The following is a 121,896-nucleotide window of genomic DNA, read 5'->3' on the forward strand; positions in this document are numbered from 1 at the left end:
AAAGGGTGTAAAAATGAACATTCCACAGTCCAACATTTGAATGTAAGGTTATGCCTAAGTCCTTAATCCTAATTACAGGCTGTGTGCTGCCTTGGCATACCTGTAAAGGTGAAGTCCAAGCAATTACAGTTCTTCAGAGACATACAGTGCTGATGTCTTCGGGACGTACCCCAGATTCAGATAACTTTACATTCCGATGATGTTAGATGGCCTCCTTCTACTCCTCACAGGTGTCATTCTCCGTCTACCTCACACATGGGTACCTGATCTCTCTTCTTTAAGGGGAGCCTGCTCTCCGGGGCTCTCATAAGGGAAATCACAACAACTTTACTGACTACCACCCTGGGAATTCTTCACAGGGGAATCCCCTAACACTATGTACTGGATCACCATCCCTTTTATATCACACAGGATCAGTGGACTGGACCCAGAGAAGAACCCGCCAAAAAGACCAAAGAAACGGGAAAGGCATTAACTTCTACCCTCCCAGCTGGGACAGCACCTACATAACTATTTCAGCCTGCCCACAAGGAGGGTGCTACAGTAGTATTTGGACTCATTTATGAAATTGGTCTGGCGCTCCTTCTGTTTGTTTATGTTCGAACAATAGCGAGACATTATAGACCGCGATCCCTGACATGTCACCTTTCATGGATAAAATATTGGTCAGAGGTGTGGGGTGTAAAGTCAACATAGATTCCAGGTATTTGGATTCTGCAGTTATTTGCCAGTTTTGAGCAGGAGTTATTTAAGCACCTTGTTAAATTTCCACCATAATATAAAATCTGAGCATTTCATTTTTTAGCTGAATTAACAGTACTGCATAAAATACTTTTTTAATATTTTATGTTGATAATTTAAACAATTATCTGCAGTACCTGGATATTTCTTTCCTCACCCACAGTACTTTTGTTTCACAGTTTTTACAAGCAGAAAAAAAGCAAGGCTTGTTGTGTAATGTGAACATAGGTATCATGATGGTCTTATTCATCTTTTTGTGGCAGAAGGTCTGATATTACTCTATACTGTTTTGCATTCAGATTTCCACTAGATGGCGTAGAGAGCCCACAAAATTGAAGTAAAATCATGCCTCTACAACGTTTACATTTTTAAATATTTTAGAAAAGGAAACAATTCTACATAAATAATGTCAAATAAATGCCAATGCGAATGTCATACCATTAGAAACAGAATTTCCTGAAGCATGCAGAGAGGTTTAAACTATATGTAAACCCTCGCCTTGTAAAACAGGAAATAAAATACAAAACAGAAATGAAAGCCAAAACATTTGTGAATACATCAGCATTTGTTCTGGTAATTAGCCGCGATCTTCCGCTGCTTCAGTGACAGGCACTCATCAAGAGTATTGACTATGCCTGCCCTTTCTGCCCCCCCCCCCCTTCATTCATAGATGCCATGAATGAATGACAATCTATGAATGAAGAGGGCAGAACTTTCATTCATCTGCCTGTCCTCAATATATCGCCCTTCTTTTAGGGAAGCTATAGTACAGCTTGTATGAATGGAGAGGGTGGGACACAGGTGGACCCTTAATGATTGCCTGTCACAGGTCCAGCTCTGGTATCGACCCCCGCAGCACAAATGACTATGACTGTGGGGTATGGCACACCTCCCAACTTTTTGAGATAGGAATGAGGGACACTGTTTAGCAAACGTATGTAGGCATAGGGCAAACCCCTGCCACGCCCCCTTAAAGGAGAAATATCCCCCCAAAAAAAGATTAGTTAAACCCCCAAGGGCTTTTTTCTTAACCACTACTATTCCTTTATATTGGCTTTTGAAACTTACAAATGCAGCGATGTAGAAATTGGATGAAAGGTTTAGCACTGGGAAAACACTTTTTGAAAGATAAATAGTGCATTTTATATACAACATATAGATCAGACCAAATGAGGGACAAATGAGGAGGAAAGAGGGACAAAGGGACTTTGTTCCAAATTAGGGACAGTTGGGAGGTGCGGGTATGGGAGGGGGCAGAGAACTTTGGATTCAGACACATGACAGCCAGCACTAGCACATGGTACACTTTTTAGTAAAGCGGTATATAGACGATCTCGTCCTTGTATGGAAGGGCGATCTGTCTAGTTTAGAACTTTTTATGCAGAGGCTTGATTCCAATACCAAAAATATTAAGCTAACATGGAATGTCAGTGATTCAAAAATAGTATTTTTGGATCTTGAGATATATAAGGAGAATGGAGCCCTTAAAACTCGTACCTATTTCAAACCGACGGACCGGAACTCCTACATTCCTAAGAGTAGTTGTCATCACCATCTATGGCTATGTAATATTCCGAGAGGGCAATTCATGCGCATTAAGCATAATTGCTCCTCGGAAGAGGACTTCCGGTCTCAGTCGCATGTGCTAGCTACGAGATTCCTTGAGAAGGGTTATGACCCTACGCATATTAATAACGAAATAGCGAATGCTGTTTCGGTGAATAGGGAGTCCATTCTTGCAGGAACACAGAGGACACCTGCCAATAATGAATTCAGTCTGGTCTTGGACTACAATGTCCAGTTTAGGAGGTTTGAGGGCATTGTAGCCAAACACTGGCCTATACTCAAAAATGACCGTATTTTAGGCCCGGCCCGTCCAGAGTGGCCAAAGTTCATCTATAGAGGGCTCCATCCCTTAGGGATCGTTTAGCCCCAGGGGTGGTTGACCCACCAGTTAAAACAGAAAATAGACTGTTTCTTGATCTGAAGGGGTTTTACGCTTGTGGCAGGTGTGCTGCCTGTAAGACTTCTAAGGCAAATTTAAAAAGGAGAAGGGAGTTTATTGCTACTGCCACTCATGAGACCCACATAATTAAAGATTTTGTCACCTGCACCACACGAGGCGTAGTTTATATGCTCGAGTGTGGATGCAGGTTGCAGTATGTGGGTAGAACCACAAGACCGCTCCATGTTCGAATAGGAGAGCATATGAGCAAGATTAGGCAGGGCAAGACTAACCACAGCGTGCTGAGACATTTTAAGAAACACCATTATTGTAACCCCACAGGCCTGAAATTTTGGGGTATAGAAAAAACAGCCCACCATTGGAGGGGTGGTAATTTTGTGCGACAATTAAGTTGCAGGGAAACCTTCTGGATTTACCGGACTAATGTGCTGACACCAGGAGGAATAAACACTGATTTTGACCTGAATTGTTTCATTTCTAACAGCTAATTAGCTAATTTCATATTATTTCTTTTAGATACAATTGTATTTGTTTGTATATTTAGTTTTTGTAATTTATGTTTTTTATATATGTTTTTATATATGAATTTAACATCTATCTATATGTAGGTTGTTTTACCTGGAGAGCCGCGGATGATGTCACATTCCGATATTTTAATTAATATTGGTGTCCTTTGATTGGATATTAATAAATTGCCTGTCTGTCTATGTTAGGCAGCGAATGATGTGGGCATTCTTTAACTATTTTGATATTTATAATTCAGTCTTTGACTGATATGCAGCTGATGCTGTGCTGCAGGGGTTAATCCGTGTATTTATTTCCTCTGTGCACGGTCAGCTGGCTTTGTTTTTGTTTAATTTTAAGTTCCGGTGTCTGCAGGAAGTAGGAAGCTGGGCTGGTACTCGGCTGAGGGGGCGGAGTATTCTCATTCCCCTCCACTTCCTGATACATGACTACCGGCGTCCTGTTGCTTGGAGATGTCTATTTAACGAGCGGGTGCGCTCTCCCTCCTTACCCCGCTGAGGAAGTCACGCCCATTGACGTAACGCGTACGGGGGGAGGAGTCTGACGTCAACCGCGGTGCTCAGATGTTTGTGAACACATGCCTGCACACTTGTCTGCAATACAGCACTGTGACAGTGCTATACTTGTGAGTGTTATGCTTTTATTATCTCAATAAATGTCCTTATTAAACGGAGAGCATTAGATCTTTTTTATCTATTTTTCCGGATTTCCATATGTGAGTCCTTTGAGATCCTTTGAAATCTGTGGATACCTAGATCTTCTGGCTGTCTTCATTACTGCTGCAAAGTGTTGTGACCCCTAGTGGTCGAATACAGGAGGTGAGAGGCTGTATTTTCTGTGGTGGAGGAATAACGGTTGCAGTGGTGGTTTACTAATTTCCCTTTCTCACATTGGAAATTAGTCATTTTTTAAGGACTTTATGGACTCTACCTATTTATGTGCATTTTAATACATTTTTAATGATTTTATGCACTATTTATGTTTTAGCGCTGCACTTTATTTTCTTTTATTGTATGCTATAGGCTTTGTTAGGTTTGACCTATTCTGGTGTACAGCTGCTTATCCATCCATTTGATCATAGCGCTGAATTTTTTATCTCCATTGTGTACTTTTTAGTAAATGCCCAGGTTTTTTTTTTTTTTTTATTTACCTGAACTTGTGATTTAAATATATTGTGCATACGCAGAGCAATGTTATCCTGGCTGCTTTTAACCACTTTAGCCCCGGAAGGATTTGCCCCCTTTCTGACCAGGCCCTATTTTGTGATTCGGCACTACGTTACTTTAACGGATAATTGCGCGGTTGTGCGACGCTGTACCGAAACAAAATTTACGTCCTTTTTTTCCCACAAATAGAGCTTTCTTTTGGTGGTATTTGAGCAAACAAGTAAAACGTTGGTGCAATGCACCTGTCCCCTGCGCTCTGAGTGGTGCAATCCTCTATCCACCTCGGCTACAAACTTGCAGATATTGAGAACTATTGACAGGCAACTCTGGAAAGCTTCGGCCTTGCAGCCCCTTACAAGACCAGGGTAGTCTGGGACCACTAAAAACGAAAAACAAACACAAGGGCGCACCGGCCTAGTGCATTATCCTTTAAAAGGTTTATCAAAAAAATAGAATAAAAATACTCACAAACGAGTTCTTGATAAAAGCATATCGGACAAGATATAAAGTCCTCAGCATCAAGATCGGGAATGAATCGTCCCCCGAAGCTGTATAGGCTTATGTGTTTCGAGGCTTAGTCTCTTCTTCAGAGCCTCGGGGGACAATTCATTCCCAATCTCAATGCTGAGGACTTTATATCTTGTCTGATATGCTTTTATCAAGAACTCGTTTGTGAGTATTTTTATTCTATTATTTTAATAAACCTTTTAAAGGATAATGTACTAGGCCTGTGCGCCCTAGTGTTTGTTTTTAATTTTTTGGTCATATTTGATCACCTGTGCGATTTTTATTTTTGCGCTATAAACAAAAAAAATAGCGATAATTTAAAAATATATATATATATTTTTCACATTCTGCTATATGACATTCTCAAAAAAAAAAAAAAAAAAATGTAAAAATCTATTTTTTTTTTTAACATTTTAGGCCAATTTGTTTTCTGCTAAATATTTTTGGTAAAAAAAAAAAAAAAAATCGCAATAAGCATATTTTGATTGCTTTGCGCAAAAGTTATTGCGTCTACTAACTACGGGAAAGATTTATATAATTTTTTTTTTTACTAGTAATGGCGGCGATCTGCGATTTTTTGCAGGACTGCGACATTGAGAACGACAGATCGGACCCCTAACTGAAATTTTTGACACTTTTGGGGGGACCAGTGACATTACTACAGTAATAAGTGCTAAAAATATGCACTGTTACTGTAATAATAACACTGGCAGAGAAGGGGTTAATACTGGGGGTGATCAAAGGGTTAAATGTATGCCTAATGCTTACTGACTTGTGTGTGCGTGTGTGTGGGGGGGGGTTCTGTGACAGGCACTTGACTGCACTTGAGAAAGGAGTGCGCACGCCCTGTGAGGCTACTGCTCACGCTCGGAAACGCGCTGTGCGATTGGCTGCTGGATCTGTCACGCTGGGCTCCCCCATCTGTCGGCGCCGGATGTACTGAGGAGCTGGGCGCCCTTCTGAAGCCGCCAGCCATCCTACCAAACGGTCTCTCGGCTCACCAGGTGTCTCCCTGAGGAACAGAACACCTTCCTTATGCCGCTGGCCATCCTACTATCTGGTCTCTTGGCCCTCCAGACATCTCCCTCTTTCACCATCCCCTGCACCACCTCTTGGAGCCACAAACATCCAGCCGTGGACCTCTGTGTTCCTGCAGACCACCTAACAGATGAGCTATTTTATACTGTTTTAAATGTGATCAAAAACGAAGGGATTTCCAGTCACTACTTACCAACCAGCCAGCAACCAGCCAAATTAACCTGTCTAACAGTATGCGTTAAAAACAGGGGTTTAGTTGCACACATTTGCAAATACATGCGTAAGCTGCAGGCCGCGCCAAGGCACCCTGATATCTGCAGTCCCTAACTCTACCTTTAAAGAGTCTCCACAATGGGAGCACATGCATTCTGATGAGATAGATGGAGGACAGGTGACTGGAGGGAGCCCATCCCTCCTTAAAGGCGCAGGGTCACACTGAACACCCAGCACATAGCACAATGGCAGCGAAGGTGTCAGTGCGTTGCCTGACCAATATAAACGTTATACGATATTGCAAAAAGTGGTCACCTCCTCCATCTATAACTGGTCTAGATAGTAAGGAGCACTGGAAGGGAAAACGCAGATCAAAAACGAAGGGATTTCCAGTCACTACTTACCAACCAGCCAGCAACCAGCCAAACTAACCTTTCTAACAGTATGCGTTAAAAACAGGGGTTTAGTTGCACACATTTGCAAATACATGCGTAAGCTGCAGGCCGCGCCAAGGCACCCTTCGTTTTTGATCTGCGTTTGCCCTTCCAGTGCTCCTTACTATCTAGACCAGTTATAGATGGAGGAGGTGACCACTGTTTTAAATGTGAGCAGTTTTCCTGTACCTGCCTTACACTTTTAATTAAACTGATAACACTTAGAGGCGCTCTGCTTTTTGTTTTTATTTCCGCTTTCAGAGCTGACTTCTCTCTGCAGCTAAGCTGGCCCTGAGTGTAATCTATTTCAGCCATCAACTACACCAGACTAATGACTATACATGAACTGCATACCCCTTGATGCTATATAGGTATGTGTGATGTACCAACTCCTATCCTGCTTGTTCATGTGACAGGCACAGAGATTGCAGTTTCAGCATAGCTGAAACTTATGATCTGTCCCTGTCTGTCAGTGAGAAGATCCGCCTGCTTTGTTTACATAAGCAGATGGGTCTTCTCTCCATTTCCTGGACGATCGGGGGAGGAAGGCGGCAATCACCGCCTCTCCTCCCCCGGCCCAACTCCCGCTGTGTCTAAACAGGGGAAGCGAAACCGCTTCCCCTCCAGTCACGTAGTATTACCACGTAGTACTACGTGACTGGACCCAGGGGAGCCGCACTGCCGCAGTAATATTACTGTGGGCGGTCGGCAAGCGGTTAATATTAGGGCGATACAAGAATGATACTAAATAGCGAATGTGCCCATAAGAACTGGCATTCTAGAGGGCTGAGAATCATGGAACTGTTATACGTTCTGTATCCTATCCTATTCTACATCCTATCCTTTCCTATAGCTTACTTTTTCGCTGCAGGGGAATCCTGCTTCCAGTACTAAATTTACCTTTTCGGGGTTTTTTTGTTTTTTTTACCTATTTCCTTTTGTACATTTTCTCCTTTGCTGGACAGACATAATTTATATCCTGCATGTCCTATGTGACAAATAGCACATACGGTATGTATTTATATATTTTTTTCACCTGTACATATTTTTTCCTTTTCTACACTGTACAACTCAAACGCAGTTTTCCCTGCTCATAAACCAGGACACTTTTGAAGGTGTCTGGAAATGTAGACCAACAGTATGCTATAGGGAAAGTGATGTATATCACAAAGATCTAAAGCTGTAACTAAAAGGTTACCAGCAGAGCTTAGGTCTTAGCTATTTTGGTAGATGAAACATAAGAGTGAGGAAGTATTTGGCCCCATGTGAGGAAGTGAGAGTGCCCTTTGGTATTGGTTTTTGTATTTAATTTTGAGCAGATGCTCAAGAACAGAGGAGCATACAAAGTACATAGCTACTTGCATGAAATAAAAACATAATGTTCTATATATTGTCTGTGACTCCATTGGAAAATTGACCCGCTTTATTTATTTTTTATTTTTTTTGGTGACAAATGTCAGACAGAGCACGGGGGAAATCTTCTCAAAGGACAAATCATACATAATAACAGAATCAGTGAAATGTACACACAGGGAACCATATAGGAGATGACTAAAAACATGACGTTATTTTAAAGTAAACTGATTACCTAAAGGGGCTCAACTATATGTGAAGGGGTCACACCTTGGATTTTCAATCTCCATCTCTACGGCAATCTCGCTAATGCAGGGGTACCCAAACTTCTTACCAATTGAAGAACAAACTTTTTCTGAAACTTTTTGTTTAAAAGTTTAAATCAGTATTTTTTGCTAGAAAATTACTTAGAACTTCAAACATTATATATAGCAGAATTTCCAGGCATTGGGCCTGATGTGGGTCTGCCATGGTTACCGGAAACGCCAGCTGCCCATTTAAGCTTAATACCCAAGTGTGAGATCTGAGACAATGAACAGCCCGGCATCTTTGTTTTGTTTATTTTGTATGAGGATGGGAGAAGGGAATAAGTGGGATACTCCTCTGGCTAAACTAGGTAAAAAATGTGGACTCTTGAAGAAAAATGCCTACTGACGCTGCCTTGACATTGACTGAATGCCGGTTAACGCCCGTTGGCGCTTGTGAAACTGACTTGCTGTCTGTGAACTTGAGTGTAACTTCTGACACTTTTGGTTAGCTCAAAAGTCAAGCACTGTACGGAAGACTGACTTCTGACACTCTGGTTAGCTCAAAAGTCTAGCACTGCTCCCTCCAGTCCTTCCAGACTGAGGTAGCCTTTGTAAACTTCTTCTGCTGCTGCAACTCTCAACACTGTACACTGCATGCTGTACACTTAACACTTCAGGGCCCAACCCCTGGCACCCTCTTTACTCTTCAGGGTCAACACTGGCATCCCCTTGCCTTTTGCTCCTGCACTGGCTAGCTAGCTCCCGGATCCCTCTGACCTTCTCCGGAGTGGTTCCCTCTCACTAGGCAGACCCCCAGGGGCAGTTTGCAGTACTCACGACTGGGAATGCTTTTCTGAAACTCAACCCCTCTCAGCTCCGCTCGTCCTCTGAACAACGGATCCTCTCTGCAGCTCAGCTCAGCCCTCTGTCCCCTCAGGCAAGCTGCCTGGGACACTGATTCCTCCTGACAGGAGGAGAGACAGCCATGCTCTCCCTCCTGGGACTCTGCTTACCGCCAAAGACGCTGCGTCATGTGCTCCCCTCAAACGTATACCCACTCCCAGAATGCCGTGCGGCAGAATCTGCCTTTCTGAGGTAGATACAGGCCTGAGTGAACCATTGGCTGGGTTTCCTCCACTGCCCAATGAGAACCCTCTAATTAAGTACAGTGGGGAGACTCCCCAGTCTCAACAGCCACACCTGGGAGACATGACAGCCCAGCTGAAAATCATGGCCCTGCTGTTAAGCAGACAAGGCCCACTATACTTTACTGAGCACCTACCTTGTAGGGTGCTACATCTATATATTTTTTTAGCAGAGACCCTAGAGAATAAAATGGAGATTTTTGCAATATTTTATGTCACGCAGTATTTGCGCAACGGTCTTTCAAATGCATTTCGGGGGAAAAAAATACACTTTAATGTTTTCGGGGGCAAAAAAATACATTTTAATGAATAAAAAAAACACAATATTTAAACAATTTTTTTTATATAATGTGAAAAATGACTTAATGCTGAGTAAATAGATACCTAACATGTCATGCTTCAAAATGTTGCATGCTTGTGGAATGGTCACAAACAACAATACTTAAAAATCTCTACGGGCGACGCTTTAAACGTTTTCAGGTTGCCTGTTTAGAATTACAGAGGAGGTCTTGCACTAGAATTATTGCTCTTGCTATAGCATTCGCAGTGATACCTCACATATGTGGTTTGAACACTGTTTACATCTGCAAATGTTTACATATGACTTACATATGCTTTCGCTTCTTAGCACAAGTACAAAGGGAATGGATATATATATATATATATATATATATATATATATATATATATATATATATATATATATATATTTTTTTTTTTTTGTTTTTTTTTTTGTTTTACTTTTTATTTTTAGAGTCCATTCACACTAGCGCGACTTGTCAGGCGACTTCGCCTGACAAGTCGCGGTGGGTTTCTCGCCATTGAGTAGTACAGGACCCGTTCTAATATATATTATACATATATATATATATATATTGTGGGAGATTAGCTCCTCACAGGGATCACCTTTTCCAGCAAAATAAGGTCAGCATGCAGGTAGTTTCTTAAAAGTCTGGTGGGTTGCCAGCTTTATTCAGCCGAGGTTTGCCAATATGAAACAAACAACAAAACAGTAAAATAAATCCTTGCCGTCCGGCGCTAAACTATACAGGAATTTCCCTCACTATACAGTGTGGGGCTGGTCCCCATCACCCACAAAACATATTGCAAAGCAAACCTTTTAAAGTCCAAACAGAGCTCCTCTCTCAGATCCCCTTCTGAGTCTCAGGCCAGAGCGTTTCTGTGCTCTTTTCCTGTTAAAGTCCACCTGAGCATGGACTCAGGTAACTTATGGCACTTTTCCACTGCAAGTACCGGCTAGTACCGGCTCAGCTCTACTCGGCCCTGCTTGGCCTGGTTTGCTTTTCCACTGCTGGTACCGCATGGTATAGGGTCGGAAAGGTTCGGTACGGTACGGTATAGGTTTGCTTTTCCACTAAAGCAGTACTAAAGTTAAGTGGGTGGGATAACAACGGGGTGGGTGGGATTCTCTGACCAATCAGTGGCTAGTAGTGACTGCATGCAAAGGATTGTGGGATATGGTACCAGTTTGGTACCTTTTGGAACCACAATCGAGTAGGTACTGTTTTTTCAGGGCCGTACCGTACCGTACCGTTCGGTTCCATGCAGTGGAAAAGCAAACCTATACCGTACCGTACCGAACCGTTCCGACCCTATACCATGCGGTACCAGCAGTGGAAAAGCACAAAAGGGTGCCGAACCGGTACGGTTCCATGCAGTGGAAAAGCGCCATTACAGTACAATCTCTGGACCGGACCCTAGCCTGTCACAGAGGCTGGAAAAACCCAGGCCGGATTCCGGTTCAGTCTCTCACCACAGAACGTATGCGAGGTGAAATATAGCGATTATCTACTATCTCACCTCGCATACCGTCACAATATATATATATATATATATATATATATATATATATATATATATATATATATATATAAACACACACATATATATATTACTATGGCCAGGGAAACGGAAGTGACATCAGACATCACTCGATGAGTGGCGGTCAGCTTGATCTCACTTGTCTCCATACCCAGCTATCGACATTGGATCGTTTCCGGTCCCGAGCTTCACCAACAGGTCAGGTAAGCCCGGGAACAACCGGGAGGCAGGAGGGGGCTTACCTCCTTGGGACCACTTTTATCGGAAAGAGAATCGGCAATAGTAAAAAAAAATTGTGAAAAAAAATACTGCTGCCATAACACTAATATTTAATGTCAAAGTAATGACATTTTTACCATTGGCCAGTGGTTAAACAAAGGGCCAGTTTGTTCTTTCTCAGGGCTCATGTACACAGGGCAGCTGAAAACCTTTTCTGAACGCTGGAAACTTGACAGCTGGAAACCGACAGTAAAAATTATTGCTTTTACATACCACGTTTATTCAAGTTTAGCAGCAGTTATGAGCATTTGAGGTTAGAAGCATTTTTTAAAGATAACCCCAGATGACCCTCCCAAATGCCCACAAGGCATGAAAAACAAGTAAATTATTAACTATTTCAGTAATTCTGTGAGAGAAAGAAAGAACTGCAGCAGAAAGAGCAAGTGTGCTTGTAGATAGCTGTCTTATTTTTTTGTGTTTTCACTATGGATCCCATCATGAGCATGTGTGAGGAAATGCTCCTGATGTTGCTGTTGCTGATGCTCAAAAGACCTAGAAAATTGCATGAGAAGACCAGAGTTCGCTACTGGACTCATCCATTGATGCAGACAACAGCATGTGGTGACAGTTGTGTTTTTTTAACATTTTTATATGTTCAAAAAGTATGAGAAATGTTTTCCCCCTTTAAAAACGCTCATAAATGCTCAAAATCGCAGTTTACCGCAGTTACAAGCATTTGGCATTTGAAATGACAGTAAACTGCAGTCTTGAATGCAATTTTCCTGCTTTAAAAAAATGCCTGTAACCTCAACTGCCTCTAAACTACTATAAACTACTGAGTGTACATGTACACATAAGATAACAGAGAAGAGTTCGGGGGCTGCTGAAAAAAAAACACCCAACTGCTCCTAAACTTTAGTTTAGCAGCTGTAATGTACATCAGGTCTGTGTTTGGGGACCAGACTGTGGCTAGTAGAAATAAAAAAATGTCCTTCAACATGTGGTCAGTAGGGATGGGCGAACAGTTCGGACTGAGCATAAGTTTGGGTCGAACATTTGCCTGTTTGGCCGTTAGCCAAACCCCCAAATTTGAAGGGTGTTCGCCCCAACAAACACCTTGCAATGCAATGCAAGTGCTGCATTCAGTGTAAGCTGGTTCTTAGAGAGCGGGGCCGGAAAGCCAGTCGCGGCGATCTTAACAACTGATGAGTCATCAGCTGTCAGTGGCAGGCACATCAGATTTGGTTTGGATTTGGAGGGGAATTCCATGCCAAAATTTAAAACAAAAACGGCGTGGGGTCCTCCCCAAAATGACTACCAGACCCTTATCCGGGCATGCAGTCTGGCAGGTCAGGAAAGGGGGGGGACCAGCGAGCATCCTCCCCCTCCTGAACAATACCAGGCCACATGCCCTCAAAATAGTGTCCCTCGATCTAAATCCATCGTCAATCACACCGCCCACCGACCCAGAAAAAAATAAAATAATAAAAAACGCTCCTGGCTCCTGGGAGTCCTCCCACTGTCTGTCTGCTCTGCGCAGCATAAAAAAGAAATGCAATAGCTCCATGGCATAAAACCATAAGATTTATTGAAGATAAAAAGAAATGCACTTACACAAATGCAGAGTAAAAGTGCCTGGGTCGCCGCGTGCTGACGTCATCCCTGTGTACCAGGAAGTGAGGACGGGCGGAGGAGCCGACCGGCCAGCGGCTTATCTGTGCATCTGCGCTTTTACTCTCCATTTGTGTAATGCATTTCTTTTCATCTTCAATAAATCTTATGGTTTTACGCTATGGAGCTATTGCATTTCTTTTTTATGGTGGCGATATTTGGGAGCCTCTGAAGGCGGTTCTCTGGGTGTCCATTGAAGTTTATTGGCCATTATCTGTGCATCTGTACACCTACATCTGCGCTGTTCAGCATCCTGATCTGAGGTCAACAGGATTATTTCTGGATGTCTTCTCGATTGGTCACCCTGTTTTCATATTACGGGCTTGATTTACCATATATCTGGTAAGTAATTCAGTCTTCCTGGTAGGGGATACAGCACATCGTGGTGACACCATATTCTTTTTCTTCACGGATTGGGATTTATTGGACTTTTTATATTAGTTTCACAATATCCATTTATTTTTTCATATATATATATATATATATATATATATATATATATATATATATTATTTGCACTCATTTTATGGATTAAGGTCACTGTATACTGTCATTTGTATGTTTTCACTCAGCCCAGCTTGTTTTTTATTTATTTGTGTTTGGTGATATCACACTGGAAGCTGCAGCTATTTATTATTTTTTCACTGAAGTGCGGTTATATCTTTAGGTTTTGTATTTCAACTCATCAGTCCAGAGAAAATATAGTCAAATATTTTGACTCATCAGTCCAGAGCACCTGCTGTCATTTTCCAGCACCCCAGTTTTTATGTTTCCGTGCATAGTTGATTCGCTTAGCATTGCTTCCACGTCAGAGGTATTGCTGTTTGGCCACAATTTTTACACGAAGACCACTTCTGGCCAGACTTCTCTGGGGGTCCCATTAGTTTCCGCCAGTTCTGTGCTGATGGCACTGCTGGACAGCTTTCGATGTTGATAGAAAGTAAGCATGATGTGTCTTTCAATCTGCTGATTTAAGTTTCCTTGGCCGACCACAGCATCGCCTGTTTCTTTGTGCTTCTTCAAAAGAGCTTGAACAGCACATCTTGAAACCAATCTGCTTTGAAATATTTGCCCAGTCTTGCTATGGTGTATGACCTGTGACATGAAACTGTCTTCCACATCCTCACCTGGCTGTTACTCACTCAGTTGTAAGCCTCCTACACATCTGTTTCTGTTTCAGCTAATGTGCATTGCATCTTGATCTACTCCCTCTACACTGTGCTCCATGCTATGCTCTACAAACTGCCAGTTATGACGCTTTTCCACTGCATGGAACCGAACGGTTCGGTTCGCTTTTGTGCTTTTCCACTGCTGGTACCGCATGGTATGGTGTAGGAACGTTTCGGTACGGTACGGCGGCGCTTTTCCACTGCATGGAACCGAACGGTGCGGCTCTCAAAAACAGTACCACCTCGATTGTGGTTCCAACAGGTACCATACCCGGTACCATATCCCACAACCCTTTGCATGCAGTCACTACTAGCCACTGATTGGTCAGAGAATCCCACCCACCCCGTTTTTATCCCACCCACTTAACTTTAGTACTACTTTAGTGGAAAAGCAAACCATACCGTACCGAACCGTTCCAACACCGTACCATGCGGTACCAGCAGTGGAAAAGCAAACTGGGCCAAGCAGGGCCGAGTAGAGCCAAGCCGGTACTTGCAGTGGAAAAGTGCCATAAGACACGGACCTGCTCCATCGAGACACATCAAGCTTGGCATCCCTGACGCTCATGATGAGCTTGCCTTTAACCTTAAAAATATGAGAGGCCCAAACTTGGGTTAAATATTAAAATATACTAGTCTTACTACATTTAGAGGCACTATTTCTTTATTCTTATTTCCTATGTGCCTTAGAGTTTTTTTCTACTCCTGAATCAGCTTGCACTTGTGACGGACCATTTTGAACTTTTATCTGCATTGTAGCGGTTTTATTCTTAAAGGGATTTTAACTGTGCGGTATTTTACCGCACACTTGGATGCGGTAAGATACCACTTTGTGTATGAAGCCCAATGTCTCTTATTTTTTAAAAGAAGATACTCCTGCTTACAAATTTTAACTTTTTAAACAAAGTTCTGTTTTAGGTACAAAGGTTGAGACAATGCTATAAGTTTAGTACAGAAGTTGCAAATGTTACATTTATGGGAAATGTGAATACTGTAGATACAAAATGATGATGTGAATAGAAGTAACACTGCTAATGCAGGCAATCATTTTTTCCCATACCTGTATTGCTCATCATTAAAAGCAAATGAAGGTTTTAGCTGATGGAAGATGAAAAGTTAAATTGACAGTTCCCATTTCTCTGAAATGTAAAAAATTGCAGGATATCAGCAAAATCTAGTTTTCCTGGCCTACCTCACGTCAGCACACAACGGGTAACTTCTGGTAACATTTGGTCATGTTCCAGGACACCTGTTGCGGTTGCTAAGTACTTTGATTGCTGCAAGTATATCCCCTCTGCCGAACCTACCCCTCCATGATCAGCCTCTTATGGATTTGGAAGACACAGAATATTGGAAGTAAACCTTTCTAAAAACTGGTTGCCCTGCACGTCGGGCCATGGGCAAATGATGCCTAAACAGCATTGATATTGTACAGGTGTGGTATTATAAAGGCTCTACAATGTTGTCATTGCCTCTCCCTTGGGTTTTTTCTGTCTTGTATATGCAGTACCCTCCTGGCTTTTTGTTTCAGTCTGAGAACGGCTGTAGATGATGTCACAGGGGACAGGGAGATGAGATGGGGCAGCACAGAATGGTATCCGCCAGGCGCCAAGCAATGGCGTAAACAGTCTTGGAAGTCTGCAGATGAAAGGGCTTCTGTCCCTCCCTCCCTCTCTTCAGTCCTGCAAGGTAAAGACTTCTATTTCAATATTTCTTTATTATGATTTTTCATAACAACAATACAACAATGCATACCAACATCATGAATAGCGACATACATACACTCAAAAGGTCAAAAGGGCCAGAAGTCCAAAAGAAATTCCAATTACCCAATAAGGGCATTAATATCATAAAGGCCTCTCCTCAATACCTATAATCCATTATTAATAATCACAACAACAACAAACAAACAAAAAAGGGGGGGAAGAGGGGGAGGGAGGGGAGAGGTAAGGGAAAACTGAGCTCCTCCTTCCTTCCAGCTTCTTTCCGTCCTTAGCAAGGACCAGTCCGAACATTCAATTATCATATTCATAATGCAATTCCTTACTACCTTAATCTGTCCCCACTGTACATTTAAAGTGATTCAACCATGCGCTCCATCTAACTTCAAATACTTTCTTTATCGACCCTATAGTAGCCAAGATCTTCTCCATCTCACATTGCTGATTAAGTAACATAACAGTGTCAGAAGGAGATGGAACCTCCTGGGATTTCCATCTTCTTGTGATTGAAAGCTTTGCCGCCAGCAAAAAATGTAATATCACTACTAGATACCTAAAAGGAATCTCATGAATTTTCAAATGTAAAATAGCTAATTCAGGATTAGGAGTCACACCATATCCAACAATCTCTGCCAGGTAAAGACTTGTTGCTGTTGTTCCCCTGCTGTGAAGTGTGTTCCTGGAGATTGGACAGTCTGACTGGTTATGTCTCAGATGCTGACTGTGTCTCCTGTCTGCCTCTGGATGTGCTTTTCTGCCTTCCCTGCTATTCTGTGTACTCCTGTGGGTTTGACTGTCTGACTGGTTTTGTCTCAGATGCTGACTGTGTCTGCTGTCTGCCTCTGAAAGTGTAGCCTGGCAGGGCCGGCCTTAGGGGCGTGCGAGCCGTGTGGCCGCACAGAGCGCCATGGGCAACAAGGGCGCCGTGCGGCCATCACAGCTCGCAGAAGATCGGGCACAGCGGGAGGTAAGCGGCGACAGCGGCCTGGACAGGGTTAACACAGGCCGCGGCCGCCGCTTACCTCCCGCTATGCCTCGGTCACCTCACCTACTGCAGTGCTGTGCTGACAGTCTGAGGCGAGCTGTGTATCACACACAGCACAGCCTCCGATCCACCACGATGACAGATTCCCTCCTCCCTGCAGGGATCGTCAGGTCCTCCTCGCCCCGCCCTTCTCCTCCTCCTCCTACCCCGCCCACACTCCCAAGGGATGTGTGGGCGGGAAGTTTAAAGAAAAAAAAAAAAAAGCTGCAGAGCAGACAGCGTGAGGTAAGTGAGGTCTCCTTCAAAAAAATGTAAGGGGGGTCTCTGATGTGGGGGGCTCTGTGTGAGGGGGGCTCTCTGATGTGGGGGGCTGTCTCTGATGTGGGGGGCTCTGTGTGTGGGGGGGGGCTCTGATGTAAGGGGGCTTTTTGTGGGGGGTCTGTGATGTAAGGGGGGCTCTCTGATGTGGGGGGGGGGCTCTGATGTAAGGGTTTTTTTTGTGGGGGGTCTGTGATGTAAGGGGGGCTCTGTGTGGGGGTCTCTGATGTGAGGGGGGCTCTGTGTGGGGGTCTCTGATGTGAGGGGGGCTCTCAGTGGGGGCTCTTCATTAAGGGGGACTTTGTGTGGGGGGTCTCTGATGTGTGGGGGGGTCTCTGATGTAAGGGGGGCTAAGTTATTAGTGATCATAAAAAAAGAAAAGTCAAATAAAGTGCAAAAAAGGTGCAAGAAAATGCGCGCGCGCGGGGGGGGGGCGCCACAGGATTAGCTCGCACAGGGCGCCTGAACACCTAAGGCTGGCCCTGTTGCCTGGGATCACCTGCTGCTGCTTCTGACGCAAATGGATGAAGGCAGATGAGTCTTTAGGAGACAGTGCACATGTTTTTTGGTGAGAGGTAATATGATTTTCTCTGTGTGCAAATATGAGCTTGCAACACCTGTAAATACTGCATTTCGGACACTAGCAGAGCTGACAATCATAGAAAATATTATTCGACAAAATACTGGTAAAATTTTTTATGGTTTGTCCACCAATTTTGTTTATAAATAGACACCTTGAATAAATAATCACAACTACCGTAGGTACCTAGTACAAAAAAGCAGAATAAACTGAATAAAAACCTATACTGTATTATTATTATTATTATTATTATATTGCAGCTTACTAATTATTAGATGTGGTGAATGCATTCGTTTTCTTTTTTAAGGCTTTTTTCCTTTATTTTCTCATAGTGATCTTGCCAGTAAGTCTGTTGTTTTTCAATGTCCTTTGACAGACCAAGCTGTATAGGAAAAGTGACAGTTAGAGGGTTGATAAAAAACATTTAACAGGAGTGCTTATAATGGTCAGCTTTTATTTTTTTATGCAAAACTGAAAACCTGATGCTGTAACTGCTTAAAAAGTGTGACCTTGAATTTGTTAGTCCATTTAAATCTGCTAGTGCTTCTATGGCTCGCCATACATGTTACAATAATCTGCTAGTGATTATATGGCTCACCATACATGTTACAATAATCTGCTAGTGCTTCTACAGCTCACCATACATGTTACAATAATCTGCTAGTGCTTCTACAGCTCACCATACATGTTACAATAATCTGCTAGTGCTTCTACAGCTCACCATACATGTTACAATAATCTGCTAGTGCTTCTACAGCTCACCATACATGTTACAATAATCTGCTAGTTCTTCTATGGCTCACCATACATGATACAATAATCTGCTAGTCCTTCTATGGCTCACCATACATGTTACGATAATCTGCTAGTCCTTCTATGGCTCACCATACATGTTACGATAATCTGCTAGTGCTTTTATGGCTCACCATACATGTTACAATAATCTGTTAGTTCTTCTATGGCTCACCGTACATGTTACAATAATCTGCTAGTGCTTCTATGGCTCCCCATACATGTTACAATAATCTGCTAGTTCTTCTATGGCTCACCATACATGTTACAATAATCTGCTAGTGCTTCTACAGCTCACCATAAATGTTACAATAATCTGCTAGTGCTTCTACAGCTCACCATACATGTTACAATCTGACCATACAATCTCTGTACAATCAACCTTAGAGTTACCAAAACTATATAATATGAGAACCTACCTAAACTATCCAATCGATTTGTATCCAGTCAGGCAGGTCCTTGCATGCTACATAGTTGTTGGTAGATCTAAAGGAGATTGTACAGTGAGATTGTAAGGTGTGATGAGCCTAATGCTGGCCATACACTAGATGAAAAATCATTCGAAAATCTGTCATTTGGTCTGTTCGTTTTTCGTCCAGTTAATGGGCACAAATAGAAAATCAGTTTTCCACTTTTTAGAGCTGAAAAATCGAAGGAACAGTTTGGAAAATTCTGTTGAATGAATGATAAATTGAAAGGTTAATGTGTTTCTTGCCTTGTTTGCACTAGGTACATGTGACAAAATGAACGAAAAACTGATTCATTTATGTCCATTGAATGATTTATTGATCAAAATTCGGTCATTACATGATGGCACGATCGTCTGCTCTCACGGCCGAGTGTTCCTTTTTCGAAAATGAGTTTGAACGATTTTTCGTATAGTGTATGGCCAACAGAACAATACCCACTCCCCAGATTGATCATGCTGCTGTCCAAAGGTGTCTCTGTTGCTCCTCCATCCATAGTTACATAGTTAGTGAGGTTGAAAAAAGACACCAATCCATCCGGTTCAACCTATGATGAGTGTGTGTTTATCCAGAGTACAGACACAAAGTTTCCCAGCAGAAGCATGAGTGCACCCTGATCTGGCTGCATTTTGAAGCTTAAAATGACACTAAACTATGGTGTAAGAAGGAAAATTTCATTCAAGAGAAAGTACCTTCTATATTTTGCTCTCAGCCTCTCCCATATCTCCAATTTTTTTTTTTTGCTGCTGTGATCTGACTTCCTGGTAGATGATGGTTACGTTCGTTCTTCCTCATCTCACTGTATGTAGGAACATAGCCATCCTCCCTTGCTCACTTCTGAGATGGACCTGAGAGGGACTATGTACAGCCATGGTCAAACGTTTTGAGAATGACACAAATATTAATTTTCACAAAGTCTGCTGCCTCAGTTTCTATGATGGCAATTTACATATATTCCAGAATGTTATAAAGACTGATCAGATAAATTGCAATTAATTGCAAAGTCTTTCTTTGCCATGAAAATGAACTTCATCCAATAAAAAAAAACATTTCCACTGCATTTGTGAAGAAGGCTTCAGGGCACCCAAGAAAGTCCAGCAAGCATAGGTGTGCACAGCCAATTGCATTAGGGTGTGCACCCCAAAGCTCAAACACCTATGTGTGTGTGCGCATGTGTCTATATACTGACAGTGTTAGTAGAGCAGTGGACGGTGTCAGTAGTTTTTACAATTTTATTTTGATTTTGATTTTTTACAATTTTTTAGGAGCCCCATTAAGGGGCTTTGGTGAACTATCAGGGGAGAATCTGTGCCAAACAGGATGATTAGGGTGTGCCCAGGCACACCCTGTGTGCACGCCTATGCCAGCAAGCACCAGGACCGTCTCCTACAGTTGATTCAGCTGCAGGATTGGGGATCACCAGTGCAGAGCTTGCTCAGGAATGTAAGGAAAAGGGGATATAAGTCTCAAGGCTCCCCTTTTCCTCATGGGATCACTGCAGCTAGGGGTTTCAGGTCTCCCCTCAGGTGAGGGCGTGGTTGTGAGGGGAGCCTTGGAAACAGGGGAATTTTCTGGAAGCCCCTGGGGTGTCCCTAAAAAGGGCTCTCTGACAGGATTTTGTGCCAGTCGTCGTGGGAAGGACAAGCTGTGGAGCTCACCCAACTCCCCCTCCCCTTGTCGCAGCCTTTATAATGTGGTGGGTCACCTTTTCGTAAGAAGAGGAGGACAGTTCAATGAATAATAATATGTGGTAGTTCAGCTCGAGCTGTAATATCGGAGTTGAAAAAAATGGTATTGTAAGTTAAAGTTATAAGTGATATCGTTGTTTGTATGAATTGACAGCCGGTTCACACTTATGCGATGCGGAAGGCTGCGAATTCGCAGCCTGTTCCCGCATCGCAAACGCACCCCTTGCAGTTCACACTGCCATATGCGATACGCTGGGGGTGTCAATGAAATGTTAACGACACCCCCAGTTTGATCGCATATCGCATATGCGTCTAATTTAGCCATACAAAGTGTATGGCTGAACTCGCACCGCACAGCCGATCGCATGTAATGAAGGAGCAGTGCGCTCCGATATTACATGCGATTGCCGCAGCCGCACATATGTGAACCGGCACTTAAAGAGTTTACCAGAAGTGTTACTTTGAAACCAATAATAAAGGCCACGGCCAAACTTTTGTCCAACTAAAGCCTCGTAGACACGTGTCGAAATTCGGCCGGGAATTTTCTTCCGACGACCGATCCGTCGATTTTCAGCTTGTTAGTATGATGCTTCCGACAACCGACTCCGACTTTTCGGCCGAAAAAATGTTGGTGTGCAGACTATAAAATTTTTGTCCTCAAAACACGGCTGATTTTCGTGCAGTCAGTACAGATTTCGACAGGGAAAAATCTTATGAGCAAGACTAGGCATGCTCAGAGACGAAAGAACACAAAGAAGGCAATCCAACACATGACATCACTTCTTAAGTAGAATTTTGTTGTGCAGGAAAATTTGTGTGCAGTCTAGGCACATTCCAACCAACAAAACACCACTGTGGACAAAAGACGGACGACCGGTCGGCGGAAATTCGTTGCGTGTGTACGAGGCTTAAAGTGTATCTGTAGTGTTATTCAGCATGTCTGGTGGTTGCTGGAGGATGAATGCTGCGTGTGATTCCATGACAGCAGGCAGGTGTGAGTGCATCTGCCCACACAGTGAGGAGAAGATTTTTGGAGGATGGCCTGGTGTCAAGAAGTGCAGCAAAGAAGCCACTTCTCTCCAGGAAAACCATCAGGGGCAGACTGGTATTCTACAAAAGGTGGAGGGATTGGACTGCTGAGGACTGGGGTAAAGTCATTTTCTCTGATGTATTCCCTTTACGATTGTTTGGGGGACCCGGGAAAAAACTTATGGAGAAGAAAAGGTGAGTGCTACCATCAGTCCTGTGTCATGCCAACAGTAAAGCATCCTGAGACCATTCATGTGTGGGGTTGCTTCTCAACCAAGGGAGTGGGTTCACTCACAATTTTGCTTAAAGTGGAGTTCCACCCAAAAGTGGAAGCTCTGCTTTTGTCTCCTCCCCCCCTCCGGTGCCACATTTGGCAGGGGAGAGTGGGTACCTGATTTTAACAGGTACCCGTCCCCACTTCACTGCGGCTTCCTCCTTCCCTGCTGCCGGGCCATTCAGAAAGCACGCTTCCTGCACGCGCACTAGGAAATCGGCTGTAAAGCTGCAAGGCTTCACTGCTGGTCTCCCTCACAGGCTAAGGCGGCGGCAGCACCTGAAAGCCAATGGAAACATCAGCTGAGGTGCCGACATTACTGAATTACAGGACAGGTAAGTGTCCTAATATTAAAAGTCAGCAGCTACAGTATGAGTACAAAGTCAAGAATAAAGAATGGTACAAAAACATCCTCTGAGAGCAGCTTCTTCCAACCATCCAAGAATAGTTTGTCAATAAAAGCCTTTGACACTTATGAAATGCTTGTAATTATACTTCAGTATACCATAGTAACATCTTACAAAAAGATTGAAAAACACTAAAGCAGCAGACTTTGTGAAAATTAATTGTTGCACCCTCCTAGAAAGGTGTTGGGTATAAGCCTGGTTTTTGGCTCTGCCTGCTCATCAGGAGAGTCTGATTGTTAGTTCTGCCAGTTACATGTGTCCAGGGTGTGATTCACTTGGTCTTAGGGAGTGTCCCCACTGTATCCAATAGGGGAGCCTGTTGGACAGTTGAGGAAACCCAGCCAATGACACTCGCTTTTGTGGCAGTCCTAGTGGGAGGGCACAACCACAGTGCATCCTGGGATTGGACATAAAAGCTAGGGGGCACATGTGACAGGGCGTCTTTGGGCAGGAAGCCAGGTCCCAGGAGGAGGGTGACGGCTGTCTCTCCTCCTGTCAGCAAGGAAAGTGGCCACAGGCAGTCGGCCTGGTGAGCCAGGGTGTGGTGCTGAGCCAAGAGGTCCAGGATACTGATGGTGGAGTTGAAGGCAGAGCAACCTGAGGAAAAACAGTGTCTGAGTACCAGGGAGCCTGCCAGGGGTCTGCCCAGGAAGGGGACCACTCCAGTAGGGTCAGAGGACAAGGGCTAGCACACACGGTCAGTGAGAAAGGGGGTGCCAAATAGGACCCTGAAGAGTAATTCACAGAATAGTTCACCCTTCATATCTTCACTTCAGTGGCAAGGTGAAGCAGCGGCCTTGCTGCACTCAATCCAGTGAGAAGTCTCAAAATATGTGCATAGTTGTCAAGTTGGGGGTATCCCACTCATCCCTTCTCCTATCCAAGTTCCTAAATACAAAAAACCAAATCCCCTAGACTGTCCATTGACTGAGCCGAGTGTTAAAGTGCCAAGATTTAACAGACTGTTGCTATGGGTAACCCAGGGGAATCAAATCTAAGCAGCTCCCATGGGGGGGGCAGTGCTACATAATATTTGTGTCTTTGTATATATTCTCAAAACTTTTGGCCATGGCTATACCATGGGTAGTGTGCATAGAGAAGTGCATAACTAATGTGCACTGCTTGTTCCAAACAAACTGAAGTGGGGAAGAAAAGGAGGTTTGGAAGCTCATGGAGGATGTTACAAGGAGGCAGAAAACACAGTAAAAAAGAATTAAAAAAAAAAAAAATACAGAGTTATTAAGTAGTGGATGTGTATGGATCAATTGTGAAAAATAAGGATATCTTTTAACTCCCATTCACACTAGTGTGATTTCAGATGCGGCTGCTGTTGCGCAACACCACACAACAATGGAAATCATATTATTTTCACATTATGGTTCACATCAATGCAGCACAGCTGAAGTGAGTTCTTGGAAATGGTAAACGTGCTTAGAGTTGCTTTAACCACTTGTGGCTTTTTTTCCACACGTCCCATTTTTACTAGAGATTAAACCCCCCAAAAAGTATATTGTCTGAATGCAGAGACCCTGGAGAGTAAAATTGTAGTAGTTGCAATTTATTATGCTGTGTCACGGAGCTTACCTTTGTTGAAATCTGTAAAGCAGAAATGTACGCTCACCCTTGCAGATATCCACAGTCCAAGGTGACCAGGTAAGAAAGCCACCTGAGCTGTGAATCTTTGCACGAGGGCTTGGCAGGGAAGGTGCTCCAATAAGCAGGACCGGCAGGAATGCAATGGGAAGGGAAGTCCAGGAATAACTGTAGTCACTGTGTCAGAGACTCAATACCCTGCGCAGGCATTGTTAGGAATGCTTCCTGAGCACACTGATGTGCTGTCATGAGTCTCCTAAAGGGTTAACCTAGAGCAGACTAATTGCAATAATTGGCAAACAGGCTGCCTTATTTAAACAGCCCAGCAGCACTGCACTTTGCTGTGTTGTCTTCAGTAGGGATGATCGAACGGTTCGGGTCGACCATCGGTTCGGCCCGAACATTGGGTGTTCGAGGTTCGGCCGAATTTAGAACTTTTTGCCCAAAAGTTCGGAATTCGGCAACCAGAACCGCCCAAAATGCAATGCTTCAGGAAATGGGCTTTAAAAGCCCGTGATTGGACCAGAACCATTAGCAAAAGCCAATTGAGGGGGCAGGAGAATGCTAGGAATGTGATTGGAGTGACTAGGGGGTCCCTAGACCAATCATTAGTTAATACGCCCCCCAGTATATAAGATCGCCCCCGTCATATTCCTAGCATTGTTATACTGGACATGGAAGAGAGTGGAAGCAGTTCTGTTAATTTTACTTTAAAAGTGTCATTTAGCTATTTTTAGTGTGAGGAAAGGGATATCTAGTGTAGTTAGAGTGCTCCTTTACACTTAAGTTAGCTTCAAAAATTTAGTTTCTGTAGGGAAAGTATGAAGTGTCAGGGGACCGTAGTGTAGTGTAGGGTTAACTGACAGTGACTGCTATGGCAGGGTGACAAAACCCTTCCATAGCAGGGTGACCGCTATAGAGAAATGATCATTTCTCTGAATAGCTTCGGCACACCCATATGGCTTCTCACCAGCCAAGCATTTTTTATGCTGCAGAGGCTGCCACTGTCAGTGCTTTTTTGAGGACATGTTTGATGTCAGACATGACATCTGAACATGTGTATAGGGGGTATATATACACATATATGTCTGAATATATACCCCTAGACATATATAGGTGTGATAGTAGCAGAAATATATGCTTGCGCTAATGAAATCATTTACAGGAATATATTTCTGCTACTATCACACCTATATATGTCTAGGTGTGTATATAAATATATGTATGTGTGTATATATACCACTATACACAAGTTCAGATGTTTTGCCTGCCTCAAAAGAACCCCAAAAAATGCCAAAAAAAACGCTAGCGTAAAAAAAAAAAATGCCCAGGTGTGTTTTTGCTGGCATTTTTTGGGGGGTTTTGGAGGCAGGCAAAACATCTGAACTTGTGCACAGTACCACTATACACAAGTTCAGATGTTATTCCTGACTGCAAAGAACCCCAAAAAAAATGCCTGCTATTAATTTAATACAGCTCTCCTGTATCCTGTGCCTGTTATAGCTGCTGTTCCTGTTTACCTGACCCGGCTTGTCTTTGGATTCTGATTACCTGCTGCCCGCCCTGACCCTGGCTTGTCCTGACTATCCTCCTGTCTTGTCCTGATCTGTTTACCTGCTACCAGCTATTGGTCTTGGATCTGTTCCTGGCTCTCCCAGGGAATCTGGGGGGCCACGACCTGGTGTTAGCAAGCAGCCAAATCCATCCCCACCATCTGGGGCCCTGGATGCCACGAGTCCGGATAAGGATCGCAGGAACAACAAGGAGCGAAGGTAAGGATGGAAGCCGGGGGGCAGTCTGGAACACACACTTAGGTCACAGGAACAAAGTCTGTCAAACAGGAACTATCTGGAACATAGATCAGCAATGAACTCACATGGCTCTAGCCGAGAGGCAGTGTTATATAGCGTGCTTAATTGAGCAATTAGCTTCAGGTGGTCAACGAGAGACAAGAGCACACTCAGGTGAACTCCAGCCCCCTAGTGCTGCAGGCAATACCAGATTATCAAGACTTGATTCATATGAGCTGAACTGTGGCTCAGAGGCAGGACAACAGGACAGAATGTCAAAGTACACAGGTTCAAATCCCATGTCAGGCACTCAATGGCAGCCACACCTGGCTGTCTGTAATACATAGTGAGAACTGTGACAATGCTGCACAATATTTGCACAGTTATTTATTAAATGCATATTTTCAGGAAAACATAAACAACAATTAGTTTTTTAGCAAACAAACACAATATTATGCCCAATTTTTGTTATATATACTGCTAAAAATAATTAATGGAACACATTGAAAACACATCAGATCTGAAAGGGGAAAAATATCATGCTGGATATCTATACTGATATGGACTTGACTGGGTAATGTGTTAGAAATGAAAGAATGCCACATCGTTTGACAGAAATGAAAATTATTAACCTACAGATGGCTGAATTCAAAGAACCCGAAAATCAAAGTGAAAAAATGATGCGGAAGGCTAGTCTATTTTCCTGAAAGGTCATTGCAGAACCTCAAAATGGCACTGAGTAGTTTGTATGGCCCCCACGTGCTTGTATGCATGTCTGACAACATCGGGGCATGCTCTTAATGAGACGACGAATGTTGTCCTGAGGTATTTCCTCCCAGATCTGGACCAGGGCATCACTGAGCTCCTGAACAGACTAAGGTGCAACCTGGAGGTGTCAGATGGACTGAAACATAATGTCCCAGAGGTGTTCTATTGGATTTAGGTCAGGTGAGCATGGGGGCCATTCAATGGTATCCATTCCTTCATTTTACAAGATCTGGCTGAATACTTTCGCCACATAAGGCCGGGCATTGTCGTGCACCAGGAGGAACCCAGGACCAACTGCCCCAGCGTAGGACTTGACAATGGGTCTAAGGATTACATTCTGGGTTCCTAATGGCAGTCAGCGTGCAGTTGTTTAGCCTGTAGAGGTCTGTGCGTCCCTCCACGGATATACCTCCCCAGATCATCACTGACCCACCACCAAACCAGTTTTTTATTTATTTATTTATTTATTACCAAACCAGTAATGTTGAACGATGTCACAGGCAGCATAACGTTCTCCATGGCTTCTTCAGACCCTTTCACGTCTGTCACATGTGCTCAGGGTGAAACTTCTCTCATCTGTGAAAACACAGGGCGCCAGTGGCAGAGCTGCCAATTCTGGTGTTTAAAGGTAAATGCCAATCAAGCTCTACGGTTTCGGGAAGTGAGCACAGGGCCCACTAGGACGTCGGGCCCTTAGGCCACCCGCATTAAGTCTGTTTCTGATTGTTTGGTAAGAGACATTCACACCAGTGGCCTGCTGGAGGTCATTTTGTAGGGCTCTGGCAGTGCTCATCCTGTTCTTCCGTGCACAAAGAAACAGAAACCGGTCCTGCTGATAGTTTAAGGACCTTCTACAGTCATGTTCAGCTCTCCTAGAGTTACTGCCTGTCTTCTGGAATCTCCTTCATGCTCTTGAGACTGTGGGTGACACAGCAAACCAAATTCTGGCAATGGCATGTATTGATGTGCCATCCTGGGGAAGTTGGACTGCCTGTGCAACCTCTATAGGGTCCAGGTATTGCCTCATGCTACCAGTAGTGACACTGACCCTAGCCAAATGCAAAACTAGTGAAAAACAGTCAGAAAAAATGAGTAGGGAAAAACATTTCAGTTGCCTCCACCTGTAAAACCATTCCTGTTTTGGGGGTTGTCTCATTATTGCCCATCTAGTGTACCTGTTTTAATTTTATTACCACCAAAGCATCTGAAACGGATTAATCCCCCCCCCCCCCCCCGCCGCTACTTATCTGACCAGATCATTATCTCAGGAGTTTAACTGACTTTATACTATACTCTGATTAAAAAGTGTTCCTTTCATTTTATTTTGAGCAGTGTATAAAACATGGGGTTGCTCCGAGTAAATAGAGTTCAAACATGTCAAGTCTTAAACTTGCACACAGCTGTGGAATACCAAAAAATTCTCCATGGGGGGGATGCTTTACAGGTCATTGGTTTAGAATTAAGCTATGGCCCCAGAATGGCTATGCCTCTCGCTTCGACGTACAATACCTCACATGTGTGGTGCAGTTGATGTTTACATACATGTGCTTGCCCTAGGCTGCGTTTTTGTTATGGTGTGTGTGTGCTTGGGTGCTTTAAAATGTTTTACATTATTTTTTAAGATTTTATACAATTCCTCTTTTTTTTTAACACATTCTTTAGAAAGCTGCATCCTTGGCTACAGTAGAGGTACAACAGCTGTGATCCCAGAAGTGTCATCTAGGGTGACCAAGTGTCCCGGATTGCCCGGGACAGTCCTGCATTTTGCAGGTCTATCCAGGGCACTGTATTGTCCCAGAATGAAAGTGACACAGCTAATGCAGCCGTTCGCGATTCTGCATTGCTGCAGAGAACAGCTGCATCGATTGCCGATGATGTCATCTCGGTGCGCTGTGCAGCGCACTGCTTCTCCTGGAGAAACATAGCAAGACATGGATAAAGCCCCCTCCCCTTCCTAGTTGGGTGCTTTTACAAAGGAGGAGCCTTGGGTGTTAGCCAGCCTGTTTTCCCTCCTCTCGCTGCTGACGTCACCCCCCAGCTGCTGGTATTCAGCGTGTCATACAGCCATGGGGGCCCCGTGCGTCCTGACTCCTGGGCGGAATACTGGATGCCGCAGTGCTCAGTCCTCCTCCTCAGTGTGTTAGACATTTCAGATTCGTCTTGAGGCTTCATTTTTTTTTTCAATTTTTACTCCAGATCCCTCAGGTCATATGTATTCCTTTTGTAGTCTAAAGTTTTTTTTTTTTTTATATGCAACTTTATTGCCTTACATAAAACAAATGCTTTTATATCTATGTGTAGCACCCTCCTGGATAGGTGCTAGATAGGAAGTGTAATTTGCTCTGCCTGCTTGTCAGGAGAGTGGAAGGTAAAACCTAGTTGCTCTGTCTGCTTACCAGGGGAGCAGGGTTTTTAGTCAGGCCTGTTGCATGTGTCCATGTGTGTTTCACCTGGTCTGAGGGAATGTCCCCACTGTGTCCAATAGGGGAGCCTGTTGGACAGTGGATGAAATCCAGCCAGTGACACACAGGCTTTGTAACTGTCCCAGTGGGTTGGCACAGACAATGGTGCATCCTGGGATACATTATAAAAGCCAAGGGCACATGTGATAGGTGGACTTTGGGTGGGAAACCAGGTCCCGGGAGGAGGGTGAGGGCTGTCTCTCCTCCTGTTGCTGTGGATGGTGGTCACAGGCAGTTGGCTTAGTGGACCAGGAAAGTGTGGCTTAACCCAGAGGTCCAGTGGAAGCTGACAGTGGAGGTGAAGGCAGAGCAATTCTGGAAAAACAGTGTCTGTGAATACAGGGAAGCATGCCAAAGGGTCTGCCCAGCAAGGGGACCACGCCAGTAACTAGAGTCAGCGGGCGGATGTCAGCACACAGGCAGTGAGAGTAAATGGGGTGCCAAGTTGTTAACCCGGAAGAGAATATACAATCGGGAATAGTAATCTTATCTTCACTTCAGTGGCAAGGTGAAGTAGCAGCCTTGCCGCATTTTACAGATAGTTGTCCTCAAGATTGTGCATAGTTCACAGTTGGAGGATCCCACTCATCCCTTCTCCTATCCCAGTTCTAAAATAAAACACAAAAACCAACTTCCCCTGGATTGATTATTGACAGAGCCAATGACTTTAAATGCCGTTTGTCTGCTATCAGTTGCTAAGGGTAACCCAGTGGAATCCAGAAAGTGTAATTCTCAGCAGTCCTCTAGGGGGCAGTGCTACATATGTTAGCCTAACATTGAATGAACAGTTACACTCTTTGAATCTAAGTTGCTGTTGCTAACTGCAATGGTAGCCTAACATACATTAAACAAATGCTTTTTCCATCTACTCCATCAAGTGGGGTACACACTATATAAAAAAAAAAATTGATTTTCCTCGTTGTTTCACAGCAAATCGGAATGAAAATTCGTACAAATATTCTCGTATGACAAAGGCTTTTGTTTATTGTTTCTGACCATGCGCAGTCTTTCTTTTCTGATTTTTCTTGTACAAAAATTGTATGAAAACAGTACACATTAAACTAAAATCATTCTTTTTTTTGCGTACGAGAAACATTTTGGAGTTTGTCCCTTCGAGAATGTTCGTATGAAAATTCAGAATCGGCTGTAGAAAGTTGTGTGCACACTATACGAAAATTCTTTGGACGAGAATGTTGGCCTGATTCTCTTTTAGTGTGTACTAGCCTTAAGGCACTAAATTGCATATAAACCCCACTTCGCTCACGAGCATGGCCATCCGCCAACTGCATTGTAAGCCGAGTGACATTTCTTAAATAGATAAGGGGCAGGGCTACATAGTGATGTCACATGGTGGCACCACCCCCTTGTGACGTTACCAACCAGTGCATGCTGGGGGGGTGCCCCTGAATGGCAGTTTGGAAATGTGGTCAGCCTAGTGACATCACACACGTCACTTCAGAGGTCATTAGTCATAGGGGGGATCTGTTCCCGGAGTTCCTCTTGCACTCACCGGCAGTGTTGCCAAACGTCAGTATTTTTACTGGCAGCCAGTAAAAAACTGGCACTTTTCTCCTGCCAGTAAAGGTTAGTGACAGGAAAAGGTTGCCAGTAAAAAATATGGCTGTGATACTCAGCTCAGAACTGCACATGCGCAGTTTTGGTCTGGAATCGGCCAAGACCATCTGAGTGCCTGCTACAGCATGTTTGGATGGTGCTGGCGGGGAGCAGGTCTGGTGGAGGGGGTGCCTGAGTGTGTCGTGTGATATAATGTTGCAAGGGAGCCGAGTGGAGATCGCAGGACGGGAACAAGACAAGCTGGGAGTGGGACTATCAGTCCTGATTGGATTGGAGTGGACTGAGGGACCGCCTATCATGGAGAGAGACTGTCACTGTGACTCAGGAGGGGACGTGTCATGTTGGTGAGGTTGGGTGTCATCATCATCTGTGCTGCTGCACACTGCTGTCACTGTCACTGTGAGAGTCAATGTCATGTGTGTGCGCCCAATCTAATTTCTTGCCCTCCTGAGTCCTGTCCCTGAGCCACTTACTATATCAAAAATAAAATAAGAAATATGTTTTTTGTCTTAATATCTACCTTAAATCTCATTGCTAATTGCATACAGGCATACCCCACTTTTAAGTACACAATGGGACCAGAGCATGTATGTAAAACGAAAATGTACTTAGAGTGAAGCAATACCTTTTTTCATTTCTCAATGCATGTAAATACACTAGCTCCATAGGAAATATTGGTCAGCTTGACATGGCATCGCTCCCAAACCATAAGTGACAAGGACACCAAGCTTGGGGAGCATGTTAAGGGGATCCAGGACTATGAAATGGTAGATTACCTAGGCAAGCTGGCCGACCACAAAATAGGATATGTTGTAGTCCTGGGTCCCCTCTCGGTGCTCCCTAAGTTTGGTATCCCTGTCACTTATGGTTTGGGAGCAGTGCCATGTCAAGCTAACCAAGATTTACCGTAGACGCCAATGTTAAAAACCGGGAGTAGTGCCATGCCAAGCTGTGTCTGTACTCGCGTAAAGTGAGTGTACTTAAAACGGGGTATGCCTGTATTGTACTTGTTTGTAGCCTAAATACTGAAATTTGCACTTAAAACCGTAATTTTGTAACTTTTGGAAATGCCAGTAAAAACTTGGCTATGCCAGTAAATTTTGGGTGTCGTGTCAGTAAATTTCAATCTGGTAAATTGACAACACTGCTCACCAGGGAAGCATTTTTCTGCAGTCCTGGGCTACCTGGTGGAGTGGGAGAGCCTGGAAACCACCCCGGTTGCCACCAGCAATGCCATCAGGGGGGTACCCCTATGAGAGCCCCTTAAAAGTGGTTGGCAGCTCTAGAGCTACCCAATCACATTTAACTGAATGCTATTTGCTGGCTCTTGAAGCTCACAGCTGCCGCTTGATTTACCTACGTGTCTACTATGACTTTTATAAGGGGGTTTGTAAAACGTGGCACAACCACCATCCAATCGCAGGTAAAAACTAAGCCTGACTACTACTAGTTCTTCTATGACCTGAGGAAATGAAAAACTTCACAGACAATGCCGACAGACTTTCTCAAATTAGTTCAGAAGCCTTGCCTAATCTGGGGATTTCTTACTGTCTTTTTCTCTTCACAAAAAAACGTGGCCTTGCGTGCATGAAACTTTCTGACAGGGGATTACCTGAGAAGCCGATGACGTCACCGCTCACAGAAACCATGTTTTGTTTTCTGAAGGCAGGATAACATTACCTTGTACCTTGGTCATTCTACCTACATAAAGCTCTGAAAAAAAGCTCTTTATATTTGTTTTTAACTGCTACAAAAAAATGACTAATAGTATGACCCTGACAGGATTTTTTTTTCTAATAATACGTTATTTGCAGTCTTCTTCCCTGATCATTTACATGTAAGGTATGTGACAAGTGGGTGGTAAAACAGGAACTGCAGGATCTGTGCTTTTTCTTCTTTCAGTTTCGCCAGTTAAGGACTGGATAGTGCTGTGGGCTGGAGAGGGAGGGGGAAGTGTGACTTCTACGTATTCCAGGAAGACATTTCTTATATTTCACAGTCAGGGCTACAACGTTTTCATACGGTGGAATATCACAATTCTTCATTCTTGGGATAAGAGTGGCGACTCAAGATGAGCACCAGTACAAGCAGTCAGGAGTCTGGCTGTTCCTCTCCTGCACAATGCCAACAGGACCACTTGTACCTGCAGACCGCCAACATCAGTAGCAACCTTCAACTCATCCCTTACACCAAACTAACCGATCTAAAGTTCATCAACAAAGGGGCCTATGGGACTGTACACCAGGCCCTCCATTCTGACTGGAGGATACAGGTAGCTGTGAAGTTCTTCCCAACAGAGCGTCATCTAGTGGAAAGGTGAGTGTCACATGATATAAAAATCAAACTCGTTACAAAGCCAAATGTCTGGTTAAACCACTTGACCTCTGGAAGGTTTACCACCCTCCCTTCATGACGGGCTATTTTTTGCAATACGGCACTGCATTACTTTAACTGACAAACGTGCGGTCGTGTGACTCTGTACCCAAATGAAATTTGTGTCATTTTTTCCCCACAAATCGAGCTTTCTTGGTGGTATTTGATCACTATTGGGTTTTTTATTTCTTGCGCTATCAACAAAAAAAGGCCAACCATTTTTTTTATAAAACCTATATTTTTTACTTTCTGCCCAATAAAAAAATGTAAGAATCAAATTTCTTCAAAAATTTAGGCTAATATATATTCTGATACATATTTTTGTTAAAAAAAAATTTGAATAAGTGTATATTGATTGGTTTACACAAAAGTTATCGCATCTACAAACTATGAGATATATGCTGTAATTTTTATTATTTTTTTTTTTTTTATACTAGTAATGGCGGAAATTAGTGACTTATAGCAGGACTGTGATATTGCGGTGGACAGTCTGACACTTTTTGGGAACCAGTGACACTAATACAGTGATAAAAATATGCATTGTTATTGTACTAATGACACTGGCTGGGAAGTGGTTAAACACGTAGGGAAATCAAAGTGTTAAATGTGTGCCTAATCTGTGTTTTTGTGTACTATGTGTGCTGTTTTTACTAAGGGATCTGATGGGTTTTCCTTCCCTGCATTCATTGCATTGTGGTGCATTGCAGTGAAAGATAATTCATCAGTTTCCTGCTGACAGAACAGAACTCTGTATTGGTATCATAGACAGAGCTCTATTCTCTGTCTCTCCTCACCGATCAGCGGGTCCCAGCAGACATCCATAGGCCGGTGTAATGTTAAAAAACCCTATCCCGTGAAAATTCCCTACCAGTGGCGGCGGACCGATAGGGGGCGCAGGGGCGCCCCCCCCCCCACAAAAAAAAAAAAGAAAAAAAAAATTTAAAAAAAAATCTGCCACCCATCCCATCCCTGCTTCCACTCATCCCACCCCATCCCATCCCTGCTTCCACTCATCCCACCCCATCCCATCCGTGCTGCCACTCATCCCATCTGCTACCCATCCCATCCCTGCTTCCACTCATCCCACCCCATCCCATCCCTGCTTCCACTCATCCCACCCCATCCCATCCCTGCTGCCACTCATCCCATCTGCCACCCATCCAATCCCTGCTGCCACTCATCCCATCTGCCACCCATCCCATCCCTGCTTCCACCCATGCCACCTGCCACCCATCCCATCTGCCACCCATGCCATCTGCCACCCATCCCATCTGCCACTCATCCCATCTGCCACTCATCCCATCTGCCACCCATCCTATCCCTGCTTCCTCTCATCCCACCCCATCCCATCCCTGCTTCCACTCATCCCACCCCATCCCATCCGTGCTGCCACTCATCCCATCTGCCACCCATCCCATCCCTGCTGCCACTCATCCCACCCCATCCCATCCCTGCTTCCACTCATCCAACCCCATCCCATCCCTGCTGCCACTCATCCCATCTGCCACCCATCCCATCCCTGCTTCCACTCATCCCACCCCATCCCATCCCTGCTGCCACTCATCCCATCAGCCACCCATTCCATCCCTGCTGCCACTCATCCCATCTGCCACCCATCCCATCCTTGCTTCCACTCATCCCATCCCATCCCATCCCTGCTGCCACTCATCCCACTCCATCCCACCCCTGCTGCCACTCATCCCATCCCATCTTATCCCTGCTGCCATTCATCCCATTCTATCCCTGCTGCCACCCATCCCATCTGCCACCCATCCCATCCCTGCTGCCACTCATCCCATCCCATCCCTGCTGCCACTCATCCCATTCCTGCTGCCACTCATGCCATCTTATCCCTGCTGCCATTCATCCCATTCCATCCCTGCTGCCACCCATCCCATCTGCCACCCATCCCATCCCATCCCATTCCTGCTGCCACTCATCCCATCCCTGCTGCCACTCATCCCACCCTATCCCATCCCTGCTGCCACTCATCCCACCCCATCCCATCCCTGCTGCCACTCATCCCACCCCATCCCTTACTTGCTTCCACTCATCCCACCCCATCCCATCCCTGCTTCCACTCATCCCACCCCATCCCTGCTGCCACTCATCCCACCCCATCCCTGCTGCCACTCATCCACCCCATCCCATCCCTGTTGCCACTCATCCCACCCCATCCCATCCCTGCTTCCACTCATCCCATCCCATCCCTGCTGCCACTCATCCCATCCCATCCCTGCTTCCACTCAGCCCACCCCTCCCCCCCCTACGTCTGCCACTCATCCCATCACCGCTGCCACCCATCCCTTCCACCACCACCGCTGCCACCAATCCCAACCATCCTCTAGCATGTACTATAAATATATATATATATATATATATATATATATATATATACTGTATATACACATCACTTACCTGTGTACCAAGAGCTACCTTGCTGAATTGCATGCATTATATCTAGCTGGGTGTCTTTGTACAGTATATGCCGACCAACAGTATCTGCTCACCTGTCTATCTTTAGCACTAATGCAGACCAATCCATCTGTAATTTCTGTCTTCTTGTCATTTCACTGTGAAAAGGTGACTACCTAAACTTATGTACCTCCCCAGCATCTGTCCTCCTATCTACAGTACAGTGCTCCTATCTAAAATACCTGTCTTCAGTACATGTCTTATCTACAATGCCTGTCCTCAGTATCTGTCCTCTTATGTAGAGTACCTGCCATGTCTATATTACCAATCACCTCCAGTTATCTGTCCTCCTATGCAAAGTACCTGTCCTGCGTAAAATACCCATCACCAGTATCTGTCCTTCTATGTAGAGCACCTGTCCTGTCTATAATACCCATCATCAGTATCTGTTCTTCTATGAAGTGTACCTGCCCCCCTGTGTGCACCCTTCTGGGGGAGATCACAAGTCTAAGGTTATAGCGGAACCTGCAGAGAGAACCACACTGGTCTCTGTGCATTGAAAGGGGGCATGCTGGTCACTCTGCATTGAAAGGGGGCACGCTGGTATCTCTGCATTGAAAGGGGGCACGCTGGTCACTGTGCATTGAAAGGGGGCACGATGATCTCTGCATTGAAGGGGGCACACTGGTCTCTCTGCATTGAAAGGGGGCACGCTATACCTTAATTACTGAAGGCCCCTTTCACACTTTTGTGACCTCAAAGTCACGCAATTTTTTACAGGTTTTTTTGCCGCAAAGCAATGCCTATTACATTTTTCTGTTTGCGCCCCCCCCCCCCCAAAAAAAAAATTTTGAGCACCAGCCGCCACTGTTCCCTACCCTCCTCACTTCCGGTGCGAGTACGTCATTCATCAGCTGAGCCGCTTCCCAGTGCGCATGCTCACAGCTGCGGAGGGTAGGGAATTTTCACCGGGTAGTGTTTTTTAATGTTACACCGCGTCATTCATCAGCTGTTACCCGTGATTTTTATTTTCATAGAGCCGCTGCCGCTTTAACATTTTCCTGAAGCCGAGATCAGGGAAGTCTCAGTGAAAGTGACTGTTAGGTAAAAAAACACTCTACCCGTGATTTATATTTTCATAGACCCGCCGCCGCTTTAACATTTTCCTGGAGCTGAGATCAGGGAAGTCTCACGGGTTGGAGCCGAGATCATTTCATTTAGTTGCTGGGCATGCGCAGTGGGACGCGCGGCAACAGTTGATGAATGACGCGGTGTACCATTAAAAAACACTACCCCGTGAAAATTCCCTACCCTCCGCAGCTGTGAGCATGCGCACTGGGAAGCGGCTCAGCTGATGAATGACGTACTCGCACCGGAAGTGACGAGGGTAGGGAATTTTTACGGATAGGGTTTTTTAACGGAACACCGGCATCCCCTGATCAGCTTCTACGGTGTCTAATCACAAAGTCAATGATTACATGGCGCTCTCTGATGGTGGGTGGCATACCATGAGGTAAAGAGGTAAAAATATAGAAAGTAAAAAATGGGTAGAAAAATATAAAAAAGGATGAGGTGGAAGGGGGGAGGGGGCCCACGAAAGCGGCTGCCAGCTGGAGCAAGGAGAGGAGGTGGTGTCTAATCACAGCACAGCCACGGCGACTGCGGCATGCACGCACTCCCCCTACCCGTGTAGTGCTGGATCATATACTAGGTATGTGATCCAGCGCAGGCAAGCCGCCTTGCCACTGTACATCTAAGTGATAAGGTCAGCAAGCAGTTAATCTGGCCATACACTAGTAGATTTTCAAATGCCACTCCGGCAGATCTCAGTTGCCATCTGCGGTAGGGAGCAGTGTGGTACACGATTCAGTGCATCATATGACTCCCCCCCTCTTTTTCTTTTGGTAGGAACTTTATTCAAAGCGAACAAAGCGTACACTTAAAGGAAAATTCCACTTTCTTAGGGAAGAAAAACAGCAAATAAAGAAAAAACAATATTACAATAATACAATTGCGACACAAATTATATTGTAATTGAATGTTTTTAAAAATGACCTTTCCCTTTTAATCTGCAGCCGTTGTAATTTTCTGACAATGCAATGCAATATGGCAACCTAGAGCTGTTCTGTGCACAGAATGTATACTGAGCACACCCCAGAAACATAATTTCCTGCTTGTGTGATTGGCTCACTGATTTTCCCAGAAGTCTGCCTAAGATACAAGTCAGATTTCTGGCATCCCCTGCAAAAAAATGTCATTTTTGGTGAGATACTCCCAATAGGAACACGTCTAAAGGGATGCAGGCCCAGTAGTTTTCCTCATTAGAGCCCTGCAGCTGCCCCAGCTGATAGATAATTATGAAACCACTCCCATTTGACCCATTCAGCACAGGGGCACAGAGGAACAAACAATGATTTCTTCAGAATAACAAAAGGTAGGAATCTGCAACAAAGCTTGTTAAAATCTTTGTAATGTACAGAGATCCCCCAGAGGGGAATGTTTTTTTCTCAACAAAAGTGGGGTTATGCTTTAATTCACAGCAATGTACAGCAGCGCAATGTGCTGTGTTGCTGTACATTGCTGTGTGATTAGGCACGGTACGCAGCAGTGTGAATGGGACACATAGGAAGCAATAGTTTCCTGCGTGCCCCTGCGGTGACAGATGTTTTACCATGCAGTAAAATGTCTGTCACGGCATATAGTATGAATACAGCCTTAAGCCCGTACACACGCATCGAAAATTGGCAGGGAATTTTCGTCCAACGTCCGATCTGTCGATTTTCAGCTTGTTAGTATGATGCTTCCGACAACCGACTCCGACTTTTCAGCCGAAAAAAATCTGGTGTGCAGGCTATAAAATTTTTGTTGGCCGTCAAAACACGGCCGATTTTCGTGCAGTCAGTACTGATTTCGACAGGGAAAAATCTTATGAGCAAGACTAGGCATGCTCAGAGAAGAAAGAACACAAAGAAAGCAAACCAACACATGTCCATATGAATTTACACACATGTTAAGGGCTCGGTGTATGTAGGTTGAATGCGGGGTAGTCTCATTTTGGAATTACGCCACTGAGCACTGGATTAGATACACTGTTGATGATTGGGCCTGTGGTGTCAAGGAATAGAAGAGAGAAATCTGACATAGAAAGTCATTCTTCTGCTCTCCTCCTGCCTGGACTCATAGCACCAATTTAGGTAAAGGTGATCAAGTTTGTGCAAAGTTATTATACTGAGGTTTATAGTTGTTTAAGCGCTGCCTCTGCTTCTGTGGTTATTAACAGTTGTTGAATCCCCTAGAAGCAGCCTGATATAATATATTGCAGACATCCCAAGTCTCCCGCGACTTGCGGAAGTCTCCCGCCTTTGGCCGACGGCTCACGGACACCCGCAAGTGGCATGAAATCTTCCGGCTGCTGCGGGAGTCTTAGGATGTCTGCCGAAGGGGAGACTGAAGGCGATGGAGCCGAACGCTGTAGCCGGAGGATGACGTCACCGCTGTGAGCCGACTGACACTCCCATGGGGTGGGACTGCTTGTCCAAGCATCACACAGTGCCTTCAGTAGCGGTGTGCGGCCCGTCCCATACCATCGGAGTGTCAGTCAGCTCACAGCGATGACGTCATTCTCCGGCTGCAGCGTTCGGCTGGACATATTTAAGTCTTGTGGAGTTGTCATCACCCTATTGAAATTATTTGATGTGTCTGCAGGGCCGGATCTAGGAGGTGCTGGTTTGGGTTCCCCCCCACCCTACAGATTTTAGTTGTTCTCCCCCTAGGTCTATGAGAGTGCATCCACTGATACATGAGGCAGTCTGATCCAGACAGTTGATGTAAGAAAGCACTTTGTTAGGGACAATTCATGTAAGGGGGACACTCTGATTCTGACACGTTATGTATGGCGGCGCTCTGATGGGGGACACCTGATGTAAGGGGGAATTCTGATAAGGACAATTGATGTAAGGGGGCACTCTGATGGGGACACCAGTAACCGCCAGTATTACCAGTCAGCAGTAACCACCAGCAGTAACCGCAAGCATTACCCACCAGCATTACCCGTCAGCAGTAACCGCAAGCATTACCCACCAGCATTACCCGTCAGCAGTAACCGCAAGCATTACCCACCAGCATTACCCGTCAGCAGTAACCGCAAGCATTACCCACCAGCATTACCCGTCAGCAGTAACCGCAAGCATTACCCACCAGCATTACCCGTCAGCAGTAACCGCAAGCATTACCCACCAGCAGTAACCACCAGCAATAACCGCAAGCATTACCCGCCAGCAGTACCCACCAGCATTACCCGCCAGCAGTCTGCAAAATAAGTAGAAAAGGTATGTGCATTAGTGTGTGTAAATTGTTGCAATATATTTTTTAATAACTAGTTGTGTTTTGTCATAATATGTCATGTCCTTGTTCATGCATGTATGAATAAGGACATGACATTTTTTCTGACTGCCTAAGTCACATGTGCTAGGGGTGCAACTATCCTCCAGAACATAACTGTAAATATCCCAGCATGTGCAGTGTTTCTGACTCCTCCCACCATCACCACTTCAAATCACTGAAGTGGTTATGGTGGTTAGAGTGTTCCTTTAATATTTCTCAGAAGAAGTAAACCTCTGTATACTGATTCCATTTCATTTCATCATCTTCTAGTTGTGTTAAATTAGTGAAGGGCGGGGCCTTGGCGGCGGCGCGGAGTGCCATCTCCCTGAAATGCGTTTGTCACCTCCCTGAAATTAGTTTTTGCAGGTTGGGATATCTGATATTGAATCATATTATTCCTGAATTTAGCTATTGCTTTCTAGCTAATTCATCCAAGAATATTCTTTTATTATTTGTAATTTTTCATAGAAGCCTTATAGTAACACTACTCTTCTCAATGACATCAAAGATAGGGAACTATTCTACCCACTAATACTAAAACGGGCCATTATTCCTCCTCCCACTAACCACAAGGCATTTATAATCCAACTGCGCACTAAATCTACAACATTTTCATGACCACTGACACTGGGATATTTTCTGCTCCCTAAGGCTGCATTCACACTTGAGCGTAGCGTTTTTTACCGTGATTTTCAGGCGTTTTTTCAGGCGTTTTTGGAGGCAGGCATTGACATCTATCAAAAACGCTGGTAATCAGCCCAAAAATAAGCTCATGTACTTTTTTCAGCTACAGGCATTTTGCTTTAGGTGTTAAAACGCTCAGATGTGAACAGGGGCCATTTAAATGAATGGGGTTTTACTTGTTGGGCATTTTGGAACATTTTTGGAGCGTTTTTGGAGCTGAAAAACGCTCAAAAATGCCCAGGTGTGAATGGAGCCTAAGGTCTAAAGGGTAGTAAAATGGCCTCCGTTTAGAATCTTTGAGGACCCCGCTACAGAGTATCAGTAAGCTGATATCACATGCAAGGTTGTGGCACCCAGTAGTAAATTTAGGCCATTTTGGGTGTCAGCAGAAAGGAGGCTTTTACAGGTGATTAACATGCATAAAATATAAAATGCACATATAATTCTCAGACAAAGTCACTTTTAACCACTTGCCGACTGCCTAACGCCGATCTACGTCGGCAGTCAGCCCCTCACAGGCAAAGTGACGTAGGGCTACGTCACTAGCTTGTGAGGGTCTAGGGAGCGAGCGCGCGCCCCCGGAGGCGCGCTCCCGCTCCCGCGTGGTCACGGACCCCCCCGCGCGTGTGACCGGCGGACCCGATGTCCGCCGGTCACTCGGCGATCGGCGGGGGAGAGGGAGAATGTCAGGCAGCCTGTGTAAACAAGCTGCCTGTCATTCTCCTTGCTGTTAGGATACTGATCACTCGGATTTAGTATGTAGATCCGTTGATCAGTGTCCATACAGCTCAAGCCCCAGCCAATCACAGTAGAAAGCACGCCCCTAGGGATACACACAGCCCCTCCCTCCCAAATAAAGTTAACCCCTTCACTACCAGTGTATTTTTACAGTAACAGTGCATATATATAGCACTGATTACTGTAGAAATGTCACTGGTAACCCCAAAAGTGTCAAAAATGTCAGTCAAGGGTCCGATCTGTCCGCCGCAATGTCGCAGTACCGCAAAAAAAATCGCAGATCGCCGCCATTACACGTTAAAAAAAAAAACAACAAAAATGACAGAAATCTTTCCCTTTGTTAGTAAACGCGATAACTTTTGCGCAAACCAATCAAAATACGCTTTTTGCGATTTTTTTTACCAAACATAGGTAGCATAAAACAAATTGGCCGAAAAAGTAAAAAAATTTTGATTTTTAAATTTTTTTTTGGGGGAATTTCATATAAAAAAATGTGAAAAATATTGCTATTTTTGCAAAATTGACGCTCTTTTTTTGTTTATAGCGCGTGATCAAAAAATCGCACAGGTGATCAAATACCACCAAAAGAAAGCTCTGTTTGTGGGAAAAAAAGGACGCCAAATTCGTTTAGGTACAATGTCGCACGACCGCGCAATTGTCCGTTAAAGTCACGCAGTGCCGAATCACAAAATACCCCCTGGTCGGAATGGGGGTAAAATCTTCCGGGGCTTAAGTGGTTAAGTTACACTGCAGTGTATTACTGCATTTTGTATGTTAAGGTTATTTTTTCAGCACTTGTTTCCAATGCACAAAAATTGACAAAAAATGTATCTACTGTATGGCAGCACACAGTGCCTGCCCTGTTTATTGAGTTACTGCATGGCAGGAAATGTAATCCCAAATACAGAAAAAGATTTCCTTCTTTTGTTTTGAATAGAGTGGGAAAGTGTTAGATTTTTGTAAGGCCCTTTCACACTGGCTTTCCGATCAGGTCCGCCTGTCAGTTTTTCAGGCAGACCTGATTGGACGCTGTATTCACCCCTATGGGGCAGCGGATGTCAGCAGTGACATGTCTGTCGCTATCTGATCCGATCCTGTCCGTGAAATCCAGATGGATGATAACTCTATTTTCCATCTGTCTGACAGATCGGATGAAAACAGACAGGCCGTCCGTTTTTATCTAATCTCCCGATAAAGGAGAGTGGGGCTCTGACAGGGTTATCCCAGGACAGTGAGCGGAGAGGGAGCTGTCATCCGTCTGCTCAGCGGGGATTAGTGAAAGGACCCTAAATCTTTAATTGTGGTTTGCGACACCATTGTGGTTCTGATCCCCTTCCATTTTACTAAAATAGGGGCCTTTTGAGTCACAGCATAGCTTTTTAAGGAAAAATCTTTACAATGTGCTATCTGTCAGCAGGCTTTGGGCTTGTGTCTATGGAATCAATTTGACATCGGGGCTGCAGGCTATAGACTCCTTGCTGTCAAACTACAATGACTCATCAGTTAGGATTTGCCAATCCACCTCAAATGTGGATCCACTGGTTGAATGAAGCCAGCCTGTCTGTTCGTTCTCTACTGTGACCTGTACATAGAGCTGCACATGCACAATTTAGTTTACATTCCTGGCATGCTGTCTTGGTGCCAAGATGTATGAATTCTTGCGCATGCATCATCCTGAGCCAGCCAATCAAGATGGCCGAAGATACTGCACCCAGAAGAAACTAGGGAGAAGATGCTTGTGGTAGCAAGGGACCTCACCATTGTTGGATTAGTATTTGTGGACTAAACTTCCACTGTAAAAAGTAATCTAAATGAAGATATCCTAAAGTGTTTTTTGTTGCGGTCTTTATCCCCATTGAAGAGATTTCCCAGTAATTCCTGTTCCCATGACACCTTTCTCTTGGATAGAAATGAGATCTCCTTAAAAAGGGATATAGACAACAAAAACAATAAACCAGAAGAAAGAGGAGAATGGGAGGATGAAAGCTTCACTCCACTAATCTGTGTCCAGAAACCACCAACTGGTAAAATATCAGTTCCCGTTTGAGCTCAGCCGCTTAAATCCAGCTGAAACAGGCATTTGATCAGTTTGTTCAGATGTTTTTTTTTGTCCCAAAAACAGTTTAAACATATTTAAAATATATTAAAAAAAACATTTTTTATTTTTCCCAAATATATTGGAAATATATTTGAAATGCTACAATTTTGGCCATATTCAATATATTTCTAAAAAAAATATTTTCCCAAATATATTGTAAATATATTTGAAATGCTACAACTTTGGCCATATTCAATATATTTCTAAATTTTTTTCCCCTAAATATATTGGAAATATATTTTTCTTCCATATGGGTGATGAAGGGGACCCAATAGAGCCCCAGAAATATGTTGGCTGTTTTTACTGAACCCAAATGAAAATATTTTTTATACACTTATCAGTGAAGTGAAGTGATATTTTCATCCCTGACTCTTCTTTCTTCTGATTTCTTGAGGTCTCCCTTGAGGGCTCTTAATTAAATTGGGGAAGAAGGTATGATTGAAAAACAAAAATGTGGCCATCAACCCTAAATATGAACATGCATAAAGAGAGGACCCCCCCCAGTAATGGGATTATGTGGGCCCAAAATAAGTGTATAGCAAAAATTAACATCAAGATAGTATAAAAGCAGAATTGCAATTTTTATTAAAAAAACAGGTGTTAAAAAAACACAATAAATGGCTGGTGTAACAACTTGATCTTCTTAGAGCGACATACATTGATGTGAAAAAAGATAACACCAAGAAAGAAGTTTATTCCCCGTGCCTAGGTGTGATATATGTTCTCAAAACATAAATAAGAGAATAAGCAGCAGCTATAGGAATGGGGTATAATGTCAAAAATAGTCTTGTGTTGAGACTATCTACAGCGCTTGCTAATATTACTAGTGCAATAAATAGATAAATACTGTAGATAGGAATCAATTAATATTAGAAAATTAGTATAAAATATTCATGTGCAAACAATGAAGGATAGGTGATAAATAAATTAATAAATGAATATGACAGTATTAAGCTGTATATATATATATATATATATATATATATATATATATATATATAAATGGTTCAAATGTATATCATACGATGGTGACAAATCAATAAATATGACAATGGTGTAAATTAATGTGCAGTATGAAAGTCCATAAAAAGTGACAATAAATAGTCCAAAAGAATCTTCCAAATCTAAATCAAAGTGCAGGTGCTTTGTGCTCAAGGTAGTAGCTACCTTTGATAACGTCACAGGAAGTGACGAAACACGCCAGGTTTGGAACGCACGGCTTGAAGTAACCGCGCACTTTGGAACGCAAGCCGTAACACTCAGCTCGCCACTCTGCATGTCAGCGGTTGCCTGTCATAGAGCTTTACTTTGATGTGATTTTTATCCTTGTTGGGAAATAAACCTTTAAAACCTACTACACTATCAGAGCATTTCCTTTCTTGCATAGCCCTGGCCCCTTACCCTGAGGAGTGGAACAAGGTGAGGAGAAATCTAGCCTTTACCCCCAAAATTAGGAGTGGTACAAGGGAACCCAGGTTTTGGCCTGGAAGGCCTACAAGCGTGATTGGTCTTAATGCTATACAGCAGTGGTCCTCAACCCTGGCCTACAGGGCCCACTAACAGGCCAGGTTTGCAAGATAACTGAAATACATCCCAAGTGATATCATTTGCTGCTCAGTGATTGCAGTACTCTAGTCTGCATCTTTCCAAGGTAATACTTAAAATCTTGCCTGTTAGTGGGCCCTGAGGACCGGAGTTGAGGACCACTGCTATACAGCACATAAGACCCATTACTTCTAGTAAGTGATCTATTTTTTACAAAACTCACTGGAAAAGGAACCCATGCCACCAAAATTCACGAACCGTATTGAATGATTTGAGCACAAAGCACCTGCACTTTGATTTAGAAGATTTTTTTGGACTATTTATTGTTACTTTTTATGGACTTTCATACTGCACATTAATTTGCACCATTGTCATAGTTATTGATTTTTCACCATCGTATGATATACATTTGAACCATTTATATATATATATACAGCTTAATATTGTCATATTAATTTATTAATTTATCATCACCTATCCTTCATTGTTTGCACATGAATATTTTATACTGATTTTCTAAAATTAATTGATTCCTATCTATTTATTGCACTAGTAATATTAGCAAGCGCTGTAGATAGTCTCAACACAAGACTATTTTTGACGACAAACATTGATACATGATATTCTACACGTAGCACCCTATAAGGTAGGTGCTAGGTAATAGCATAGTGGGCCTTGGCTGCCTAACAGCAGGGCCATGGTTTTCAGCTGGGCTGTCATGTCTCCCAGGTGTGGCTGCTGAGAGGGGAGTCTCCCCACTGGCTCCATGAAAGGATTCTCATTGGGCAGTAGAAGAAACCCAATCAGTGGTCCATTCAGGCCTGTATCTACCCCAGAAGGCAGATACTGCCGCAGAGGATTCTGGGAGTGGGTGTAAGTTTGAGGGGAACGCATGACGCAGCATCTTTGGAGGGAAGCAGAGTCCCAGGAGGGAGGGTACGGCTGTCTCTCCTCCTATCAGAAGGATTGGGTGTCTTGGGTGGCGGGCCTGAGAGTCCAGAGAGAGAGCTGAGCTGAGCTGCAGTGGAGATAGAGGGGTTCAGTTCCAGGAAAGCATGCCAAGTTTGTGAGTACTGTGAATTGCCCCTGGGGGTCTGCCTGAAGTGTAGAGGGGACCACTCCGGTGAAGGTCCCAGGGATCCAGGAGCCAGCTAGTGTCAAGAGGGTGCCTAGTCAGAGGACCCTGAAGTGTTAGAAGGGGTGCCTAGCGAAAGGACCCTGAAGTGTCAGAGGGGACGCCAGTGGTTGTGTCCTGAAGAGTTGAGTGTACAGTGTGTAGTGTACAGTTTTAAGAGTTGCAGCAGCACAAGCAGTTACAAGGAGCTATCTCATTCAGTGAAGGGCTGGAGGGAGCTGTTCAACGGACTTTTGAGCTAAACAGAGTGTCAAGAGTCAAATGTCATACAGTCCTGGATCTTCTGTTTCAATCTGAGTATTAAAGTCGAAGTTTCAGCACAGTTCAGCCGAACAGGAACTTCAAGCGCCAGGGATCGTTGGCCGGCATTCAGCTGGCGTCAATACAGCGCTAACAGGCATTTTTCTGTACAGTGTCCCAGTTGAACCTAGTTGAGCCAGAGGAGTATCCCACTCATTCCCTTCTCCCATCCCCATTACAAAATAAACAAAACAAACCAAAGATGCTGGAATGGTCATTGTCTCAGTTCTCACACTTGGGTTTTCAACTTAAATGTGTTGGAAGTGTTACCGGTAACAATACCAGACCCATATCAGGCCCAATGCCTGAAAATATTGCTACATACATATATGTTGTCATCAGGGTAAATGAGCCGTAACTGTACAAAACAGCAGCACATAGAAACACTTGATGCGTTTCAGAATATTCTTTCTTCAGGGGTTTATGGCAGTAGAATAAGTACCTCTTATGTCCTTTAAAGGTGAAAACACAGCCGATCGAGTTAAATACCAACAGGGGCATCCATCATAGCAACAGGAGGACAGCACATCCCATGTGCCCATACGGGGGGCTCAAAACAAGGATAGCTAGGGGTCAGGTCTGAAACGGCAGCACAAACCACCAACACACCTAGGACAGAGACCAGTACAGGTGCAGGGCGGAGGTGCCTAAAGCGGCCTGCCTCTGTGTCCAGGATGAATGGCAAGTTGCACTTGGTAAAATCCTATCAGACGTTTCAGTTTTTGACACAGGTCGCTCCCTGTGTACGGAGCTCTGTGTTGAATTTCAACACAGAGCTCTCAGCTGTGAATGTACACAGTCGATCAGCATGTCCCAGTCGTAAATTAGTGACCAGGACTTCCTGACAGGCTCCCACTGTGTGCAATCACAGAGGGAGCCACCCAGGGGGAACGCATGTTCATGCCCTAAACCTGGAAGTAGGCAGCAGGCGAATGGTCCTTAAGTGTTTAAACTTTAATGTGCCATTATTATAGGCTGGGGATGAAATTGTGTTGTAGATTTAGCAAAGGCCAGCAGAAGGCGCTAAAGAGATAGTGTGATTGAGTGCAATGTGTGGAACTGTATAGGAAAGGGAAAGGATTGATGGGAGCCTGTCTCTCAGCCAATATAGCTTGCTGATGGAGTCAGGGGGCTGGGGCTTTAACAGACAGGCGGAGCTCTAAGGAAAAGGAAAGTTCCGGGGAATAAACATCCCTCCCTTACATTTTCGTTAGTTGGCGAAAATTGGAATTGATTTTTCTCACAGTTTTCGTCAACTGACTTAATTCAAATTTAATTTTTGTTTTGTTTTCGTCACTGAAAATGTGTAGCTGAAGAAAACTATGATGAAAAAAATTTTGTCTAAGAAATTACCACTGCTGTGGGGGACCTAAAGCAATTTCCATGCTAAATAGGTAACTTGTTTTATATATGTTTTTGTTTAGTAAGAATTATAGAAGATTGTGTTTCTGACAGTTCTAAATTTGACCCCAAGGGCAAAAAATGTGTGTAGCAGAAAACGTGGTCATAGTCATGTTATCAGGTCAGGAATGCACAGACTTCCAGGAAGAGTAAATAACTATGACTGTAAAGGACGGCAGGGGTGATGCTCAACTGGAACTTACACTCAGCACTGTCATGTAATAGTAACCACAAACTGGTTTGTCATCCGTGCTTCCATTTGCATTGCAACATCTAACACAATATGGTCAGTCAGCCTATTCAGATAAATTTGGACATAAGTAACAGACTATTAGCTCAGATAAGAATGATCACAAGTGGCATGATCCCACATCACTTGAGTTGCACATTGAAATTCAGTGCACACCAGACAATTTCCCTATGATAGCCAGTGGGGCAGTGCTGTGTACTATTCTGCATGGAACTTTGCTGGAACGCTTATAATGTTGATGCTAATCATTGAAGCCAGGCTGGGCAGATTCAAGGGTTCAAAAGCAGAGTTCAGGAATCCATGCTCAAGAGCATGGATGGGGTACACAACCTTTGGAGTGGGCCAGAGTGCAAGGAGCAGTGTTGGGGTACTGGACCCTTGAAGTAGAGACAGGGTGAAGAGCGGCCTTGAGGAACAGTAGAGACCCCCATTTACTCTGTCCCAGGGATAGTTGGTACTTCATAGGAAGATGTGGGTAGCTGAGAGTCCCAAACATGGAGTGGCAGCAGCCAGGACAGAAGCTAACTCAGGAATAGCTTGAATGAAAGCTGACAATATGACAGGCTGGCACAGAGGCTGAACAGAAACAGGCTGGAAACAAACTGGTGGCACAGGAACAGGCTGATCTGAGGCCAGAGTAAGCAAACTAGCAGGTTGGTCTGAATTGGGGAGGCAAGTTGTCTGGTCTAAGGCCGGCAATGACACAGGCTTGACGAAACCTGGTGGTTATACACACTGATCTGAGGCTGATGTGGGCGCATGGAGGTCTGGCGTGGGAACAAGGTCAGACTGGATGGGGATATAAGCTGACACAGGATCTAGTCGTTTTGTGGCTGGTGTGGGAAAAAAAAAGCATGAGTAGAAATAAACCTTCACTTTTTTTTCTGTTTGGTCATGGAATTCTGTAACTGTAGAGGAACTAATACGTTATTAAGTTGGTGGGAAAGTGGGATGCTGAGAATGAATGATGGCGGTAGCAGGATAGGATATGGACTGGAACAGAAGTATGTGGAGTAGGGTACTAATATGTGGTTGGGAGTAGGGTGTACTGATTAACAGCTGTGGTTGCTATGAGTAACACCCATGAGAATCTCAGGGAGATCAAAATCTGGATACAGTACATAGATGGAATTTGTGTCTGACATGTTAGATCAGGTTTAAAATAGAACAAAACCTAAATTACATTTCCCCGTCTAACAAGAAAATTAACCACATTATTTCAGTCCAACAGGGCCACTCAAGAATATGCTAAATAGCATTTGAAAAAACATAGTGTTTACATTCCTCCAGTAACCACAGACACAAGACAGTAACCAAAGACACAACCTTAGATACAATGAAAGGAGGTGAACAATTGTCATCACTGGGCTTCATTCACCAGGTCACTCATTAGCATACAGTGTAAAGAGCCATTCGTTTTTATCTTTTTAGATGGCACTGAACTGTACTGAACTTAGGACAGTAAAGCCGTGGCCAAAAGTTTTGAGAATGATACAAATAGTCATTTTCACAAAGTCTGCTGCCTCAGTTTCTATGATGGCAATTTGCATATACTCCAGAATGTTATAAAGAGTGATCAGATAAATTGCAATTAATTGCAAAGTCTCTCTTTGCCATGAAAATGAACTTAATCCCATAAAAAAATTATTTCTGCTGCATTTGTGAAGAAGACTTCAGGGCGCCCAAGAAAGTCCAGCAAGCTCCAGGACCGTCTCCTACAGTTGATTCAGCTTCGGGATCGGGGCACCATCAGTGCAAGGCTTGCTCAGGAATGCCAGCAGGCAGGCGTGAGTGCATCTGCACGCCCAGTGAGATGAAGACTTTTGGAGAGTGGCCTGGTGTCAAAAAGGGCAGCAAAGAAGCCACTTCTCTCCAGGAAAAAACATCAGGGACAGACTGACATTCTGCAAAAGGTACATGCTGAGGACTGGGGTTAAGTCATTTTCTCTGATGAATCCCCTTTCCAATTGTTTGGGGCATCTGGAAAAAAACCTTATCCGGAGAAGAAAAGGTGAGCTCTACCATCAGTCCTGTGTCATGCCAACAGTAAAGCATCCTTAAACCATATATGTGTGGGGTTGCTTCTCAACCAAGGGAGTGGGCTCACTCACAATTTAGCCTCAGAACACAGCCATGAATAAAGAATGGTACAAAAACATCTTCTGAGAGCAACTTCTCTCAAACATCCAAGAACAGTTTGGTGACGGAAAATGCCTTTTCTAGCATGATGGAGCACCTTGCCATAGGGAAAAAGTAATAATTAAGTGGCTTGGGGAACAAATCATCAGAATTTTTGGTCCATGGCCAGGAAAATCTACAGACATTGAGACTTGTGGTCAATCCTCAAGAGACAGGTGAACAAAAAAAATCCAACAAATTCTGACAAATTCCAAGCATTTATTTTAGAAGAATAGGCTGCCATCAGTCAGGATGTGGCCCAAAAGTGGATTGACAGCATGCCACGGCGAATTGTAGAGGTCTTGAAAAAAAAGGGTCAACACTGCAAATAATGACTCTTTGTATAAACTTCATGCAATTGTCAAAAAAAGCATTTGACACTTATGAAATGCTTGTAATTATACTTCAGTATACCATAGTAACTACTGACAAAAATATATAAAAACACTGAAGCAGCAGACTTTGTGAAAATTAATATTTGTTCATAATCTCAAAACTTTTGGCCACAACTGTATATGCCCAAGGATGAATGCCCAGAATGCAGACTGCTTGAGTAATGGGATTAGTCCCTGGGCACATACTGCCCTAAACATTAGTAGCATGCAGTGCACTCTCCAGCCCCATCCAGCTGCAACAGCTTTCAGCCTCTCATGGGGATAAGGAGACTGCTGGCAGTGGGGCTGGATGGAGCACTTGTGCCTTTTGCACCTAAACGCCAGAGTCTCATGCATCAGGGCTAAATCCCTAAAGCCAATTTAGAACAGATTTGAATCAGTGGCTTAACCTCAGTTCAGTAAATTAAAATTTGTCCTGATTAAAGGACTGAATATATTCCAGCAGCTGATCACTAATCAAATCTTAAAACCTGGTGGCAATATTAATTTTTTTCTGATGCTAACACAATATAGTACCTCATATGGATGCGTCTTGAAAAAAAAAAATAAGGCCAGTTGCACACAGGTGTAATAATTTACTGATGCGCATACTCAGGATCTTGTTCCAGGATCTGGAGTAAAATATTCTGTAAAGACCTCACATAAACACGCATGTAGCACCCTACAGGTAGGTACTAGGTAAAATATAGTGGGCTTTGTCTGCCTAACAGCAGAGCCATGATTTATTTTTGTGTAGATAAAAGTAGATAACCGCACTCCGACTTGAAAGTGAAAATGAATAAAATGTGTTTATTGAAAATTCCAAAAATCCATAATGTACAAAAAATCAGACACAGGGGACAGGCATAGTTGACGCGTTTCACGAAATTAGATTCGCTTAGTCATATTCATATTTTATTAATTTTCACTTTCAAGTCGGAGTGCGGTTATCTACTTTTATCTACACAGCTGCCAGGATTGCGGATCTAACTAGCACCCGACTTGGATGCCTGGACATTATACACCTGAGCGTTTTTTTCCTTGTGTGTACTTCAACTCAGCCATGATTTATTTTTGTCAGGTAGGTTGTCATGGCTTCCAGGTGTGTCTGCTGAGAGGGAAGTCTCCCCACTGGCTCTGTGAGAGGCTTCTCATAGGGCAGTGGAGGAAACCCAATCAGGGACACATTCAGGCTTGTAACTACCCCAGAAGGCAGATTCTGCCGCAGAGAATTCTGGGAGTGGGTATAAGTTTGAGGGGAGCGCATGACTCAATGTCTTTGGCAGGAAGCAGAGTCCCAGGAAGGAGAGTGCGGCTGTCTCTCCTCCTGTCAGAGGAAGCCGATGTCTCGGGGTGATGCCTGAGAATCCAGAGGGTGCTGAGTTGAGCTGAAGGGGATCCGGTGTGCCGAGAACCAGCGGAGAGAGAGAGGGGTTCAGTCCCAGGAAAGCCTACACAGGTTTTGAGTACTGTGGATTGCCCCTGGGGGTCTGCCTAGTGTCAGAGGGGGCCACTCCAGAGGAGGTTCTGGGGATCCAAATGTCAGCTAGCTGTAAAGGGGGTGCCTATTCAGAGGACCCTGAAGTTAGAGGAGGTACCTAGTCAGAGGGCCCTGAAGTGTTAAAGGGGGTCCCTGCAGTTTGAGCCCTGAAGAGTCAGTATGCAGTGTGAAGTGTACCAGTTGAGAGTTGCAGCAGCACAGGAATTCACAAAGAGCTATCTCAAGCCAGCGCAGGGCCGAAGGGAGCCAGTCAGTGACTTTTGAGTAACGCAGTGTCAGAAGTTCAATATTCTGCCGCCCTGGATCTTCTGGACTAAGGTTGAGGTTCCAGCACAGTTTTCAGTGTGACATTACTTTCAAGCGTCAGAAAGCCTTGGCTAGCGTCGGCTGGCGTCAAGACAGCGCTAACAAGCACATTTTTGCTAAAGAGTCCCAAAAGTGTACCTAGTTGAGCCAGAGGAGTATCCCACTCATTACCTTCTCCCATCTTCTAGAATACAATAAAACAACCAAACAAAGATCCCGGATTTGTCATTGCTCAGTGCTCACACCTGGGGTCGCAGCTCACATGGGCTGGAGAGGTAACTGGTAATATTGGCAGACCCACATCAGGCTCAATGCCTGGAAAATCTGCTACACGCACATAGGCACGTAAAGGTGTGAAAGCGTATAGATGAATAGAATTCTTCTTCTTTGTCAGTTTTGTATATATACTAATTTATACTCGCATAAACATGCTTATAGATGCAGAAATTACTGCACTCAATTGTAAAATGTTCTAGTTTTGTTTTACAGCTCTGTACTCATTACTGTGTTATTCATCTTTACTCAGTTATGTGCATTTTTCCATAAATAATGCATCTCATTTCATACCAGTAAAGAAAGTGGTGTTTTTTTACTCCTGTGTGCAAAAAGGCTATAGTAAGCGTACGCAATCAACTCACAATTACCCTGTGCAGCCAGTCTGGTCATTTCTGGCCTTAGCATTATGTTAAAATACCTTGTGCTGATATTCTGCAGAGCAGGTATGACTAGATATATGAGTCCACACAAAGAGGACCAGACTCAGAACTAGGTGAAGTAGCAAGATTTATTAATTTAGCACCGTCCCCATAGTGCTTGCTGTGTGATGACTTCTTGGGTCTCCTCTGATTACCTGCAGACAGTCACTAGGGAATTTTTCACACATCTATCCTTACTCCTGTTTGCTTGTTACTCAATAAACAGTCCAGGGGATGTGGTTTTTATATTTATTGTGGAAATTGGATGGGGGAAGGGAATAGTGAGATACTCCAACTTGAACTATTCACAGTTGATAAAGGCAACTCTCACTTGGCCTCACCAGGTTATTTGTGGAAGCAAGCACACTGCTTTTACCATAGTGCCACTTGTATGGAAGAATTAAGTCTTCTTGCTCTCTCTAGCAGCAGACTTGATGCAGCTACATTATCTTCAGGACACTCTCTAGCATCCCCTTGACTGACACCCATCCACTGACTCTTCTATCAAAAGGGATGGCCCTCACAGGACAGGACCCATGACACAGATCTGTACTCACTGAACGTGTAAGCTGTTGAAAGTGTGCCATCCCCATGGGTTCTATCTCCAGCAATGTGAGCAGGAAGTGGGACAAGGTCTGTGTTGGGCTCCTTTAAATCATCCAGGCTGGCTGGTAGCAATATAAGTAGGGGAAGGGGAAGTTGTGTATGGAGGAGAGGTGTCCCTAAATCTAACTGCTTCTAAACTCTTTAACATGACTGTATGGAGCAACCACACTTTCCAGAATTGTAGGAATTAGGATTAGGCTGTTAAAGGACTCAGAAGCAAGCTTTTGTGTGGCTCAGGAGCAGCTTCTGTGGGGCTCAGGAACAGGCTGTTGGGGGGGGGGGGGGGGCTCAGAAGCAGGCTGTTAAAGGGCTCAGGAGGAGGTTGTTAGAGGGTTCAGAAGCAGGCTGTTGGGGGGACTTAGAAGCAGGCTGTTGGGGGGACTTAGAAGCAGGCTGTTGGGCTCCGTTTCCACTGCCGCGGCTACGAAGTCATGCTACTTCTAACGCGACTTTGTAGTGAAAGTAAACTGCGGCTTTCAGTGAGGCTTGTCCCTCATAATAGAGGGAAGTCGCACTGAAGTCGGTTCAAAAGTAGTGCTCAAACTACTTTTGAAGTCGCCGCAACTGAAGTCGCGGCAGTGAAAACGGGCCCAATTGAAACGAATGGCTTTTGACTTGCTGTGCGACTTGACATGTGTCAAGGGAGCTCAGAAGCAGGCTGTTAGAGGGCTCAGTAGGAGGTTGTTAGAGGGTTCAGGAGCAGGCTGTTGGGGGGGGGGGGCTTAGAAGCAGGCTGTTAGAGGGCTCAGAAGTAGGCTGTTAGAGGGCTCAGGAGCAGGCTTTTTTTGGGCTCAGAAGCAGGCTGTTGGAGGTACAGCAGCAGGCTAATAGAGGGCTCAGGAACAAGCATTGTGTGGTTCAGGAGCTGGCTGTTGGGGGGCTCAGGAGCAGGCTTTTGTGGGGCTCAGAAGTAGGCTGGTGGGGGGCTTAGGATCAGGGATTTGTGGGGCTCAGGAGCAGGCTTTTTTGGGGTCAGAGGCAGGCTGTTGGAGGTACAGCAGGCTATTAGAGGGCTCAGGAGCAGGCTTTTGTGTGGCTCAGGAACAGGATTGTGGGGGGCTCAGGAGCAGGCAATTGTGGGGCTCAGGAGGAGGCTGTTAGAAGGCGCAGGAGCAGGCTTTTGTGGGGCCCAGAAGCAGGCTGTTGAAGGTTCAGGAGGAGGCTGTTAGAAGGCGCAGGAGCAGGCTTTTGTGTGGCTCAGAAGTAGACTAGTGGGGGGCTTAGGAGCAGGCTTTTGTGGGGCTCAGAAGCAGGCTGTTGAAGGTTCAGGAGCAGGCTGTTAAGAGGGCTCAGGAGAAGGCTTTTGTGGAGCTCAGAATTAGGCTGTTGAGGGTTCAGGAGGAGGCTGTTAGAAGGCGCAGGAGCAGGCTTTTTTGGGGCTCAGAAGCAGGCTGTTGTAGGTTCAGGAGCTGGCTGTTAAGAGGGCTCAGGAGAAGGCTTTTTTGGGGCTCAGAATTAGGCTGTTGAGGGTTCAGGAGGAGGCTGTTAGAAGGCGCAGGAGCAGGCTTTTGTGGGGCTCAGAATTAGGCTGTTGAGGGTTCAGGAGGAGGCTGTTAGAAGGCTCAGGAGCAGGCTTTTGTGGGGCTCAGGCTCAGGCTGTTGGGGGTTCAAGAGCAGGATTTAAGGGGGGGCTTAAGAGCAGGCTTTTGTGGGGCTTGGGAGAAGAGCGCTGATGTTGTGCTTCTCTCAGCCTCCTGCACTCTCCTGCCCTTCAAGCAAGTAGCTGCAGAGAGCACAGGATTTTTTTTTATTCTCCATGGTCCCATTTTATGTAGCAATGTAGGTCTTTTGCTCGCCTTAAGATGGACTTGGCATTGCAGAGAATTAAGACTATAGTGAGCATGGAGCAGTGCACATGGTCAAAACTAACATTCACTGCTTTTTCCAAACAAACAGAAGGGAGAAGAGAAAATAGAGGCATCGGAGCTCACCGAGAATGTTAAAAGGAGACAGTAAGAATTTATTTCAGGAAAAATGGATCACAGGACCATTAATTAGTGGATGTGTATGGATTTTTTTAAGTATAAGGATGTAAATTAGTGTCACTTTAAGGACAAGAATTATTTGATCTTATGAACTTTCTGACTGTTTCTGTTACATTATTTTTGTCTTTCATAAGGTCAAAGTAAATTGTCATACGCCTATAACGCTGATTTCTTAAACATTACATCTCTTTCTTTTCTACTTCCTCAACTCTTTTGAAGGGGAATGCCCATATCTTATGAGTACTGAAGGGTTTTTCTTTAATTAATTATTACATTACTTGTGTACATGATGCAATAGATGAGTCTTGCTTTGTGAAATCCAGTGTGTTGAAAACAATAAGGGCTAAGCTACTGTATAACTGTATATTGGCAATTGTAATCTCTTGCTACAAAAATCAATTGAAGCTGAACTCTAGGCAGATATAAAAGACATAAAATAATTGCAGCTCAGTAATCAATACAATAAAATATATAATTAATATGGCAATAAATGCATTTTTATACAAGCAGTGTATCTGTGTACCTGAATCTGATCTGGTATTATCCCTTTGTAGTCCCTGAATATAAAAGGAAGAAGTAGTACAAGGAGCCAATAAGTTCATGTACAAGAAGCATACTGATAGGAGGAGAAAGCAGAGTGACAGAGACACACACTTATTACTGTGTTACTTTTCCTGTCACAGAGCAGTCACGGCCTAGGGTGATCCAGGAAGTCCTGGACTCAGAGAAAAGGGGTTGAATAACACTGACCACCAGTGCTGTATTTTGGCCTAGGCCAACAAGGCCCAGGCCTAGGGCGGCACTTTGTAGGGGGCAGCAAAAAAGCCACCCCCCCCCCCTCCACCTGAGATTCTATTGGCTCACCCCCTTTCTCTCTCTCTCCATCTCTCACCCTCTCTCTCTCTCTTTCTCTCTCATCCCCTTCTCTCTTTCTCTCTCATCCCCCTCGCTCTCTCTCATTCCCCCCTCTCTCTCTCTCATCCCCCCTCTTTCTCTCATTCCCCCTCTCTCTCTCATTCCCCTCTCTCTCTCATCCCCCCTCTTTCTCTCACACCCTCTCATCCCCTCTCTCTCATCCCCTCTCTCTCTCTCATCCCCCGCTCTCCACCCCCTCTCTTTCATCCCCCCTCTCTCTTTCATCCCCTTTCTCACTCTTTGATTTCCCCCTCTATCGCTCACCCCTCCATTTCTCTCACTCTCCATTCTTTCATCCCCCCTCACCCCCTCTCTCTCATCCCCCCCTCTCTCTCCCTCCCTCGCCCACCCCCTCTCTTTCTCCCTCACCCTTCTCTCTCTCCCACCCCCTCTCACCCCCCTCCCCTCTTGTGAGATCTCAGGGGTTCATGCTGGGACTTGTACACCTTCAATTTTGGAGGAAGTCACATCCGTTAAAAAAGGAGTGGAGCAAATTTACATAGGAGGGGGGGGGCGCCCAATTTTAGTCTTGCGTAGGGCAGCACAAAACCAAAATACACCACTGCTGACCACTAGGGATGACCTGACTGTTTGGCTTATTCAGCCCCCTGTTGGGCAGAAGCAGAAAATCTTATATAGAAGCAGTATTTTTACTGTTTCTATATATGAAAGCACAGGGGCTGACTGGAAACTTTCAGCCCAGGGGGCAAGTACCATCCAGAGGCCCATGGTGCAGTGACTCGGTCACCCTCCCACTCTCCCTTTTTCCGGTCTCCTTCTGACCCCCATTCCAGGCTGAAGCCCTGCTCCGGGTACTCTCTACCCACCGGCCAAATCCGGGTTCCCAACCTGATCAGCAGGGGGCAGCTGGGGGGAGCTGGGACAGCTTGGTTGGGGCTTGCCGGGGGAGAGTCTCCAGTGGGGCATGGAACCGTCTTCTGCTCAGACACAGTTCACACCATCCATGCTGGGGGGGGGGGCTGCACTCCGTCCTAATCTTCATCCTGCACTCAGTAGGTCAGCCCCCCACCTGCAGACCCCCACAACTACAGGCCACGGTTGCAGGGAAGAGGCCCTAGTCACTTTGCTGAGGGGTCTGGCAAAGCACCCCCCATGTTGAGAGCATGTGGCCTGGTATGGTTCAGGAGAATGGGGCACACGCTCACCCCCCCCCCCCCCCATTCTTTTTTTGACTTGACAGGCACTATTTACATTTTGGCCAAATAAAGCTTTATTGTGCACAGACTTCTCCAAAGGTCCTCCATAATACATAACAGACCCTTAGGGTTCTGCTATGTATTTTTAGAGAAGAAAATAATAAAAGGGAAAACAAAAAAACTGCCACTTAGATCAGAAATCCCCCCTATACAACAAATAGGACTTTAATGCGCCTAACCAGGGTATTATATTTTGTTTATGTTTTTTTTTCACATTTACGATGGTTTTGCATTCGGTGCATGCGTTTTATCTGTTTCAGCTGGAAAGTAGCAAGTTATATAACAATCACAACAAGTTACAACAAGCGTAAGAAAAATCTACACGTTTCTCGTTAGTTTATTTCCTCAGTATTCCCACAGAGAGATGGAAATCCTGAGGAAGCAAAATGTCGAGAAACATGTAGATTTTTCATACACTTGTTGTAATTGTTGTGATTGTTATATAACTGGCTACTTTCATTACATGTTTTTATTGAGATTACGCTGTTAAATGAAATAAACATTTGTTTTTCATTTTTTTTTTTTTTTTTTATAAATATTCATTATTGGGGCACATTTAAAGTCCTATTTGTTGTATAGAGGGGGATTTCTGCTCTAAGGAGCAGTTTTTTGTTTCTCGCTCTATTATTTTCTTCTCTGTAAATACACTATAGTGTCAAAAGTATTGGGACACCTGCCTTTACACGCACATGAAATTGAATGGCATCCCAGTCTTAGTCCATAGGGTTCAATATTGAGTTGGTCCACCCTTTGCAGCTATAACAGCTTCAACTCTTCTGGGAATGCTGTACACAAGGTTTAGGAGTGTCTATGGGAATGTTTGACCATTCTTCCAGAAGCGCATTTGTGAGGTCAGGCACTGATGTTGGAAGAGAAGTCCTGGCTCGCATTTTCCGCTCTAATTCATCCCAACGGTGTTCTATCGGGTTGAGGTCCAGACTCTGTGCAGGACAGTCAAGTTCCTCCACTTCAAACTTGCTCATTCATGTCTTTTGGCTCCACCTTCTCAGCCTGTCAGCTGTCACTGTTGGGGGTGGGAACAGACACAGCAATGCTCCCACTGACAGAGATGTGCATGACAAAAAATGTATCTGAAATTAAACAAATTTCCCTAAGTTATTCATTTGTTTCATTATGATACAATGATTTATTTTTGGAATAATTTTGTATATTCGGATTTGTTTTGAATATTTGTTGTTCCGATTTGATTCGTATTTAGGAAGTGATTTCTAAAGATTGGCTATATTTGTTTTTAAGTGTTAAATTCGTTATTTCGGGAGATTACTTATGCACTCTGTGTTGGATGGAGGTGGATCTATCAGAATCTCCAAATCATAATATAACAAATGGAACAAAATTAATTTCAAATTCATTATTATGTAGGATACTGAGATTCTAATGGATCCACCTCCATCCCAACCAAACACAATTTGAAAACACCATCTTGTTTCACTTTTATACCTTTCTGTAAGTTTTGCAATATGTTTCCATTTTATATGAAATGCATTTTTTTATAACAAGGAAAAATGGTAATGCAACATAAAAACAAAATGGATCTGAATTCATTTGGAGCATTCGTTATGTTGTTACCTTATTCCGGATGCTTCAGTCCCGGGTCACACTTGTGTGATGCGGGAAGGCTGCGAATTCGCAGCCTGTTCCCGCATCGCAAACGCACCCCTGGCAGTTCACACTGCCATATGCGATACGCTGGGGGTGTCAATGAAATGTTAACGACACCCCCAGTTTGATCGCATATCGCAGTGCGATCTGACAGTTCGCAAAGGATCGAATCGCACAAGTGTAAACCGCTGTGCGATCCGATCCTGATGCGGCTGGAAAAAAGGGTCATGTATGTGTTTGGTGCGGATACATTGTGAATTCAGCCATACAAAGTGTATGACTGAATTTGCATCCGCACCTCCGATCGCATGTAATGAAGGAGCAGTGCGCTCCGAATTACATGCGATCGGCGCACTCGCAGAAGTGTGAACCGGCCCTTAACCACTTAAGCCCCGGAGGATTCGGCTGCTAAAATACCAGGGGGTATTTTGCGATTCGGCACTGCATGACTTTAACGGACAATTGCGCGATCTTGCGACGCTGTATCCAAATGAAATTGATGTCCTTTTTTTCCCACAAAAAGAGCTTTCTTTTGGTGGTATTTGATCACCTGTGCGATTTTTTTGATCACGCGCTATAAACAAGAAAAGAGCGTCAATTTTGCAAAAATAACAATATTTTTCACATTTTTTTTATATGAAATTCCCCAAAAAAAAAGTAAAAATCAAAATTTTTTAACATTTTCGGCCAATTTGTTTTATGCTTCATATGTTTGGTAAAAAAAATCGCAAAAAGCGTATTTTGATTGGTTTGCGCAAAAGTTATCGCGTTTACTAACAAAGGGAAAGATTTTTGTCATTTTTGTTGTTTTTTTTTAATGCGTAATGGCGGCGATCTGCGATTTTTTTTTGCGGTACTGCGACATTGGGGCGGACAGATCGGACCCTTGACTGACATTTTTGACACTTTTGGGGTTACCAGTGACATTTCTACAGTAATCAGTGCTATATATATGCACTGCTACTGTAAAATTACACTGGCAGTGAAGGGGTGAACTTTATTTGAGAGGGAGGGGCTGTGTATGTCCCTAGGGGCGTGATTCTAACTGTGATTGGCTGTGGCTTGAGCTGTAGGAACACTGATCAACAGTCCTACATAGTAGAACCGTATGATCAGTGTTTCTACACAGGGGAGAATGACAGGCAGCTTGTTTACACAAGCTGCCTGCCTTTCTCCCTCTCCCCCGACGATCGCAGAGTGACCGGCGGACATCGGGTCCGCCGGTCACACGCGCGGGGGGGGGTCCGTGACCGCGCGGGAGCACGCCTCCGGCGGCGCGCGCTCGCTCCCCAGAGCCTCACAGGCTAGTGACGTTTATTTACGTCACTTTGCCTGTGAGAGGTGACCGCCGCAGTATATCTACTTGGCAAGCGGTTAAACATTACCAAAAGGTCAAAGTGTCTTAATTTAGTTTTTTTTTTTTTTCTTATTTTTTTCTTATTTTATTTCAGATTTGTTGGAATTCTTTACTATTGTGATTCAGGAAAATTTAATCTAAATTTTCATTCGTAACAACCTACTCTCAGCGATCTTAAAAAAGCAGATAAAAATAAAGCTGAGTGTGGTCAGGGAAACAAATAAATCTGGGTGTCTGGATAAGATTATTATATAAATTTGAATATAAGCAATTTTTCTGTCTCTGGAGACGCACCTAAAGCATACATGAATTTTCAGTTTAAATAAGCTAAATACATACTAAGTGCATTAAAGCAAAGTCTTATGCTGTCCATACACTAGCCGAAATATCGGACAAACTCATTTTCGAAAAACGAAAAATCAGTCGTGAGAGCAGACAATGGTGCCACCATGTAATGACCGAATTTCGAAAGATAAATCGTTCAATGGACATAAATGAATCCATTTTTCGTTCAGTTTGTCACATGTACCTAGAGCAAACAGGTCGGCCGAGAAACACATTAACCTTTCAATTTTTATCGTTCCTTTATCGTTCGGTCGGCAGATTTTCATAACTGTTCCTTCGATTTTTCGTCTCTGAAAAGTTGAAAACTAATTTCTATTTTTGCCCATTAACTGGATGAAAAACAGATGATCGGACCAAATGACAGATTTTCAAAAGATTTTTCGGCAGGTGTATGGCCAGCATTACAGCTTTGTCTTCTTTGGAAGAAAGCAACAGCCTAGATAAAAAAAAACTGTCCCCTGCCAGCACACTGAAGAGAAGGACACTTGCTGTTTGTTTGGAAGAAATAGTCTCACTGCAAAGGTCTAACATGCCCCAACTGCCCCCGCTGAGGCAAATCTCTGGCTCTTCAGTCAGCCAAGCTCAAAAGTTATTATTTTTTTAAACCATTTGACTTGTTACAGAATCCCCTTACTAAAAATAAATGAATTGCAGTTGTTTTTCTAATGATTGAAATATAAATGTAAAGTATATCTAAAGCCAACGCTTTTGTTTCTATTTTGTATCAAGTAGATAATGTTGTAGTTAGTTTTTTTGTTTTCATTTGTGTTCCTTTGGAAAGATTTCACTTTCTGTACTGTAGAGCAGTGGTCTCCAGACTGCAGCCCGGGGGCTGGATGTGGCCCTTTGCTTGTCTTTATCCACCCCTTGGGGCAGTGTTCCTCTCACTGATACAAGACACTATTCTTCCTGCTGACACCAACAATGGGGCACTATACCGCTCACTGGCACCAACAATAGGGCACTATTCCTCTCACTGACACCATCAATAGGGCAATATTCCTCCCACTGACAACAATAGGGCACTATTCCTTCCCTTGACACCAACAATAGGGCACTTTTCCTCTCACTGATACAAAACACTATTCTTCCCGCTGACACCAACAATGGGGCGCTATTCCGCCCACTGACACCAACAATAGGGCACTATTCCTCTCACTGAACCCAACAATAGGGCACTATTCCTCCCACTGACACCAACAATAGGGCACTATTCCTCCCACTGAAACCAACAATAGGGCACTATTACTCCCACTGACACCAACAATAGGGCACTATTCCTCCCACTGACACCAACAATAGGGCACTATTCCTCCCACTGACACCAACAATAGGGCACTATTCCTCCCACTGACACCAACAATAGGGCACTATTCCTCCCACTGACACCAACAATAGGGCACTATTACTCCCACTGACACCAACAATAGGGCACTATTCCTCCCACTGACACCAACAATAGGGCACTATTCCTCCCACTGACACCAACAATAGGGCACTATTCCTCTCACTGATACAAAACATCATTCTTCCCGCTGACACCAACAATGGGGCACTATTCCTCTCACTGACACCAACAATAGGGCACTATTACTCCCACTGACACCAACAATAGGGCACTATTACTCCCACTGACACCAACAATAGGGCACTATTCCTCTCACTGACACCAACAATAGGGCACTATTACTCCCACTGACACCAACAATAGGGCACTATTACTCCCACTGACACCAACAATAGGGCACTACTCCTCCCACTGACACCAATAATAGGGCATTACTCCTCCCACTGATACCAACAATGGGGCACTACTCCTCCCACTGACATTAATGATTGGGCACTATTCTTCCTACTGACACCAACGATGGGGAACTATTCCTCCCATTGACACCATTGATGGGGCACTAGTCCTCCCACTGATACCAACGATGGGGTATGATTCCTCCCACTATCAGTGATGGGGTGCGATTCCTCCCACTGACACCAATGCCTAAAGTCTAAACTGTCTCTTTGTTTAGAAAGTTTAAAGACCCCTGCTGTAAAGTGATCAGGAAGTGAGAGGAAATCTCCAAAGTGAGGGAAATGGCCTCCTTGCCAATTGACACACATTGCAAAAAATACCCTGACCGGGGTTTGGGCTTTGGATATACTTTAAGCACAGAAAGAAAGGCTCTTACTGGGCAGCTGAACTTTATTTATCCCTAACACAGATCAGATCAGCTGTGACTCAGTGAGGAGAGAGAGAGTGGTCACAAAGGAGCCCTAATATTTTGAATTCTTCCACGTGTTCCTGACTGTTAGGGTTTTTTTGCACTCGCTGTGGAGTGCGGTACCCTCTAAAAAGTGATCCATGTTCAGAGCATTTTCAGAAGGCATTTGATTTGGCGTTATAATCCCTCTTCTCCGTCTGATTTAACCCGATAATGCTGCACTACCGCACCGCAAATGTCTGCATTAAACTCAATGGGAGCGTTTGACAGGTTGATACAGCCTGTCTAACTCTGCATGCTGAGTTACAAATGCCTGTGAATAGCCCCATCTTGCTGTTATTTTACAGTTTGGGTGGGCAGCTGGGCGTGGGGCATTAGAACGGCAGCTCAGCTACTCATTTTTACCCCCCACCGTTCACATAACACGATTTTAAAACAAATCCAAATTATTGAAAAAGGCTGAAGTGTTTGGGTGCCATTATTTTTGATGGCACCCCAAATGCATTGCAATTCTGCCACGATTGTCGCTCAACAGAAACGAACGGCAAAACACGTTTAAAAATCATGCTTGTCACTAAAAAAGGGCCAAGAACTTCTTTTGGCCGACAAACACGCACAGGACAGCCCATTAGTGAATGCTCTGCCCTATGTGCGACACGTAGATTCACATGAAAAATCACACAACAAAAGTTGAAAGCGGGAACACTCGTTCCCACTACACAATGGTGTCCTTTTATGAAACGGAGATGAGCAGTGATCCTGCTGATCACAGCTCATTTACGATCATTCTCAGTTTATGAAACAGAAATGATCGGGGGAGAACATGTTCTCCGCTGATCATCTCTTCACACGGGAATCTGTCATTGACTGACACAGAAATGGCCAGGCTATGAAGCTGCGATCCCCGCACTTCACTGGCGATCTGTGCCAGAATTCACACTCCCGGGTTCACCAGCCTGGAGCTTGTGAAGCGGGGAGTGAAGACAGAATCGGGGGAGAACTGAGGGGGAAAAAGGAAGATTATGGACTTCCTTCTTCCTCGTTCAGACCCCCCAACACAGTAATCATGTCCCCCTGCCATATTTATGTATATATATATATATATATATATATATATATATATATATATATATATATATATACACACATACATGTAGATATATATTTAATGTGTATATATATATACAATGTATGTGTGTGTGTATTCAGTGTATATATATATACATATTTATGTAAGGGGACTATTATTTATAACCTCGTGTACTCAGCAGTGATAATTTATCTCTGCTTGTTAAAGCGCGCGAGGGATTTTCATACTACTGTAATCTCGCTTTGTCTCACGAGATTACAGACGCTCCATTGACTTCTACACAGATCTCCGAGAAAACCGTTCTCCTCTGATCACCCTGGGCGAACTGAAGTTCTCCGATTCATAAAATGGGTGCCAGATGTGATCATTTTCCCCGGAGAACTGTAGAGAAGCCAACGGAGAAAAAAATTCACCCGTTCATAAAAGGACACCAATATGTGAATGAGGCCTAAGAGTAATTACAGCTCTGTGTTTTCATCATAGGAAGGGTAGTTGATTTTTCTAAATGTATCAATGGGATCAGTTTAGATGCAGATAGTGAATAGTCAAGCTCTGTTAATTTAGCCTGGAAAATTGTTTCAAATATTCAAATATTAGCCAGTAGGAGTAAAAACACAAAAACACACATATATATATATATATATACACAGTATATATATATATATATATATATATATATATATATATATATATATAATATGTATGTGTGTGTGTGTATATATATATATATATATATATATATATATATATATATATATATATATACAGTGGGTACGGAAAGTATTCAGACCCCCAAAAATGTTTCACTCTTTGTTATATTGCAGCCATTTGCTAAAATCATTTAGGTTCATTCTTCTTTCTCATGAATGTACACATAGCACCCCATATTGACGGAAAAACACAGAATTGTTGACATTGTTGCAGATTTATTAAAAAAGAAAAACTGAAATATCACATGGTCCTAAGTATTCAGACCCTTTGCTGTGACACTCATATATTTAACTCAGGTGCTTTCCATTTCTTCTGATCATCCTTGAGATGGTTCTACACCTTCATTTGAGTCCAGCTGTGTTTGATTATACTGATTGGACTTGATTAGGAAAGCCACACACCTGTCTATATAAGACCTTCCAGATCACAATGCATGTCAGAGCAAATGAGAATCATGAGGTCAAAGGAACTGCCTGAAGAGCTCAGAGACAGAATTGTGGCAAGGCACAGATCTGGCCAAGGTTACAAAAAGATTTCTGCTGCACTTAAGGTTCCTAAGAGCACAGTGGCCTCCATAATCCTCAAATGGAAGACGTTTGGGACGACCAGAACCCTTCCTAGAGCTGGCTGTCCGGCCAAACTGAGCTATCGGGGGCAGAGGCGTAACTAGAACCTTCAGGGCCCTGATGCAAGAAACCATGAAGGGCCCCCCAGACCCCTGGCCGGGGCCCTTACCTTCAAGCCCAGGGCTCTTCCCACTAATCCTGGGGCTCTTTACACTCGTTGCATGGCCTTTTATTACGGTCCCGCAGCAGGATTCTTTCCCAAGTTCTGCAGTGGGCCCCCTTCCTGCAATCTTGGGGCCTCCCCACAGTGGTGCAATGCCAGGGTCCGGTTGCAAGTGTGACCTTTGCGATCCTGGAAGTTCACCCACTGGTTTGCTACCTGGCCCCCTGGATCATGGGGCCCGGTAGCGATTGCAACCCCTGCAACCCCTGTAGTTACGCCCCTGATCGGGGGAGAAGAGCCTTGGTGAGAGAGGTAAAGAAGAACCCAAAGATCACTGTGGCTCAGCTCCAGAGATGCAGTCAGGAGATGGGAGAAAGTTGTAGAAAGTCAACCATCACTGCAGCCCTCCACCAGTCGGGGCTTTATGGCAGAGTGGCCCGACGGAAGCCTCTCCTCAGTGTAAGACACATGAAAGCCCGCATGGAGTTTGCTAAAAAAACACCTGAAGGACTCCAAGATGGTGAGAAATAAGATTCTCTGGTCTGATGAGACCAAAATAGAACTTTTTGGCCTTAATTCTAAGCGGTATGTGTGGAGAAAACCAGGCAAGGAGGAATGGCAGAGGATCCCCAAATCCAGGTGTGAAAGACTTGTTGCCTCTTTCCCAAAAAGACTCCTGGCTGTATGAGATCAAAAGGGGGCTTCTACTAAATACTGAGCAAAGGGTCTGAATACTTAGGACCATGTGATATTTCAGTTTTTCTTTTTTAATAAATCTGCAACAATGTCAACAATTCTGTGTTTTTCTGTCAGTATGGGGTGCTATGTGTACATTCATGAGGAAGAAGAATGAACTTAAATGATTTTAGCAAATGGCTGCAATATAACAAAGAGTGAAAAATTTAAGGGGGTCTGAATACTTTCCGTACCCACTGTATATATATATATATATATATATATATATATTTGTTTTTTAATGTGTCCCTGTTTATTTTCTTGCAGTGACAGAAACAAGATCTTCAAAGAAGCAGAAATTTTGCACAAAGCCAGATTTAGCTATATTCTTCCAATCCTGGGAATTTGTTATGAGGAGGACAATATTGGCATAGTGACAGAATACATGACCAATGGATCACTCAACCAGCTGCTACATGAGGTATGTACATCCTTTTCTGTTAAGATGATGCTTTCACTTAAAAGGGTCTGTGTATTAATGTCTGTTGCTCAGATGTGACAAGTCTTTGCATAATCAGAACAAACATTGCTGTACTTCCTCTATTATGTCTGGTTCCTATATTGTCAGTGCCATGTAGTGGCCACAATATGTTTCTTTTTTTTCCTGATTAAAGTAAAACTAAAGGAAAAACTTGTTTTTAAGTTTTGGATAGAGTGGAGAGATATTAGAACAGTTGTCAGTTGTTATTGCTGTCTGTGCCCCCGTTAAGGAGATTTACCCTCTCTACTTATCCTCCTTACCAATATAATTAAAAGTGAAAGTAAAAGAAAATCCCAAATGTTGGATTGTTTCCAAAAAAAGAAAAGGAGAAAAATATATGAATGGGGACACTAATTCTTGTGACCTGGGAGTCCCCAAGAGATTCCCTTAATTTTCAGGGATTTCCCATGACTTCCTGTTTGGCTATGGGACAGGAAGTGAAGGGAAATTTCCCCACTGGGACAAAGAGGACATAAATAAACCTTACAGGGGGTATAACCCTCCCTAAGACTGGATACACACTATAGAACTTTTGTTGTTAGATTGCCTTTAGATTTACCTTCAACAATGTATTGAAAGGGCCTGTCCGATTGCATACAAATTTACAAATTGAAAGTGTTTAGGTCTGACCTCATATTATAAGGTTTGGTAAATATAAAGGAAAAAATCTAAAGATAATATATATATATGTGTATCCAGCTTTATGCTATCCAAAATGAAAAAAAAAAGTTCTACTTTAAGGTATTTCTGAAGAAAAAAAGCATTATGGCCATTAGGTGCCACCGACAATATTGGAGCTACACATATGAGAGAAACAATGGCAATTTTCATCCTGGTTGTGCGAATTGGAGTAACACCTACTTAATATTTTTTTACATGCCCTCATTCACATAGCATCATTTAATGATTTGCAGCTTACCTTTTTCAGGTGATTTTTCTTGAACTTCCAGCAAAGAAAAATTCTACTTATAAGTTTCGGAGATATTTACAGTACCTATAGGTAACCCTTGTTATAGGCTTACCTATAGGTACAAACATTACAGGGGGGTTTACAACCTCTTTAAAGAGTTGTAAAGTCGGGAAGGTGTTTTATCCTAATGCATTCTATGCATTAACCACTTGCCGACTGTCATCAGTAGATTTACTGCGGCAGTCAGCCCCTCACAGGTCTACGTCGCTAGCCTGTGAGGCTCTGGGGAGCGAGCACGCACCGCCGGAGGCGCGCTCCCGTGCGGACAAGGATCGTCGGCGATCGTCGGTGGAGAGGGAGAAAATCAGGTGGCTGATGTAAACAAGCCGCCTGTCATTCTCCCCTGTGTAGAAACAATGATCATACGGTTCTTCTATGTAGGACCATTGATCATTGTTCCTACAGCTCAAGCCACAGCCAATCACAGTTAGAATCACGCCCCTAGGGACACACACAGCCCCTCCCTCTCAAATAAAGTTAACCCCTTCACTGCCAGTGTAATTTTACAGTAACAGTGCATATGTATAGCACTGATTACTGTAGAAATGTCACTGGTAACCCCAAAAGTGTCAAAAATGTCAGTCAAGGGTCCGATCTGTCTGCCGCAATATCGCAGTACCGCAAAAAAAATCGCAGATTGCCGCCATTACGCGGTTAAAAAAAAAACAACAAAAATGACAAAAATCTTTCCCTTTGTTAGTAAACGCGATAACTTTTGCGCAAAGCAATCAAAATACGCTTTTTGCGATTTTTTTTTTTACCAAACATATGTAGCATAAAAAAATTGGCCGAAAATGTTAAAAAATTTTACATTTTTTTGGGGGAATTTCATATAAAAAATGTGAAAAAATATTGTTATTTTTGCAAAATTTATGCTCTTTTTTTGTTTATAGCGCATGATCAAAAAATCGCACAGGTGATCAAATACCACCAAAAGAAAGCTCTGTTTGTGGGAAAAAAAAGACGTCAAATTTGTTTAGGCACAGCGTCGCACGACCGTGCAATTGTCTGTTAAAGTCACGCAGTGCCGAATCGCAAAATACCCCCTGGTCAGGAAGGGGGTAAAATCTTCCGGGGCTTAAGTGGTTAAGATAAAAAGCCTTCTGTGTGCAGCAGCCCCCCCCCCCCATTCCTCGGCCGTCCTGGGATTCTGTCTTCTGAGTGAGCCGTGGAACCATTGACTCCCGTGGCTCTTAATCAATGTCAATGAGCCAATTAGGAGAGAGAGGGGGCGGGACGGGGCTGAAAACCAGCTGAATGGACACGGAGCTGCAGCTCAGCTTGGGTGCCCCCATAGCAAGCTGCTTGCTGTGAGGGCACTAAATAGGAGGGAGGGGCCAGGAGCAGGAACGAGGGACCCGAGAAGAGGAGGATCTGGGCTGCTCTGTGCAAAACCAAATACACAGAGGAGGTAAGTATAACATGTTTGGTATTTTATTTTTTTTAAAAAGGAGACTTTACAATCACTTTAAGCTCATGAATTTCTTGGGTGTTTATTTATTTCATAAATTAATATTCTGGCCATTAAAATGAATGTACGCCCAAGCTCTTAATGCGCCTAGCGCTTAAGCGCATTTGAGTGTGTCAGGTGGTTTTTCTGACAAAACATTGCTGCTCCTGAATGTGGTAGCAGCTGGGTTTTTTTTTTTTTTTCTACCTCCAAACACCTGTAAATGCCTATGTGAGCATGGATACATAGACATACATTAGGTGTTCAGAGGCAGAAAAAAAATGCAAGACGCCTCTATCAGCTGCGTTTAAAATGCTCAGTGTGAGTGCCTAAATCACATGTACAGAATCTCTGTATTGTCAAAGCAAAGTTTTCATAACATACGGTTTTGTGCATTTAGGAATGAAGTTGACAGCGCCCAGGAGCGATGTACCGCAGCTATCTGTATGTATACGCAGTTAATCGCAGTACAAAGAAAAAACAGTTGCTATACAAAAGACAAGAATTTACTACCGCAGCTAAATGCAGCCACATGTAAACACAAGTAATCACATATAAATGCAATTTACAAATGTGAGTAATCTTTATGCTAGGAGTGTTGTAATTTCAAAAAAAACAAAACATGCTTTTACCAGCAGCAGAACAACCGCCCGTGTGAAAGGGGCCTAGTGCAAAATAATAATAGGTATACTGCGAATAGCAACACATTTATGTACAAAGATGAATTAAGCAGTGTTCTGTCAATGAATGGACTACAACTACGGACTGACTTTGCGGCTGTATGCTTGTAGTTCTCACTGAACTACCACAGTGCTGTTGAGCACTCTGGTAGTTCATTGATTCTTCCTGTCAGTGTGTAACTGCCTGCCTATATGTTGTACAGGCAGACAGCTTATACTGACAGTCTGCAGGAGACCTGCATGACATCAGCGATTTCCTGATCAGGGGTGCAATGCTTTCCAGGTTCCTAAAACAAAAAATAATAAATGTACAATTTGTTTACCTGCAAAAAAAAAAAAAAAACATCCTTCAAACAAACATTTTTTGCTTTTACTTACAATGTTTTTTTTCCACTTCCTGGTTTCTTGAGGCACTGGTGATGTAACCAGAACCTCAGAGCTGCACCCTGGGAACTTCCTGTCACATGTTCCAGGAAGAAAATCCTAGAGTTCTAGAAAGAGTTTCAGGAAGTAAAGGGAGATGGATTCATCTGCCTTTAGTAAAAATGGCCACATTGAGAAGAATGGGAAAATAAAAATAAGGTATTGAAATAATAAAAAGCCAGCAATTTTCTGTATCTGTTTGTAGATTGTCATTACTAAACATTTCTAATGGTGCCTTTAATGTAATTTGTATGATAAGGGTGAAGTTCTTCTTTAAGCTCTGGGAAGGGCAGTTGGACAAAAAAAAGGGTGCTGTGTATACCTGAAACACTGTCATCAAGAGCAAATATAATACTGCTGTGACTGTGCTTAATGGAAAGCCTGCAAAGGGATATCTCGAAGTCTTGAAAGCCTTGGAGAATGAAAGGAATACTGCACTGCAGAGAGATACTGTGTGGTGGGGGACCTAAATACATGGTTCAAAGCAATGTTGTGTGTCTTTATTGCCAGACAGGCTAGGATTTATTGGTATATGTTAGGTTTTCTTGCTTTGGACTTTTTCTACCTGTAAAAAAAAAAAAAAAAAAAGAAAGAAAAATATTGTGGGGCAGTTTACTTGACAGGGAAAGCAATCTTTAAAAATTAATAAAATGAAACCGATTTTTAAGCAAAGGTAAAAAAAAAAAAAAAATCAGCAGTTCGCTGATGCTATGCAGGTCAAATGGACCTCACAGCGGGGGGGGGGGGGTTTCACACACAAACCAGTCACCAGGATTGTGTGTAAAACTGACAGACTCCTGCCTGTCAGGTGGTAGAATTCAGGCAGCTACTCTGCTGCCCGATTGCCTCCACACACCGCTGGGACTGGCAAACACTACCACCCCCCCCCCACATGCGCATTCACGCGCCCGTGCCAGGCATTCTGGCTCCACTTGCACATCTGCTGGCCTGGGAATGACATTTTGGGTGCCGGAAGGTGGAGGGGAGAGAAAAGAGCTCTCCTCCCCTTCTTTCTGTAACCAGGAATGCGACGTGTATGATGTCACTTCTAGGTCAGCCTTTTTTTGTCCCTGGTTAGCTTAGCCAGAATGGGATGTATTGCAATGTGATGTGCATTGCATTACATTTAGTGGAGCCCAGAGGAGACAAGCATGACTCATTAACCAGAACCTGTAACCTAGGGGCGCCTACGTGTAAAAAGGTCAATTGCGAAACACATGTTACATATCATAGCGCACACCAGCATGAGAGCAATATTTCTAGCACAAGGTCATATGAACCTGTGCTAACACTAAACTGATGACCTTTAGGGGGCTTTGAAGTTTTGTCTATAGAAAATATTGGGGAACTAAAATTTGTTACCATTTCACAGGCGCACACAAATTTAAGGTTCAACATGTTGGGTACCTGTTTACTTGGTGCAACCTCGTCTTTTATATTTTACCAAAAATTTGGGTAGTTTATTATGTTTAGAAAAAACAGAATAACGTAGAAATAATCTTCCTTAGTTCAGAGTGCTAATACCACAAACAAGTGTGCGTGATAATAAACCCCCTGTGAACATCACATATCCCAAAATAGCAAAACCGAAAAATACAGTGTACATAAAATGCAAACATGTCTAAAAACATATGTCTTATGTACATGAAATACAAGTGTGTCTGAAAAAACGTATGTTGACAAAAAATTATTATTGCACCAAAAATATGAATCAAATAAAATATAATAAAAATGCCCGTTATAAACATTCCATATTGTTGTAGTGCCAATAGTCTGTGATGATCTCCAATTCCTATAACCAAAACCAAAGTGGTCTAGGATGAATCCAGGAGGGTTGAATTTGGAGATTGACCTCAACTGTTGTATTAATGATTTTTAATGTAGATTAGGATATGGGGTTTGGATATATCACTGGAGAGATGTTAGGCTAGGAGTGTCGACTGGTAATGTGGTGGAGATTTGTTTTTATCCCCACCCTAGACTACTTTGTACGATTGTTGGTTCCACATTCTTACCCGTGTACAATTTAGTAAAACATATATGGCATTTGTTTTGGTAATATTAAGTTTATCTATTTAGTATTAACGTTATTTATCATTTTTTTTTTTTTTGGAGATTGGGTGGAGATTTGTTTTTTATCCTCACCCTAGACCACTTTGCACAATTGTTGGTTCCGCATTTTTACCCAATTACAATTTAATAAAGCATAAATATAACTTAATTCTTGCAATATTAAGATGATTTATTCAGCTTCTACATTAGTCCATTTTTTGATAGGACTTCTGTGATGTTTCAGATGTGGTCCCCTTGACTACCAGGCCCCTTTCTCGTTATATGAGTAGGGGGTAGGTGGAAGGTTGTCCGCTGCAGATAACTGGGTGGTGTATGCTGATCGTTAGATCTGAGGTTGTAGAATGGTATTTAGGATTCATGAGAGATAGTATACAATATTCACACCTTGCATTTTGGGGTTTGACCATAGGGGGGCAGCATTGTAATAGAAGCCCGATATTTTATTATTAGCGGTGGTCTTGGTCTTTTATCTGTATTTTTATATTTATGTTTTTTATGTGTTTCATCTACATTTTTATTTATTTACACATGGTTTTTCTATTTCATTTTTAATTATTATGCTATTATCTGATTGGTCATAGCGAGGTATATATGCTATCCCGTTATTCTACCAGCTAAGCCACCGAGCCAGCTGATTAACCTAAGACTCTCTCTGCCTAATTAACTTCTATCTGAGTTTGACAGCTCTTTTATAGGGCTCTGATGTCACCAGAGCCCCATAATCAACTGCTCAGGTGCAGTGAATAAATTACTGACGTCAGATAGAATTTAGTTAGGCAGAGAGAGTCTTAGGTTAATCAGCTGGCATGTGGAGTAGCTAGTAGAATAATGGGATAGCAAATGAGAAGCTGGGGGTTCAAATACTCTTACCAGCGGGTGATCAATATTAATTATAGATTTTAATTAAAACCTATTAATTGCCCTTCTGACGTGACATCAGTAATTTATTCACTGCACCTGAGCAGTGGATTATGAGGCACTGGTGATGTCAGAGTCCTATAAAAGAGCTGTCTAACTCAGATAGAAGTTAGTTAGGCAGAGAGAGTCTTAGGTTAAACAGCTGGCTTGGTGGTGTTGATGCTAGAATAACAGACTTGCAAATGAGATGCTGTGGGTTTGATTCCCTGGCCAGCAGATGATTAATATTAATTATGGATATTAAATAAAACATATTAAATTAATTATGGATGTGGGGACTTGAAGTTCCCGCAAAGAAGCCCATTGGTTTGCCATTCGGCGAACGGGCAAACAGGCAGTGTTCGAGTCTAACTTAGGTTTGACTCGAACACGAAGCTCATCACTAGTCAACATACGTTTTTAGACATGTTTGCATTACATGTACATAAGACATACGTTTTTAGACATGTTTGCATTTTATGTACACTGTATTTTTTGGTTTTGCTATTTTGGGATATGTGATGTTCAGGGGAGGTTGATTATCACCCACACTTGTTTGTGGTATTAGCACTCTGCACTAAGGAAGATTATTTCTTACTTTATTCTGTTTTTTCTAGGTTTAATGTGTTTCACATTTTAAAGAGGCGACAGTTAGTGATTAGGTTTATCCACTGGGTTGGCGCCTTCAGCGGTTATCTTATTTGAGTTTAATATGTTTGTTTGCCCTAAAAATCAGTGTGTTTTTTAGTGAAATTTTGCATTTCCTAGACCTTTTCAGTAAAAATAATTGACAGTTTTTTTTTTTTAATGTTCTGGATAGAGCAAGGGAGGTTTATAACCCCTGTCATATTTTTTTTTTTTTTTTGCAATCTGTGTCCCATTGCAGAGGTTTGCCTTCACTTCCTGCCTTATAGCCAAACAGGAAGTAAGAGGAAATCCCTGCAAATTGAGAGAATTCCTTGGGGACCCCAAGGTCAGCAGAGCTAGTGTCCCCATTGTAAGATGTCCCACTCTATTACTTTTCTAGGGAAAATCCAAAATTTGGGATTTACTTTTACTTTTACTTTCACTTTTAATGATAATAGTAAACAGGACAAAAAACAGAGGGGGGATTTCCTTAACGGGGACACAGACAGCAATAAAAACTGAAAAGCATTCTAATCCCTCTGCACGCTATTCAAAAATAAACAAAATGGTTGGCCTTTAGTTAAACTTTAAAGTTAAATTTATATTTTTTTGGAATAGTTCAGAGAAGGGTTGGAATCAAATTTTACTTTCTACCTGTTTCTATACTGGGGAAATTTCCCCTCACTTGCTGTCATTACAGGAACTGATGTAGAGTGGGGAATGTTTAGACCATCTGGTAAACACATCCTCTTATTTCCTGTACTGGAATCATAGGGAAAGGAAGTTGGGGAAAATCTCAACACTGGGGTCCCAGACAGAAGCAAAAACATGACAGGGATTTTAGATTTCCTCTACTCTGTCCAAAACTAAAAATTTGGGGGGAAAGGGGGGGGGGCTTTGGAATTATGTTTGAATACCTAATGCATGGTTGTAACACAGTATTATTGTTTGTGATGATTGTATTATTATTTTTTCTAGGAAAGTCCATCAATAGAAATTATATGGCCGTTAAGGTTTCGTATGCTATACGAGATTGCATTAGGAGTGAATTTTCTACACAATTTGTCTCCCCCATTGCTGCACCATGACCTAAAGACTCCAAATATTTTGCTAGACAATGAATTCCATGTTAAGGTAAGGTCACTGTGTACAAATGTGAGTGTTTGAATAAACAATGCAGAAGCCTCGTCCATCACTCTAAACACATAAGGCACTTTGAAACCTTTTATTTATTTCATGTCCCCTCAGATGGGGAGAGTCCTGGCATAACCGCTCTGAGGCTCTAAATGGAACAGTATCAAATTATATAGTAAAGAACAGTATAGAATGAGGTTCACTAAGGCCACAAAAAGGGTGGCTGGGGCCATCTGAAAGTACTACTGAACTGAAATGGTGTCCAGAGTTTGCTCTTTTTGGAAGATACTTATCTCAGGTCTATGGGTATAATACATTTTAAACATATCCTCTAGACAGAGAATTCAAATGTCCTCCAGCAAATTCTCAAAAGTGTCCTCTACTGAGACAAAGGTCCCTAATACATGACCACTGCTGAGGCAATACATTGCAAACATTTATTATAGTATCCATAATGGCCTGATAAGTGATGGTCACAAATTTAAGCAAGCACAGAATCAAACACATAGGATCATGCTGTTTTCAGTCTTCTAGGTGGTAATACCAAGTGCCTTCTAAAGTCCCAGGCGCTCATTATGGCACTGGGGGATTTTACAACTCATTGTAAGACTGTCTTTTATTAGGAAAGACGAAGGAAGTCTTGTATGGGTGCTATATATATATTGTATCACATCAGAATATGATGTTTTAGTTACTTTTTTGCTTTCTTTGTCTCATTGGGGAGATTTCTCTTCATGTTCTGTTCCGCAAATGCAACAGAAAGTGAGAGGAAATCTCCTTTTAGACAGTTGTTACTGGAACAAATGCCTGCATATGAAGGTTTCCCATACTGCTGTGCTGGAAACAACTCACAATTTTGGACTTTTATCCTTAACTTTTAGTCCCAGTGACAGTTGTACCAGGACAAATACGGGGTTGAACCTTCCTAATGTGAAGCATTAACAGATTATGGTACAGTGGATCATGGTGCAGCTCCATCTTTAAAGAATGAGAAATCTCAAAGATTATATTTTTATAGGATATTTTATTATGTATTTCTATGAAAGTTTATATTTTTTGGAATTTGTTGACTTATTTTTGTTTGGTGCAACTCCTGCTAAAGTCCCATGGGCAGCCCTAATATATGAACCTTCCTAATGGGGACACAGACAGCGAAAAAAGTTGGACGGAGTTGTTACTCCTTCCTTACCACTCTATGCAAACCACAGAAAAAAGGCTTTTTGGCTTTAGACACACCTGTTAAGGATAGCAAGATATCTCATTGCCTGTTTCTTTTTTAACAGCCTTTGCAACACCACAATTCTCCCCATGTCCTCCAAATACTTTCATAAATGTATTTTTTGGAAAAACGTTGAGACACTATGGTGCCGATGTCAACACTGATCGACACTCCTTTCAAAACTTAACACACCAGTGACACCACAGATAATTTATCCCTGAAGGTGTAATCATTTTTGAGGGCTAACAATAAGCATTCACCTCTACTTCCTCCAGATAATTCCATTGTTCAACAAGTATAGACTCTAACTTTTTGTATTTAGTAGCATCCAGTGAGGCAGCATTTCCATCAAAGATTGAAGATATAATACAGACCATTGAATATATAAGGGATCTGCTGCTGAAACTATTGCATGGTACAAAAATGTGTAATATAATTGTGTTGACTGTGCTTTGTTATTTTCTTCTAGATTGCTGACTTTGGGCTTTCAAAATGGCGCATGCTGTCACAGTCTTTCAGTGATCACAAACCAGCTGGAGGAACTATTATTTACATGCCCCCTGAAATGTACGAGCCCAACGTCAATACCGGCAGAGGGAACGTTAAGCATGATATGTATAGGTATGGCTTTCATGTGCTCTGCATTCTATGAGAGCTGAATACAGGGCACTACATTTGTAACACTCCCCCAATGCTTTTGCATTACACTGAATAAAAGCATACGAAGCAAGCATTAAGCCTGGTACACACAATTCATTTATTTTGGGTTGAACGAAAAAAACTGTCAGCTCCAGTCAGAACCGCTGTACTCACTATGCAAAGTTAGTAAAGCAATCTCCCCTGCTGAGCTGTTGTGTTCTGACAGCCCCCCTCCCGAACACTCTGATCAACGCTCTACGCCATTGGCTGAATCCGCTGATCGGGAGTCGATTGGCTGCTGGTTTTCCAGCACTCTCATCTGACAGAAGCCAGCCAAATGGCTGGCTTCTGTCAGACAGACCAATATGCACACTGGCCGAATGTTGGCAGGTTTTTTGAACCGACCAATGTCTCCCAATATTCGGCCCATGTGTACGGGGCTTTAAAGGGCAAGTAGAAGGTCAAATACATAAATAAATTAACTTTATATTCACAGAAGCACGCTGCAGTCTGATTTTACTTTTTTTTTTTTTTGATTTGGTGGAAAATATCACTGTTTATAAAATGTAGTGCTTTGATCCAGGTTTATAGGTCAATAATGTTGTCCCCAGTTGTTGAGGAGGGGGTTGAATAGATGCTTTGAATCAAACCTGGCAATTAGGCTGGACCAAGTAGTGAATTGGAAAGAGAGCATGGCAGATTTCTCCCATTTCATCACTTTGTTATTTATATATAATTATATATATATATATATATATATATATATATATATATATATATATATAATTTCTAGTTTTTGATGCAAAGTCTGAATTAATAGACTGTTTTTTTTTTTTATGTTTGGTCAAGTGTATATTATTACAATATTAAAACATAAATGTGGCCATCCTCCTCTCTACCTGACTCCATAGAACTTGTTAGTGCTGAAATGTGAGCTCTGTCAACACTAACCCAGTGACAGAACTACCTGGGTCGCACTAATGAACGGGCCCTGGCGTTCTGCCACTGTGGGGGGGGGGGGGGGGGGATACATAGCAGTTTTCAGAATCAGCATATCCTATCAAATCAGATATAACATAAACAAAACAAACAATGCATCAGTCCATAAAGCTCATTTGGTATGAATTTGCTTGCATATGCTCAAACTTTCATTAAAAAAACAGGCTTTTGTTTACATATCCAAATGATTGCTTCCTTAATTTGTGTTCACCACTATGTGCTCCAATCATCCACATACATTAGTGATAATCCCCTCATTCGATGGGCCCTCACCCGGGGGATAAGACCAACCAATGGTCTATATGTGCTTTTGTCCCTCTCTGGGGATCTGTTTTATACTGTTTCACTCCTTTGGTGGCAATCTTGAATTTAGAATCCTATTTCTCTTACACTTATCTCCATACGCCCAAATCATAAATAGAGAAAGCTGGACATAGTGCTTTATCTTTTAAAACATCCGGTTTATTAAACATTAAAATAAAAACACTCACATTTTCCTGGTGCTTAGAGTGCACCAAACTGTAAAAAGCATTCAGTCCTCATAGTGCGGGTATAAGACAATCAGACAGTATTTCCACGGTATGCTCACAATGCGCACCTCAGCATGACGACAGATTGGCCCCTCCTCTATGCGTTACACCACAGGGTCAAGTAGCTTTCTTAGAGGGATAAGCTCACCCAGAGCCACTGAGTTTGCAGCTGCAAGCCACCATAGTGTAACGCTCCTGCGTTTCTTATATGATGTGGATTTTCAGCTGCAGAAATAGTTCCACGTCAGTAGTCATGTAAGAGATATGCTGAGATACCATTCCCAACCTCAATGACTCATCATGTGTGGAAGGTCTTATTTCAGCCAGTAAATACACACAATTAGCAAGCTTATTCCTAGAATGACTTTATGTATGTGGTAACACAATGATGAAGGTTGAGGGATAGGTTGAGTGGAGGTGATAGGTGATAGACACTTGAAGGTGAGACAGTAGCAGATGGATGCAGGAAGGTTTAGCAATGTTGTATGATAGCAGATGATAGAATAGCAGGTGGACATACAAAAGAGATCAACCCAGTGCAGAAAAGTAGCAGTAGTCTCAAGAGCTAGCAATCTAGTTTATGCAGATGTAATAAACAGTCTTTACTATGCAGAGCTAGATAGTGTAAGCTTAGTATAAGTTTATAGAGAATTCCCCTGCGGGGTACTTAGCACTATTAGCGATACAGCCGAAGGGTGGTTCAGGAGAGGCGGATGATCCAGTAGCGGGATAAAGGGATCAGCGCAGCGAGGTTCCGTCAGCGAAGTAAGCTTGCAAGCATGGAAGCTTCAAGCAAGGTTAGCATCCAAGTAAGGGTGTTTGAACGAACACATGTGAGTGAGAACCGACGCCCTAAATAGCCATCTAGTCCGGCGCTGGGTGATGACAGCCCCAGTCTTAAAGGCGCACCTTTTCAAAAGTAAATGGTGGGGCGCATACACTTGTGGAAAGTTTAATTTAGGGTACCAAAGGTACCGGAACATTACAATACCCCCCCCTTAAGGCCTGCTCCTGAAGGCCTCTGGAGCTGGTTTGTCTGGGTATCTCGCATGAAAATTGCGGATTAATCTATGGGCATGTATGTCAGAGGTGTTTAGCCAGGTGTCGTCTTGGGGCCCATAGTTCTTCCATCTAACCAAGTACTGAAGTCTTCTTCTGTAGATACGAGAATCCAGAATCTCTTTTATCTCGTATTCTTCTCCACCTTCAACTTGTACAGGAGGGGGAGGTGGAATATTAGGCCTTATTCCTTGGTCCGGAACATGGGGTTTTAATAGCGACACATGGAAAATGGGATGGATTTTTAGGTCCATGGGCAATGTAAGCTGCACTGCAGCTTTTCCAATAAGTTTCTTGATTGGGAAAGGTCCCAAGAACAGAGGTCCAAGCTTTTTGCTAGGGATCTTCAGTCTCAAGTTTTTTGTTGAGAGCCAAACGAGGTCCCCGATAGTATACTGTGGAGAAGGTCTTCTACGAAGATCATAGTACTTCTTTTGTTGACTGTGAGCGTGTGCAATGGTAGTATTTAGTAAACCCAGAGAATCCTTTATTTGGGTAAGATAGTCTGAGGCTACTGGGTTATTTGAAGGAAGGATGCGTGGAGGGAGAATAGAGGGATGGAACCCATAGTTCAAGTAGAACGGACTCTGCTTGGTTGTACTGTGAGTTGCGTTGTTGTAGGCAAATTCTGCCAGGGGGAGAAGATCCAACCAATCATCCTGTTGGTAAGAAGTGTAACAACGTAAATACTGCTCGATGCATTGGTTGACTCTTTCAGTCTGTCCGTTGGTCTGCGGATGGTAAGGAGAAGTGAGCTTCCGCTCAATCCGTAGTATGTGACATAGTTCTTGCCAGAATTTAGAAATAAATTGGGATCCACGGTCAGACAGAAGAGTTTTTGGGATTCCATGTAATCTGAAGACATGTTTCATCAGGAGTTCTGCCGTTTGTTTGGACGAAGGTAGTCTGCGAATAGCAATGAAATGTGCCATCTTTGTCAGATGGTCCACTGACACCAAGATGGTATTAAATCCTTTGGAAGGAGGCAATTCTACGATGAAGTCCAATGACAAAACCTCCCATGGAGTTTGGGGTATTGGTAGACTGCATAGTAGACCGGATGGTCTCGTAGTGTCAATTTTGGACCTGGCACAGACATTGCATGAAGAGACGAATTTTTGTATAGATGTTTTCATGTCAGGCCACCAGAATTGCAGAGAAATCAAATTGAAAGTCTTTGTCATACCCATATGTCCTGCCATAGGCACATCATGCGATAATTCCAAGATCTTGGTGCGTAGGGTAGGTGGTATGTAAAGTTTGTCGTTGTAGTAGAGGAAACCCTCTGCATCAGTATTTAGTTGTGGTGGGGGTGAATCCAAACTTATACCATGCAGAACCTCTTCCTTCAAGGAACGGACAACTCCAATAATGCGTTTGTGAGGTATTATAGGAACGGAAGGGATTTCAAAGTAGTTTTCTTCAGTTAGTCGTGATAGTGCATCCGCCTTTTTGTTCTTATCTGCAGGTGTGTAGGTCACTAGGAAGTTAAACCTTAGAAAGAATAGTGACCATCGTACCTGTCGATGCAAGAGAGTTTTGCTAGTCTGAAGATATTGGAGGTTTTTATGGTCCGTGTATATAATTATTGGTAATTGGGTGCCTTCGAGTAAATGTCGCCAATTCTCCAGAGCCAATATTATAGCAAGCAGTTCCTTTTCACCCACGGGGTAATTTATCTCGGGACTGCTCAGGGATTTAGAAAAAAAGGCGACTGGATGAAGTGGTGAAGTGTGGGTAGGTCGTTGGGAGAGTATTGCTCCTACTGCCATGTTTGACGCATCTACCTCCAGAATGTATTGGAGGGATGGGTCTGGATGGCGTAATATGGGAGCGGAAGTAAACCTTGTCTTTAACAAGTGGAAAGCCTTATTTGCTTCTTCTGACCATTTAAATGGTATTTTTATGCTAGTGAGCTGTGTGAGGGGTCTCACAATAGCAGAAAAGTTTTTTATGAACTTCCTGTAGAAATTTGAAAATCCCAGGAATCGCTGTAGCGCCTTGCGTGTAGTTGGTGTAGGCCAATCCTGAATGCAGGATATTTTACTCATGTCCATCTCGATTCCTGTTTTGGATATGATGTAGCCTAGAAAGAGTACCTCATCTTTATGGAACAAGCATTTCTTCAGCTTCACATAAAGATTATGTGCAAGCAATCTCGATAATACAAGTCTTACATGTCTTATGTGTTCAGACAGGGTCCGTGAATATATAAGTATATCGTCCAGATATACCACAACACAGACATCTAGTAAGTCTTTAAAAATATCGTTTATAAATCGTTGGAAAACTGCAGGGGCATTGCATAGGCCGAATGGCATCACAAGATATTCGAACAATCCGTATCTAGTTCTGAATGCAGTCTTCCACTCGTGTCCATCACGGATTCGGATGAGATTGTATGCTCCTTTCAGGTCTAATTTTGAAAAATGGGTAGCTCCACGCACCTGCTCAATGAGCTCAGGGATAAGCGGTAGAGGATAGCGATCTTTTATTGTGATAGCATTCAATTTCCTGTAGTCGATGATAGGTCTGAGACTTGAATCTTTATTGCGAACAAAAAAGAGTCCTGCTGCTGTGGAAGAAGTGGAAGGTCTAATAAAACCTTTTTCCAAGTTCTCATCCAAATAGGTTTTGAGATGGGCAAGTTCATCCTGTGAAAGAGGATAAACATGACCGAACGGCAATTTGCTATTTGGGAGTAGATCAATGCTACAATCATAGTCTCGATGAGGAGGTAATGTTTGAGCATTTTGCTCAAGAAAAACCTCAGAAAGATCCTGATAACATAGTGGTGCAATCTCATCTGTCACCACAGACAGAATCTTCCCGGAAAACGGGAGGTTACACGTTTCCTCGCAATAACAAGAAGGGAAGGTCAAGGACCGTTTCTTCCAATCTATGGTTGGTTGGTGTGTGTGCAACCAGGGAAGTCCCAACACAATGGGAAAGTGGGGTGATGGTATTAAATCGAAGGTAGAAGTCTCCCTATGAGACTCGTTAATAGTGACTAGAAGTGCTTGTGTCTGATCGGTGATCGGACCAGAGGATAACGGAACACCGGTAATAAGACTTACTGAGACAGGTTTGAGTTTAGAAATAATAGGAATTTTATTTAAAGCAGCAAAACATATATCCATATAATTTCCACAAGATCCTGTGTCAATCATGGCCTTAGTAGTAATCCTGTTCTGGTCCCACTGTAATGTCAAAAAAACAGAAATGTAGGGGTTAGTGAATGAAGTTGTCAATCCTCCTCCTAGAGAGACATGTGAACACTCCCCCTTCTTTTTGTTGACTAGGGGACAGACGTTTATCTTGTGATCCGGGGATGCACAGTACAAGCAGAGATTTTCATTTCGTCTTTTGGCTTTTTCCATAGTTGATAGCGGTGGGCGTATGGTTCCTACCTCCATAGGAACGGCCAGACTCCGAGAGGAAACGGATAATGGCATTCCCATCTTTTCAGCCTTTCTTTCTCGTAGTCTTCTATCTATGGTAATACTGAGTTGTATTAATGCATCCAGGGTTTTTGGCAGATCCGCTCGGGCGAGCTCGTCCTTAACGGCTTCTGATAGGCCAAGCCTAAATTGGGTTTTCAGAGATGCATCATTCCATTCTGAATCAAGGGTCCATCTCTTGAACTCTGCGACAAAGTCTTCTACAGGCCTCCTTTCTTGTTTCAAGGATCTTAACTGAAGATCAGCAGTACTCTGCCTATTGGGGTCATCATATAGGCTAGTGAGCTCTGCCAGGAACAAGGCATAGGAGTTGAGAAGCTGGTCGTTTTTCTCAAAAAGAGAATCTGCCCAGGCTCGAGGATCGCTTGATAGGAAAGAAATAATAGTACAAACCTTAATGTGATCAGTAAGGTAGGTACGAGGTTTTAGCAAAAAAAGTAACTCAAATGCGTTTTTAAATTCGCGAAATTTTTTGCGATCGCCTGTAAATACCAAAGGGGGATTTATCTTGGGTTCAGGGGACTGAGCAGAGGTAAGTTGTGTCAGTCTAATTACCTGCTGCGACAGAGCCTGATTGTCTTCTTTTAATTCAGCAAGTGCGTGTATTAACGCAGATACTTGCTGTTTTAATTGTGTCACCTGAGTGGTTATTTCTGCTGAATCCATTTTAGGTTCGTTCAATCTGTAACGCTCCTGCGTTTCTTATATGGTGTGGATTTTCAGCTGCAGAAATAGTTCCACGTCAGTAGTCATGTAAGAGATATGCTGAGATACCATTCCCAACCTCAATGACTCATCATGTGTGGAAGGTCTTATTTCAGCCAGTAAATACACACAATTAGCAAGCTGGTTCCTAGAATGACTTTATGTATGTGGTAACACAATGATGAAGGTTGAGGGATAGGTTGAGTGGAGGTGATAGGTGATAGACACTTGAAGGTGAGACAGTAGCAGATGGATGCAGGAAGGTTTAGCAATGTTGTATGATAGCAGATGATAGAATAGCAGGTGGACATACAAAAGAGATCAACCCAGTGCAGAAAAGTAGCAGTAGTCTCAAGAGCTAGCAATCTAGTTTATGCAGATGTAATAAACAGTCTTTACTATGCAGAGCTAGATAGTGTAAGCTTAGTATAAGTTTATAGAGAATTCCCCTGCGGGGTACTTAGCACTATTAGCGATACAGCCGAAGGGTGGTTCAGGAGAGGCGGATGATCCAGTAGCGGGATAAAGGGATCAGCGCAGCGAGGTTCCGTCAGCGAAGTAAGCTTGCAAGCATGGAAGCTTCAAGCAAGGTTAGCATCCAAGTAAGGGTGTTTGAACGAACACATGTGAGTGAGAACCGACGCCCTAAATAGCCATCTAGTCCGGCGCTGGGTGATGACAGCTCCAGTCTTAAAGGTGTATGCGCACCTTTCCAAAAGTAAATGGTGGGGCGCATACACTTGTGGAAAGTGTAATTTAGGGTACCAAAGGTACCGGAACATTACACATAGCCATGAGAGGCAGAAACTGGTTACTCTTGTCAGCTGACCAGGTAGAGTGAAGCAGGAGAAGCCGGAAGATTTCTCTGCCGTCTGAGGAGACCCCATCTTGGTATAGTGATCTGGAGACACGTGCAGGGAGCTGGAGCATACATGAAACATGGAGCATAGTGTACCAAGATGAGACTGAGAGAGCAAGTGAGTACCATAGATACCAACCCCCCACCAATGCTGTTACTGATCCCATCACCCTCCAGTACTGCCACTTCTCCCATTCCCCACACAGCACTGGCACTTCTCCCATCCCACCACCACTGTCGCACTGATCCCCCACCCTACCAACACTGCTACTGATCCCATCCCTCCAGCACTGCCACTGATTTCCCCCCCCCCCCAGCATCTGCCACTGACTATTCCTCCCCCTCCCTCTCAGCACTGGCACTGATCAATCAACTTTCCCCCCAGAATTACCTCTGATCACATTGCCCGTCACCACCAACACTGCCACTGATCCCATTTACCCCCCCCCCACCAGCACTGCTATTAATTCCATCCCCCCCCAGCACTGACACTGCCCCCACACAGCACTGCCACCAGGTGCGTAACTATAGGGGTCACAGTTGTGACCTAGCGCCATGCTCTAGAGGGCCCATGCAGCTCCAATGTATACCTAGATAGAAGGAGCGGGGGGGGGTGTCATGAAGAGGAACCAATTCACTCTCTTTTCCTCCTGCAGGAAGACAATGGAGAGATTGATTCCTCCATATGCCTCCCCCACTGCTCCTCCTATCCAGCTTCTTTCTGCTGCCCTTGGGCCCCTGTGCTCTCTCCTGACAAGGGGGTTTGCCTGGATGGAGAGCAGGGAAAGGGCTGGTAAATATGTCATTTGTATAAAAGTAACACTTAAAAGCGTACTCCCTGCGCCTAGGAGTTAAAGTTATTATAGATTATGTTTAAATTAGTTTAAATTAGTGACAAACCGTGAAAAGCAGCAGCAGTAGTGTGAAATTATATGTAAAAGAAAAATAGTCCTGATATGGGCTATCTACAGCGCTTGCTTAAAATGTAATATATATAAACATGAAAGTGAACAAATGTATAAAAACATAAAATGTGCATAATTGCAATATAAGTCCAAATGTGCAAAATTATAGTGCCAATCAAATGAATGTTCCGTATAGATACAAAATCATATTATAAATAATTACTAAAAGTTCATCTCGTGTTTAAAAAATATATATAATATAACCATGCAGAGTGGCGAGCGGAGGTAAATCCGGCTTGCATTCCAAATGGATGTCACGTTGTGCGGTCCACGTCCTGACACGTTTCGTCACATCCGGTGACGTTCTCAAAGGGATGTGACGAAACGCATGACATCCATTTGGAACGCAAGTCGGATTTACCTCCGCTCGCCATTCTGCATGGTTATACCGTCTTGTCACGAAGATTTCCGCAATACGATCCTTGCTGGATCTTGCTGGATAGTGCTATCTTGTACATTTTATGGGAATAAACCCCTTTTTAAACAATATTACACCATCTGGAGCTTTTTTTATCTTTTTCCAACAACAATATCACAAGCTGCTTTATGGAATGGTGAGGAGGAAAATCACCATCGATATAACCAGGAGGATCTTAACCACTTAAGCCCCGGAAGATTTTACCCCCTTCCTGACCAGGGCCTATTTTGCGATTCGGCACTGCGTGACTTTAATGGACAATTGCGCGGTCGTGTGACGCTGTACCCAAACAAAATTGACGTCCTTTTTTCCCCACAAACAGAGCTTTCTTTTGGCGGTATTTGATCACCTGTGCGATTTTTTGATCATGCGCTATAAACAAAAAAAGAGCGTCAAATTTGCAAAAATAACAATATTTTTCACATTTTTTTATATGAAATTCCCCAAAAAATATGTAAAAATCAAAATTTTTTAACATTTTCGGCCAATTTGTATTATGCTACATATGTTTGGTAAAAAAAATCGCAAAAAGCGTATTTTGATTGGTTTGCGCAAAAGTTATCGCGTTTACTAACAAAGGGAAAGATTTTTGTCATTTTTGTTGGGTTTTTTTTAACGCGTAATGGTAGCGATCTGCGATTTTTTTTGCGGTACTGCGACATTGCGGCGGACAGATCGGACCCTTGACTGACATTTTTGACACTTTTGGGGTTACCAGTGACATTTCTACAGTAATCAGTGCTATACATATGCACTGTTACTGTAAAATTACACTGGCAGTGAAGGGGTTAACTTTTTTGAGAGGGAGGGGTTATGTGTGTCCCTAGGGGCGTGATTCTAACTGTGATTGGCTGTGGCTTGAGGTGTAGGAACAGTGATCAACGGTCCTACATATTAGAACCGTATGATCACTGTTTCTACACAGGGGAGAATGACAGGCGGCTTGTTTACATCAGCCGCCTGCCTTTCTCCCTCTGCACCGACGATCGCCGAGTGACCGGCGGACATCGGATCCGCCAGTCACACGCGCGGGGGGGGGTCCGTGACCGTGCGGGAGCGCGCCTCCGGGGGTGCTCTCTCGCTCCCTAGACCTTCACAGACTAGCGACGTAGTACTAGTCGTGCGGCAGTCGGCAAGTGGTTAAAGTGGACCTGCCAATAAGCGTGATTGGGCTCAATATTGTAAGGTATATGAGACCCACTACATTTGGTAAGTCACCCATTTTATAAATTGCTTCACGGGAAGAAGGCATTCAGCACCTGCACTTTACCAGTTACCATTGGATTGTCATTATAGAGCACTTGCACAGTTCCTGGAATAAGGAGCATTCACGGAATATTGGATTTTGTTATATTGTATATATTTTTGAAACACGAGATGAACTTTTAGTAATTATTTATATTATGATTTTGTATCTATACGGAACATTCATTTGATTGGCACTATAATTTTGCACATTTGCACTTATATTGCAATTTTGCACATTTTATGTTTTTAAACATTTGCTCACTTTCATGTTTATATATATTAAATTTTAAGCAAGCGCTGTAGATAGCCCATATCAGGACTATTTTTCTTTTAAATATGTCATTTACTGGCCCCTTCCTTGGCTGAATTAACAGAGTCATTGATCGGTACCGATCTCTGACTCGTTCATTCATACCTGACGCATAGGAAACTATCTTTACTATGCTTCAGTTTGTGAATGAAAGGGTAGATTCTGTGCAGCTGAGGCTCTGTTTTCATTTGGTGATCTTGCCAGAAACACACCTTCAGTCTGAATGAAGGAGCAACAGGGGAACCTTTGGACAGCAATCATTGTTAATCTGGGGGGAGGGTTGTATTAGATGCCCGAGCAGATTTGGATACATTAACAAATTGAAGCCAAACTCCAACTAATTTATAAGCAGTTATAGCAACAGTTTTTTTTTCCTTTTGGGAAAAAGGTTTAACATAACTAACCCTCTAACTGCTACATCAGCATCATAGCATGTTCTGTTGAAAAATAACAGACTTACTGGGAGGTTCACCAGCTGGAAATAAAAGAAAGTAAGCCAAATAAAGAACACTAATAAACTAATAAAGAAAACAAATGCAGCTACCACGGCTGAGAATTTGTAATCTGCAGTATAATAAATGTTTGTGTTTTGGATTAATACCGATTTAAGGATACTCTTATGTAGTGATGGGCCAAACACCCCCCTGTTCGGTTCGCACCAGAACATCTTGAACAGGAAAAAAGTTCTAGTGAACTCTATTAAAGTCTATAGGACACAAACATGAAAAATCAAAAGTCCTAATTTTAAAGCTGATATGCAAGTTATTGCCTTAAAAAGTGTATGGGAACCTGGGTACTGCCCTGGGGGGCATGTATCAATGCAAATTTTTTTTTTATATAAATAATCATTTTTAAAGGAGCAGTGATTTTATTGATGCTTAAAGTGAAACAATAAAAAAGAAAAATTCCTTTAAATATCGTGCCTGGGGGTTCCCCTAATATGCCTGTAAAGTGGCACATCTGTACGATGTATGGAGCCTGCTGCAGCAATACTGACATTGTTGATGGGGACAAGGGCTTCTTCCCGACAACCCTGGGCTGTGGTTGTCGGGTTCTGCATGTTCCCCCCCCCCCCCCCCGCTATGTGAATGGGTATCAAGTAAATCGTACTACCCATTCACACATAAGACAGTTTTGCGACCACCACTTTTTACTGTGGATACAGAGGTTGCTTGCCCTCTTTTACTGGCCTGTGAGCATCTTCCTCTACTTGTTGGCCTTTTGGACATGATGGGGATTTTTTAGGGGGGTTTTTATAACTTTTATTATAGAATATAAGATGTAAATTTGGTGCTTTGGTGCAATACTGTTGTGCTTGGTGCACTATAAACCATTTTATTATTGTTTTTTATTTTTTGGGGGGATTTTTATAACTTTTTAATATGGAGTGTGGGAAGGGAATATGGTGCTTGGGTGCAATAATTTTGTGCTTGGTGCACTATAAACCGTTTTATTATAGTTTTTTTTATAATAAAAGATTAACCTAATAAAGCCAAAAAAGAAAATCCCTGTTAATACTGAAGGAATAGCACCTGTGATGCAGAAGGGGGGACAGCAAGTATGCCCTAAATATTATTAGTGCTGCTGCGCCACAAAAAAAAAGAAATCCCTGCTGATGCAGAAGGAATGGCACCTGCGACGCAGAAGGGGGGGCAGCAATTATGCCCTAAATATTATTAGTGCTGCTGTGCCACGAAAAAAAATTAAAAGAAAAAAACACATACACTGCTTACGCAGAAGGAATGGCACCTGCGACGCAAAAGGGGGGGGCAGCAATTATGCCCTAAATAATATTAGTGCTGCTGCGCCACAAAAAAACCCTGCTGATGCAGATGGAATAGTACCTGCGATGCAGAAGGGGGGACAATAATTATGCCCTAAATATTATTGCTGCTGTGCCACTAACAAAAAAAAAAACCCACTTCTGACGAAGAAGGAATAACACCTGCTACACAGAAGGGGGAGTACTAATATTGCAGCAACAGAACCTGATGCTGCAAAAAAAAAGAAAAAAAATATATATACTGTATCAATGAAAAAAAAATGGGATCAGTGGGATGACACAGATGTGTTGTATACACCAACACTTCAGTGGCACCACTACACTGTGTTACACCAAAATCAGCACAGCACTACACTGACTGCACTACAATGGCTGCACTATGCTGTGTTACACAAGAATCAGAGCACAGCACTACACTGACTGCACTACAATGGCTGCACTATGCTGTGTTACACAAGAATCAGAGCACAGCACTACACTGACTGCACTACAATGGCTGTACTATGCTATGTTACACAAGAATCAGAGCACAGCACTACACTGACTGCACTACACTGTGTTACACAAAAATCAGCCCTACACTACACTGCACTGACTGCAATAAACTGACTGAAAGGACATTCCACTAACTACCTGCCTAATCTCCACTCCTAACACACTACACATGGCTGCTGTGTAAGCAGCCTTATATAGTGGGATGTGGACTTAGCCCCTGAGCCATGATTGGCTAAAGGCACCCTGCCTTTGACCAATCATGGCTCTGACAGGACATTTTGCTGTGATTGGCCAAAGCATACAGATCAGGTGCATGCTTTGGTCAATCACAAGCACTTAATGCACTGCAATCACGCAGTGCATTATGGGGCGCTCGCTGGTGGACGAACTTCCCGCTGAGTACCCTATAGGTGTTCGTGTGTTCAGCGAACACACGAACACCGATGTTTGTGCGTTCGTTTGACTCAAACATAAAGCCCATCACTACTCTTATGTCATTCCTGTGCATCATTTAAAGTTCTGCCTGTCTTCATATTGACTAATAATCTACCCCCTAATTTGTTTTGGCTTTAACTATTAACACAGAAACATGCAATGAACTAATATCTGTGTTCAGTATTTCTTTTTTTGCTGTGCATCAATATATGTTAAATCACACCAGACTATACACATTCTGATGTTGAACCCCAATTTTCGAATTTAGCTGTAAATTAAATCTTTACTCTGCACACAAAAACTTTTATTTAAAAATGTCTCAATAGACACAAATTATATAAATCTACTTCAAAAACACCAAATGCCCTCTTAAACAATATGCTGGGCTTGTATGGTATGGAGAAGGAGAAGTTGAATAACAGGACCTCATCTGCCCATTCACAGAATACATTGAATTGTGGAACAATAATAATAGGAGTTCTATGAATAGCAGAGAGGGCATAAGGGGGTGCATGAGTGGTGCAACTTTGCTGTTTAGTGATACTAAAGTCTCATGTTTGTTTTTTTTAAATGGAAAAAAAAAATCATACTTACCTGCTCTGTGCAGTGGTTTTGCACAGAGAAGCTCTGATCCTCTTCTTCTCGGGTCCCTCACCGGAGCTCCTGGCCCCTCCCTTCTCCCAAGTGCCCCCAGAGCAAGCAGCTTGTAATGGGGGCACCCCAGCTGAGCCGCTGCTCTTTGTGTCAATTCAGACACAGAGCTGCGGCTTGACCCCATCCCCTCTCTCTCCCCATTGGTCCACTGACTTTGATTGACAGCATCAGGAGCCTGTTACATATACATACATGAGTATTTGAATGGGTTTTTTACACGTTGGGCAAGGAACTTAAAGAGGTTGTAAACCCCTTTTGTTTACATTTACCTATAGGTAAGCCTACATTAAGGCTTACCTATAGGTGCTATAAATATCTCCTAAACTTGCACCGTTTAGGAGATATTTACAGTGCATGCAGCCGATGACGTCATTGGTGCATACGCTCTGAAAGAACGGCCACCTGCGCCGTTCCTTCAGATACCAGTGCCGTGAACGGCGGCTCCTGCGCGCTTGGAGTGATGCATACTAGCTCATTATGCCTTTGTCTTTACAGGGTTTTTTTTTCACATTTTTTAAACGGGTTTACCTCCTCTCTAACCTAGTCTGGAGTAGTATGAGTCAAACTTTTTAGGGCCAGATTACTACCACCATACCTCCCTACTTTTACAGTTGGAAACGAGCGACAACTATTAGCAAAAGTATAAAGGCACAGGACACACCCCCTGCCACACCCCTTTTAAAGGAGAATTCTACAAAAAAAAAAAAAAACTATTAGTTAAAACCCAAGTCTATTTTTTTTACTACTATTATTCCTTTATACTGGCTTTTGAAATTTACAAATGCAGCAATTTAGAAATTGGATGAAATGTTTAGAACTGTGAAACACTTTTTGGAAGATAAAAAGTGCATTTTATATACAACTATATGGATCAGACCAAAATGAGGGACAAATGAGGAGGAGAGTGGGACAGAGGGACATTGTTTTAAATCAGGGATAGTTCCTTGAAATAAGGGACATTTGGGAGCTATGCTACCAATACAAGGTATATCAATTCTATGTTACTGTAATGGCTATAGTTTCACAGAATTATACTCTAAAGCTGGGTTCACACTGATGCAAATTGGATACGGGTTTCCCAGAGGAGAGTGTAACCGGCTCTCAATGGTCACACAGCTCCAGGGCGGTCACAGAGCGCACTGGAAAAGGGTCCTGTGCGACTTTGGCTCTGTTTAAGATCCGAGTTTAGGCAAAAATTCTGACTTGATTTGCACCTGAAACAGTGAACAGGGACGCACCGATCCCCAGGCACGAACCCGCGGTCGCACCAGTGTGAACCCAGCCTTAAGGGGCTTATTGAGGCCTCCTTCACTTTTTACTGTCACATGTGTGGGACACAGATTTAACACTTTACACACCATATGACACATTTTGTTGTTACTTACTGTATAATTGATGCAAATATGTTTTTTTTTTCCCATTTCAGCTATGCTATTATCATGTGGGAAGTTCTCTCAAGGAAACAGCCATATGAAGGTATTGTAATTATTGTCTTTTTTTTTTTTTTTTTTGCCTTGCAGACTGCACAGAACTTTTACTCTGCAGAATTATTAAAGTTGATTTATAAAAATCAGAGCTGAGGCATAATTCTTATTCATAATTGTTTCATTATGTACTCCATCAAACTAGTATTAAACCCTCAGTATTTTAGTGTAACACATTAAGCACACTAAAACAAACGTTCCCAGTAAACTATTTGTTAAAATTCTTACCACAGTACTTGTAGTTTACATCTGTCAATGCTGCTGGTTCCTTGTCTCTTACTGCTGGTACCCTGAAATTCCAGTTTTCACAGGAAAGAGTTAACAGTAGACAGTGCAGTCTCCAGTTAGTCTGTTAGCTTGAAGAAGGAGGGGAATGCCTTGCCATCCAAGGATATAGGGATGTGTACTTCTACTGATTTGCACAGTGTAGGGAAACTCTGCCCTACTCCCTGTATGCAAGAGTGGCTCTAAAGAATGCTGCAAGAGAAAGGAGCCACCCTGAAGCACCAAACCTGGGGAGCAGTCAAAGCACCAGCTTAAGCAGGAACATGCACAAGAATTAAAACATAAAGAAGTTGAATACTCAGTAAGTGTTTAAATCAGCTGCCGAAAGTGCTTAAAAAACGAAGAGTCCATTCACACTTTGGACCCCAAAGTCACATGGCAAGTCGCATCCCATGTTTCCCATTGATAACCATTCATATCTGTAAGTTCCTGGTTTGACTTTCAAGCGACTTGAGGGCCATAAACTCTCAATGTAAACCCTCAAAAGTTGCAGGAAAGTTGCACCCACATGATATAGATATGGCTTGGGTGCAACTTGTGTGCAACTTGTGAAAAGAATGCCCGCAATGAAAAAAATTTAAAAAACAGCGGGGGGTCCCCCTCTATCCATACCAGGCCCTTTTGTGTCTGGCGTGGATTTTAAGGTGAACCCAATGCCAAAATGTAAAAAAAAATCCATATTAGCCTGGCAGGTCAGGAAAGGGGGATATGAGCGAGCCGCCCCCCCCCCCCTTCTGAATGATACCAGGCCACATGCCCTCAACAAGTGGGGGGTGCTTCGGAGTAGGGGGACTCTACCCCCTAAGGGACTAAGGGATGGGGCCATCCAGTGACATCGCCAGGGGGCACTGCCCCCTTGTGACGTCTTCGACCCAGCATGCCCTATATAGGGTGGATAGGCTGGGTGTCAATAAACACAGTTGCAGGATCACTCCATGGACCAACGACACATAGTTAAGTCTCTGACTTCCCTCTGCCAATGCTGTCAAGTGCCAATGAATTTTAGTTAGGATAGATCCTAGGAAAACATTATTGCAGACTCTTTGACGGCTGACTATGGGGGTTGCTAATTGGGGGTACTATGGGGTTAGGAGAATTTTTAGGGTTGCTTTAGTATGTATATACCAGCCTGGCACCACCACTGGGCAGAGGGCACTTTCAGTTTCATTAACAAAATGATTACTGTGATTATCTTATCAGGTGCCACAACCCCAATGCAGATCATGTTCAGTGTATCCAAAGGTTCACGGCCAGACATAAGTGAAGAGAGCATTCCTGCAGACATGCCTCACCGAGATGTATTTATATCATTAATGCAGAGCGGCTGGGCCTCTGATCCCAATGACAGACCAGCTTTCCTGAGTAAGTAGTACCGGTACAAGTGTTACCAAAAGCTCATTCCTCACTGGCTGCTATAGGGAAGGAGGAAGGATGGGGGCGGTTGGTGATTTAATGTTAATACTGTTTTGTTTTTGCCACTAGAATGTTTGCTGGACCTTGAGCCTGTGATCAGAATGTACAGTGATTTTTCAATTATGGAAGGAATACTTCAGATAAAGAGAGTAAGTAGCTTTTCTTTTTTTCTTAAGGGATGTATTTATAAAAAAAAAGTTGCAGAGCTATTCATCTTGTGAAACTGCTTGTAGACTGCATGTACATTCATTGTGTGCACATGCCAGCAAAATCAGGTGTGTAACCGCAACTAGTCAGAGCTTACAGAAAAGCTGCGAGGGACCAGTAGCAGTGCAGGAGGGAGCCTACTGAAGCTAGGAGTAAGGTAAGTATTTATAAAATAATCCTCTGCTCCTAGACTGGGGTCGGCAATCTGTCGATCATGATATATCTGATGATTGTGGCCAGGTGACATGTAGATCGCACCCTTACCTTGCCGATTGCCAGTCTAAACTGCTCCTTTCACATATGCAGAGTGCCGCAGGCAAGGGATATACCTAGTGTGCTATGCTGATCTTGCTGATCTTCCTCCATACTAGGTGCTTGTATGTGATGTCACAAGGGATGGACGAGAAAGGAGGACTGGCGGGGATCGGCACAACACAAGAAAGAGCAGAAGTGTGTAGCTGGCACTTACCTGCTATGTGTGTGAGGTAAATGTAGGCCCTGTTGTAACCCCCTGTACACACAAATCACTGCCCTATTGACAGCTTTTACTGTCTACTGACACTATCCACTGCCCTACTGACACTATCCACTACCTTGCTGACACCTTCCACTGCCCTGCTGACACCTTCCACTGTCTATCGAAACCGAAACCTTCCACTGCCCTACTGACACTATCCACTACCCTGCTGACACCTTCCACTGCCCTACTGACACTACCCACTGCCCTACTGACACCAACCACTGCCCTACTGACACCTTCCACTGTACTAAAGGCACCCTCCACTGCCTGACATGTTTAGTACCCCACTGACTCCATCCACTGCCCTGACACATCTACGGCCCTTCTTATACCATTCACTGCCCTACTGACACTGTTCACTGCTCTTCTGTCACTGTTCACTGCCCTGATGTCACCATCCACTGCCCTGTTGACATTGTCCACTGGCCTACTGACACCATTCACTGGCCTACTGACACCTAACACTGGCCTACTAACCCTATCCACTATCCCTGCTCCGCTGACCCCTATAATCTGCCCTAGCTGCTGACCTATGTACTCTGCCCTATCTACTGCTGACTCCTATTCACTGCCCTATGTACTACTGATCTCTGTACTCTGCCCTACATATTACTGAGCTCTATACTCTGCCCTACATACTAATGACCTCCGTACACTGCCCTTGATCCTACTGACCTCTGTACACTGCCCTTAGTCCTACTGACCTCTGAATATTGCTCCTGCATCCCAAAGCCAGGCCAACATTGCGTCCAGACAGCCAGGTCAGCATTAAGGCCAGACAACCAGGCCAGAATTAAGGCCAGACAACCAGGCCAGCATTGAGGCCAGACAGCCAGGCCAGGATTGAGGCTAGACAGCCAGGCCAGGATTGAGGCTAGACAGCCAGGGCAGCATTGAGGCCAGACAGCCAGGGCAGCATTGAGGCCAGACAGCCAGGGCAGCATTGAGGCCAGACAGCCAGGCCGGCATTGATGCCAGACAGCCAGGCCGGCATTGATGCCAGACAGCCAGGCCGGCATTGATGCCAGACAGCCAGGCCGGCATTGATGCCAGACAGCCAGGCCGGCATTGAGGCCAGACAGCCAGGCCACTATTGAGGCCAGACAGCCAGACCAGAACCTAGTTGAGCAAGTCAGCCTGCATTACCACTTGCTTTGCCTTCATAATGGACTCCTTTTTCAGAGTGGTGAGCGGTGACAAGTTAAACTCAAAATCAAAACATTTAAAAAAAAAAAATTGTGAAGTGAATGCCAAATTCATCACTAATGCTAGGTAGGTTAGGTTTATATTTTTACAGTGACATATGTTTTATTTTATATATCTATATCTATATATATATAGATATATATATATATATATATAGATATATATATATATATAGATATATATATAATGTGCAGTTTTAAAATGCCTCACAGGGGGTACTTATGTGCACTAGGGTGTATATACTCCTGATCCCTAGGTACTTTACCCACTCTTGACCCCACATTGCCAGCACATTGCATATTACTCACTCCTTACCCCTGCACTGTGTACGTTATCCACTCCTGATCCCTGTACTCTGTACATTACATACTCCTTACTCCTTCACACTATACATTACTTTTGCTCCTGGCCCCTGGACGTTGTAGTTTATCCAATCCTGACCTCAGCATTTTGTACATAGTTATGATGATCAGGTGCAGTTTTTGGGCATTGGGAAGGTGATTGGTCATGCGCCACATAAAGAAAGGGTGCAAAGTTTTACGCTCTGGGCACTGGATGACTTTGTCCTGAAATTGCCTAGTAACATTTGATTTTGCTGGCATTCACACACAATGAATGTACATGCAGTTTCTCAGAACAAATAGCTCTGCAAATTTTTTAAAACTATACCCCAAAGTGTATGTTATGTGAAGGTGTTGACATACTAGATTTTCCATAGTGTGCCCTTGGACAGCAGCTAAAGGTACATACATTTAAAACTGGAAACAAAAACCACATACTTTTTCACAGTCCATTATCTAGTACACTGCAAACAAATATTTTGTTTATCTGGTTTCATCATAAAATACGAAATTAGCTTATATTATGTTAATCTTAAAATTTAAAACCCAAAACAACAACAAAAATGTAATATTATTTTTTTAGGCAAGATGCAATATTCCATCTGACTGGAGAACCTCTTCTAATTTTTCTGTATTGCCTATACCATCTGTAAGTTCATCTTATGTCTATAGATATTTTACCCTCATCAGTTTAACTTAGATTTAATTTTGTATTTGCCTAGGTTATAAATACAGTAATACCTTGGTTTTCGAGCATACATTGTTCAATCAGCATGCATGTTATCCAAAGCATTTGTATATCATAGCAAATTTCCCCATAAGAAATAATGGAAACTCAGATGATTCGTTCCACAACAATTTATTGGTATAAATTAAGATATCTGTACTGTAAGCATTCTATCCATTCTGTTAAATAACATTAGGTGTCCCTAAAAGATGCTGATTTCTACTGTATCAGAGCGTCTCCTGGCGCTCACATGACTCCTCAGCTCTCTTCTTCTCTCCTCCTCCCCTGATGACATCAGCGGGAGTGCTCGGCCCCACCCACGGGGGAGAGCAGAATGATGAGGAGTCACATGAGCGCTGGGAGACACTCTGATACAGTAGAAATCAGCATCTTTTATATACAGTACAGGCACAGGGACACAAAATGTTATTACATAACAGAGGGGATGGCATGCCGTCCCCTGTCTGTTCTTTGAAGCCCCGAAACATGGTATTGGCAAAAAATAATAAAGATTTGATTTCAAATATATATTTGTATAACAATTTAAAACAGTTTATTGATATGAATTATTGATTTCTACTCTGTATTGCAAAGGCTGTTTTTTTTTTTTTAGCATTCTCTTTGTTACCTGTTCTGTTGAGCCCTAAAATAAAAATTGAGGCTCATTACAGGGTGCTGACTTTTTATATTTTAGGAGCAATATTACAATTTCACCAGTACCCATGCACTCTTCGTCAGTGGCATTTGGGGTCAGGTGCAGGATGTACACTATATTACCAAAAGTATTGGGACGCCTGCCTTTACATGCACATTGTCTTTAATGGCACCCCAGTCTTCTATGCTGTGATTTTTGAAAATCGCTGCAGCATAGCTCCTGACTGTCTCTGATTTAGTACAAAGTCCCTCTGCCCCTCTGTCCTTCTCATTTGTCCCTCATTTTGGTGTGATCTATCTAGGTGTATATTAACCACTTCAGCCCCAGTCCTATTTCGGACACTTTTTGTTCACAAGTTAAAATTAGTATTTTTCCTAGAAAACTACTTAGAACCCCCAAACATTATATATATTTTTTAGCAAAGACTCTGGAGAATCAAATGGCGGTCATTGCAATATTTTTTATCACACGGTATTTGCGCAGCGGTCTTTAAAACTGAATTTTTTTGGGAAAATTACGAAAAATCACATTTCACTGCATTTAAAAAATACTAAACAGTAAAGATAGCCCATTTATTTTGTATATTGTGAAAGATGATGTCACGCCGAGTAAATAGATACCCAACATGTTACGGTTTAAAATTGCGCACACCCGTGGAATGGCGACAAACTACGGTCAATAGAAATCTCAATAGGCGACGTTTTAAATGTTTTTAACGGTTACCAGTTTAGAGTTAGAGTGTAGCTCTCTTTTTTGGCGATCTGGCGATCGTGGCGATACCTCACATGTGTGGTTTGAACAGCGATTTCATTTGCGGCTCGACTTCCGTATACGTTTTCTTTCATGTGCGAGCTAACGGTGAAGAGGGCGGCTAAAAACTTTATTTTTTTCCTATTTATTTATTTAACTTTATTACAGTTTTTTAAAAAAAAAAATCTGATCACTTTTATTGCTGTCACAAGCAATGTAAACATCCCTTGTGACACCAATATGCAGTGACAGGTACTCTTTATGGAGGGATCGAGGGTCTAAAGGACCCTAGACCCCTCCCCTACACTTTCATGTATGCAAAACGCTGAAAACGGCATTTTTGCATACAGCCGTTTTTTAAATCTGCCGCCTTTTAGCAGCAGAGTAACCCGGAAGTGACGTTATGGACGCCGCCTCCGGGTTACGTCATCGGAGACCCGATCGAAGCCGCTTCTGGCTTAGATCGGGACTCCATCCAGCCGGCGGACCTGCCGGCTGGGTGCTCGGGTCTCCTGGTGGGACGGGAGGCCTGGGCAAAGTAACGGAAGGCGGCGGGAGGGGGGGGACGTCCCCTCCCGCTCACCCGGGTATCGATTGAGCGGCTCCCGAGCCGCATCTGTTCTTACTGATGGAAAGCCGACCGTTGGCTCTAAACTACGGTACCGGGATGATGCCTCTAGCTAGAGGCATCATCCCGGTATAACCCCGCAAAGTTTGCCGACGTAGCCCTACGTCACTTTGCGGTAAGTGGTTAAATGCAATCTTTATCTTTCAAAAAGTGTTTCACAGTGCTAAACCTTTTATCCAATTTCTATATCATTGCATTTGTAAACTTCAAAAGCCAATATAAAGAAATAAAAGTGGTAAAAAAAATGCACTTGAAGGTTTAACTAATCATTTTTTTTGTATAACTCTCCTTTAAGGGGGCGTGACAGGGGGTGTGCCCTATGCCTTCATACTTTTGCTAATCGGTGCCCCTGGTTCCAGTGGCGTAGCATGGGGGGTGCAGGGGGGGGCGGCCGCACCGGGCGCAACATCTGAGGGGGGCGCATCCTGCAGTGTCACTCTGTCTGACATTATATATATATATTACTAACACGGTGTCATCACACACTGTTTGCGGCTACCGCCATCTTTAGGCTGGGAGTTAGCCGGCGGGCGCCCTATGGCTGGAAATTGCGGGTCGAGGCGGGGGTGGAGCTGGACTGTGCCTCCTCTGCCCATTGGCGTAGCGTTGCAAGCCAAGCCCCGCCTGTGGGCGGCGTGTTCTGCACAGCTCAGTCAGCTCAGCGAATCAGCAGCCTTCTTTTCACTCAGCCGCCCGGCGCTGTCACAGGAATCATTCATCTCTATCTTTCCAGTTGTGGTGAGCACAGCGTGAAAAGGACTGAAGAGAGAGTTGTGAGAGGTGAGGTGAGACCATGAGAGATGTTTTTCTGGACTGACAGACATACAAGGCATCTAGGGAGGGAGGGAGGAGGAGGGGGGGGGAGCAGCCTGGAGTGGAGAGCACTGACTGCAGTAAAGTGAAAGTGGAACTGTAGCGGAGGTCAGTGTAGGTGTCATGGGGGGTGGGTCAGTGAAGGGGGGTCAGTGTAGGTATCAGTAGGGGGGGTTAGTGAAGGGGGGGTCAGTGTAGGTATCAGTAGGGGGGGTTAGTGAAGGGGGGGTCAGTGTAGGTATCAGTAGGGGGGGTTAGTGAAGGGGGGGTCAGTGTAGGTGTCAATGTGGGGGGGGGGTCAGTGTAGGGGAGTCAGTAAAGGGGTCAGTGAAGGGGGGTCAATGTAGGGAGGGTCAGTGTAGGTGACAGTGTAGGTGTCAATGTGGGGGGGGGGGGGAGTGTAGGTGTCAGTGAAGGGGGGTTCAGTGAAGGGGTCAATATAGGGGGGGTCAGTGTAAGGGTTCAGTGAATTGGGGGTCAATGTAGGGGGGGTCAGTGTAAGGGTCAGTGTAGGGGGGTCAGTGTAGGGGGGGTCAGTGTAGGAGGGGGGTCAGTCTAGAGGTCAGTCTAGGGGTCAGTCTAGGGGGCAGAGAAGAAGGGTCAGTGAAGGGGGGGACAGTGTATGTGTCAGTGTAGGTGTCAGTGAAGGGGTCAGTGTAGGGGGGTTCAGTCTAGGGGAGTCAGTGAAGGAGGGGCAGGGATGGAGGGGCAGGGTAGAAGGGTCAGTGAAGGGGATTCAGTGTAGGTGTTAGTGTAGGTATCAGTGAAGGGGTCAGTGTGTGGGGGGTCAGTGTAGGAGTGTAAGTGTAGGGGTCAGTGAAGGTTTCAGGTAGGTCAGTGTAGGAATCAGGAATGTCAGTGTAGTAATAAGGTAGGTCAGTGTAGTGATCAGGGTTGGTTAGTGCAGGAATCAGGTAGGTCTGTGTAGTGGTCAGGTAGGTCTCTGTAGTGGTCAGTATAGTGATCATCTACTTCATCCATTAGGATTTCCTTGTGAAGACTCACCATTGAACCTTTAGCAGACCACTCAAAGCACTGCTTTTCATATTTTTGCATCTTTGAGCCTACCCAATACAGCTTATTAACTGTTTATGGACAATTCTATTGGCAGGCAAGAGTGTGTTCAATGAGTTAAAATCTCTTTGTGCTATTCATGTTTTCATTAAGGAATTGATCATTCTACTGCAATGAATATATCCACGGTACAATCAAGCCAAGTTCATTTTCCATAAGAAATTGGAGGGGTTTTCTACATAATTGAGGTCCTCACACTGCACCCCACGGATAATTCATCCTTCACTGCATGCTGATATCCGTCGGATCCAAGTGTATTTAGATAGAAGGTGTCATCTTTAATGTGCATGGGTGCCTTCAATTGTTGATTTTAAATTATTGTTCTGTAACACTACGGCTCACTGCCTTTGTTTTTGTCATATTTTTGCCTTCAGGCATACATGCCTAATAAACTTATACCTTTTAAAGAATACATACCTGTGGTGCCCTTAGTTGGTAGTTGGGGTAGTGGATAACAGACTTGTGTTTGTATTTTCACGACTCCCCAACCTCTCTCCCCTTTTTCTTTTGCTCATATGTTTAATGCCAATGGCCACCACCTATGGCTACGTAAATTATTAAGGTACTTCACTAATTTATGAGGTGTCCACCATAATTTAAGTGTACCTCTCTTGAGCCCTTTACAGAACACTACCTTGCTTTTCTTTTTTGCTAACTGAACTCAACTGCCTCTAAATGACTGTAAACGACCCTGTGTACATGGACAGATAAGATAACATAGAGGTGGGTTCAGGGGCTTCTGAAAAAAACGCCCAACTGCTCCTAAATGTCCGTTTACAAGTAGCAGTGTACATGAGGCCTAAAAAAGATGGGAGGTGTGCTGCAATACCACTGTAACTATAACTTGGAAAGGCTAGCTAAACCTTGGAAAGAAGTACTTTGTCACTGACATCATTGATTCTGTTATGTATACCCAGGGTAACATGTCGGCTTCTCATGGTTTTATTCCCAAACCACCAAGTCCTAGTGACGGTATGTATCTTATTTTATCTTATTTTATAATTAGTATTACAATTACTAAAAAAATGTACAAGTCTTAGGCCTTGTTTACTCAACCTATGCCATGCTAGTTCACACTGCCTCAGACACAGGTCATATTTAGCATGCAGTACCATCACCAAACATGACCCGTTCAAATGAGCTGGACCATTACGCTACTGCTCTGCAATGAGCATGATGCACACTATTGTGTTGCAACATATTTCCTCAGAGCAGCCTGTCAGATGTCTGCAAAAGTGATCCACTGCGGATTGCTTTTCAGAAGAGCAGGAACAACAGTTAAACAAGCACTTACTTATAATTACCAGTAGGTCCCTTAAAGTAATTGCAAACGATCAACTTGTAAAACAACCCAGTTTAAAATAAAAATGAAAGGCAAAACATTTGTGTATAGATATAAAAATAAAAATTATAAATACCTTTTTTCCTTTTTTATAAGTGATCACATAGCCTGTGTTCTTAGATGCATAAGAGGGGGCTAGAGAACTGACCATGGGGTGCTCTAATGCTTAGTGTAGTCAGTTTTAGTAGGAAAGACATACAAATCAGATTAAAGTACCGTATATGTAACCCCCACCTTGTAAAACAACCTATTCAGTTTAAAATATAAATGCAGGGCAAAAGTTTGTATATAGATAGAAAAAACATTATAAATACATTTTCCCCTTGCCTAGTGTGGTAAGTGCTGTCCTGCCTAGTGTGGTCAGGTTTAATATGAAAGCAGGGTAGGAACACCAGGTATTTCACCCAAAGGAAGCAATACAAAGAGAACAGGATACTTTTCATACAAGTGTATAGTACAGCAGGCACATACAGTATCAGGACTATGAATGGTGGGTTTCTATATTCTTTAATTTATTATTGGGTTTAGTTTTTGTCTTTGGCACAGTTGCACCGATAGGTCTTTGCAACACCAGCAGCATTTCCCACCATTAAACAGCTATTGCTCCCCTGCCCTTAGCTGGCCATGATGCTCACATCCCATTGGCAGGCACAGCTTCACCCACACAATTGGTTGGCCCACCTGTGGGCCTCCCAATAACTTGCCTGGCTTTTCCCCTGCCATTGACTGGCACTGTTGCTCACCTCCCACTGGCTGGCATGGCTACTCCCCTGTCATAGGCTGGCCCAGCTGCTTGCCCTCCCATTAGCTGTTCCCGCTTCTTGCTGTGCTGTAATTCTTTGTGCTGCTTAGACAGTGGCAAGTGTGGGGAGGGAGGTGCTGAGCACCCACACATTTTGGCAGAGAAAAAAAAAAAACATAGCATGCAAGTAACACCTTTCAGAGGCTGCACACATGCATCAAACGCCTGTTAGTGGCCTCACACTTCTAACAAAAGATTTCAGAGGCTGCTCACATGTAACAAATGTCACACATGTAACATGGACTGCTGGTATCTAACAAAAGCTTCATAAAGACTGCTTCCATGTTATATAAGATTGCCATACTGCTCACATGTAACAAAAGACTGTAAAAGTCTGCATGTGTGTTACTAAAAAGTGTCAAACGTAGAGCCAGTGGTGTATTTTGGTTTTGTGCTGCCCTAGGCAAGACTAAAATTGGGCGCCCCCCCCCCCCCCCCCCCTCTGACTCCTATGTAAATTTGCCCCACTCCTTCCTTTTTAACGAATGTGACTCCCTCTAAAATTGAAGGACTTCAAGTCACAGCATGAACCCCTGAGATCTCACGAGAGGGGGGGGGGGGGTGAGAAGGGGGTGGGAGAGAGAGAGAGAAGGGGGTGGGTGAGGGAGGGAGAGAGGGGGGTGGGTGAGGGAGGGGGATGAGAGAGAGAGAGAGAGGGGGGAGTGAGAGAGAGAGAGGGGGGATGAAAAGAAGAGAGATGATGAGAGAGAGAGTGGATAAGAGAGAGAGAGAGAAAGAGAGGGGGTGAGAGAGAGAGGAGGGGATGAGAGAAAGGGGGGTGAGAGAGAAAGAAAGAGGGGGTGAGAGAGAGTTGAGAGAGAAAGGAAGGGTGAGAGAGAGAGAGGGGGGGTGAGTGAGAGAGAGAGAGGTGGGAGAGGCGGCTCTAGCAACCAGTGGCCAAAAGAGTCTCAGGTGGAGGGGGTGGCTTTTTTGCTGCCCCCCTGCAAAGTGCTGCCCTAGGCCTGGGCCTTGTTTGCCTAGGCCAAAATACAGCACTGAATAGAGCACATGGCAATGCACATGTTGTTCTCTAATTGACATACAGATGTTCATTATCCAAATTATATTGATTATCCAAATCAAAACCATTATTATTTGCCTTGTTCAAAAAAAAAAAAAAAACAGATTGGTATTGATTTCAGATCATAGCTATATTATTATCTAAAATCTGCAACACTCCCACCTATGTGAACACTTGTTACCACCACACAACCAGTATATAACAAACTAATATAAGCTTATAATTGGTAACATCTTTCATTTCCTAGGCTTCAACGAAACATGGCTTCCTAATACTGAAGATGTACGAAGTGCTGAGAATGGAAGTCCAAAGTTCAGCCATCCCTATAAACATGGTAATAAATATAGTAGTGGCTGGTGTTCTATCTCAATATTGTTCTTTCTGCATTCCAGTTCCTTCTTTAATTCTCCTATTTTCTGCAGTAAACTGCAAAAATCTATTTGTCTTCTGGGCCAGCTCCTCTTTTCTTAGATCGTTTCTCTAATTCCTCTATACTGACAATTCTTTTCAATCAATAGGGTGATTTCCACACTCCCAATTATTGAATGCTGTAAAGCACTGCACAAACTGTTGGCACTATATAAATCCTGTATAATAACAATAATAATAATAATAATAGATTTGCTGTCCTTAAACTTGGTATCAAAGTCGTTTTTTGGAACGGAACAGAACCCTATTTTTCTTCCGTTGAAAAAACGTAAAGGAAGCAAAATCGGATGTCAGCGGTGTCATCCGCTGACATCCGCAATGCCCATAGACTTACATTATGTCCGTATATCATCCGCAAACGGATGGGATGATATGCGGACATACGGAGCGGATGACACAAGTGTCATCCGCTCCGTGAAGAAAAAAAAAAAGCACCAGAGCGGATCGTAATGCGGTCCGCTCCGTGTGAAAGAGCCCTTCGTCTGTAAGGTTCAATATTGAGATAGCCCACCCTTTGCAATTATAACAGCTTTAACTCTTCTGGGAAGGCTGTCCACGAAGTTTAGGAGTGTGTCTATGGCAATGTTTGACCATTCTTCCAGAAGCGCATTTGTGAGGTCAGGCACTGATGTTGGACAGGAAGGCCTGGCTCGCAGTTTCAGCTCTAATCCATCCCAAAGGTGTTCTATCAGGTTGAGGTCAGGACTCTGTGCAGGTCAGTCGAGTTACTCCACCACTCATCCATGTCTTTATGGACCTTGCTTTGTGCACTGGTGCGCAGTCATGTTGGAACAGGAAGGGGACATCCTCAAACTGTTCCCACAAAGTTGGGAGCATGAAATTGTCCAAAAAGTCTTATTATGCTGACGCCTTAAGAGTTCCCTTTACTGGAACTAAGAGATGACCTAAAGATAGGCCATGCCTGAAATGTGTCGTCATGACGACAGCCTTCTGAGAGATTGCTCCACAGACCATTGTTGCTTTCCCCTGGTGTACCAACATGCACCGCATCCAGTGACAACAGCGGCTGTGACATTGCATCTGGTGCATCATCCGGAAGCTTAGGCTACCCATTCTCTGCCTGAGTCTCCCAGGATTGTCCTTGGATTGATCGGTGAACCCGTGGCCTTGCTGCACAGCCTCATGTCATCTTTGGCTGCCATATGCATCCTTGGCTTGTTGTGCTTTTTTGCATATTTGCCTGCAAAATACATCCCACGCCTTTCCACATTGTGCCAGTAGTCCATCATAGCGGTACACATTGGGCTCTTCACCAGATCCTTTATAGAGCATCTGTCTTTTTCCATCTGGGAGAACAAGTGGTTTTACCTGGGAAGACGACCTCCTCTCTCCCCTCCAGCACCTGCTTGATTAATGGTATGTGTTTTCAGCTTGTCAAGTCACGTCCATGTGTGATTTTTGCAAAATGTTATTGACACTTACACAGTCCAGTCTGTTCACACAGGAGCCTTTTTTTTATCTTTTTTTAAGTTTGTTGTTGGACCAATAAACATTTTATATGTTTGCATTAACTGTGGTTTTGGTCTTTCACCCATGTTGAACTACAATTACCAGCCACCAGCTTTCACAACACTGGTTTGTGGCTGTACAGACTTATAGAATCCCTCAGCACTTAAGTTGAGGATCTTTGTGGTTAAATTGTTATGCTTGGACATCATAATTGGTGCTCACGGTTTTACATCCCAGCTGCGAGGGATTTCAGTTTTGTTCCACCATTTTGTGAACTGAGTATCCTTGCCTGAATTGTCTGTTTTGTTATTTAAATGTCTTTGTAACTAAGGGACCAAGCCCAACCCCTGAAAAACAATCCCACACCATAATCCTCCCTCCACCAAATGATTTGGACCAGTGTACAAAGCAAGGTCCATTAACCTCCTTAGCGGTATTCCCGAGTGTGGCTCGGGGTTAAATTTCAGTGCAATTAGCGGTAACCCCGAGCCACACTCGGGGTATCGCCAGGAGCATCGCTGGATCCTGAAAGAGGGGTTACTTACCTTATCCCCGGGATACATTGTGGTGTGCGGTGGCCGGATCTTCCGCCCAATGCTGGTGAGCCCCGGCTTCCGTCTCCTGCGACGTGACGCTCGCAGGGGGGTGGAACCAGCGGCAAATTCAAAAAGTTATACACACAAACACACTGATTACAATACAAAATAAAATTAGTTGACATTAGTTTGCCCCCAAGTGCCCTTTCCTGCAGTTTTACTGTACTTTATATATATTTATATATATATATATATATATATATATATATCCAGAGATGTATAGTAACGAAGTAGAACTACTTAAGTACTGTACTTAAGTACCGAAATGCGGTATCTGTACTTTCCTAGAGTAGAATTTTTTTCTCCTACTTCTACTTTTACTTCACTACATTTTTTCGATGATTTCGATACTTCTACTCAAGTATTTTTTTTTTGTGCTGCATAGTTACTCGTTACTTTTAAAAAAATTACCACTGCCAGAACAGTAGATGGCAGGTTGCATAAAGCTCAAAAAAATGTGTATAATGTCATTTGTAAATCAGCGCATATGAAAATAAAGGCTGTGTATAATAAAAGCTGCTATACCAAATCTTTCCAATAAAAAGAAAATATGAAACACACAAATAAATGGTGCTACAGCGCTTAAAGTGCATCAAGAAACTACTAACAAACACAGGTTAATCATTTGAATAAATCATTTGAAATAATAAAAAACAATATGATGTTCAAACTTTTGACTTCTTTCTTTAATAACTACATAACACAGTACTTGTACTTCTACTTTCAGTACTTGAGTAGAATTTTTTTTTCAAAACTACTGGTACTTTTTACTTTTAGTACTTAAGTAGCAAATTTTTTTAAAAAACTACTTGCAATACTTAAGTAAAAAAAATGTTGAATACTTTAGTACTTCTACTTAAGTAACTTTTTCTGTGAGCACTTCCACTTCTACTCAAGTCACTTTTTGATCGAGCACTTGTACTTTTACTCAAGTAGAAATTTCGAGTACTTTATACAAGTCTGTATATATCTATATCTATATCTATATCTGTATATATATATATATATATATATATATATATATATATATATATATATATATATATATATATATATATGTACACACACACACACACATATATATATATATATATATATATATATATATATATATACTTTAACTTATTTATAATTGTTTATTATATTATAATTTATGATTTTGTGTTTCAAACTTTATCATAACCGTGATGTTATAAAGAAGAACGCACAGTAAAAAAAAATCATATGAAATAGTTGGTTTGGGCTGCTCATCATTAAGAATTACATGCAAAATAATGGTACCGCTTTCAGCACTTAAAATCTGAAACAATCATACCGCCAGGGAGGTTAAGACATGAACGAGTAAGTTTAGGGTGGAGGAACTTGACAGACCTGCCCTCAACCCGATAGAACACCTTTGGGATGAATGTCCATGCACATTAGGACGATTGCAGGCATATTTCAAGCTCATCTTTTAGAGGCAGGAAAAAAAAACCCTCTGGTTTGAGTTTCTGAATGTGCTTTCTGGCAGAAATAATGGAAAACTCTCCTAAACTCACCTAAACTGTGTACAAAAAATGCTCAATATGAGTGTTTTTTTTCTCCATAGGGAACAGATGTTTTTTAAATGCATGGAGCCTTATTGTTTTCTGGATTATATCTACTGTATTTTTTAGATAGACATTCAGTAACTGCGATTCTCTCAAATGATATGTGTTTGTTGGTGCTAAATCCTTGGATCCCTTCTCTTATCCATCCATATGCAGCCCTGGTTCCCTTATCCTTTTTACCTATATTCTTTTATCTTATCCATCTATAACTGTGGTTCTCTTCTCAATCTAGAATTGTGACTCTGGCTCCCTGCTGTACTCCATCTACAACTATGGTTCTGGCTCCCCTCTCTTATCCATCTATAACCATGACCCTACCTCTCTTCTCTGTCTAATGCATGGCTCTAATTCTCTTCTCTTCACTGGCTCCCTCCTTTTTACCTTAAATCCTTTTCACAGGCAATATACAATTTTGAAAAATTGTTCTGAAACCTGAATATTTATACACAAAGAAACTATAAAATGTAATGTAACTATTAGAGCCGGTTCACACTACTCCAAATTGGGACACGACTTGTGTGCCCTCAAGTCGCTCCAAGTCTCTTGTCATCATAAATTCAATGTAAATGAATGAGAGCTGTCTTAATATGCACTACTGAAGTCGCTCCGACTTCAGAAAAGGTTCCTGTACTACTTCAAGGCAACCTGTATCAGACTTGTGCACATAGACTTCAATGGGAGTCGCCTCTAAGTCGGATCCTTATCTATTTTCAAGCGACTTGTCATTAGTGATGTCGCGAACCTGAAATTTGCCGTTCGCGAACGGCGAACGCGAACATCGGCAAATGTTCGCGAACTGGGCGAACCGCCATAGAGTTCATTAGGCAGGCGAATTTTAAAACCCACAGGGACTCTTTCTGGCCACAATAGTGATGGAAAAGTTGTTTCAAGGGGACTAACGCCTGGACTGTGGCATGCCGGAGGGGGATCCATGGCAAAACTCCCATGGAAAATTACGTAGTTGACGCAGAGTCGGGTTTTAATCCATAAAGGGCATAAGTCACCTAACATTCCTAAATTGTTTGGATAACGTGCTTTAAAACATCCAGTGTGTGAATACGATCAGGCATGATGTTGTATCGATCAAGTAGTGTAAGGGTTACGCCCGCTTCACAGTGACAGACCAAACTCTGACAGACCAAACTCCCCGTTTAACAGTCAGTCAGTCAGTCCGTCCGTCCATTTGCACAACCACAAACTCCCCATTTGCACAAGGTTGGATACCGAGCTAGCCATGTCCCGTTCCTTGTCCTCACTGACATCATTGAAGGTCTCTTCCTCCACCCAGCCACGTACAACACCAAGGGTCCCCGAAAGGTGACAACAAGCCCCCTGGGACGCCTGCTGTGGTTGGTCTTCCACCTCCTCAAAGCCACCTTCCTCCTCTGACTTCTCTTCTTCAGACTCCTCTCTCTGCGTTGCCACAGGTCCAGCAATCGACAACGACAAGGCTGCTTCTGGTGGTGATGGGGACCACAACTCTTCCTCTTAATGCTCATCTACGGCCTGATCCAATACTCTTCGCAGGGCACGCTCCAGAAAAAATGCATATGGGATGAGGTCGATGATGTTGCCTTGGGTTTGACTGACCAGGTTTGTCTCCTCCGCAAAAGGACGCATGAGCCTACAGCCATTGTGCATGAGCATTCAGTAACGCGGCCAAAAAATACCCAGCTCCGCAGAGGCTGTCCTCATTTTTTTAAATGAAAGAAAATTAATGTTTTTTCTATGAAAAATTATCCCGCGGATCGCTTTTGGTCTGTTCACAATGAAGCAATGACCTTATCATCTGGGGTGTGCCAACACACTCCTAGAGGTGATTGCTTCATTGTGATACACAAGCCCCTTCACCACAACAAGGTAACGATCGCGAAGGGAAATTGACACATGTATGTGCCTTTTTTTTGTTTTTTGTTTTTTTGCAGCCACAGTGTAGCACCAGAGGCCAGAAAAATTAGGCATGTACACATGCATGAAAAAGCAGGTATTGTTGCAGCAGAAAAATTGAGGTTTTCAAGGCAGAAAGTGCACTAAAACATTGCAGCTTGAACCGTAGTTGGTGGCGGAGACGTCACGTAAGTCATCCGGCATGCAGAGATTAAATACAGCAGCGTGTGGACCATTTTTAGCCCAAGGCATCTCATCACGCCTTTTTTAGTCAAATGCATCCCCCACTGTCAGTCCCTTTGGGATCCAAGTTCAATGGCAAATTGGGATAGCTCAGGCCACAGGTCAAGCCTGCACACCCAGTAGTCAAGGGGTTCATCGCTCCACAGAGTGTCGATATCTGCAGTTAAGGCAAGGTAGTCTGCTACCTGTCGGTCGAGTCGTTCTCTGAGGTTGGACCCCGAAGGGCTGTGGCGATGTGTAGGACTAAAAAAGCTCTGCATGTCCTCCATCAACAAGACGTCTGTAAAGCGTCCTGTCCTTGCCGTCGTGGTGGTAGGAGGAGGATTACTTTCACCTCTTCCCCTGTTGGATTCCCGTTGTGCTGTGACATCACCCTTATATGCTGTGTAAAGCATACTTTTCAACTTATTTTGTAGCTGCTGCATCCTTTGCGACTGCCGGTAATTCGGTAACATATCAGACACTTTCTGCTTATACCGGGGGTCTAGTAGCGTGGCCACCCAGTGCAGGTCGTTCTCCTTCAGCCTTTTTATACGAGGGTCCCTCAACAGGCATGACCGCATGAAAGACCCTATTTGCACAAGGTTGGATGCCGAGCTACTCATGTCCAATTCCTCGTCCTCACTGATGTCATTGAAGGTGTGTTCTTCCCCCCAGCCACGTACAACACCAAGGGTACCAGATAGGTGACAACGAGCACCCTGGGATGCCTGCTGTGGTTGGTGTTCCTCCTCCTCAAAGCCACATTCCTCCTCTGACTCCTCTTCCTCAGACTCCTCTTCCAGTGTTGCCGCAGGTCCAGCAAGCGATGGTAAGGCTCTTTCTGGTGGTGATGGTGACCACAACTCTTCCTCTTCCTCTTCACGCTCATCTACGGCCTGATCCAGCACTCTTCGCAGGGCACGCTCCAGGAAGAAGACATATGGGATGATGTCGCTGATGGTGCCTTCGGTGCGACTGACTAGGTTTGTCACCTCCTCAAAAGGACGCATGAGCCTACAGGCATTGCGCATGAGCATCCAGTAACGTGGCAAAAAAATACCCAGCTCCGCAGAGGCTGTCCTAGCACCCCGGTCATACAAATACTCATTGACCGCTTTTTCTTGTTGGAGCAGGCGGTCGAACATTAGCAGTGTTGAATTCCAACGTGTCGGGCTGTCGCAAATCAAGCGCCTCACTGGCATGTTGTTTCGCCGCTGAATATCTGAAAAGTGCGCCATGGCCATGTAGGAACGCCTGAAATGGCCACACACCTTCCTGGCCTGCTTGAGGACGTCCTGTAAGCCTGGGTACTTCTGCACAAAGCGTTGTACAATCAGATTCAACACATGTGCCATGCACGGCACATGTGTCAACTTGCCCAAATTCAATGCCGCCAACAAATTGCTTCCGTTGTCACACACCACTTTGCCGATCTCCAGTTGGTGCGGGGTCAGCCACTGATCCACCTGTGCGTTCAGGGCGGACAGTAGTGCTGGTCCAGTGTGACTCTCTGCTTTCAGGCAAGTCAACCCCAAGACAGCGTGACACTGTCGTATCCGGCATGTGGAATAGCCCCTGGGGAGCTGGGGGGGGGGTGCAGTTGGTGTGGAGCAAAACGCAACAGCAGAAGAGGACACAGCCGAGGAGGTTAGCAGAGAGTAGAGGAGGTGGCAGCAGGCCTGCCTGCAAGTCGTGGCGGTGTCACCAACTCCTCTGCAGCAGAGCCACGCATTCCATGCTTGGCAGCCACCAGCAGGTTTACCCAATGCGCAGTGTAAGTGATATACCTGCCCTGACCGTGCTTTGCAGACCAGCTATCAGTGGTCAGATGGACCCTTGCCCCAACACTGTGTGCCAGACATGACATGACTTCCTTTTCCACAATAGAGTACAGGTTGGGGATTGCCTTTTGTGAAAAATAATTTCGGCCGGGTACCTTCCACTGCGTTGTCCCAATAGAGACACATTTTTTGAAGGCCTCAGACTCCACCAGCTTGTATGGTAAAAGCTGGCGGGCTAAGAGTTCCGACAAGCCAGCTGTCAGACGCCGGGCAAGGGGGTGACTCTGTGAGATTGGCTTCTTACGCTCAAACATTTCCTTGACAGACACCTGACTGTGGGCAGATGAGCAGGAACTGCTGAAGGTGAGAGTCGGAGGGGCAGGTTGTTGATAGGGGGCAAGGAGGACAGCAGTGGTTGACGTGGCTGAAGATGCTGGACCAGGAGGAGGATGGTGGCTTTCAGTTTGTGTGCTGCTTTTACTCATGTCTTGATCCCATAGGCGTTTGTGATGTGAGATCATGTGCCTTCGCAAAGCAGTTGTACCTAGGTGGGTGTTGGACTTCCCACGACTCAGTTTCTTTTGGCACAGGTTACAAATGGCATCGCTGATATCAGAGGTAGACACACAAAAAAATGCCACACTGCTGAGCTTTGCAATGACGGCATTCTGGTGGTAGCAACAGCTTGCGTTGATTGGCGTGCTGTCTGGCTGACCCCGGGTGCCGAATCTACATGCTGTCTGACTGTGCCACTAGCTCCTTGTGATTACCTCCCCCTGCTTCCAACTAGTCTCCTCCTCCTCTCTGTTTCCCCATCTGAACTTTCCCCCTCTTCTTCTGCTCTTCGAGCAGGCACCCATGTGACATCCACGGACACATCATCATCATCAGCCGCTTCACTTGACAACTCAGCAAAGGCAGCAGCAGCAGCAGGTACAACATCATCATCATCATCACAATGTATGTCCATGTGTATAATTCTGCCTGACTGAGACATATCCCCGTTATCTACATCCTCTGGCACTAATGGTTGCGCATCACTTATTTCTTCCAACTCATGTGTACTCCTCTGACAGATCAAGTGAAGCGGCTGTGGTGCTAGTGTTGGTGGTGGTGTTGGCGGGCGGGCGAGTGGTAAATTGAGAGGTGCCCGAAGCTGAGCTGGAGGAGGATGGTGCATTAAGGTTCCGAGCGGAAGCTGTAGACGATTGGGTGTCCTGTGTAAGCCAGTCAACTATGTCCTCAGAATTTTTTGAGTTCAGGGTCTGTGGCCTCTGAACACTGGGCATTATTCTAGGGCCAAAGGAAATCACAGCACCACGACCACGACGGCCCTTGCGGGGTGGCCTGCCTCTGCCTGTAATTTTTTTTTAGATTTGTGGTACTATGAGTGCAAGGTGCTGTGCCACCCTATAGGAGTGTTGGGCAGTGGGTACAGTACACTCTGTGGACCTGACAGTCACTGGCAGCCCAGGCAACTGCAATTATAAAAAAAATATATATTTTTAATTTGCAAGCTGCTGTGCCACCGTATATATCAGTGGTGGGTGGGCAGTGGCACTGCAGTGGGCACAGTACACTCTCTGTGGACCTGACAGTCACTGGCAGCCCAGGCAACTGCAATTATAAAAAAATATATATATTTTTAATTTGCAAGCTGCTGTGCCACCGTATATATCAGTGGTGGGTGGGCAGTGGCACTGCAGTGGGCACAGTACACTCTCTGTGGACCTGACAGTCACTGGCAGCCCAGGCAACTGCAATTATAAAAAAATATATAAATATTTTTAATTTGCAAGCTGCTGTGCCACCGTATATATCAGTGGTGGGTGGGCAGTGGCACTGCAGTGGGCACAGTACACTCTCTGTGGACCTGACAGTCACTGGCAGCCCAGGCAACTGCAATTATAAAAAAATATATATATTTTTAATTTGCAAGCTGCTGTGCCACCGTATATATCAGTGGTGGGTGGGCAGTGGCACTGCAGTGGGCACAGTACACTCTCTGTGGACCTGACAGTCACTGGCAGCCCAGGCAACTGCAATTATAAAAAAATATATATATTTTTAATTTTCAAGCTGCTGTGCCACCGTATATATCAGTGGTGGGTGGGCAGTGGCACTGCAGTGGGCACAGTACACTCTCTGTGGACCTGACAGTCACTGGCAGCCCAGGCAACTGCAATTATAAAAAAAATATATATTTTTAATTTGCAAGCTGCTGTGCCACCATATATATCAGTGGTGGTTGGGCAGTGGCACTGCAGTGGGCACAGTACACTCTCTGTGGACCTGACAGTCACTGGCAGCCCAGGCAACTGCAATTATAAAAAAATATATATATTTTTAATTTGCAAGCTGCTGTGCCTCCGTATATATCAGTGGTGGGTGGGCAGTGGGACTGCAGTGGGCACAGTACACTCTCTGTGGACCTAACAGTCACTGGCAGCCCAGGCAACTGCAATTATAAAAAAAAATATTTTTAATTTGCAAGCTGCTGTGCCACCGTATATATCAGTGGTGGGTGGGCAGTGGCACTGCAGTGGGCACAGTACACTCTCTGTGGACCTGACAGTCACTGGCAGCCCAGGCAACTGCAATTATAAAAAAATATATATAGTTTTAATTTGCAAGCTGCTGTGCCACCGTATATATCAGTGGTGGGTGGGCAGTGGCACTGCAGTGGGCACAGTACACTCTGTGGACCTGACAGTCACTGGCAGCCCAGGCAACTGCAATTATAAAAAATATTTTTTTTTCCAATTTGCAGCAAGATGCTGTGCCACCGTATATATATCAGTGGTGGGCACTGCAGTGGGTACAGTACACTCTGTGGACCTGACACTCACTGCAATTATGACAGAGGAAAAAAAAATATTTTTTAAAATGCAAGGTACTGTGCCTGTGCCACCCGAAATGAGTGTGGCGTGCACACAGTACAGTCTGTGGTGGGTCTGTGTCCTCTCACACACAGCGGGCAAACAACTGCAGTGTACAATAGATATATATATATATATATATACAGTATATATATATATATAAAAAAATACTCAAATACCAGCCCTAAAAAGGGCTTTTGGGGACAATAGATATATATATATATATATATATATATATATAAAAAATTACACAAATACCAGCCCTAAAAAGGGCTTTTTGGGTCAATATATATATATATATATATATCCAAAAAAAAACTCAAATACTAGCCCTAAGAAGGGCTTTTTGGGGTGCTGTCAGGATGCTGTCCTTACAGCAGGAGTGGACCAAGAACACTGACTAACAAGACCGGGAACACTGACTAACAACTGTCCCTAGCTATTAACAGCAGCAGCAACAGCAGCACTCTCCCTGCTCTCACTAACACACTGCTTCAGAATGATCTATGATGGATGCTGCCCTTGCTTATTTATAGGAGGTGGGAGGGTGTGGGAGGGAGGTATGCTGATTGGCTGGAATGTGTCTGCTGACTGTGAGGTTCAGGGTCAAAGTTTGCCTCAATGATGTATTATAGGGGGCGGACCGAACATCGCATATGTTCGCCCGCAGCGGCGGACGCAAACAAGCGATGTTTCGCCAGGAACTGTCCGCCGGCGAACAGTTCGCTACATCTCTACTTGTCATCAGACTTTCCAGGAAGAAGAAAAAGATTAGCCAGGCATTCCCCAAAGACAAAGTCGCCTATCATTTAAGTCTCTTCAAAGTAGTGCACATGTCTCTTCCAAGTCTCTTACAAGTCTCTAAACAAGTCTCTTCAAAGTCACACTAAAAAGTCGCTCCTTCATGGGGTGACTTTCTGGTCGCGGTAGTGTGAACCGGCTCTTAGGGTCTCATTCATACTGGCAACTCCTAGTGAGAATCTGCAATTCTTGTTGCCAGTAAATCTAGCAACATGCACATTTTCTGTCTGAACAGTCAAGGCCAGAAGCTGTGCAACCAGGTTTGTACCCTGTACAAAACAGTGATTGGTGCCACCACTGTTTGCATGTAACCACTCACACCAGATGTTCCATACAATTAAGGCTTCTGGATGCAAACTGCCCACTTCCAGGGCCTGTGGTCCTGGCCACATATACTGTATACTGGACACAGCTAATCGCCCAGTTGGGTGCAGCCATAGCACTGAGTACTGCTGTATCTGAATTCAAAGTTTAGTAACTCATGCCTAATCATCCATCTGATTGGAGCCTCTAAAATGACAATTATTTTTTCTTGACACATTTGACTCCAATTTAAATAAAAAGCTTAGTAGGAAATGTAAAAAAAAAATCAATAATGTATATTTTCTTTTGCAGACTCTGATAGTCTACCACCACCGTCATATAGTCAACTAACTAGCCTTCCATCTGGCAGACCAGAATCTCGTATGTGCAAATTAATGTTATTTCTATAGTGTATTAAGGATAATTGTTTTGTGATTCAGTACGTTTGTTTCACATATTTGTTAGGTGTCGTATAATGTGGACTGACATAACTTGACTTCTTGGAGTAAAGTTGGTCAGTTAGGATGGATTTCTTGCTCGATCATTGTTGTTATCCCCAGTTGGCAACCACGGCACTGCCCCCTCCCACCTTCCCATATTCAAACATCCAAATTCACTTGATTGTAGAAAGGTGTTTTTCGTCATAATGATTTTTTGACAGAGGAGTTGTGTACAGGCGGTCCCTGGGTTACAAACATCCGACCTACAAACAACTCCTACTTACAAATAGAGGGAGATAACAGGACGTGAGAGGAAATCTACCCCTAGGAAGGGGAATTCAATCCTGTAAGAGTTATCATGGGAAGAAGGTGTCTCCACTGAAGCTTTATCACCAATACTTGTTTCCACAACAACCCAAAATGTTCTAAATCCAATTGTCATAAGAACAGGAAGTGAGGTAAAATCTTCTGAACAGGGACATAGACAGCAGAACAAATGTTACTCTGGTGTTAACCCTTCCCCATGCTATCCAAAAAGCTGTAAAAAAAATGTTTTGGCTGGAGCTACACTTAAAAAATGTACCTGTTCTGACTTACCATCAAATTCAACCTAAGAACCAACCTACAGACTATATCTTGTTTGTAACCCGGGGACCGCCGGTATGCATGGCCAGCAACCATCCACCACCTAAAGAGTTTATAAACACTAACGGGGACTTTGCTCAGTTTCGCTTTGCTAACTATACCAATGAAAGTGTTTTCTTATAACTGTTTGATAAGTGAGAAAATATCTGTTGATTCTGCCAGAGATCATGTTAGCTGATAACTTCCTGTGCAAACGGAATGGTAAATTAAGAAGGGGGAGATGAGGAGAGGGCTGTGTATGAGGATGCATCCTTTGTAATCAATGAGAAATCAGTTTTTAAATCCGCCAACTGCTGATTGCTGTAAATCAAAAGAAAAGCAGACCTGATAGGGATTTAGTCTCCCAGTTTCTAAACAGGCTTCGCCCACCCAAATCATTTCCCAAATTTGGGCATAGCCATATTTGGGTAATAAAATCACCACTATCCCCAATCCCTTTTTTAATTTAGCTTTTGTACAGGGAATTTCTAGGCTGACAGCAGAATAAAGCTTCTGAGTATAGACTTGCCTCACCCTGAGCACTAGCATACCGCTGTATGCTAGCTCAGAGCTGGTCTTAATTACTGCTAGTTTCCCCATCTGTGAACTGGCAATAATTCTTTAGAAATCTGTAACCGTCAAAACCACAGGTTCTTAAATTGCGGTACTACCTGAACTTTACTTATCACCTACTTTCTCATTGGCATATCAGTCATCGATGTCACCCCACTTCCTTGAACTCAAAACTGAGCTCATAATATCCCCCCCCCTTCCCCTTCCCATCTTCTCCATTGAGATTAATAGCACACCTATCAGGCAACCCCCCCACCAGGCCAGGGAGCTAGGTGTAATTCAGGACTCTGACATATACTTTTGGCCCCACGTCCAATCACTGTCAAAGTCTTGCTGCCTTAACATCTGTAACTTTTCCAAATTTTGTCCTTAACAAATGACACCACAAAGCTTCCAGCTATTGCTTTCCAATACGTTCATTATGACGTTGTTTTTTAATGTAATATTGTTTTTTTTTGTCTAAAAAAAATAGTAAAAAAAAAGCTTCCAGCTATTGAAACTCCCTTATCATTGGCCTACCTTTACACAGGTTACTACCCCTTCATCCCTTCATAATTGATAAAATTGCCATTTTTGCCATTAGTGATATTTTGCCAAACTTCGCTCACTGAACTTCCAAGGATAAATTTAAACAAACATCTTTTTATTTTCATTTGTATTTTAATTCCTTTTTATGGTGTATTTAGAAAAGTTTTGTTTATTTAATTTAGTATTCTTTGTGTTACTTTTGGATCCTAATAATAGGTAAATTTCTAGCACAAGAACAGGTCCAGAATACATGATAGGAGTTTCTGTAACTCTAAGGATAAATCCAATTCCCATGTCACCCTTAGAAACTACTAAAAATAACCTTATGTTTACCTTCTCATCAACTCTAATGCTGGCAATATAATAAATTAAATTTGTCCAGTTCAGCAAGGACCTGTTGAATTTCAATCAGTGTATGGCCATTCCCACTTGACAGAAGTTAATTGTTTTATTGATTTCTGTCAAAGGAGCTTTTTGGAAAATTGTTTTGATTGCAGCCACTTATCAGTGTATTCTGACAGTTGTGGGTGCCACTGTCAGAATACAGTGTTTTGGTGAGGGGGGATTCCTTTATCCACCTTGTATGTGAATGAAGGAATCTTTTTTGTTTTTGCTGACTAAAAAAAAAAAAATTGAATATTGCCAGTTTAATGCATTCCCCAAAAATGGTGACATTATGCTGAAATCTCCCAATGTTTGACAATTTTCAGGGTAATAATAACACTCAGTTTTGCTCATCTCTATCCTTAGCCGGCAAGAGTACCCGTCCTCAGCAAGAGTCTATCTGTCCAGCCCTGAGGTGGGTTCTAACCAGGCGAGATCAAATTGTGAGTCAGATGACAGAGGCTTGCCTTAACCAGTGCCTGGATGCTCTGATTTCAAACACGATCATCCTAAAGGAGGACTACGAGCTGGTAAAATCAGAGCGCACAAGAAGTGCAAAAGTTCGAAAACTCATCGATACATGTGACATGCAAGGAGAAGTATTTGCCAGGATTATTGTGCTAAAGTTGAAAGATAACAGACAAAATGCCCTTCAGCCTTTTCCAGAGTTGTGACAGGATGCTTAGGACATTCCACTTTGTTACAGCGCATTAAATGTGGGCTAAATCTAATGCAGCATAAGGAGGTGGTCTCTAAAGGGCCTGGGGTTTCTTTGAATGCCCAAGAGAACATTCTCTCTCCAAAACAGCTACCAAATTGTATGAATGCTACTTGTATCATGTGAAACCAATCCTCTTATTTTGGTGGTAAGCATATCTGATTTTTTTTTTTACTATAGGCCCCAAATTATAATGTAGCAGAATGGACCTGAACACAAAAACTAAGAATCTGCTATGTTTTAAGGAACATGTAGAAATATTAATTGTGCCTAAGCGGTCCCCTAAATGATTTACCTTTTTGAATTCAATTCTTCTAAAACAAATAGTGCATTTCCTAGTGTGAGACTATTCTATAGGTACTCTTGTGCCTATAGCCTCATTAAATCTTCTGTGTGAGATCATCTAAGGAACTGCTGCTTATGACTGCTTGACTCGCAGGATTTGAAGTAAGATTTGGTGATGTCACTATTGTACTGTTTGCTGAAAGAAAAGCTGTACCCAAGGACCTGCAGTGAAAAGATCTTTATTTTATGCTTTATTTATTCTGTGGAATTATGTTTCATCCAGCTCCCTTTTCCAATTTTTTTTTTTTTCCAATTTTTTAATATTCCCCTACCAGTGTTGGTGACAGTTCTCACATGCGAAAGCAAAGCCCTTGCAATATGGCTGCCCCCTGAAACAGAGACACCCGTGTCAAACAAGGCATGGCAAATCAGTATTGGGGGAAATATCAGCTGCCTATAGGCCATAGTGGTGCCTAATCCTTTTCCCTCTGTTGAGTCATTTCTCATGATTGCTGTTACTTGAGTTTACTTAATGTAAAACATGGTTGTTTCGTCTTTATTTTGTCCAAATATGTCAGTTTTTCCTGGACACTTGCTGTCAATTTACCAAAATATTGGAACCCCCATAAAGGTAATTTTGTAAAATGAATAGCATATTCTTTGAACCACAGATTGCTAACTTGACCTATGATGTACTGTATATCTACAGTATTAATATTTGGTGTGGATTGGTATTTGTACATTTGTATTTCTAACTTAAACAGTTTTCAAAGATGTATATTAGTATAGTTTTTTTATAGTAAACAATATATTTTTCTTTGTAGGGGCTTCTAAAAAATATATAATGTTATTTTATATGTCGTTTTATGTTATATATTAAAAAAAAATAATATAACCAATTGTTATTTGTGTATTTCTTTCATATTTTTTTTTTATTTTTTTACTGGTTCAATTTTCCACATAGAACACATTTATTATATACAGTAAATTCAAATAGTTTTTTTTTTCCTCTAGTGAAAGCATAAGCTTTTCAGCTGGTTTCTATGTTCTGCATTGTCTTACTTTATTCTGCATGCTGCTCCAGCCATCTTCTGACCAGAATTTCAAAACAACAGTTACATAGTTGCATAGTTAGCCAGGTTGAAGAAAGACACAAGTCCGTCTAGTTCAACCAATAAAAGAGAAAAAAAAAATTCAGTGCCATTGGCTCCTCTTTTGCCCATCCTTAGAATTGCCAGCAATTTGATCTAACGATAGCACTAACAGCAGGTTCTTATAGCCTCTTCTTTACCAGATGGGTCCCAGTCAGTGCCAAAAACAAATGTGACTGAAAGTATAAACCTAAAGTAGAGCTATAGGCTTTTTTTTCTGTTTTTTCGTTTTGGATAGACCAAGGGAATGCTATAACCCTTGTCGGATTTTATTTTTTTTTTGTCATCTGTGTCCCATTCCAAGGATTTCCCTTCACTTCCTGTCCCATAGTCAAGCAAGATATGAGCAGAAAACCCTGCAAATTAAGTAAATTCTCTGGGGACCCCCAAGTCACCAGAAATAGTGTCCCCATTGAAAAATGTTCCTTCTATTACTTTTCTGGGAACAACCCAAAATTTGTGATTCTCTTTTACTTTTACTTTCACTTTCAATGATAATGGTAAACAGGACAAATAGAGAAAGCAAATATCCTTAATGGGGACACAGACAGCAATAAAAACTGACTGGGGTTCTAATCCCTCTCCACTAAAAAAAAAAAAAAAAAAAAAAGTTTTGCCTTTAGTTATACTTTAAGTATTTCTCTCCTCATCAAGAGTCATCTATTACTGGAGGGGCATTGCGACCGAGCTCCGACATGGTCGCATAGTCTCAACTGCCAGGGGAATCGGCCTTCATCGGAGCCACCAAGCTACACAACCAACCCTGCTCAACTCATCCAGCACCCCGGTAACCCCAGCCATGACCAGGCGCTGCAGGGAGCTGTAACAACTGCGGAAGATGCCAGGCTTCTTCCTCTCGCTCC

General features: G+C 43.3%; 1 protein-coding gene across 2 annotated transcripts; it reads left to right on the forward strand.

The window, feature by feature from the left end:
* The first annotated feature begins 32,631 nt into the window (after window positions 1–32,631).
* Window positions 32,632–119,707, forward strand: RIPK2 (receptor interacting serine/threonine kinase 2). 2 transcript variants are annotated; one of them, XM_082258790.1, is made up of 12 exons: window positions 32,632–33,002; window positions 66,856–67,009; window positions 75,168–75,323; window positions 77,012–77,163; window positions 92,529–92,578; window positions 94,072–94,233; window positions 94,354–94,433; window positions 97,142–97,207; window positions 102,123–102,177; window positions 104,618–104,704; window positions 116,643–116,711; window positions 119,246–119,707. In XM_082258790.1, exons 1-12 carry the CDS (start codon window positions 32,758–32,760, stop codon window positions 119,551–119,553), a joined length of 1,584 nt encoding a protein of 527 aa, XP_082114916.1. In that variant the 5' UTR covers window positions 32,632–32,757; the 3' UTR covers window positions 119,554–119,707. The 2 variants fall into 2 exon arrangements, with proteins under 2 accessions (XP_082114916.1, XP_082114917.1); XM_082258791.1 differs by lacking the exon at window positions 104,618–104,704.
* The last annotated feature ends 2,189 nt before the right edge of the window (window positions 119,708–121,896 follow it).

The sequence above is a fragment of the Pelophylax lessonae genome (genome assembly GCF_965119305.1).
Source record: "Pelophylax lessonae genome assembly, chromosome: 5".
Taxonomy (NCBI): domain Eukaryota; kingdom Metazoa; phylum Chordata; class Amphibia; order Anura; family Ranidae; genus Pelophylax; species Pelophylax lessonae.

What these genes read in the sequence shown, in the direction of transcription:
- RIPK2 (XM_082258790.1), top strand. Translation starts at nt 32,758, where the DNA reads ATGAGCACCAGTACAAGCAGTCAGGAGTCTGGCTGTTCCTCTCCTGCA. An exon ending in AAGGAAACAGCCATATGAAG is followed by an intron (nt 92,579 to 94,071) that starts GTATTGTAATTA and finishes TTATCTTATCAG; the next exon opens with GTGCCACAACCCCAATGCAG. An exon ending in ACCACCAAGTCCTAGTGACG is followed by an intron (nt 102,178 to 104,617) that starts GTATGTATCTTA and finishes TTCATTTCCTAG; the next exon opens with GCTTCAACGAAACATGGCTT.